The sequence below is a fragment of the Anolis sagrei genome, chromosome 1 (genome assembly GCF_037176765.1).
Source record: "Anolis sagrei isolate rAnoSag1 chromosome 1, rAnoSag1.mat, whole genome shotgun sequence".
Classification (NCBI taxonomy): domain Eukaryota; kingdom Metazoa; phylum Chordata; class Lepidosauria; order Squamata; family Dactyloidae; genus Anolis; species Anolis sagrei.
Window position 1 is genome coordinate 305,709,787 of NC_090021.1, and position 144,179 is coordinate 305,853,965.

A 144,179-nucleotide genomic window follows, 5' to 3' on the forward strand; every position below is an offset into this window, starting at 1 on the left:
CTTATAGAATAATTAGCTTTCCTTCATAAGTTTTGCCGATCCAAAATGTACTTTCCACGCCTGTTTGGGAGAAGCTCATTTGGATAATGCTAGACTTTCTCTCTATAGATCCCCTTAGGCAAAGAGATAGTGAATGATACAAATCATCCAATCAACTTTGGATAGTTGATAGTATGGTCAAAAATGCTCTAGAATTGTACTTTGACCTTTATTGTAAAGACTGACATTTTTTACTGTTAACTAGTTGTGAATATTTGTAATCACATTATTTTGGGGGTGCTTTTTAAACTGGGTTCCATGATAAGAAAGCATTCCTTCCTCACTTTCTCTTGTTTGCCATCTTCTCTCTCCCTAACCCAGCTGCCAGGGAAGACATTTGTCTTGTTTTACAATCTGGCCCTTTCACCCTCTTCCCCTACATGTCTCTCTTTCTCAATCCTGTTTGGCTTGGTTCATTTTTCACATGAGTGGCTTTCCCCTCTGTGTCCCCCCTCTGCTCTAGTCTCCTTGTGCTCAACACCAATAAAACACACACAACATAGGTAGGACAAGGTGCCAGGGCTCAGTGTGACAAACTGCTCACATACCGCTCAATAACCACAGCTGTAAATATTCCCTTGCCTACTTCCCCTTGGCTGGGAGCTGGTGATCATGGTATAAGAGTTGCTGGTTTGACCCAAAACAGCCTCACCGTTAGCACCCACTACCACAAGATGCATTTCTATAGGCTTTTGTGGCTTTGATTGTGTTGTATTTGTTTTTGCTGCATAATTTTACAAAACCAGAGTTGCAATATGAAGAAGGTAGTGAGCTTTGAAATCTATATTATATTATTAGTAAAGCACAGGAGACAAGATAGAACTGTCTTTCTCCCTCTCTCTCTTCACTCTGGCCCAGAGCAGCAGTTAGTGCTGGGAGGGGGGGGGGGGGGCTCCCAACCGATGACATAGGCAGGAGACAAGATGGAACTGTCTTCTGCCCCCCTCTTTCTTCACTCTGGACCAAAGAAGCAGTTGGTGCCGGGGGCGGGGGGGGGGGGGCATTTATTTTTTATTTATGCCTGAATTATTTATGCCTGAATAAGTCCCCAGCATGGGCACAATGTGTCATACGTTTGCATCAAACTGTGCAATCTTGAGCAAGTGAAGTTGAGTCCCTTATCTGTAAAACAAGAGGAGAGGTGACTTGCCTCAGATGTTTTTTGTGAATGCACAACTCCAAGGAGCCCCTGGTGTCGCAGCAGGTTAAACTGCTGAGCTGCTGAACTTACTGACCAAAAGGTTGGTCGTTCGAATCCAGGGAGCAGGGTGAGCTCTCGCTGTTGGCCCCAGCTTCTGCCAACCTAGCAGGTTGAAAACATGTAAATGTGAGTAGATCAATAGGTACTGCTCCAGCAGGAAGATAATGGCACTCCATGCAATCACGCTGGCCACATGACCTTAAGAGGTGTCTACAGACAACGCCGGCCCTTGGCTTAGAAATGGAGATGAGCACCAACCCCCTCAGAGTCAGACATGACTAGATTTAATGTCAAGGGAAAACCTTTACCTTTACAACCCCAATAGAACTGGACAACTGGACTACAGGCAGGGTTCAATTCCCATTCCCAAGACCCCACTCCATGGGCTTTCCATTGCAAGATTCAAATACCTGAATTTTCCTCTGTAGTTCCTCTCAAAATGGCATCTCAGTCACATCATGTCTCTTACCATCACTTTGAGAGGGTGATGATAAACAAAGGTATCAGTGATTTTAGATGCTGTTGTGTGGATGTCTGGGAGACATTCTGAACACTTCAGGAGTGCAAAAGGGGTGCTCAGAGGGTCCATTCAGATTAACAGGAGTAAAAAAACGGAGGTGACTTCAACCTTTTAAAGGCCACTACTTGCCAAAAGAGCCCCCTGGTAGTGCAGCAGGTTAAACCGCTGAGCTGCTGAACTTATTCACAGAAAAGTTGGCAGTTCGAATCCGGTGAGCAGGGATGAGCTCCCGCTGTTAGCCCCAGCTTCTGCCAACCTAGCAGTTTGAAAACATGCAAATGTAAGAATAGGTACCATCTTGGAGCGAAGGTAATGACCCTCCATGCAGTTATGCTGACCACATGATCTTGGAGGTGTCTACAGACAACGCTGGCTCTTCGGTTTAGAAATGGAGATGAGCACCACCACCCCCCGGGATGGACATGACTAGACTTAATGTCAGGGGAAAACTTTACCTTTACTACTTTCCAAAAGCAAGGCATTCTTAGCAGTGGTCTAAGGTATAAAATTCATATACTGTAGTTCTATCACCAATACTAAAATAAAGGCCTTTAAAAATTCAACAAGTTTCGTTACTTGCTTGGCTATCAGTTACTATTGTCCATTTTATACATGGTTTTGCCTAAGTTTTAAGAGGGGCAATTTTATGCTTTTGCATGTTATTGCACTGTTTGGTTCTGTTTGTTTTTTGGCTATCCATCAAAAGGCCCATAAGGCAGTTCAGGAACTTGCAAATACATTAAAATTGCATGCAGATTCATGCATTGATGCACACAAATGCACACATAAATGTAGATGTTGTGGAGGGCTGATTTTTCTACGCCACGGATGCTTGGCAAAAGGTATGTCCTAGCACTTCTCTCGTGAACAAATTCTGAGTAAAATGACTGGAGAGTGAAAAGGCCCAAGGAGTTTCTCTGACAAGAGGTAGTATAATCTATATACTCGCTCGTCCTCATGGGGAAGCAGGAGCAAGTTTGTTTTCTGCTGCCGTGGAGACTAGGATGCAAAACAATAGTTTCAAGCTACAAGAAAAGGGGATTCCACCTGAACATGAGAAAGAATTTCCTGACTGTGAGAGCTGTTCAGCAGTGGAACTCTCTGCCCCGGAATGTGTTGTGTTCTTTGGAAGCTTTTAAGCATAGGCTGGATGGCCATCTGTCAGGGGTGCTTTGAATGCGATTTTCCTGTTTCTTGGCAGGGGTTGGACTGGATGGCCCACGAAGTCTCTTCCAACTCAAGGATTCTATTATTCTACTAGCGTCCCCTGCCACGTGTTGCTGTGGCCCAGTCTGGTGATCTGGAAAATAAAGTAATAAGAAAGTGTTGGTTTCTAATATATGTAATTATTTTATGCTTGTGGGTAAACAGTTTGGTTCAATTTTATCGTTGGTAGGGTTTATTTATTTATTTACTATATTTGTATATTGCCCTTCTCAGCCTTTCAGGCAACTCAGGGTGATTGTAGGTGAACTGTAAATCCCAGCAACTACAACTCCCAAATGTCAAGGTCTATTTTCCCCAAACTCCATCTGTGTTCATATTTGGGCATATGGAGTATTTGTGCCAAGTTTGGTCCATTGCTTGAGTCCACAGTGCTCTCTGGGTGTAGGTAAACTATAACTCCAAAACTCAAGGTCAATGCCCACCATACCCTTCTACTGTTTTATGTTGGTCTTGGAAGTCCTGTGTGCCAAGTTTGGTTCAATTCCATCATTAGTGAAGTTCAAAATGCTCTTTGATTGTAGGTAAACTATAAATCCCAGCAACCTCAACTCCCAAATGACAAAATCAATTTTTTTGAGTGATGGTCACTTCTTGGGTTAGTAGGTGTCTTCTGGCCAAATTTGGCGAAAATTCATCCAGTGGTTTTTGAGTTATGTGAATTCCACAAATGAACATTACATTTTTATTTATATAGATTACTCTAAACAAGAGTCTGTGTGCAAAGAAGCAGGTACACAAACCACCAGAGTACCTCTGAAATATGCCTTTAGGAATATAATGCAGAGGATGTCATTGTGCTGGTGTGCTAAGCACCGAGGACTGCTTTCTTGTGGGAGGTGCACATCGCTAGCATGCTGCTATAGGGCACACTTCCAGTGCCTCTGCTTATGCTTTTAATCATGGCAAATGAATGTTTCCAAGCAGGCAGAAAAGATGCCCAGCTTTTTGTGTTCCTCTACTGGAGCCATCTCTGCTCTGCTATTAGTGCTGGTAATTGAGTCGCTTTTGTATGTGTGCTGTGTATGTTATTTTTTTTTAAAAAAAATGGCACATTTAATTGAAACAGAATTCAGAATCAGGACCCTGCGGGCTGCACTTGTTGAAAGAAGAAATAAAGATCGTTTGGGTCACCTCTTTTTGTAATTTGCGTTTAATAATCGTTCCAGGAGGTACATACAAAGGGAGAGGAGACATGAGAGGCAGCAACCCAGTGGGCTTCTCCCCACCTCCCCCTGCCTCACAGCCCTTTCAGTGGGAACGAGGGAGGCCTGAAAGAGAAGCTCCCTTTTCATCTGCTGGGTGGGACCACACTTGGATCTGCCAGCTCCAAAAGACAGAGGGTTAGTTCCCCTGGTGAGGGGCAAGGTAGCGCTGAGAGCTGGTAGCAGCAGTGAGGGAACAGCTCCCTGCTTTTCTGCGGTTATCTGAATCATGTTTTACATATATGGGCTCACTACAACCATAGCAGAAGCCTTGCTCTGTAGGGTCTGGCTCACACTTAGGGGCAGAGGTCATACCAGCTGATGCAGACTTTGGTTCTGATTGAAGTTTGAGTTGCAATGAATGTTTTTGTTGGCATTTATGGGCACTTCTCCTGCAGCTGTTGATGGGTGCTTTGTCCTCTTTGGATCTGGTCTGCACAGAAGACTAATACATCAGTTTGTGTCCTCAATGAGACTGAGTTTTTGTTTTCTAGATGGCCTGTATCACCCTGCCATAGCTAAGCAGAAGCTATACTGAATATTATGTTAAGAACGAAGGTGTGATGGTGGCAAGAAAGAGTTTCATTGGTCTTGCTCCGTATGAAGAAATAATTTTAATCAGCACTGATGTGGAATGAACATGTTCACCTCAAATACTAGTAAAGGTAAAGGTTTCCCCTGACTTTAAATCTAGTCGTGTCCAACTATAGGGGGTGGTGCTCATCTCCATTTCTAAGCCGAAGAGACGGTGTTGTCCGTAGACAACTCCAAGGTCACATGGCCAGCATGACTGCATGGAGCACCGCTACCTTCCCGCATAAGTGGTAACTCTTGATCTACTCATATTTGCATGTTTTTGAACTGCCAGGTTGGCAGAAGCTGGGCCTAACAGCGGGAGCTCACCCTGCTCCCTGGATTCGAAACTCCAACCTTTCAGTCACCAAGTTCAGCAGTTCAGCAGTTTAAGGCATCTAGTCCAGCATTTCTCAACCTGGGGGGTCTGGACCCCTAGAGATGTCATGAGGGGGTGTCAGAGGAGTCACCAAAGACCATCAGAAAACACTACTTCCTGTTGGTCATGGGGGTTCTGTGTGGGAAGTTTGACTCAATTCCATCATTGGTGGAGTTCAGAATGCTCTTTGATTATAGATGAACTATAAATCCCAGCAACTACAACTCCCAAATGACAAAATCAATCCCCTCAACCCCACCAGTATTCAGACCTGGGTGTATTGGGTATTTGAGCTAAATTTGGTCCAGTGAATGAAAATACATCCTGCTTATCAGATATTTACATTACGATTCATAACAGTAGCAAAATTACATTTATGAAGTAGCAATGAAAATAATTTTATGGTTGTGGGGTCACCCCAACATGAGGAACTGTATTAAGGGGTCGCGGCATTAGGAAGGTTGAGAAACACTGATCTCGTCAGTCCAGCATTCTATTCCCTCAAAGGCCAAGCAAATGCCTATCATGGGAGGCCCAAATACAAGAAACAAGCAAAATGTCATCCACTCCCTTGTGCTATTCAGCAAGGTATACTTTATCTGATACTGGAAGCAATATACACCCATCAGGAGCTATTGACACCCTTGTCCTCAATTTATTGCTCTAGTCATGACTTCTGCCACTTCATGTGACAGCAAATTCTAGTGTCATGCATTCATTTTCACATCTTGAGCTATTCAGTCCAACACAATTTGCAAAGAGAGAGATACTCATGACTAATATCATCTTGAAGTGAAGAGCATGATACTAACCCCTTACTCTATTTTAAATACTGTTTTAACCTTCCTATCTCTTCCTATCATTTCTTCCCTTATTTTTCTCTTCATCCCATTGCCTTCTTTATGTTTTAATTGTAATATAGTCATGCCCCCCCCCCCAGTTTCAACAATTTAATAAGCTACATAGCAGTGCATTCTTCTTCTGATTTCACTCATAACTAAATGAAGCCTACAGTGACAAAATCTCAGAATCCCTGAACTAAACAAGACTTCAGAGGCCATCTGTTTCCAGATGGTTTGCATCAACTCATCTCCTGGGTACATCTGTTAGCCTCCAGAGAAACAGAGTATGATAGAAGCCAATGGTATTATTGAACAGTGGTTCGGGAAGATGGAGCATGCTTTATTTATGTTAGTAAGAGGTTGTTGTTGGTTTTTTTTTTTTTTGCAACCAAGCCCTTCATTATTAACAGCGTAGCTTTAGTTGTTATCATCGGTTTTGTAATCCCCACCACTTATGTTATCATCTAATTTATCAACATGTATCAGAACAGGAAAGTTGAATCTTCCCATCTCTCTGAACACAGCTTCCAGTTTTACCTTATTTAACCTGCATCTCCCATCTCACAGAGATGGTTAGTGATTCTTGACTCATAGTTCTTGCCTATGGCCAGGAATGAGAACATCTGTTGGCTACATATGAACATAACCACCCAAGTTAACATTAAGCCCACAGCAATCTTTTGAAATGATTACACTTCTCTCGCAAGACTGGGATGGACTGACAAAGTGGATTCAACTTTTAGCATCCAGTAGCTATTACAGGGGGAAATCAGGCTAAGCCTAGAATTCCAGCATCATACTACAGAAGAGTCTCGCTTATCCAACCTTTGCTCATCCAACATTTTTTATTATCCAACGCAGTCTGCCTCCCACCTGGATCGACAGCTGTTTCAATACATTGTGATACTTAATTTAAAGTCTAGTCATGTCTGACTCTGAGGGCTGGTGCTCATCTCCATTTCTAAGCTGAAGAGTCGGCATTGTCCGTAGACACCTCCAAGGTCATGGCTGCATGGAGTGCCATTACCTTCCCACCAGAGGTGTACCTATTGATCTACTCACATTTGCATGTTTTCAAACTGCTAGGTTGACAGAAGCTAGGGCTGACAGCGGAAGCTCACGCCACTCCCGGATTCGAACCTGCGACCTTTCAGTCAACAAGTTGAGCAGCTCAGCAGTTTAACCCACTGCCCCATCAGTGGCTCCTAATACATTGCGATGTTTTGGTACTAAATTCGTAAATACAGTAATAGCTACATAACATTACTGTGTATTGAACTGCTTTTTCTGTCGATTTATTGTAAAACATGATGTTTTGGTACTTAATTTGTAAAATCATAATGTAATTTGATATTTAATAGGCTTTTCCTTAATCCCTCCTTATTGTCCAACATTTTCACTTTGCCAACATTCTGTCGACCTGTTTATGTTGGATAAGTGAGACTCTACTGTATTTAAAATATAGAGAATATAGAGGGTTTTAAACATTCACATGTGTAGCCTCAACTTTAAGTAATATTCAAGGGGTCCCCATGCTTATTCAAGGTTCATTAACTTTAGGAAGACTGGTGGCATGCCTGCGATACAAAATTAATTTATGCATATATACAGGCTGAGCAAAAGAGGAAGTCAACAATATAACACTGCTGCACTCCCACTGGATGTACAAGGAAACAAATGATGTATTTATTTATTCGCCATATTTATACACCGCCGTTCTCACTCTGAAAGGGACTCAGAGAAGCACACATAAAGGCACAACTTAATGCCATGCAACACATATTCACAAAATAAAACATATACATTAAACCAGCCGCTAAAACATTTCAACAATTAAAATCATTAAAATCACATAATCCAATGTTGTAGTCCAGTCTATTCCAGTTATCATTGCATCATTCCACATTCACATTTTGCACTGATATATTACACAAATGCTTGTTCCTACATCCATGTTTTTAGTTTTTTCCTGAAGGTTAGGAGGCAGGGGGCTGATCTGATGTCACTACGGAGAGAGTTCCACAATCGAGGGGCCACCACTGAGAAGCCCCGTCTCTCATCCTCACCAATTGCACCTGCGAGGGAGGTGGGACCAAGAGCAGGGCGTCCCCAGACCATCTTAATCTCCAAGATGGTTCATAGAGGCAGATAAGTTTGGATAGATAAACTAGGCCGGACCCATTTAGGGCCTTCTAGACTAAAGCACAGTAGCAGACTGGCAGCCAGTGGAGCTGATGTAACTGGAGTTGTATGCTCCCTGTACCCCACCGGATTAACTATAATGTCACTGGATTAACTATAAGCAGGAAAGACAGGTCTCTGGCCCCTTTTGTGTTTAGAATCTAGATGTTGGCTATGATTCTGCATCAGCAGATGTAGATGAGATGCAGCTGCTTCATGAGTTAGAAGTGATACAGCAATACAGCAATGGGCATCTACAGAGATTCCAGGAGACTTTCAGAAGTCCAGAAACATATAAACCCACGTTTATCTACTGCTTCACTACTCCCAAACCCTTTCACTCCAGAAATGGCCAGGTTTGAAAGGCTGCTCAGGGAGTCTTGATGGAAAAATTGTGATTGGTAAAGAATTCTGCTCTCTCCTATGAACAAAAAAGTGAGATGTACTATGTAGGTCCAATCTATGTCCCTGTAATTCAATAACAGATTGCCGCCCAACATGATTAAATTATTGTTACTGTTATATTTCAAAAGTCTGTGTTTTTGCAAGGGTGGCCACCTCAATTATGGCAAAGGAAGCACCAAAACTAGATATGTTTCATGTTATATTGCCTATTATGTAAAAGAAATGGTTATACAACAGGGGGAAATATGGTAATATTCCCTTTTCTGCCCTAACACAGACACATAATTTTCTATTTGCTGTATGAAATTGTGGCAATGGAAGCTTTCCTTCCATTGCAAATGTTTATCTATTTTTTAAATATGAGAATGCTTGAAATATTTTCCACAAAAAACAAAAAAACCCCACATTTTGCTCAAAAATGCTTTCATTGCATTTTTGGGTTGTATCTGCCATTCACAAATCATTGATAGATATCTGTTCCACATCACTCACACTATAATGTTGAGCAGGTATTTGCTTTCAGTTTGAAAGGACTCTGGGGGCCCGTCCAGACAGTACCTTTATCCCAGGAGCTTCCGCAGCAAAGAGGAGGGTGGCCAGATGCCATTCCCTGAAAACATGGAAGCAATCACTACAAAAGGTAAAAAATGCAAGATTTCCAGGTGTGGGAATATCACAGTTTTGAGCTAAATATCAGCATCTTCCATTGTCTGTATGTCCCTGCAATTGAAAATCCCACAATTTTTTTATCTAGATTTGTTCCCGGGTTTTAGATATTTGTTCCTGATTGGTCGTTTTCTATAAAGAAGGTGACACTTGAGTAGAAGGCAAAAACTTTGTGTGCCAGAAACTTCATGAGACGTGTGGAGGACACAGTATTTTTGGCCATGACAAAAAATGGAACTTTTGCAATGATTCTCATATCCAGACTTCCATGTACCTGCATATCCGCATATCGGGGATTAAAAAAAAACGCCGAACCAGTTTTAATATGTCTTGATGTATTGTTATTGCTGTCTCGCTAATTTTTGATTTTGATTTTGATAATCTTGATTTGCTGTTTTGATTTTTGATTTGCATTGTTATTACTTGTTATGTTTTCTATTGTATTGTGTTTTATGGCTTCGGCCTGTGTAAGCCGCATCGAGTCCTTCGGGAGATGCTCGCGGGGTACAAATAAAGTTAATAATAATAATAATAATAAGTCCTGTGGTGGCCATCTTGGGAGCCTCTAAAACTCACAGCAAAGCGTCCAGTTTGGACAACGGAGGCAGAAATCTCAGGACCAACAGGTCTGTATGTGAACCTCTTTCGAAGTCCCAGGATTTTTTTTGCTCCTGTTTAAAACCCGCTATTTAGTGCAGTCTTGAAGTTCCCTGAGAAGAAAATTAGGATGGTGTGGACTGGCTAAGCTATACTGCTATTTGTAGGCACTCAGGAATGGTTCTTCTGTGTAAAGCATAGGACAATCTATTGGCAGTCAACAAATGAGAGTGTTACAAAATATAATAGTTAACTTTTTTTAGTTACTAGAGAGGTTTTAAGAATGGCACATGCCTATGGTTACCCCTGTGGCTAACTATAGACATGTACTATTCTATGGCTATTACTTGTCCAGCTTTCATAAGTATACATAGAAAAATTATACTCTTACAGCATCCTATATCAGATGAGAAACTGCTGAAGAAATACAAAAGTGTACTTCAACATCCAGCAAGAGCTGTTTTATAGTCATTAAGTAGTTGTTCCTTTCAGGAACCACCTTTCATTTCAGAATATTGCATCCTCCTGGCTCCCAACAGTCTCAAAGAACAAGTAGTACTACCTAAGCCTCAGGGAAAGAAAGACAGAAAAGCAATGAAGTTCCAAAACGCCAACATATATCACAACACCCATTCCTGCGTTAGTGTTGTACCATTACCCTTAGACAGATCCCCCCCCCTTTCAAGATTCTTGCACTACTATAAGAAGCCTTGTTTTAAATAAGCACATGGAGATGCACACTTGCCATAGACACAGGTGGGAGAAGGCACAGCAATGGTATATATGCAGTGTGTATATACAGACACACGCAATCTGGCCCCTGCTCCCTCTGCTCTCTTCTGATGCTCCCATCTGTCTGCTGTATAATTCCTTGCTAAAGTCACTTTCCTCTCTGCAGCCCCCAGGCCTGGGTGCAAAGATCTGCCCCCTCCTTCCTTCCAGCAGTCCGGTGGGCTTGTGAACATGTGTTTCTGGGAGGCAGACACCAGCTGGCTGGGGGTATATTTGCATATTCAGCTAAAAGTGCCAGAGCTGAGCTGGGAATGCCTGGAGGAATCCGTGGCAAGATGGAGAGAAGTGGGAAGCTTTTGGTCAGCTAGAGGTCAAGTGGAACAGATTTACGAACGAGTGGCCAGATGGCAAGTGAGCATAGAGGGGGGAAGGGGCTCAAACTTTTGAACCAGATAAATAAAACTGTTAAGTCAACAGCTGATCAATGGGCTACATAGAGAGTACAAGTTTTCTCTGAAGATGTGGAAAATAGATACTATGGAGCCTTCACAGCAGGCCTATGGTTTATATGTTTTGTTCATGGACATAATTCTTGCCATTCTGGTAGAGATACCACAGGGGAGTTGTGGAATGGGTGGGCTCACGTAGTCAGATCTAGATATAAGAAAACTTAGGCTAAATCAAATGAAAGACCTTGATCACACATTCTGTTCACTCAATGGTCAGCCAATGGCCTCTGGGACGGCCACAAGCAGAGACACACACCCTGCCGCTAACACTGAAATTAAAAAGTGTTGGGCCGGGTGTCCAACATCTTTCATCTAGCTAACTGGGCACCAACCCTGCAATCCACTTGAGAGAAGAGTTGATTGCCACTGTATGGGTACCACCACTACTAGTAGAGGACATTCATAGTTGTGTTAGTAGGCGTTGGCCTCCTATAGAACCATATGATTCCATATGATTTACAATTTGCCCTTTGTAAACAGAACACAAAGAGAGAAAGTGCTGTTTGCTTTTGTTTTTCAGGTATTTTTTAGCCTATTGCTCTTTCTCTCTTCCCATGATACGCTTCCATGGCTCACAAAATGTTCATCCAACACGACCCATTTTTCTTCCCATACTATTGGCTGCTACTGCTAGATGCCTGGTTCTTATTTGTTTCCCAGCTTCCATAAGAGATTTTTCTTTTAGTCGAACTACAACGGATCTATTGTGGGATATGGACATCTATCTGGTTGCTGACAGAGACACTTGCGGTAGTTCTTCTTCCCTTCCCCCAATTACTCTTCATCTCCAGCTAGAAAATAAAACATTTGAGCAAATTATTTGAGCACAATCATGGGAGTCTAAGCAGAAAACCTCTTCCCATCCCCAACTGAAGTTCAATGAGAAACAGCTGATGAATATGTATTGTCGAAGGCTTTCATGGCTGGAATTACTGGGTTGTTGTAGATTTTTTGTGTTATATGGTCATATTCTAGAAGTATTCCCTCCTGACGTTTATAAATCCAATTTATAAACACAATTTTTCTAGTTTCCAACAGACCTCACAACCTCTGAGGATGCCTGCCACAGATGCAGGTGAAACGTTAGGAGAGAATGCTTCTAGAACATGGCCATATAGCCCAAAAAACCGACAACAACCAAGCTGATGAATATTTTCCAGTGGATTTACACACAGGCTAGGATGTAGAAAAGCAGGCTGGATGGGGCTTAATAGGATGTAAAGATGAGGAACAGAACAGGTTTGTGACAAGGGTCTCTCACAGGCAGCTACAATCCATTCGAGGCCCTGCTCTTGGTCCCACCTCCATCTCAGATGCATTTGACGGGAATGAGAGACAGGGACTTCTCAGTGGTGACCCCTTGGCTATGGAATACCCTTTCTGGGAATATTAGATCAGCCTCCTCCCTCTTAACATTTTGCAAAAAGGTTAAAACCTAGCTTTTCGAGCAAGCATTTGCAAATGCATTGTAATCAGGCAACGACAGACCATGGAACGAATGATGATGCGATGGAGTGGTGATTTCAGTAAGGAGATGCTAAGGATTTATGTTTTTATTGACTTTTTATGAATTTGTGTTTTATATGCTAACATTTTAATTGTATTTATATGTTTGGGGGGCATCGAATTGTGCCGAATGCAAACTGCTTTGAGTTGCCTTCGGGCTGAGAAAGGTATAAATATGGTAAATAAATAAATAAATATTTTGATTCTGATACTATATTTTCTGTATTTTGAAAAGTGAACTATGCCTCACCCTAGAATATCAGAGGCATGAAAAAAACACGGCAATATGCACTGTGTTCATGCTTGAATAATTGCATAGCTTAGACATTTCTTCACATATTTGGCTTTGAATATACTGTTTGTAGAACTACTAATACCTAACTTTGGCCATATTGTGATGACGACCCTTTACAATGCTGGAGGCAGTAGAAAAAGTGGAAGGTTTGGATTCCAATTAAAAGAAAAGAGGTTCTATTTAAACACCAGGAATAATTATTTGCTGTTAAGAGTTGTTTGGTGATGGAATGAACTGCTTTGGAGGGTGACAGATCCTCCATACTTGAATGTTTTTCAATAGAGCTTGGTGGATGGTCAGTATACAATAAAGTTGACTTCATGGCAAATAACAACAAATATCCTGCCAGCATTGTTGGTTCCCACTATCTTTGGGAAGTAACATGGCTATTCCTGTGAATGTTGTTACAGTGGATGGCACCAGATCAAACAAATGGAAATCCACAGAACACGTGATATATCTGCTACATGAGGACTATATGTCATGTTTCCGATGAACTAGACTATGAGGACATATATCAAAACAAATGAATTTGTCTTTGAAGTGACACAGTTTTTGCTGCTGCAACAGATTGAACATAGGTAGCATTCTGGAATTTGATAAAGAAATGAGAAACTTACACAGTGCTTAACAGACATAGTATCATAATGACTTAACACAGAGAAACACTATTCTGCATATACTTACTTGAAAGTACAGTTGGCTCTCCAAGTACATTTGATTTTTGCGGATTTGATTATTCATCAGTTTGATGAAAATTGTTCTCTATAGGAATCTCTTGGCACTTCTATGCATTCAGCATCCAATAAAAATGTTGGAGAACCTGGAAATTCCTAGATAGGTGTTTTCTTAGGTTAAAAAAAGCAATTTTTAACTTCACTGTGTTTCTCTCTCATGAGGTCCTGTGCTGCCAACTCCAGTGAGTGTGAAGAAATTAAAATTCAAGGGAGCTTAGTTAGAATCAGAGAGTTGGAAGAGACCACATGGGCCATATATTCCAACCCCCTGCCATGCAGGAAAAGCACAATCAAAATACACCCCACGGTTGGCTGTTTAAAAGCTTCCAAAGAAGGGCCTTCCACCACCCTCCAAGACAGAGTTCCACTGCTCTTACAGTCAGGAAGATCTTCCTAATGTTCAGGTGGAATCTCCTCTCCTGTAATTTGAACCCATTTCTCAGAATCCTAGTTTCCAGGGCAGCGGAAAGCAAGCCTGCTCCCTCTTCCTTATGACACCCTTTCACATATTTATACATAGCTTTCTCCTGCTTCTTGGCAGTATACATAAGAATGCAGCTTAAAGGAAATGGAAGCAATAGGACCCAGTTCATCACTATATAACAGTGGTTCTCAACCTTTTTTTGACCAGAGACCACTCTCCAACAATAGTATCAAAAGGGTTACGAATCGGTTTTTGGTCAACTTTAGATTTGGTTTGGTTATTTGGAGTGCTGATTCAGAAAATTGCACTGGATAGACCACATCAGCTCTAGTTTCTGATACAGAACATACGCCATCCAGTAGTCGCCATCTGCTTACCCACAGAAACCCGTATTTAATAAGCCTCGGCACTTTAAGAGGGTTTTGTGAGACCAGTCACTCTCGTTGCAATGGTGTAGTAATGGTGAGACCGCTGACCATATTTGAGTTCTTCTGGACCACTGGAACATGACATAAGTCAACAGGCACATTTTAATTTCACCTGATCAACAGATTCACAATAGCTAGTGTGTTTCCCAGTCACTTCCCCAGGATGTGCCAAAAAAATAAATAAATAAAAGCAGACTTTCCTCTGTTAAATGAACCTTTCTCTTTCCATTTTGCAATTTTGATAATAAAGTTTGGATGGTTTCAGACTAAATTTTCTGACATAAAAGCTCTGTTCCATTTTAGGTGAGGTGCAAGACATGGTTGTCTTTCATCTGTAACCTTCACACATTCCCCATTCGCTTATTGAATCTTTTTCTTTCCATGAAAAATCTGCAAAGAGGGAAAAGGTGAAATTGATGCCTTTGGACCATCAAGCACTCCTGGTTTCCCAAGTGTGCTGCATGCCTGGCTAAAGACAGTCACTGGAGAGAGACGCAGTAGCTTCCTTCCAGCATCACTAGAGGTCTCTCTTTACCAGTGAGTTTTTGTCTGGAGGGCAAGAGAAGAAAAATACACTTGCTCTCAATAACTTCTTCATTGGGCACTTGACAGCTCACAGCTTTCTGGAGAACACAAATCCAGCTCACCTTTCAGGGCCCTGCATTGCTGTGGTTCAGCGCTTCTCCAGATACAAACTGACAAGGGATGCCCTGGATCACAGGTTGCATTTTGCATGTAATTGCTACATAACTTCCCCAGCCCACCTCACCATCCAAGGTGAGGCCCTTTCTGCACAGTTAGTCAATAGGATAATCATAGAGGCACCTACACAGATGAGTTCACCAAGTCTGGCTCTTCACTATTTGTGTATTGGTCACAGCTGTAGTGTATAATGAATATACAAGTATATTATATTTATTCAACATTTATTTACATAACATTTGTTATCTATTCCCTATGTCCTACCTCAAGGTTATGAAAGAACTGCAATTCCTCGACTTTTAGAGCACAATATTATTTTATACTATCACTTATTCATTGTTATTATGATGTTATGTAGATTGTAGCTGTGTGAACATCAAGGAGATATTTTATATATTAATCTTAATGATAAAAATATAATTCCCCATATAAATAATCATCATCATATCCATCCCACTTTATCTGTCTAAAAATTGACCCAAAGCAGGTAACACTGAAAACAACACAATGTATAATTTCAAACCTGAAAAACATACACACATTAAAATAGGATTAAACATTGAAACTATTAAAAATAAGCCATTAAAACCATTAAAATCTTATTTACAAACCTAAAACACTTCACAGCACCCCCTAACTTGGTCTTAAAAACATTATTCTTTAAAAGCCTGTCTGAAAAGAAAGGTTAGTCTGCTGTAGATAATTCAAACTGAGGGACAGCCACTGAGAGAGAACGCTTGCTCTCTCGTTCCTACCAACCAAGCTTGCGATAGAGGTGGGACTGAGAGAAGGGAGGATCTCCGGTCCTGGCAGTTTTTACAGGGAGATACAATCTGCTAAATAGCCTGGAACCAAGTTGTTTAGGGTTTAAGGGTCATACCCAGCATTCTAAATTATGCCCGAAAACAAACTGGCAGCCAGTGGAGTTGTTGCAACAGGGGAGTTGTGTTCTCCCTGTAGCCAGCTCCAGTTAACAATGTGACCTCTGCGCTTTTGACCAGCTGAGGTTTCCAAGCACTTTTCAGAGGCAGCCCCTCATAGAGCGTGTTACACTAATCCGAACAGGATGTAGCTAAGGCATGTTGGAATCCTTCCAACCTTGAGGTCAGGACGAAAAGTGCAAACAACATCCATTATACAACAGACAATCCGTAAAATTGTGCTGCTGAGTTACCAATAATTGCATATATTGTCTCCATTACGGATTACCATCTGCTCTGCTGGGATCATCTTCACCCAAGACGGCCAAGAAGAACCGGAGACCTGACCCTGGGTGCCGGCTTGTTTGCTCCACGGGCCTAAGGACCTAGGTTCTTCGGTGCGAACTGTCTGTCTTGACTGAGTGGTTGGAAAGTGAATCCATTTATAGTAGACATTCTTTGCATTATTGAGCACTTTAGAACTATCTATCTCAGCACAAAGTCACGTTAATCTAAGCACTTTAGTTCCTGCTAAATCTCATATCATTACTCTAAGCACTTTAGATCTTGCTAGATTCCATACCTCGACTAAGTGGTCCAAAATCCTAGGTCAAGTGGTCATAGCCATTGCATTTTATGTTCTGTTCTTTGGGTTCCTGCTAACTGTTTACATCAGCATACTACCTCTAGGTCAGTGTTCACTTTACCTTTGCTGCTATTGATATCCCTCAAATTTCCAGCGCAAGTGCACTTTATAATAACTCTAGCACAAGTGCACTTTATAATATTAACACAAGTGCACTTTATAGCTTTTTCAGCGCAAGTGCACTTTATAACAACTTTAGCACAAGTGTACTTTATAGCATCAACACAAGTGCACTTTACAGCCTTTGCTACACTGGAAGGAATAAATAGCATTGAGAGGTGGGAATATTGGGACCCAGAGACAGATAATCAGTACTATGAGTATGCGCCCACAACTGAGATTACAACTGCTGGAAATGGAGGGAACGTCCCCGAGGGGGGTGGGGCTGTGGGTGGAGGGGCCGCCATAGAGGTGGTGACTGGGAGAGGGAGATACGGGAAAGGGAGTATAAAACATTCATTTTGGCCCAAAATTCTCAATAACAAATTGGCAACCTCCAAAGATCTTAGAAATCAAAGACAAAAGCAAATTCGACCCAAAATTCTAAATAGGACATTGACAACTCCAAAAATTATTGTTACTATTCGGCCCGAAATTAATAATGATAATTTGACAACCCCAAAACTCACTCCTGACAATATACAACTGAGGTGCCAGGATGGTGGCCCCTCCAAGCTAAAGGTGGTGCTGTTCAATGCCAGGTCGGTAAATGGAAAATCTTCTATCATTCAAGATCTAATCCAAGAAGAACGAGCCGACCTGTCTTGTATAACGGAGACCTGGTTGGACGAGGGGGGAGGGGTCAATCTCTCCCAACTCTGTCCACCAGGTTATTCCGTTCAGCACCAACCAAGGCTTGGAGGGCGGGGAGGCGGAGTCGCAGTGGTCTATAAGGACTTTATTCCACTGATCAGGTGTCCCATCCCACAATCATCTTCCTTTGAATGTGCCGGCTTTAGGATAGGTGACCGGGACAGGATAGGGATTCTGTTAGTGTACCGACCACCCCGCTGCACTACAGTCTCCCTACCTGAGCTAGGGGGAGTGGTCTCGGACATGGCGTTGAGCTTCCAACGGCTCTTGGTCTTGGGAGATTTCAACGTCCATGCCGAGGCCCCTCTTTCTGGTGCGGCTCAGGACTTCATGGCCGCCATGGCAACCATGGGCCTGTCCCAATTAATATCTGGTCCCACCCATAGTGCCGGGCACACTTTAGATTTGGCTTTTGCCCAGGGATGGGATGAAGGTGACGGGATGGAGGAGCTGACCATCGCCCCATTGCCATGGACCGATCACCACCTGATCAGTTTTAGACTAACTGGGCCTCCTAACCTCCGCAGGGGTGGTGGACCCATTAGAATGGTCCGCCCCAGGAGACTTATGGATCCAAATGGATTCCTGACGGCTCTTGGGGATCTTTCCACCTCCTTGGCTAGTGATACTGTCGATGCTCTGGTCTCTCGTTGGAATAATGAGTTGACCAGGGCAATTGACACTATCGCTCCGGAACGCCCCCTCTCGAGTAACCGAGCTAAACCAGCCTCTTGGTTTACCGAGGAGCTGGCAGCGATGAAGCGAAAGAAGAGGAGGTTAGAGTGCGTGTGGCGCCAGAATCCCACCAATCCAGCCCAAACACACCTGAATGCCTTTTTAAGGTCCTACGGTGTGGCAATAGCGGCAGCTCAGAAAACATTCATCACAGCCAATATTGCATCAGCGAAGAATCGTCCAGCGGAGCTTTTCCGAGTTGTCAGGGGCCTGTTAAATCCGCCAAAAAGCGAGGCCTCGGACAACTCGGTGGCTCGCTGTGAAGCATTTGCTCGATCCTTCGCGGATAAAATTGAGCGGATCCGGTCGGGTTTTGGCGTCATGTTAACGGCAGTCTCTGGGGATGTAACGAGAGCATCTGCTTGTCCAGTTTTGTTGGATTCGTTTCAATTGGTTCAGCTTGAGGATGTGGACAGGATCCTTGGAGAGGTGCGACCCACCACATGCATCCTAGACCCCTGCCCTTCCTGACTGATAAAAGAAGCCAGAGGGGGTTTGGCAGAGTGGGTGAAGGTGATGGTTAATGCCTCCTTACAGGAAGGAAAATTTCCAGCGAGCTTAAAACAAGCTATTATAAAACCGCTGTTGAAGAAACCATCACTGGATCCCACTCAATTTGACAACTATCGGCCTGTTTCCAATCTCCCCTACTTGGGCAAGGTCATGGAACGTGTGGTGGCAACACAACTCCAGGGGTTTCTGGTAGACACTGATTATCTAGACCCGGCACAGTCTGGCTTTAGGCCGGGACATGGAACTGAGACAGCCTTGGTCGCCTTGGTAGATGATCTACGCAGGGAGCTAGACAGGGGGAGTGTGTCCCTGTTAGTTCTGCTGGACCTCTCAGCGGCTTTCGATACCGTCGATCACGGTATCCTTCTGGGCCGCCTCATGGATATGGGGCTCGGAGGCACTGCTCTGCGGTGGCTTCGATCCTTCCTTGAGGGACGGTCCCAGAAGGTGTTACTGGGTGACACCTGTTCGGCCCCACAACCGTTGTTGTGTGGAGTCCCACAGGGTTCTATCTTGTCCCCGATGTTATTTAACATCTACATGAAGCCGCTGGGAGAGATCATTCGGAGTTTCAGACTAAGATGCTATCTCTATGCAGATGACGTCCAAATCTGTCACTCCTTCTCACCTGTCACCAAGGAGGCTGTCCAGACCTTGAACCGGTGTTTAGCCGCTGTATGGAACTGGATGAGAGCTAACAAATTGAAATTGAATCCAGACAAGACAGAGGTCCTACTGGTCAGTCGGAAGGCCGAACAGGGTATAGGGTTACAGCCTGTGTTAGACGGGGTTACACTCCCCCTGAAGACGCAGGTTCGCAGCTTGGGAGTGATCCTGGACTCATCGCTGAGCCTGGAGCCCCAGGTCTCAGAGGTGGCCGGGAGAGCTTTCGCACAATTAAAACTTGTGCGCCAGCTGCGCCCATACCTTGGGAAGTCGGATCTGGCCACGGTGGTCCACGCTCTTGTCACATCCCGGTTGGATTACTGCAACGCACTCTATGTGGGGTTGCCTTTGAAGACTGCTCGGAAACTTCAACTAGTCCAGCGAGAAGCAGCCAGATTGCTCACCGGAGCGGCGTACAGGGAGCACACCACCCCCCTGTTGCATCAGCTCCACTGGCTGCCGATCCAATTCCGAGCACAATTCAAAGTGCTGGTTTTGACCTACAAAACCCTATACGGTTCCGGCCCAGTGTATCTGTCCGAACGGATCTCCCTCTACATCCCACCTCGAAGTTTAAGATCTTCTGGGGAGGCCCTGCTCTCGACCCCGCCAGTGGCACAAGTGAGACTGGCGGGGACGAGGAGCAGGGCCTTCTCAGTGGTGGCCCCCCACCTGTGGAACTCACTCCCCGGGGAGATCAGATCGACGACTTCCCTTCTAGCGTTTAGGAAAAAACTAAAGACCTGGATGTGGGACCAATCTTTTGGCCATGCTGACAACTGATTAAAGGACCTATCGATAGACAAGGACAATGGAATGGATATATGGACTCTGATATATGGACTCTGACATGAGATAGTTTTTATGATTTTAATAGGTATTGATGTTTCATTTTAATTGTTGAACTGTTATCTTTTGTATTGTTTGTTGTGTGATTTGGGCATCTAATTGTGCCTCCTTTGTAAGCCGCCCTGAGTCCCCCCCGGGGTGAGAAGGGCGGGGTATAAGTAGATGAAATAAATAAATAAATAATAAAAATATGTACCATTGAGGTCAGATCCAACCTCTCCAGGAATGAGCACAATTGATGCACCAGCTTTAGCTACACAAAACACTCCTGGCCAGTGATAAAACCTAGGTTTCCAGAGTCAGAGATGAATTTTAGTAGCCCCAAATTGTGAACCTGAGTTTTCAGGGACAGTGTAACCCCATCTAACACAGATTGGATTGCAATTCTCCTATCTATTTTTCAACTGACATGGGACACTTCTGTCTTGTCTGGATTAAGCTTCTGTTTCTTTGCCCTCATCCAGTCAATTACAGCTGACAGGCACCTATTGAGCACAGGAACAGTATTCTTGGAATTAGGTGGACAGGAGTAATAGAACTATAGGAGTAATGGGGCAAATAGTACTATTTTGGTATCAAGTAAACAGTGTATGCTTTCAAAACAATCAGGAGTTCAGAGCACTTTTAATGTGGGAAAAGAGCAAATACATTAGAAACTTTTTAGTTTAGAAAAAGAAGGGGGGAACCCTAAGATGGATTTGATAGAAGTTTATGTAATGATGTATTAAGCAGACAGAGATAATTTTTTCTTTCTGTTTTGTCATTGCTGTGAAAACTCGGGTCTACCCACTTTTGTGCCAACTAGTCAGCAATTTCTTCAGTCACCATTTGAATCCTCCACAATCATCATCAATCTATCCAGCCTGCCATGAAGCTGGAGAGGATCAATCTAAGAGCAAAGAAGAGTGAGTTGTTTGCAGATCTTTGGGGGCTCTCAAGGGAACCTCGCAGCGTTTGATGACAGTGAGCCTGGCAGGAAGCTGGGGTGATAGATTGAAGAAGATGAGGCCATTGCTTGGCTGAGAAGTGATATGCAACAGCTGTGACAGGTGCCTATGTCTGTCCCTCAACCTGCAATCTCTCCTAATGGGAAAGATTGAGGAGTCTAGAATGAAATGTGTCATGTCCAAGAAAGATGGGAAGAAAGGTGGGGACTCCAGAGATGCAAACAGCAAAATGGAGATGAAAGGAAGCAAAAAAGCAGTTACAGCTACGCATTTACTCATCAATATAGTTTCTTTATGCTTTTGAAACAGGAAAACTTTTTTAGGGCTTGGTGTTGAATTTGTGTTATATTAGGCAAACATTGTAATTTTAATCAGGCAAAAAAAGTCATATGGTTATAATATTGAGAAATACTTCCTATGTAATGTTATCAGAGTTAATCTCACCATTAAACAAAATGAAGCCACTGCCTCAAAAGGCAGTGAAGAGTAGATAGAGCTGTGGACTGGCCTATAAACTGCCCTTTAGCCCTTCAATGTTATGAAGGGTGCTGTGCCATCAACACTACTGAAGACAGATTTGACTTGCCAAGTCTGGTTGGCTTTGGTATCTGTTATAGGTGCCCTATACTTTGGCTTTCATTTCAAACAGAAAAGTGCCTTTTACCAGTGAACCATGCTGAATGGGGAGGAAAGCCTACATCCAACTGCTAGTGTAGATCCAATCAATTGAGGGGAGCTTGGTCCACAGATTCCATACATTGAGAATTGAATTTAGGCTGATGATTCTAGTTGGAACAGAAGCAGATATTTGAGGTGTGTTTTGCTTACCTCCTTTTCTCTCCTGCAATCCTTCCTACAAGACAGTTGCTTGTAGATGGATATCTGTTGAGGGGTGTGAATGAGTGGGGAGGCAGTATAAAGTTCAACTGAGCAGCAAAGCCTGATGTATGAATACTCCATCACAGACATCAGAAGAGCTACAAGACCAAGAATAAGCCAGGAGAGTAAAGACAAAGATCCACCCAGAGGAAAAGTGTTCTTACCATACATCAAGGGAACCACTGACCGCATAGGAAAGCTGATGAGGAACATGGCCATACAACCCGGAAAACTCACAGCAACCCAGGGTCTGATTTCTCTCTCTCTCGGGGAGATAGGGCAGTCTATAAATAAATAAATAAATAAATAAATAAATAAATAAATAAATAAATAAATATTATTTATTATTATTAGACTTGGGATTGTGCTCAAATTTAGCTTCAAATGAGAAATCAAAGGTGTTGAACCCTATTCTTACTGAACAAAGAGTAACAGTGATCTTTTTAAACTTCACAAATAGTACATTGATAGAGCCCCGAGAACAACTTATTCCCCTGTAGTCTCTTCCTCCATATTTTTTTTTCCTTGATGGAATTCCACACAAGAAATATGCTTTGCTGAATCCTTGTTTTGGTTTTTCATTCCAGTCTTCATCAGACACCTGGGAACCAGCAAAGCATTTTCCTCTTCTGATGAAGATGGCTTTTGCATTGCCATCCCTTTCCGTATTTTAGAATGCTGCCCAAGTTAACTCTGCTGACTTACTATGGAGCTCTACTACTGCCACAACTATCACCACCAGCACCACCTCCTCCTTCTCCAGTGCTCTGCTGGCATAGTTACTTCAATTCTATTTTGGCCACCTACACATTTCTTTTGCTACTTCAACCCCCCTCACACACACCCCCAAACCTCACAGACACTTCTTTTTATGCAGTTGGAGGCTACCCTTATTTAAAGACAAACATTTGCCTCCATGACATCCAATTTTATGTGGACACAGCTGTCTGCTAGTTTATCCTGTAGTTTATCCCCTAGATGACAGTTTTCATTGGGATTATAATCCAAAAAATATAGAGGATGCCCTGATGGGAAATCTTGTCTTACTTAGTAATGACAAATTCATTCTGCAAATGTTTCCAAGATCTCAATTTAGTGCCATGTAGTATAAATAGATGCCACTAGTGTTATATTTAGCTTCCAATATAAACCTCCTGTTTTCCATTACAAACCTTATCAATATACTACTTGACTACATACAGAATACACAGTGAAATAGGACAATGAATGCAGATTGTAAGCCAATGTATCATGTATATGTGTAACTACACATATTTACACATTACACTCTCAATGTCAATGCGTAAGTGCATGTACAATTCCTCACATGGAAGTCCACATCCAACGCTGTCCACAACAAAAGCCCTACATGTGTAGCATAGATCCTATTCTCATAAAAACAAAAGCAGTATTGGGTTGTTGTAGGTTTTTCGGGCTGTTATGGTTATGTTCTAGAAGTATTCTCTCCTGACATTTCACCTGCATCTATGACAGGCATCCTAGAATACTTCTAGAACATGGCCATACAGCCCAAAAAACCTACAGCAACCTAGTGACTCTGGCCATAAAAGCCTTTGACAAAAGCAGTATTTTAAAAACAACAACAACAACTAAACAACAATGTGTGTGGAGGGAAAGATCTCAAATAGCACAGCATGGACTGGAAAATGTTCAGGTGCAGATTGATAGATGGAGCAAAGGAACTCATAGTTTTTGAGCTCACATTCATATACTTGTAACAAAATCACCATTGAGTCATCTGTATTACTTTCAAATGGAAGTAACTTTATGACACAACCAAGCTGCAGTAAGTCTCAGCCCTTATCTGATGCATGTAACAAAAGACCTGGAGAATCCTGGCATTTTATTAACGGAACCTGTCAGGGTGAGATCTATCATCAGGCAGACTGAGGCATCTTCTACGGGTCACAGCTGCTGGGGGCAAGATCAGCAACCACCTCAGGACTATCTCCATCTAATTTAGAAGAAAGCAATGTTCTTCATAACAACAACAAAAGCCCTAATCTCAATTATTCTATCTGATCCTCTTTTAAGCAATTCAAGGGCACTTCCAGACTATACTTAAATCTGCCTCAGAGTGGGTTTAAGTTCCCACCCTCACCCCCCCCCCAAAAAAACGGGCATTGCCCATTGGCTGCCCTCATGCCATTGCAAAAATGTTTGGGATGGCATTGGGCCATCCAACCACACCCCAAACCTTAAAAAAAGGAAGGCTTACCTGCTGGACTTTGGGAACATACCAAGGGTGCTCCAGGAGGTGGGGGGTGGAGTGATCCCCCCTGCTTCCTGGCACATCATTGGTACATTCCAGGAGGCTTGCAGAGAGACCTAATGGCAACCAGGTAAGTTTTCCTTTATTTTTAAAGTTGGTGTGGGGGGGGGGGGGTACCTAGGAGTGAGTCCCCACAGTGCCTCTACCCCATTAGAACCAGACCTTTCAGGAAGGCCCAGATCTAACGGGGTATCTAAATAATTTGGGTCAAAGCAGGGTTTACCTGCTTTGATTCTAATTACTTCTCTTTTACCTGAGGTGTCATTTGGACACCTTAGGTAAAAATCCTACAGGGCCTGGGATATGGGCCCTGTCTGTAAGGACCCCAATTTGGCTGCCACCATGATATCTTGTTTTTAAAAAATATATTTTATTTATTTTATCATAATTTAATACATTTGTTATACATAGTTTGTTTTACAGCAAACACAGCATATTCAACACAATCTACCATGCATTAAGTTTTGGCATCTACTGTTATTTTTACACTTCTACATATTTTCTATCTCTATCTCTCACCTGTCTGAAAGGGCCCCAAGTTGGCTGCTATCATGACATCTTGTGACAATGTATTTCACAAGGTTTATTATGCACTATGTGAAGAAGTGCTTCCTTTTATTCATTCTGAATCTCCAGAATCAAAGGATGCTCCTGGGTTCTAGAATGATGAGAAAGGGAGAAAATTCTCTAGCTATTGTACACACCATGCTTAATTTTAAAGAAAGGCTAAAGCCATTTCATTGTGTTCTGAGCATGGTGTTGACCCAAGACAGCCTTCTGCCTGCAGTGGACAAGAGGACACTTCCTGCCACATTCCAGAGAGAGAATGACTGGACTGCAATTTACTTATATTCCCGTACTGATGATGTCATCATTTGTGACATCTCAGGACAGCAGAACAGTTTAGGATGTCAAGAGAGGTTTTGTTTTATGAGTTGATTCTGTGTATCAGCAACTGAAGAATATTAGATGGATGCCTTCATGTCCTGCTGCCAAGCTTTCTACTAACTGCTGTGCAAACAGAATGTAGATGGACCTCTGGTGTGATCCAGCAAGTCTCTATTTTTATGTCATTCTAAGTTATTTTTCTAACACATACTTTTGAAACAGCTGTAAATACCAGTTGCGCTCGTATCTTGGGTAGCCAGACTTGGTCACAGTGGTCCAGGCTCTTGTGACATCTAGGATAGACTACTACAACACACTCTACATGGGGTTGCCTTTGAAGACTGTTCAGAAGCTTCAAATAATCCAGCAAGAGGCAGCCGGGTTAATAACTGGAGTGGCATACAGGAAGCATACAACTACCATGTTGCATCAGCTCGACTGGCTGCCAGGTTGCTATCGGGCACAATTCAAAATGCTGGCTTTGGCCTATAAAGCCCTAAACGGCCCCAGCCCAATTTACCGGTCTGAACGCATTTCCCCCATGAACCATTGCAGTGATTAAGATCTTCCGAGGAGGCCCTGCTCTCTGTCCCACTATTGTCACAGGAGCGATTGGCAGGAACAAAAGAGAGGGCCTTCTCGATGATTGCCCCCTGTCTATGGAACTCCCTTCCTGGTGAGATCAGATTGGCCCCCTCTCCTGTCCTTCAGAAGGATGGTAAAAATATGGCTGTGGGACCAAGCTTTCGGGACAGTGCAATAAAGCAGTATCAGGAAACCTTACCAGGTCAATTAGATTTAATGCAGATGATCGAGACGGTTTTAAACAGTGTATTTTAATGCTGAGATAAATGTTTTTAATGTTTATGTATTCATATAATGAATTCATGTCCCAGCATTGAATGTTTGCCATTTGTATGTTGTGCTCTGCCTTGAGTCCCCTTTGGGGTGAGAAGGGCGGAATATAAATGTTTTTAATTAATTAATTAAAATGGATTGTACCCAATTCCCATTCCCCTTTGTTCCTGCTCTAAGCACCAGATCGTAGTAGTTCCAGAGTGCTAGTACAAAAAGCTGGGCATCAACAGGACCTGAATTAGCAGTTTTTCAGGGTTTTCCACAAATCTCTGGTCGGTATTACTTACATAAAGCTACTCTCAATAGTGCATTTCATCAGTAATACGTGAATGACAGTCATAAGCTCACATTCATGGGTTTGACTTAGATTTATTCATTTCTGTATGACTGTTTCTACAGGTTTGTCAATACAGTACAAGGGGGCCTGTTTATTTTGTCCATGTGGTACAGAGTGCTACAGGAAAGAACACTGCAGAGGTTGAATAGTTGTGTTATGCTAGTAATTACAGCAGATAAACGAATCTGCTCACAGGCTACAGTCCCCAACAGGCCTTACAGGCGGGCGGCACAGCTCAGCCGCTGAAGTCTATTCATTTTAATAAGAGGGACACCCTGTGTTATTAAGAAGAGTGTTTATTACAGTCGCTCTGTGCTGGCAGCAACTTCCATCATCGTTAAATGGCAGATGGGGGGAGGAGGAGGGCCAAACGCTGTAGGCTTCTCTCTCTCTCTCTCTCTCTCTCTCTCTGACTAGGGTCTTGCAACTAGGCAGTGAGTGGAGGTTGCATGAAACCCTTTTTGGTTCCCACTCTTTGTTTCTATTCTGATTATAAAAGAAAACAGATGTGTTGACTGAGACTATATCATAATTTCTGAGTAGGGTAGCAATGTATCCTGCTTAACAATCCCCAGGTCAAAGAGCTATCCAGCCAAATTCCAATTTCAATATAAAAGTAAGCAAGAAGGTGGAAGGCAGAACTCAGAAGCCTTGAAGTTACCCATCAATAGTTACCTACAGAATAAAATAAGCAAGCAGAGACAATGGTCACCTGGTCATTTCTAGTCTTAGCCAGCTCTAGGAGTGAGACATGCTCTAGATCAGGACTGCACAGCCTGTGGCCCTCCAAGAGTTTTGGCCTTCAGCTCCCAGAATTCCTGACCATTGGACACGCTGAACAGGGATTCTTGGAGTTGGAGTACCAAATACCTGGAGGACCAGAAGTTGTGCAGTTCTGATCTAGCGCATGTCTCATTCAGGCTAATGCTAGGGCTGGCCATGACTAGCAATGCCAACAGGACTGCTGACTGAAAGGTCAGTGGTTCAAATCCAGGGAGCGGGGTGAGCTCCTGTCTGTCAGCTCCAGCTTCTCATGCGGGGACATGAGAGAAGCCTCCCACAGGATGGTAAAACATTTGGTTGTCTTCTGAGCAACGCCCTTGCAGATGGCCAATTCTCTCACACCAGAAGCGATTTGCAATTTCTGAAGTCACTCCTGACATAAAAAAAAACACCCTGGCCATTGTCTTCCCCAATATAGCACTTGCACTGTAAGAGAGAATACACTATGTGGACAACCCTATTTCGGTTTTAAGATGCTCTGTCATCTATCTTCATTTATCAGCCTGCTCAACATTTTAATTAGTTTCAGAACTAGCTGAGTAGCTCTCAGCTTTGTAAGAACTCTACATGTTCGCCTTTTATTGGCAATAGCAGGAATATAGTAAGAAGAAGCCCTAAGAGCTGTTTGCATTAAGGTAAAACATAATACAGTCAGCCCTCTACATTTGCTGGGTTCAAAGAAATAAGATCCCCACTAATGTGGAAAAACCACACACACACACCTTATTTTTAAAACCTTTCTAGGAATCTCTAGCTCCTCCATCATGGAAGTGACCATAGAATCACACTGGAGGGCCTAGGGATTCCTAAAGAGAACATTATAACCAAATATGTAAATACTCACATCTGCAAAGGTCAAACCCACATATAAGGAGGGCTGACTCTATTTTTAGAGATTTTATTTCACTGCATTTGGCTTGAATGTTTCTTTTTTAATTCAAGGTTACACTTAGGGAGAGACGGGTCTGCAAGCCTGCAACCAAGAGGCAGTTACACAAACAATGCAGGTTGGCTGGCATCTGAGATGTCATCACACAGTCCACTTCATTTCTTCTTAAGGGTGTACTTTTAATAAGATGGCGAAATTAGCTCAACAATTTTGATGCACTGATCTACACTTTTACAATCAAAAAGCCAGAAAAATGGAGGAAAAGCAAGACTGATAAACAAGCCAGCATTTGATTTGCTACTACAGATGCCTCTCATTTTAGTTGCAAAACTGAGAAGAAGTTTGACTTCTTGTACTATAGATGAAAAAGCTGCTTTTCATCTCAATCTGTCAATTATGGGATTTTTCACTTGATCTGGCAGTTTAATCTCTGAAGTTTGTGTGGATCTAGCTCACAGCTGCACATAACATCCAGGCATGCAAATATTTTGCTTAATTATCAATAATAATAATAATAATAAACAACTTTATTTATACCCTGCCACCATCTCTCCCAACGGGGACTCAGGGCGGCTTACATGAGGCCAAGCCCAAACAGCAAAGTACAATAAAATAAAAACTAAAACACAAACAACAACACAGTAAAGTACATAAAACATATGCATACAATAAGTAATATACAAATACAATATCCACAATCACAATGACGAGCAAGCCGCATGTACAAAATAAAATGTTAAAACTCAGGGTGAGATAAAGGAGGAGCAGATTTGCGACGAAGAGCTCATGAAGAAACGGGGTTGTAAAAACAGGCCTTCATACAAGGGGGGAGTTGTACCTTTAAGGCAGAATACACGGATCTGAAGCTGGAAGTGGTACCTTTTTGTAAAACATATACAGTTAACAATTAAAGAATTCTGAGTGTAGAATTCATTCTGAGAATCAGAACTGAAAGGGGGCTCAGAGCCAATCCAGCTTAGTTATCCCATATTTTCTTTAGCTTATCTGTATTATTTAGGATGAGTGGGGATGTTTTTGTGCCATTTTGTTACTGCTATTATCAAACAGATGGGTTAGATATCCTATCTAATCTTTTGTAAATCAACAAGAGTTGTACCTGTAGATTTAGAGTTGTCTTATACCAACAACAACTATAACAATTATGAATCCAGTGGGGCTTGATGGTTAAAAGCATTAGCTGTTTTCTAGTTAAAATCTGAGCAATGAACTCAGTGAAAGGCTTTAGGCTAGTAGTTCTTAATCTGTGGGCCGCGGACCACCAGTGGGCCATGAGGACGAAAGGTCCACAAGCCTTATTCCTCTTTATTTGTTTGTTTAATTTCCACTCCTTTTGTGCTGCCTGCCACACCTTCCCTGTCGCTGACCACAGCATATGTTCTGTATCAGAAACCAGAGCTGATGTGGTCTATCCAATGCCATTTTCTGAACCAGCACCCCAAACCGAATCTAAAGTTGACCAAAAACAGATTCGTAACCCTTTTGGTACTAATGTTGGAGAGTGGTCCCTGGACAAAGTGGTCCCTGGTCAAGGGATCCCTAGTCAAAGTGGTCCCTGGTCAAATAAAGACTGGGAACCACTGGTTTAGACAAAGCTACAGCCTCAAATTCTTCATGAATGCAATTTTCCTACTTCTTGGCAGGGGGTTGGACTGGATGGCCCAAGAGGTCTCTTCCAAATCAATGATTCTATGATTCTACATCATCTTCAATGCTACTGCTCATTTGAAGTATTACAAGTAATACATTAACATGTAATAGTATTATAAAATGTGTACATCTGTTTTCAAACAATGAGCACAGATTTCTAGCATGTTCTGAATTCGCACTGAATAATGGAAATTAATTGCCAATAATACCCTGTCTTTGAAACTGGTTTTTGTAGTTTTATGTATGCAGTAAATGTTTCTATCTTGTACATCTGCTACTTGGAAAGCAGGACACTGCAAGGCAAAAAGGAAGACAGAAAATATGCAATTTAATGGCAGAAGAGAGCCAATACAGGTATTTCACCTCTCATTTGCATTTTTAAGGCACAGCAAAATCCTCTTTCCTTGGCATGGTGGATATCTAAACGACTCTGGGTAAGGACAGTCATTTCAGGTTCGTTTAACAGTCTTTATGGGTCTTGAAAGACTTACTTACTTAGAAGGTAAAACATCTGTGCCCAGTAATAGGTGAAAAGGTAGTTATTTTCTCAGATAAAAATAATCTCTGTCTCACATGCAGAAATTAGGCTAGTTTGTACCTATTGACAGAATTTTTTCATGGCCACAGGTCCCCCCTCCTCTAGAAACTGCTTTGAGTATTGGTGCTAACCATGCTCCATGGGACTCTTGTCAGCCCCACATAACATTAAGGTACTTCTAGGTCTCTGTAGGATGTGCAAGGTTGATTGGGACCAGTTCATGTCACTTTAGGCCACTTGCTCATCACTATAACTCTAGGGTGAATAACAAGAGGCCGGGAATCTGCAAGCGCAGGCCTCTGCATAGCCTGCCCTTTCACTCTCTTTTATTTGCCCCCGAGATTTATGCTGCCTATCTCCTTTCCCTTTGTCCACTGGTCGGGCCCTATAAGTCATGTCCCCAGCCTGACAGGTCACATGGGCTGTGCTGCTGCTCTGTCAGAGTGAGTGATGCCAAGGAGTGATTAAAAGAGAGGAGGGGTGAGAGGTCAGCAGCAGACGGCATGATGGGAGTGTGGAATGTAATTATCAGCCCCGTGACATACGGCTGGGGGCTTTAATGGATCAACACACATTGGCTGGGGGCTGGGAAGGAGGTTCTAAGGAACGGGTGGACAGGGGAAAGAGCACAAGGGAAGGCCTGGGGTTTCTGCATCCCCCATCCCTTCTGATAAAAGGAAAGGTACCTGTAAATGTTCATTTATCCTCTGCTGATGGGTTTTGTGTAAACGCTATAAACTGATGTGCTGTAAATGTCATGTGGAAGCACTCCTATGGGGTTGAGGAGGAACTTTCTAAAGTGGCCTTGGAAGAAGGGTAGGGGAAAGGATAGCCTTCCAACTGCTGTTGGACTACAAAACCTATCTTCCTTGACAAGAGGCCATTCTGGCTGGAGTTGAGAAATGTAAAACATCCTCTGGGGACCATGGATTGCTTATTCCTGTTTTAGGAGGACTCCTCAAGCGAGGTGTTACACAATCCAAAAAACATTTTGTCATGCTGGGATTCCCACAGGGTCGGGCACAGTGGCTTTCCAGATGTCTGGGACCTTCTTGACTCCTTTCATCCAATGGTAAAAAATTAGGGGATGCCCAGTTTAAAATAAAAGCGGAGTTCATAATTGCTTACCTTTGAGTCAGAATCAAGGCTTATTTCTAGAATTAGTTTTGAGTAGAATCATACAATCATTGCCTTTTATTTATTTATTTACCACATTTATATACCGCCCCTCTCAACCCAGAGGTGACTCAGAGTGGTTCTCTATTGGCAACAATTTGATGCCTCAACAATGATAACAAATAAAACAATAACAAAATACTGTTAAAAAACATTAGCACACAATATAAGAATATAAAAAAACGTACAAAGCCTTAAAAACATTACCATGAGCGTCTCCATATCAAGTCATTATTCAATTGCGTTGTCAAGTGGTTCCATGACTTCATATAACTATGCCGTATTTGGGAAGGCCTGCTCAAAAGCCAGGTTTTCACTTTTCTTTGAAAAGTCAAGAGGAGAAAGTTGTATTGCAACACGTATGAAAAGTACTGGGAAAATTGCTATGGAACATAACAGCTCTAGGCTACACAATTTGTGTTACTTCAAACTAGGCATGGGGAACCTGTGGCCCTCTGGCTGCTGTTAGATTCTAACACGCACCAAGCCTATCAACATGGTTCTTGGGTCAAAGATTTCAGGAGCTGTAGTCCAATAGCATCTGGAAATCCACAGGTTTCCTATACCTTCTTTAAAACATAATGTTAAACTTTTCCAATATGAGAATATACCTAAATATTTTATTGGACCATGAAAAAAGCAGTATACCCAAAAGTTTCCCCAGGGATTTTTTTTGTTAACCCCAAGTTTCCTCATTCTTCAGGAGACAAAACCCCTTTCTTTCTTCCCCAGTATTCCTCACAGCCATGCGAAATAAACTTCTTACTTTTACTTGAACATAGGGATCTATTGTATTAAATTCCAATTTTAGACACAGAGGGCATGGATAAATTGGTGGGAGAGAACCAATGAAGATTCCAAGATCACATGTAATTCACGTCAATGTGGATATTTTACCACCAAGCTCACTTCTTTGCATGTCTACTGAGGAGAAAGCTATAGCGTAAAGCAATGGTTCCCAACCTGTGGTCCGTGGGCCACCAGTGGTCTGCAAGAACATAAATATGTTCCACGGCCTCACCATTACAACATCATTGACTTGAAACCACACAGTAATGAGAGTGATTAGTCTCATGAAACCTTCTTATAGTGATGAGGCAACGAGGATGCTGGAAGGGGAGAGACTGACTACCCACGAAAGATTACTACTACCACATCAGCTCTAGATTATTAAATATGGTTTTCTGTGGGTGAGCAGATGGAGACTACTAGATGGCATATGTTCTGTATCCGAAACTAGAGCTGATGTGGTCTATCCAATGCAATTTCTGAATCAGCACCCCTAAATAACCAAACCGAACCTAAAGTTTACCAAAAACTGATTTGCAACCCTTTTGGTACTAATGTTGAAGAGTGGTTCCTGGTCAAGTGGTCCCTGGTCAAGAAAAGATTGGGAACCACTGCTGTAAAGCTATGACTTCCAATTTTGCAAACCATATCTCTGAATAGTTGACAGAAACACAATTATTTAATGTTATCACACTGGCAGAGTAGCACAATCATGTCACTGTAGTCACATCAGTTATGAGTGGATTCTTTATACATAGCTTGCAAGTTTTACAAAACTTCTTCATAGGTCACTGGAACTAAACTATGAAAGGAATTAACTCACAAATCAGTAAAAATGCTGTGAGTGTCCACAGTAAATGCGTAAGAACCAGTCATTATTACAGGGCATCTCAAAATAGACCAGAAACAGCTATATCCATGGGACCAATATTATGTTAGCAAATATATAGGATAACATCCAAAGCAGGGATCTCTGCTTCATAATCTGAGTGTTTCCCAATAGCAGGACACAAAAGGCTTCTTTACAATTTTAAGTGTCTTTTTTGAAACTTTAATTTCGGCCAGTATCTCCCACAGCCAAAAATTGTAGATGGGCATGTTGTAGTTGACTTGTTGATTAATACAACAACTCCAAACACAACAACAGTAATTTAGTAGAGCTACATTTGATGCAGAAGGGCAAATAAGATATTAGTTTTGAGGAAGTTCATTAGTTTATTATAACCGCCATCTGGAAAATGAGAAGTTATCCGTATTTCTCCTTTTTAAATTTATTTTAATTGTTTGTGCGGGCAGTCCCCAAGTCACAAACAAGATAGGTTCTGTAGGTTTGTTCTGAAGTTGAATTTGTTTGTATGTCAGAAAAGGTATGTTTTTTTCATTGTAACTCCAGCCAAATGTGGATAGCATAAGGAAGGGTTAATTCAGGATTCCTTTATTAGATCATCATCATCATCATCACTTTATTTCTTAATTAATCGCTCTCCACCAAGGTGCTCCGAGCGACTTACAATTGAAAACAGTTTATACACAATATAAAACATTCAATATAAAAACATTCAACATAAGCATTAGATGCCTTTGCGAGTTCTAGATTTCTGATTTCTTGAACTGTAGTCGCCATTCCAATTAATGACTGAATCAAGATATGGAAAAACGTCAACTATTTCAGTGTCTTGATTGCCAAAGTTAAAGCTACCTGAACCATTTGTGGTATTTTTTTTGTTTCTTTATGTTCAGCTGTAATGTTCAGCTTTGCACTTTCTTTAATAATCATCCCAAGTCTTTGCTATTTTCTTCTAGTTGTATGGCGTCATCAGTATATCTTTAATAGCTGGTACCTTTCTCTTCAATTTTCATGCCTCTTCCCTCCAAGTTTAATCTTTCGTTATGTTAAACATACACATTAAAAAGATAGGATGATAAAATGTAATCAAGTGGAAATCATTCAATTTCTTCATATTCTATCTTGGCAGTAGTTTCTTGCACTGAATACAGATTACACATCGGGACAATCAAATGTTGTAGCACTCTATTTCTTTAAGAGTGATCAATAGTTTTCCATGAGCTACACGATCAAAGGCTCTGCTAGAATCTGTAAAGTACATGCTGATTTCCTTCTGATTTTTTGATGCCTTCCATTATCCAACATATGTTTGCAATATGATCCCTGGTGCCTCTTCCTTTCCTGAATGTAGCTTGGACATCTAGCATTTCTTATTCCATATATGGTAGAAGTCCTTATTGTAAAAATTTGAGTGGCAATTTGCTCGTATGGGAGGTTAATGTAATGGCCCTGTGTTTATTGCAATCCCTGGTGTATCTTTTTTCTGGGGACTATATTGAGCTTTTCCAATTTGTGGGCCATTGTTTTGTTTTCCATGTTGGTTGACACATTTTAGTTAGAACTAGAGTAGATTCTGTCTTTATAGCTTGAAGCAGCTCTATTGGTATGTGACCTGTTCCTAGTGATTTATTTCTCCTGAGTACCCTCGGTGCCGTTTCAACTTCACTTTCCCAAATTGGCAGTTCATTTTCAAATGGTTCTTCCTTGAATGAATTTGTCATTCTTTCATCTCTTTTATAAAGCTCTTCAGTGTATTTCTTCCATTATCTTATTATTTCAACTTGGTCACATAATGTAAAAAAAAATTAGAAGAAGGGCTCTCAAGTGTGTGGGGAAATTGTTAGCAACTGCCTAATGGAGAAAGAAAAAGGGTAGAATGGTTGAAAACAAGCCATGGAAGTGGAGTTCACATGTGCGAGGAGATCATATATGTGTACATGTGTGGTTGAGAGGTATGATGAGGCATGGCAATGAGACAAAAGGACTGGAGAAGAACAGGTAGGGAGATTAAGAGCAATTGACAGAAGTGGAAGCAACTGGGAAAGGGGGGCAGTTAGAGTGCAAAGGGGTGAGAATCTGGCTGAAGGGAAGACAGCGTGACTGTGTCTGATCTACACTGACGAGTACCAATGTTAACTGTCACCTCTCATCTCTAAACTAAATCACACCCTGAATTGGAGGCAGCGAGCAACTGATAGTCAGCCTCAGCAAGACGACAAGTCAATCAGAGCAGAGGTGCGTGGAGAGACACCAGCTTTATAGGGCTCAGTGCCTTCATTCATCCTGGGATTTACACCTGTCAGTTTTCCTGGAGCAGAGGCAGAGGCGGGAAAGAGGGGAGTGAGGGCACTCACTTCAACACTGTTTAGCATGAGAACAACAGCAACATGCTCTCCTTCCTGAGCCATGCCCATTTCTGCACTCATCCTCCTCCCTTTGCATTCTTTCTTCTCCATTGTAAAACATATGTTATCTATATCTGACAAAGCATGCCCTTCTTTTAGGAAGGCTACCTTAGGCAGCAGTTTATGGAATATATACAAGATCCCCCCTGCAATGTAAGGAAATGTAAAAGGCTTATATTGATTGTGATTATTATTTGAAGGCTAAGTAAATACATGGGGGGGGGGGGGGGCTGGTGGCGCAGCAGGTTAACCTGCTGAGCTGCTGAACTTGCTGTCCGAAAGGTCTGCGTTTCGAATCCAGGGAGCTGGTGAGCTCCCACTGTTGGCCCAGCTTCTGCCAACCTAGCAGTTTGAAAACATGTGAGTAGATCAATAGGTACTGCTTCTGCGGGAAGGTAATGGCACTCCATGCAGTCATGCTGGCCACATGACCTAGGAGGTGTCTATGGACAACGCCGGCTCTTTGGATTAGAAATGGAAATGAGCACCACCCTCCAGAGTTGGACATGATTAGACTTAATGTCAAGGGAAACCTTTACCTTAAGTAAATACATTTGTTTAATAATACATGTTACAATCATGACTTAATCAGGTACAAATTCCATCTTAAATTACAATATTATGTTCAAATTATTATTCCTGCATAGCAATGTACTGCTTGCATTATGTAAACACAGAGTTGTAAACATCATGTAATTTTGCAAGTCTGCTCTACTGTCAGACTCTTTGATCCTGATAAGATGGATAAATGCAAAAATTTACTGAATTTTAAGCTGTTAATGGTTTGTTTATTTATTTCTATCCAGTCCTCCTCCCCACAGGTATTCAAGGCAGCTAACACATTTTGTGAATGTGAGCAAATTGTAGATTATTCAGTATACAATCTGGTACCTCACCTGAAAAAAAAAGTTGAGTGTTGTTCAGTGTATGCTCCCCCCACCACACACACACACACACACAATTATCCATTCATTGTTTCTCTTCTTAAACACACAATATTCTATGTTCACTAAGTGTTGGTCTTTTACATGTGTGTACCTCTTTGGCCCTCTCATAGACATGTTTTCTATGGGCCCTTCCTCACAGCTCTATATCCCAGAATATCAAGGCAAAAAATCCCACATTATCTGAGTGTGGACTCAGATAACCCAGTTAAAAGCAAATATTGTGAGATTTTCTGCCTTGATATTCTGGGATATAGGGCTGTGTGGAAAGGTCTTAGTCTGCTAACTTCAGTTGTTAGTTATGCACCTGTTTTGTTTGTTTGTTTTTAGTGAGGAACCTATTTTGGCTAACTCAATTGCTGACCTCTCTATTAAAACATCTCTTTAACAGAATGGTATCAATGTTGGAGGCAGGGAATGAAGAGACCTCTAGATCTCCCTATCAAGCAAGATTATTTTTAGAAAGTATTTAGATGGGGTAGATGGGCCTGATTTGTTTTTGAAATCATGATCCATGCTCAGAGCCTTGACCTGAGATGGAGTGAGCAAAGGGGTCTGAAAGCATTAAAGGAAGTTTCTAGTAGGTGATTTGATGATTTCAGGTTTATCCTGGAGATGCTTCTTGGAAGACTGTGGCCCTTCCACACAGCTGAATAAAACTCCCACATTATCTGCTTTGAATATGAAGAGGCACAAATGGAGGGCGAAAGAGAGAAACATGCCAAGAGGAAGGTGCATCAAGCCAACCCTGACCGGGATTGCCTTCCACCTGGAAACTGATGCCCTCATTGCAGAACATGCAGGTCAAGAATAGGGCTATACAGTCACCAGTACACAGAACTTGGAGGACAATCTTACTCGGACAACGAGGGGTCGCCTAAGTAAGTACTGGTCAAAAAAGACTGGCAGAAATGCCCAAACCCTGTTTGGCTCCAAAACACGATGAGACCAAAACAAAAATCATGAACACGTGTACCGCAATGCAGAACTCTTGTCACACAAATTTAAATTCATTGGTAAACCTGAAGTCTTCAGATATTTTCAGCTTTTTGATAGAGTAATACAAGACTTGCAGGTCGTGCAGAATACAGAGAAGCTAGAGACTGTCCATGAAAGGCCTTTTCTAGTTCCAGTCTACCTGGACCATTCCAGCTGGTACTCAAATGGAGATAAGGCAGAAGGCTGTTGCTTCCCAGCAGATTGCACAGGATTCTTCACCACACAGCTGCCTGGGCTGTTGGCATTCAACAGAAATCAGGGCCAGGATGAAAATTTACCATTACCACCCCAAATTCCCTCAGTTACAAATCATCTCCCCTTTTTAAAAGACACCCCCAGATCAGGAGGCTCCCTGTTGGCTAAATCTTGGGTACCAAAGCTGGTGTTACAAGCTTTGAACAGCCTGATCTCTTAATCCAGCTGTGCTCATTCATTTGAAACTGAAAGCAGCTCCTTTTTATGTCCACCGCTTCTCGGCATTAAGTTCTCTTTGATGTAATTCTCGCTTCCGATGCTCTTTCCCTTCATGGAGAAGATTAGTGTGAAATTGGCCTGCTTCTCCAGAGACTGCAGTGTTAAGCCTCGAATACTTGATGCTTATTGGAAATCTTTAACCAAAGTGGACAGTTGGTGGGGGAGCTGAAAGCACTGCATCTCGTGGCTGGACTTCATGCTACCTGATGAAATGAGGCAACAGGAAACTGGGAGTCCCGATGCTGAGAAACTGGCATTTTAAATCACACTTCCAAGTAATAGATCTTGCGGAGACACACATGCTGACTAACCTATAAAACAATTAAACATGCAAGGGTTACCACAATCTGCTGCAGTCAGATTGGGAATTGATTGTGACCCATAAACTGAAAAATTCCCTTCCCTTTAAGATTCTCCCTTCTATAGAGTACCCACATGACAGTTTGCCAAATATTTGGTGCTTTTCTGTGTTCTCTTGTTGGGAATTGGGAGCAGGAAATAAAATCTCATTGTTGGGCCTGGCAAAACCTTATAAAGGATTTTCCAAGTTTCTGCACATTTAATTAAAAGCTTCCTATTAGCAACTGTTAATGTTAGAAATAATATCGTACGAAAGCTGACTGGCACAACCTGGGGATCACAACCAGACACAGTGAAGACATATGCCCTTGTGCTTTGCTAGTCTGTTGCTGAATATGCATGCCCAGTGTGGAATACATCTCACAATGCTAAAACAGTGGATGTGGCTCTTAATGATCCGCAAGATCTATTACTGATCGCACTTCCAAGTACATATCCTCTGTTCAGATATCAGCCAGCATGCCAACGCCTTAAATCGAGAAGCAGTTTCTAAGACCGACAGAGATATTCGAAGGAACACTTCAGCAAGTGAGAATCCAAAGGTGGCAGGTTAAAACCCAGCACTGCAATTAGTGACTGAGACTGGATGAGAAACTCCTTCTTGGGCACACAGAAGATTGGGCGACCTGGAAGGCGCTGAATAGGCTGCGTTCTGGCACCACAAGATGCAGAGCTAGTCTTAAGAAATGGGGCCACAAAGTGGAGTCCATGGCATGCGAGTGCGGAGACCACAGACCACATACTACAATGAACCCAGAGCCCTGCCACACGCATTATGGAGGACCTTCTTACAGTGACACCAGAGGCGCTCCAAGTGGCCAGCTTCTGGTCAAAGGACATTTAACATAATGCCAAGTTTGTTTGTGTTTTTAAATGCATTTTAACTGTACCCTCAACTTGCTTCTGACACAATAAATAAAAAATAGCAACTTATTTCATTGCTTCCTATTTCATGCAGCATGGAGATTCATGAATAACTGTTACTTAATTGCCTTGTGTTTTTTGAGTACGCAAGACTTCAATTCTTGTAATTTTTTATTTCTATTATTTTGAAGTTGCATGATACTTCAGTTTTAGTATGGAAACAACAAGAGGAAACCGGTGAAAGAAAAACAATAATCAGGACTTAATCCTACTGGTAGTCCCAATTAGGTTATGTCTATTGAGTTTCTCACTGAATGGTAAGTCAACGATATAAATACCACTGATTCTGAATCTAGTTAGAATTATCACTGTATGCAGGCTTGTAATATCTGACTATAGTAATGTGAAATGAAGACTGATTAATTAGGAGGCAATTCATCATTCTTCTAGGTACACAGAAAAGGAAACAATAAAAGGAAGTAATGTTTTGATAAAAATGCAGGTCTCCACTGTACAGAATTAAGTAGTAAACATCAATAGCAAAGTAATAGTTGACATTATAACATTAATACAGTATAAACTTGATCATGAAGAAGGCACTGTTAGATAATTCAGTATGAGATAAATTACATGTGTAATATACAATTTTTCTGACTTAATTAAAGTTGTACTTATAGACTCTAGTATAAAAGTAATTTCAGGAAGAACATTGTCATACTTCCCTCTTTTGAAGCTGGCAATTATGTATTTTTGACATGAATATTTACAACATCAAGGACTAGTTGAGTGTTTGGAAGGGATGTTGCTGGAAGTGCAATCAGCCATGCCACACACAGAAGCTGACTGGATGGTAAGGTGCCTCGTACTTCAATACTTCAAGAAAGAGAAGGACAGGCGGAGAGATCTTCAGTCTTCTCTGCCAAAGGGGTTCCTAAGAGCATCAGAAATATGTGTTTTCTGATGGTCTTTGGTGATCCCTCTGAAACCTCCTCGTGATCCCCCCAAGGGTCCCAACCCCCAGGTTGAGAAACACTGCTATAAGACAACTGGATAACTTTTGTCATCATGTTGACAAATGTCTGTGAAGCATTAAGGTATGTGAAACTGAAAAGTATGGCCCAGGCGTCCTCGATATAGCATTCTCAAGATGAGTTAGAATAGATTATAATCTTTATAACCTTCAGCCAGGAACCCCCGGTGGTGCACATGGTTTAAACTGCTGAATTGTTGAACTTGCTGACTGAAAGATTGGCAGTTCAAATCCGAAGAGTGGAGTGAGCTCCTGCTGTTAGACCCAGCTTCTGCCAATCTAGCAGTTCAAAAACATGCAAATGTGAATAGATCAATAGGTACTGTAGGAAGGTAACGATGCTCCATGCAGTCATGCCTGCCACATTACCTAGGAGGTCTCTATGGACAATGCCAGCTCTTCAGCTTAGAAATGGAGATGAGCACCACCTCCCAGTTGGACACGATTAGACTTAATGTCAAGGGGAAACCTTTATCTTAACCTTCAGCCAATACAGGCCAAATAGGTTAGTGATGATGGGAAATGTAAACCAATACATCTGGAGCTATCTTTGCTGTTATTGTTCCAACTGGTTCTTTCTTACATTATTCATATATTTTGCCAATAATACTGTTTTTGCTCAAGCATTTTTTTTTATCTAGCGATCTTGTAATCTTCTTTTCAAAAACATAAGGAAGCTTTATCTCTGAATAGGAGCTTTATCACAGAAAAATATCATTCAAAGCCTAACTTAGGGAACACCCGATGTATTTATCTAGGAAGTGATACTTTAGTCTGGAAGCATGGTGTTTGTGTGTATAATCTTTTCACTTCTTGCACTTTACGCTTCTTTATACTTTTGACTCTTACACTTCTTTACCCTGATTGCCACTCTCAACATCAAGAATATGCGACAAGTGTTTGTTTATACTAAGATTAGAAAGTGAGCTGAAAAACTGCCAGGCAGGAAGGCATAGAAAGGGTTAAGCTCTACTCTCCATCCATTTTTCCACTCAAAACTTCCATAAGGGGAGAACTAGCTCTACCATGCAACAGAGGAGATGCAAGTGACTTCAAGATTTAGAACCTAGATTGCGATGGACAGCTTGTATAGATGTTTTGGGGAAAACAATTCCCATTGGCATAGTGAATACAAACAATGCTAACGGATCTTGAGGTGTGTTCTTTACCAACATCTGCAGGGCCACAAATTTTCTTGATTTAGAAAGACGAATGAAAGCGGAAATCGTTGTCTAAATTGTGCAGTGAGGCTTTAAAATGTTTTTCTATAATGATTTGGGGGAGGGAAGGAACATAATACTCTTCTTCAGACAAGAAAAAAATCTTTGGTTATGATGGCTATTTTTTTTAATTGTAGCAAATGACAAAGAGCGCTTTCTTACAACCATTTGTATGCAATATTTAGTTAGAAAGGAAGCTTGAAGCCTGCAAGATTTGATAAGGCACATTAAATGGATAATGCTGTGATCCAGGCTAGAAAGCCATCCTTTCTGAGTGACCTCCTCCAGTATATGTTCTCATTTTTATTCTAAATTTCAGCTTTTTCATTCCAGTTTCCCATCACTCCCTTGTCAGCCTTCCTCTTTCTCAGCATTCTTCATGTTTCTGTTCTCCACTGTACCCCAGATATGTTCACATCCCCCAATATATCTTTCAGTCTGGTTTGCTATTACTTGAGCATACCCGTATACAATCTCTAACATCCCAGCTCACCCTACCTCATCACAAGTGGCCTGAGTCAGAGCTTGGAAAATTTACTTTTTAGGATACACCACACTGAATCCTCTGACCAATTGGGACATTGGTCATGCTACCTAAGTGATTCTGGGAGTTGTATGTTAAAAAAAGGATTTTTTCCAAGCTCAGCCATAGTGTTTGCTGCCCCTACTCCTCCATGCCTTGGCATTGGAATCATAGCATTGGGAAGGAATCATTCTTTGAATTGGAAATTCACTCCCTGCAGAAGGCACTGTTTGGATCTCCAACTCCCTACAGAAGTTACTATTTCGGATTACAATCTGCAGAAGTTACTATTTGGGACTCACACTCCCTGCAGAAGTTACTATTTGGGGTTGCAACTCCCTGCGGAAGTTACTATTTGGGCCTCCAAACCCTACAGAAGTTACAATTTGGGCCTCCAACTCCCTGCAGAAGTTGCTATTTGGGATTACAATGTACAGAAGTTACTATTTGGGACTCACACTCCCTCCGGGAGTAATTATTTGGGACTCCATCTTCCTACAGAAAGTACTATTTGGGAGTAAAAGTCCCTACAGAAGTTACTATTTGGAACTCCAATTCCCTATAGAAGTTCCCTACAGAAGTTACTATTTGGAACTCCATCTTTGCTGTTTGGAACTCCAGCCTCCTGCAGAAGTTACTATTTGAAACTAGCACTCCCTGTAGACCTTACTGTTTGGGATTCCAACTCCTTGCAGAAGTTACTATTTGGGTTTCCCTCTTTCTGCAGAAGTTAATCTTTGGAACTCCAACCTCCTGCAGAAGTTACTATTTGAGACTAGAGCTCCCTATAGACATTACTGTGTGGGACTCCAACTCCTTGCAGAAGTTACTATTTGGGACTCCAACTTCCTAGAAAAGTTACTATTTGGGACTCCAACTCCCTGCAGCCATCACTATTTGGGACACCAACCCCCTGCAAAATTTACTGATTGGGAGTACAAGTGCCTACAAAAGTTAGTATTTGAGCCTCCAATTCCCTGCAGAAGTTACTATTTGGGACTCCAACTCCCTGCAGAAGCTATTATTAGGGAATCCAACTCCTTGCAGAAGTTACTGTTTAGGAGTATAGGTCCCTACAGAAGTTAGTATTTGAGCTTCCAATTCCCTGCCGAAGTTACTATTTGGGACTCTGACCCCCTGCAGAACTTATTATTAGGGAATCCAACTCCCTGCAGAAGTTACTAGTAGGGAGTAGAAATCCTGACAGAAGCTAGCACTTGAGCCTCCAATTCCCTGCAGAAGGTACTATTTGGGACTCCAACTCCCTGCAGAAATTAGTATTAGGGAATCCAACTCTTTGAAGAAGTTACTGTTTGGGAGTACAGGTCCCTACAGAAGTTAGTATTTGAGCCTCCAATTCCCTGCAGAAGATACTATTTGGCACTTCAACTCCCTATTGAGGTTACTGTTTGGGAGTTTAACTACCTATTAAAGTTAGTATTTGAGCCTCCAATTCCCTGCAGAAGTTACTATTTGGGACTTTAACCCCTGCAGAAATTACTATTTGGGATTCCAACCCCTTACCGAAGTTACTATTTGGGAATCCAACTTCCTGCAGAAGATACTGTTTGGGACTCTGACCCCCTGCAAAAGTTCTTATTAGGGAATCCAACTCCCTTCAGAAGTTACTGGTTGGGAGTAGAAATTTCAAAAGATGTTAGTATTTGAGCCTCCAATTCCCTGCTAAAGTTACTATTTGGGACTCCGACTCCCTGTAGAAATTATTATTTGGGACTCCAACCCCCTGCAGAAGTTAGTATTTGAACCTCTAATTCCCTTCAGAAGTTAGTATTTGAGCCTTCAATTCCCTTTAGAAGTTACTATTTGGGATTCCAACCCCTTGCAGAAGTTACTATTAGGGAATCCAACTTCCTGCAGAAGTTACTGGTTGGGAGTAGAAATCCCTACAGAAGTTAGCATTTGAGCCTCCAATTCCCTTTAGAAGTTACTATTTGGGATTCCAACCCCTTGCAGAAGTTACTATTAGGGAATCCAACTTCCTGCAGAAGTTACTGGTTGGGAGTAGAAATCCCTACAGAAGTTAGCATTTGAGCCTCCAATTCCCTTTAGAAGTTACTATTTGGGATTCCAACCCCTTGCAGAAGTTACTATTAGGGAATCCAACTTCCTGCAGAAGTTACTGGTTGGGAGTAGAAATCCCTACAGAAGTTAGCATTTGAGCCTCCAATTCCCTTTAGAAGTTACTATTTGGGATTCCAACCCCTTGCAGAAGTTACTATTAGGGAATCCAACTTCCTGCAGAAGTTACTGGTTGGGAGTAGAAATCCCTACAGAAGTTAGCATTTGAGCCTCCAATTCCCTTTAGAAGTTACTATTTGGGATTCCAACTCCCTGCAGAAGTTACTATTTGGGATTCCAACCCCTTGCAGAAGTTACTATTAGGGAATCCAACTTCCTGCAGAAGTTACTGTTTGGGAGGACAGGCCCCTACCAAAGTTAGTATTTGAGCCTCCAATTCCCTGCAGAAGTTGCTGTTTGGGACTCGGACTCCCCGCAGAAGGCCCTGTTTGGTCCTCCATGCTCCCTCCTCCTTCTCCTCCTGCTAGGCCTGGCTTGGGCCTGGCTTGGCCTTCCCTCCGCAAATCACTCCTTTCGGTGTCAGCCGGCAAATTGGTTTATCCTCCCCCGCTTTCCCCGCGCCGGGGCTTTCATTACCTCTCCGAAATGAAGCGATATCTCCTCGGCGGAGGGCTTCCCGCCCCCGGTGCGCCCGGTGCCTGCGTGAGGAGAGAGAGCGGGCAGAATAAATGAAGACAAAGTGCCAGGGCCGCCGCCACCGCCGCTGTAGCCGTGGCCGGGCCCCCTCTCTTTCCTTCTCTCTCTCTTCCTTTCTCTCTCTCTCTCTCTCTCTCCCTTGCCGCGCCGCCAGCTTCATTATTCGCTTAAGTTGCCGGAGAAAATTACTTAACCCTGACCCGTGTCTGAGGGGCCTGTATTAATGCCGCGACAGGCGCCTCTTACGGCGGAGAACAATTTATTAGAGCCGAAACAGGCTGCTTTTCTCTGTCATTTTTCCAATCTGAGCTTTGAACACACATCATTAAACTTGTCTGACTCTCTCCCCTTCTCCATCATTCCCCCCCTTTTATTCTTTATTTAAGAAACAAGGGAAAGTGCGGCAGAGAAAAAGGAGGTTGTTCTCAGCTGGCTTCAAAACAAGGGGCCTGCTGCCTGCCTCACACGACTTGCTGGGCCTCCTTCCTCTCCATCTCTGTCTCTTTTGCACCCTTCCTTTTGTGTGTGTGTGTGTTGCTTGTTTTTGTGGTTTGTTTTTGAGGCATTTGAACACCTTTTTAACCAAAGCCCTGAATATTTTTTATTACTTTTCAGACAGCAGAATATCTCAGTCGGTAGAAATTTATTTATTTATTTGTCATGTCACGGCAACCAGTCCATTATATTACATTTCTAATAGAACAAAGCACACAAACAGAGAAATACACAACTTGTGAGTTTGGTAGCTGGTTAAATGTCCTTTGACCAGTATCTGGCCACTTGGCGTGGTTCTGGTGTTGCTGCAAGAAGGTCCTCCATGGTGCATGTAGCAGGGCTCAGGTTGCATTGCAGCAGGTGGTCAGTGGTTTGCTCTTCTCCACACTCGCATGTCGAGGATTCCACTTTGTAGCATCATTTCTGAAGGTTGGCTCTGCATCTCGTGGTGCCAGAGCGCCGTCTGTTCAGCACCTTCCAAGTCGCCCAGTCCTCTGTGTGCCCAGGGGGGAATCTCTCATTTGGTATCAGCCATTGGTTGAGGTTCTGGGTTTGAGCCTGCCACTTTTGGACTCTCACTTGCTGATGTGTTCCGGCGAGTGTCTCTGTAGATCTTAGAAAACTATTTCTAGATTTAAGTCGTTGACATGCTGGCTGATACCCAAACAGGGGATGAGCTGGAGATGTCTCTGCCTTGGTCCTTTCACTATTGGCTGCTACTTCCCAGTGGATGTCAGGTGGTGCAATACTGGCTAAGCAGTGTAATTTCTCCAGTGGTGTAGGGCGCAGGCACCCCATGATAATGCAGCATGTCTCATTAAGAACCACATCCACTGTTTTGGTGTGGTGAGATGTGTTCCACACTGGGCATGCATACTCAGCAGCAGAGTAGCACAGCACAAGGGCAGATGTCTTCACTGTATCTGGTTGTGATCCCCAGGTTGTGCCAGTCAGCTTTCGTATGATATTGTTTCTGGCACCCACTTTTTGCTTGATGTTCAGGCAGTGCTTCTTGTAGGTAAGAGCACGGTCCAGAGTGACTCCCAGGTATTTGGGTGTGCTGCAATGCTCCAGTGGGATTCCTTCCCAGGTGATCTTCAGAGCTCAGGATAGAAATGACCATTAGATATTGTGAGAGACTGCCTTCAAGTCGCCTGCTGACTTATGGAGACCAACTGTCTTTCATAGGGTTTTCTGAGGCGTTTCGCCCACATCTATGGCATGCATCCTCAGAAGGAATCCCACCGGAGCATTGCAATATCTGGGAGTCACTCTGGACCGTGCCCTGACCTACAAGAAGCACTGCCTAAATATCAAGCAAAAAGTGGGTGCTAGAAACAATATCATACGAAAGCTGACTGGCACAACCTGGGGATCACAACCAGACACAGTGAAGAGATCTGCCCTTGCACTATGCTGCTGAGTATGCATGCCCAGTGTGGAACACACCTCACCATGCTAAAACAGTAGATATGGCTCTTAATGAAACATGCCGCATCATCACAGGGTATCTGCGCCCTACACCACTGGAGAAATTACACTGCTTACTCGGTATTGCACCACCTGACATCCGCCGGGAAGTCGCAGCCAATAATGAAAGGACCAAGGCAGTGACATCTCCAGCTCATCCCCTGTTTGGATACCAGCCAGCATGTCAACGACTTAAATCAAGAAATAGTTTTCTAAGATCTACAGAGACACTCGCTGGAACATCCCAGCAAGCAAGAGTCGAAAAGTGGCAGGCTCAAACCCAGAACCTCAATCAATGGCTGATACCAAATGAGAGACTCCCTCCTGGGCACACAGAAGACTGGGCAACATGGAAAGCATTGAACAGGCAGCGCTCTGGCACCACGAGATGCAGAGCCAACCTCAAGAAATGGGGCCACAAAGTTGAATCCACGACATGCGAGTGTGGAGAAGAGCAAACCACTGACCACCTGCTGCAATGCACCCTGAGCCCTGCCACGTGCACAATGGAGGAGCTCCTTGCAGCAACACCAGAGGCACTCCAAGTGGCCAGATACTGGTCAAAGGACATTTAATCAACTACCAAGCTTGCAAAATTTGTGTTTTGTTTTGTTTGTTTGTTAAAAAAAAACAATGCAACTGTTTGGTCTACCCCTGACACGATAAATAAATCCTCAAAAGTTGCGAGGCCTGTAGGAAACTAGGCATGTGCCCAAACACAAATCAAAGAACATGAAAAGCCCAGAAGACTAACACAACCAGAGAAGTCGACCATAGCAGAGTACCTGTGCTGGACACAGCACATTATTTGAGAACACAGAAATGATGGACCACTCTAACAACTACTATGCCAGGCTACACAAAGAAGCCATTGAAACCACAAGCATGTCAACAATTTCGACAGAAAGTTAGAAACCATGAACATGAACAAAATCTGGCTACCAGTATTTTTTTAAAAAAAATACTAAAATTATAACAGTAAATAAAGAACAACATTAAACACAGGGGAACTCCAGACAAGAAACAATCAGGGACAGCTAATCACCTCCCAAGAAGGCTGCCCTTGAAGACGGCCCGGAAGCTTCAGCTGGTCCAGCGTGCGGCAGCCATGTTACTAACTGGAGCGGGTAGCAGGGAGCACACAACGCCCTTGTTGTCCCAGCTCCACTGGCTGCCGATTTGCTACCGGACCCAATTCAAGGTGCTGGTCTTGGCCTACAAAGCCCTAAACGGTTCCGGCCCAAAATACCTTTCTGACCGCATCTTGGCCTACGAGCCCACGAGGACCTTGAGATCGTCTGGGGAGGCCCTTCTCTCGATCCCGCCTGCATCACAGGCACGGCTGGCGGGGACGAGGGAGAGGGCCTTCTCGGTGGTGGCCCCCCGGCTGTGGAACACTCTCCCGGCACACATCAGACAGGCGCCCTCCCTCATGTCCTTTCGAAAAAGCCTTAAGACCTGGCTGTTCGAGAGGGCATTTAATTAAGTGCTAAGCAACAACATTACGGTAATGAGAACTGGAATGGTACAAGGAAAATGAGACTGGCTATGATTCTACTAAGAGACGAAGCGGATTTTTATGTAGTTTGTATTTGTTGTATAGTCATATGTTGTTGATACTGGCCTCTGTAACTGTCTTTTTATGTCTTTTTATGTGTACTGTACACCGCCATGAGTCGCCCGTAAGGGCTGAGAATGGCGGTCAATAAGTGCATCTAATAAATAAATAATAATTCCCCAAGGCAGTAACAAGCCACACTTAAAAACTGTCAGGCCATCAAATGCTAATCAAGGTGGCCAACATTCACACTTAGCTCCAACAGAAAAGAGTTCTTTCTCCCACCCTGGACCTTCCACAGATGTATAAACCCAATTTTCCTAGTTTCCAACAGATCCCACAACCTCTGAGGATCCCTGTCATAGATGAAGGTGAAATGTCAGGAGAGAATGCTTCTAGAACATGGCCATATAGCCCGGAAAATCTACAACAACCCAATTTTAACCAACACAAACTTCCCAGTATTTCAATGGGAGTGGTGGGCCTGCTTTTGGCTGATCAGATAGTCAAGTTAATTCAGATTGTTATTATTGTTGTTGTTGTGTTACTTGAAGTTGTTTCAGACTTAGAGTGACCCTATGTCTAAAGTTTAGACCTGGGGGCCGAGTAAATGACCTTGGAGGGCCGCATCTGGCCCACGGGCTTTAGTTTGAGAACTGCTGCACTAGAGAATGAATCCACTTTATTCCAGCTTCTGCCTCCTGCAGAATTCTGGGGTTTGTAGTTTATGGAGAAGCCTTTAACAGCCTCACTAAACTACAAACCCCAGAATTCTGCAGGAGGCAGAAGCCGGATTTAAAGTGGATTCCTTCTCTAGTGTGATGAGGTCCTAACTCAGCCAGAGAAGTCAGCCATAGCAGAGCACCTGATGAACCAACCTGGACACAGCATATTATTAGGGAAACACAGACATTCTGGACCACTGGAACAACCACCATGTCAGGCTACACAGAGAAAAGCCACTGAAATCCACAAGCATGTGGACAGTTTCAACAGAAAGGAGGAAACCATAAAAATGAAACCATGGCTATGTTCCAGAAGCATTCTCTCCTGACGTTTTACCCACATCTGTGGCATGCATCCTCAGAGGTTGTGAGGTCAGTTGGAAAATAGGTAAGTGAGGAATGTCCAGTGTGGGAGAAAGAACTCTTGTCTGTTTGAGGCAAGGGTGAATGTTGTAATTGGCCACCTTAATTAGCGTTGAATGGCCTTGCAGCTTCAAAACCTGGCTGCTTCCTGCCTGGAGGAGTCCTCTCCTGGGAGGTGTTTGTTGGCTGTGATTGTTTCACATCTGGAATTCCCCTGCTTTCTGAGTGTTGCTTTTTTACTGTCCTGATTTTAAAGCTTTTTTTTTAAACTGGTAGCCACATTTTGTTCATTTCCTGGTTTCCTTCTTTCTGTTGAAATTTTCCATTATTATTATTATTATTATTATTATTATTATTATTATTATATGCTGATATAAGATCAGGTGGGATGTTCTGCTTGTGATCCCTACAAATAGTGTGGCCAGGTATCTGTTCAAGTTTGGAACTCCACTCTATTCATAATCAGGTGGATGCCCTCCCCACCTCATGTATTTCAGGGAACAGTTACATCAGGCATTCTCAAACTTTGGCCCTCCAGCTGTTTGGGTCTCCAACACCCAGAAGTCCTAACAAGCTTGTTTAATTGTCAGGAATTCTGGGAGTTGAAGGCCCAAACAGCTGGAGGGCTGCAGTTTGAAGGTGCCTGAGTTACATACATAACAATTGTACTCAGGGAGAAGTTATAGGGAGGAGGGAGCAAGCTTGTTTTCTGCTGTCCTGGAGACTAGGAGTCAGAACAATAGCTTCAAACTCACCTGAACATTAGGAAGAACTTCCTGACTGTGAGAGCTGTTCAGCAGTGGAACTCTCTGCCCCAGAATGTGGTGGGGGCTCCTTCTTTGGAGGCTTTTAAACAGAGGCTGGATGGCTATCTGTTGGGGGTGCTTTGAATGCAATTTTCCTGCTTCTTGGCAAGGGGTTGGACTGAATGGCCCACGAGGTCTCTTCCAACTCTATGATTCTATTATTTTTATTCTACAGCTGCTAATACTGCTTTTATTGTATTTTAGAAGATGTTTTTAATGGGTGATGTTAAAGAGTTGTGGTGAGCTCTAATAAGAAAGAATGGAGTATAACTCATATTAATAGCAACCACTGGGGCCACCAAATGCAGGGTGATGTCAAAGAGAAGACTGTCCCCTGCAAAGTAGGGCAATTGGTCCCTTCAGTAAAGATACTGCTTTAGCAGTCACCGCCACTGTTTTTGCCATTATAGCTAAATGAGATTTATAGGATTGAATTGTCCAAGCTTAAAAATGATGCTTCTTTCTTTGCTTGCTTCTCTCGTGATGTTTCTTCATTCTTTTCTCCTATGAGCCACTCTCTCAATTTCCAGGCAATTTTCTTTTATGTATCTATCTGTCGGAGTCGCTTTAAGTTGAATCTGTCTTCCTCGTTTTTCCTACTTATGTCTTACCTTCTTCTTTTTATTTTTTAATTAGGGTATGATCCATCCATTCCAGCAACCCTGCCCTCAGTCAGATCCACATTGTACTGGACACAGTGTAATATTCCTAATAATTATTACAAATGAATGTTATAGCCTTCTTCACAGCATAACAGATATGCAGTTGCTTGCTTTTCTCCAGAACGCTGGCTATGTTCACTAAATTGCCCTTTTAAAGGCTCACATCTTTTTCTGCTCTTTCTAAAGCAATCCTAACTTCTTTTCAGTGACTATTAGGATTCAAGAAAAAGATGTTATGTTGGCAATTGCTGATGATGGCAGCGTCCACACTGGATGCTGGCACTCCACAGAAAACTCCAGTGCAATAGTAATTCGTAAGTCAAATTTATACTCCCTATTTTAACCAAAAAGACTCCCAGAGTGGCTTACAATGGTAAATTTATGATCTGTATTACACAGAAGACTTGCAATTTAAATTTAAGACATAACACAGAGGAATAAAGCATGATGAAGACAATATTTCACTGTAGTACAACAAATCAGTTTTACTGTAGGAAAACTTGACTATTTTGAGACACTTTTAAACTACATATATTCTCATGGAAACTAGGCAAGTGGGATTTACATATCTGTGGAATAATGTCCAGGATGGGTGAAAGAACTCTTGTCTGTTTGAGGCAGGTGTGAATGTTGCAATTGGTCACCTTGATTAGCATTAAATGGCTTTGCAGCTTCAAAGCTTGGCTGATTGCTGCCTTGGGAGATCCTTTGTTGCAAGGTGTTAGCTGGCTCTGTGTGTTTTACTAACTTTGAGTATATGTTTTTTCTTGGAAATATGGTCCATCGCTTCTCTGTTTTGTTACTTTTTTGTATTTTTCTAAACATTATTATTATGAATATAAAATGTGGGAGCATTTTATTCCATTCTGTCCTTTGTGGCAGTTACTTTTTGGCATTTTGACACTGTGGTGGGGGGAACCTGAAAAAAGCAACAACCCCTCTACTTTTCCCTTCTGGGTTGGGCAGGAAAACGGCAATGACAGCAAGCAGCTCTCTTCAATCACAAGTCCGCATCTGTATATACCAGTTCAGAAGCAACATATTGAAGCATCTATCAACCTCCCTGTCTGTCCATCTGTCCCTCCCTCTCATCTTTTCTGTTCTACTTTGTTTCTCAGCCTGGTAATCTCTTTTCTCTCTATCTCCCTGCTACAATAATCCATCCAGTTGCGTATCCAGCTATTGGTTCTGTTGTTTGTTTTTTTTTAAAACCCTGCCTTGATTGAAGGTTTTTTTTTTTGCAACTCCTAATCATATAAAAATCATGGGAGTACAAGATCTCCAAAAGACTGTATACTCAAACATGTATGGTTGCATGCATGTGCTCTGTGAGCATACCTGGTAAAATTCACTTTTAACAGATTTCTGAATTGTATATTTGGAACATAGGAAACTGCCTTATACTGATTCAGATCACTGGATGGTCTTGCCCAGTGTTGTTGAGTTTGATTGGAAAGAGTTCTCCAATATTTCCAGCAGGAAGGTATTTCACTTGGGTGTGCAAAGTATCCACTTCAGCACTGAGCTGTGGTCATCTTCATCTTTCCACTCCTTCAGTACTTAGGCCTTGGCCAGTCACTGTAAAGCAGTGGTTTCTAACCTCTGGTCCTCCAGGTGTTTTGGACTTCAGCTCCCACAATTCCTAACAGTTGGTAAGCTGGCTGAGATTTCTAGGAGTTGAAGTCCAAAACAACTAGAGAACCACTACTTTAGAGCAGTGGTTCCCAACCTTTTTTTTTGACTAGGGACCACTTTGACCAGGAACCACTCTCTAGCATTAGTAACAAAAGGGTTACGAATCAGTTTTTGGTCAACTTTAGATTTGGTTTGGTTATTTGGGGTGCTGCTTCAGAAAATTGCATTGGATAGACCACATCGGCTCTAGTTTCTGATACAGAAAATATGGCATCCAGTAGTCACCATCTGCTCTCCTACAGAAAACCATATTTAATAAGTGTCGGCACTATAAGAGGGATTCGTGAGACCAGTAGCTTTTGTTGCAGTGGTGTAATAATGATGAGGCCACCATTTTAGTTCTTGCAGACCACTGGTGGTCCATAGACCACAGGTTGGGAACCACTGCTTTAGAGGGTCAGCTAGGCTATTGACATAGTGAGAAACCATGCAGCATGCGATGAAAAGAGTGGGTCTAGAAGCCCATCCCGAATTCCTCGCCACTTTGTTGCTCAGCCTGATAGCTCCTCCAAGTTCTCTAATCACCTTCCAGCTGTAATGAGTCTCTCATCTTGCTGATGAAAATCAGGGTATTTGGTTATGAAAGGGACACTGTTAATAACACGATCTCCCTCTCTCTCTAGACCCCTCCCAGCTTTCCACACAATTCTCTCAATTAACGATAGGCAGAAATTAATTTTTCCCCGGGACTGAAACAATTGCCTAGTGGAGGATTGCCAGCTCAGATCCAGATAGGATCCTTTCCCAGCAGAGCACAGAGAAAAGAGGAGAGACCAAGGCGATAAGCCGGGCCCTATCAGCAACCACAGGACGCCGTAATACAAATGTTATCCTTAGAAATGTATTTAAAGAGGATATGTTTATAATTCGGAAGAGATTGTCAAATTGCTCTCTTTCCCTCCCATGGCAGCTCCATCCTGCTACGGCTCAGCTACTACCTCCTCTTTGCCACAAAGCTCTCTTATTGCTTGCATAGGGCTTGACAGCAATAGTGGCCAAGTGAACATGTCCCTTCCCTTTTGACTTCCCATCCACAGAATGGATTAACACCACTGGAAAGGAAGAAAGATATGTCTTAATGTCTGCTTGAAATCATAAAAGGCAAGGGAAGAAGCTTGCAGGGTTTGCTTATAAAGCAGCTAGAAGTTGGTTCCCTTTCGGTGGACACAATGGTTGTGGGTATGGTTTCAGGAATGGTGAGATTATTCTCTAATAAATGGAGTCAGGGATATACAGATACCACCTGAAGTGGGTAGTGATAAAAATCCTGGTTCTTGATAGAACCTACCGAGATTAAAACAAATAACTACAGAATTATAGTATTTCAGGAAACAACCAACCAGCCATGGAAGAAGTGGGTGGAAGTCTTGTCTATTGTAGCATGCCTGTTGTTATATTAGCAAGCTTTTTAGGCAAGGGAGGAAGGAATTGTAAAGAATGCGTGGCAACATATGACAACTTGTGCTGCAATGTTCAATATCTATGTACTCTGGGAACTACTGTGTCTGCTACTTGAACCAAAGGGTTTATATGGGCTTACTCATGGGTCCCTTCCCTCTCTCGTTTCAAGTGCCCACCTCTGGACTTAGGTTTCAACCTGAGCCATCAAATCCATGCCTTAGCTAGAAAGTTACTTTAAGTTCCAACCAGTCCCACATCCAAAGACTTTAGAAACTTCATCAGGGTGTGAGGAAGAAGCCGAGGGTGCAATTGTTGCTTTGTCCAGTGTTCCTTCCTTCCTCCTTTCTGCCTCTCATTCTCTCTTTCAGCTCTGTCCTTCTCAATACCCAGGAAAGATTAACTCCTCTCCGTGCGCCAGAGAAAGTTATTATCATTAATGAAGAATTAAAAGGGAGCGATTAATAAAAGGGCCTTATCTGGTAACGAGGAGGAGTCTGGACAAAGGGAGGAAGATGGAGAAAATGAAAAACAATAAATATGAAGTGTAAAAGGAGGCGAGTGCTGCTCCCGCTCGTTAGATCACAGCTGCATCTCCTGAGGGGGGAAGGCTCCAAATTGCTAATTACTGCCTCTGAAAAGACCTCTCTCTGATATGTTTGCCGCTGAAAGGCTCCCATTAATGAAGCAGCAATGATGCCGTTTCCCTTTGACTTGCCTTCAATTCCCTCTCTGAGCTTCCTCCCAAGCCGGGAACAATGAGGCCCTAGGAGCTGGCGGCTCCCATAGGCCTCGCAGAGACTCGGCCGGGGGCAGCCCAGTGAGGGGAGCTGAGCCGGCTGTGAAATATGGAGGGGGGAGATAAGGCAAAGACAGAGGAAAGAGGCTCACTCCCAGGAGCCCAGGGAAAATTTGCAGTTATTATGAAGAAGATGAGACAGATTAAAAGCCCTTGTGTTCCGCACTGCCCTTTTATTTAGTGGCTTCATCTCGGAGATGAAAGAAGTTGGAAATGACTTTCTCTGCATTTTGCTGCAAGAAGCTTCACGGCACATTTTTTGACTTTATTCCTCCCTTTGTCTCTTGTCCCTTCTATCTTTTGCTTTAACCCCTGAAAGGTTTAGCGGCGAAGCATCCGGCGTTCTTCTGGAGCATCCGTGGAGGGAGAGCAAAACAGCTCATTCGCCCCCACCTTTGGGCCTCATTGGGCCTTTCACAGGACAGCTTGGCTGAGCAAATGATTAGTGCTGGCCAGCAAGGCCAGTCTCAATATATCCCTCTTTTACTAGTGCATTTTGGCTCAAGAGTGTGGATGGGTAGGAAGATAGAAGCAGAGCGCCTCCTGCTCCAAACAGATCATGTGCACACAAAATGCTGCACAATTGTGGCTTCTCTGTGTAGTCTGACATGGTAGTTGTTAGAGTGGTCCAGCATTTCTGTGTTCTCAAATAAGCAAGTAGACAATTTCAACAGAAAGGAAGAAACCATGAAAATGAACACAATCTAGATACCAGTATTAAAAAACTCTAAAATCAAAACAGTAAAGAAAGAACAGCACTCAAAAACATGGGAATTCCAGACAAGAAACAATCAGGGCCAGCTAATCACCTCCTAACGAAGGATTCCCCCAGGCAGGAAGCAGCTAGACCTTGAAAACTGCTAGACCATTAAATGCTAATCAAGGTGGCCAATTGAAACATTCACACCTACCTCAAAAAGACAAGAGTTCTTTCTCTCACCCTGGACATTTCGCAGATAGATAAACCCTATTTTCCTATTTTCCAACAGACTTCACAACCTCTGAGGATGCCTGCCATAGATGCAGGAGAGAATGCTTCTGGAACATGTTGTGTGAAAAACACACAACAACCCAAAGCCAAATATATTTCCACTGAAGAAACCAAGGACAAATTATTTGCCTCTAGATTGATTTGTTTTTCTAGGGATACGGTGGCCACGTGTCCTCTTTTGTGGAGCATATCCCTCCATTTGAGCACTACCAGAGAATAAACTTCCATTTGAAGATGTCATCTACCTGAAAGATATCAGGGATCAGGAAGCTGCCCGTCCACATCTACCTGAGTGGCATATCCAACAGGGTATCAAGTCACTGTCTTTTCTACTTGCATGTAATACCCTGTACTTTTATTGAAATGACAACAATCCTTTTATTGAGTCACAAAAGATTCAGGAATCCACAGGATGAAAACTGGTGGTATCAGGTGAGACTAAGTTGAAGAATGTAAGACTCATCACCAGAATCCTCTTTAGTCCAGCAACTGGTTTTCCCACACTGGCAGACCAGATTTTTTTTTAGAAGCCCATAAGTAGGCCATTTGGGCTATAAACTTCTCCTGCTGTTTCCCCTCTAATTGTCTAATCTCCTGCCATTGCCCTGAGGAGGATCCAGAGTCAGATCAGTCACAGGTCATTCCACACAGGTCAGAGGACTTGATATTACCTCCCCCTGTCCCCATCCAGGTTAATGTGGTTCATCAACTATTCTCAAGTTCCATAGCCATGCAACACTATATAGCTATAGAATCATAGCATCCTTTAGGCACTGCAAACTTCTCTTCCAGGAAGGCAGAACTATTTGCTCTTCAAGCCTTTTTAATGGTTTCAGTTGATTCAAGTCCTTTGCTGAAACAATATACTATAGCTCAGCTTGAAAAGTGCTCTAGGAGCTATCCAGGGTTCTGACCGGAGCTCTTTGGGGTTTGTTGATTGTGCCAATGTAAAGTGATTAGTCGAGAAGGAACTTAAGTATAATTGTGTGTGTGTGCATTCAAGGTGACTGTCAGCTTATGGCAACCTCATGAATTTTCTTAGACAAGGGATACTCAGAGATGGTTTCGTCAGTTACTTCCTTTGAAACATTGTCTATTTCAGAGGTAGCACATCTGGTTAAACCGCTAGCAGCAGAAAGACTTGCTGACTGGAAGGTTGGCAGTTTGAAGCTGTGGGTCGGGATGAGCTCCTGCTGTCAGCCTTAACTTCTGCTAACCTAGCAGTTCAAAAACAGCAGGAAGGTAAAAGGCGCCCATGCAACCATGCCAGCAAAACATGACTAGGACGGTCTACAGACAACAGGCTCCTTGGCATAGAAAAATGGGACAAGAGCACATCCCCATGGCCAGCATTGAACATTGCCTCCAGACACCGGAGATGGAAAGGAAAAACTTTGTTTCTGTATTGTATGTCATTGTTCATTGTATAAAAGGCATTGAATGTTTGCCTATATATGTGTATACTGTAATTTGCTCTGAGTCCCCTCATGGAGATAGATTGAAATATAAATAAAGTGTATTACAGCACCTGGTATTCATTGGAGGTTTCCTGTCCAAGTTGTATAGGTCTGACTCTGCTTAATTTATAAGATCAGTTAGGATATCATTGCTTATAATTAATTCCCTTTGCAAATAAAGTTAAAACCAAATTACATTATTATTGCAATATAAGCTTTAATGTAACTAATATTTCTCTTTGTTTTTATAGTTATGGGAGTGTGGCCTATCTAATTTCTGGGTGACAGAAATTTCACATGATTCAACTCTTGGCTTATACTATTGTTTTATACTCTTGTAGGTATTGAAGTGACCAGAATGTGGACGGGAGGTGTGTTGTTGTTGTTGTTATTGTCATAGTCTTGCAGCTTGTAATATGCAGATTTTAAAAGTAATTAAAAGATAATCAGTTACATCCAAAAAGCAATGAAGTCAATAGTTACTTTCTATAAATTGAAATTATAATGGAAGTAGAATGTCCATGACAGTGAAAATGGAATCATTGAACTATAACTGTGTTCCAGTGAAATAACACTATCCTATGTGACTGACCTTTTTTGTCAAAAGTCCTAATTCTAAAAAAAAGCACATTATTAAATAAGTAAATAAATAGATTCAAGTGGAAAGAAGCATTCCTTGAGACAGTTGTTTACAGCTTTCTAGGGAATAAGCAGCACGTTGAACTAGCCCTAGAAATTATTGTTTGTTTATTTATTTTATTTGCTGCCTTTTTCTAGTTTTTATAGGGAAAACTGTCCTTTCAGATAGTCTGATGCTAAACCATATCGGGCTTTGTAGGCCATGCCCAATACTTTGAATTGTGCCTGGAAATAAACCTGGAGCCAATACAGCTAATTTAGTAAGAGATTTATATTTGTTGTTGTTGTTCATTCGTTCAGTCGTCTCCGACTCTTCGTGACCTCATGGACCAGCCCACGCCAGAGCTCCCTGTCGGCCGTTACCACCCTCAGCTCCCTCAAGGTCAGTCCAGTCACTTCAAGGATGCCATCGACCAAGGGCAAGAGATTTATATGGCCCCGGTTAACATTCTGACCACAGCTTTCTGCATCTGCTTTAGTTTCTAAGAGTCTCCCAAGGAAGCACCACATAGATTACTTACAGTAGTCCTAACATGAAATCAAGCCATGTGTTACTGACATCTCAAGGAAAGGTGCAGCTAGTATACTAGTTTTAATTGTGGCGCCGTGGGTTAAACCCCTGTGCCGGCAGAACTGAAAACCGACAGGTCACAGGTTCAAATCCAGGGAGAGTGCAGATGAGCTCCCTCTATCAGCTCCAGCTCCTCATGTGGGGACATGAGAGAAGCCTCCCACAAGGATGATAAAACATCAAAACATCCAGGCATCCCCTGGACAAAGTCCTTGCAGATGGCCAATTTTCTCACACCAGAAGCGACTTGCAGTTTCTCAAGTCACTCCTAACACGACATTAAAAAAAAGCTGTGCAAATGCACTTCTGGTCACTGCTGAAGGATGTGCACAGGAATAGCATTGGTGCGTATGAGCTGGAACCATTATGTACCATCTGCAGTTCTCAACCCATGGGTCCCCTGGTGTTTTGGCCTACAACTCCCAGAAATTCCAGTCAGATTACCAGCTGTTAGGATTTCTGGGAGTTGAAGGCAAAAAATCTGGCAACCCACAGGTTGTGGACCAGTGCTCTAGAAAGTCATATAGCTACGGCACCAATAGAATTTGTTCAAATGCACTCCTAGCTATAGCTGCCAATTAAATATTCAGGCGCTCTGCATTTAAGAGCTTCTGCAAGCTAAAGCATAGTCCTGCAGGGGAAATGTGCCACATTCAGAAAAGTTTATTATTCCATTCATTATCCCATACTGCAGTCTGTTCCACATCTTCATGCCTCCTTGGCACAATCTGAAAGGATGAAACAAGAACATGACAGGGAAGAAACTACAGTTGTAGCATATGTAGTTCCTAGGGACCTTGGGATGTATTGTCAAGATGTTAGTCACAAAAATGAAAACCATGGGTTTTGGTTACAAGAACCCCATGGATACTAAAAGCCATGGATGCTCAAGTTCCATTATAATATATGAGTACAATCGTGAAGTAAAATAGTGCCTTTATATAAAATGGCAAAAACAGTATTTCCATTTTGGAATTTTGAGGTGGGGTATTTTCAAGGTGTGGATGGTTGAATCCTTGGATGTGGAATTTGAAAATACAGAGGGCTGACTATCGTTCTCTCAACAAGCTGAGCTGCAAGGCAATGAGACAATGGTAAAAGAAAGGAGGAGTAAACCTTGAAAATTTTGGAGCAAACTGAACTGAAACCAAAGAGGTGGATTTCTCCTAATTTATGAGTGCAATTGTTAAAACTCAAACAAATTGTAAAACAAGTTTAAAATTGATTCCTGGTATAAAGCCAAGTGATAATGAAGTTTAGCTTCTTTAGAATAATTTATGTTGTAAGAATCAGTGCTAGATTAAAGTTGTGGTCTGTGAACCAGGGCTGATCTGTGAGGCATCACTTGCTAGGCTGCTGGATTCCTGGGAAGGAAAAAACACATTTCATAATAATAGGACAAAAACCGATTGCCAGTTCCTAGCACATTTGTGGGTTCCCACATCTGTCTGAGAATTGGTCTATGTCAGTCCGCTCCAACGTGGTGTTCATCAGAACATGTTGGATTTCAGTTCTTATCTGACCAAGCCATGTGGGCTATTGGGTAATGGAATTAATAGCCAATACATCTAGGGTAAGCTTATATGCTCAGTGTTCTTGAAATTGTATGTGAGTTACAACTTGTCAACTAATGGACTGGGGAAGAGCCATGGTGGTGCAATTGGTTAAACCCTTGCGCTGACTGAACTGCTGTTGGGGTGAGCTCCCATTTGTCAGCTCCAGCTTCCCGTGCGGGACATGAGAGAAGCCTCCCACAGGATGATAAAACATCTGGGTGTCCCTTGGGCAATGTCCCTGCAGACGGCCAATTCTCTCACACCAGAAGCGACTTACAGTTTCTCAAGTCACTTCTAACATGTTAAAAAAAACCAACAACTGAAAACCTAATGAACCAATTCAAAACACAGATTTAGCAATAGATAGCAAGATAGATGGATAGTTTGTAAATTAAAATTGATAAGATATGGATATATAAAAATGAGAAAGTGGCCACATAGTCAAAAAGACATAGTCTTCATTAAATTAGAAATTAAAAGGAAACATATTCTCATACTATTTTATTGGTAGCATAAGACAATACTGGTCTCCTGTTCCAAATTCTTTCGATGGAAAGGAACCAGGGCTTCAGTGGAATTTTAAATGTAAAAACAATGGGTGACACTTTCAGAGTTTTTGGGTAAATGAAAAGTGGATATGAGATGCAGAAAATCTGATAGAGATTAAAACCACTAGGTGACTAAAGGTATTACAGTGAATACAGAAAAACCAGAGAGAGGCTTGTGTACTTCAGGAGAGACTACAGCAGAGGTTCTCAACCTGTGGGTCCCCAGGCGTTTTGGCCTTCAACTCCCAGAAATCCTAATAGTTGGTAAACTGGTTGGAATTTTTGGGAGTTGTAGGGCAAAACCCCTGGGGACCCACAAATTGAGAACCACTGGACTACAGCAATGCACACATATAAATACTACTTTTGTTTTGGTTGTACGTTTGAATAACTGTGTAGAGTTGACAAAACATGATATTCTAGACTTGTAAAATAACAGATCAGGTGTTTAGAAGTGTTAAGTGACATTCCTGTTCCATGAGGAGAGAACTTCTTACCCAGAAAATGAACAATGACCCACTACAATGGATTGAAACAGCTGGCTGCTATGCACTTATTTGCTCTTAGGTTTTCTGTACCAAATAAGCATGTAAACTCTTTGAAAGTGCCATGTCCTGTAGAGTGCTAATGTTGCTTTTGTACATCACACTTCACTTGGTTATTTACAGGCATGACAAGTATTACATTTAGGGGATAAATAACTAAAATATTACACGTTTCCTATTTTATGTATGTTTGTTTGTACCTTCAGGATCAGAACAATACTGATATTGTACTGTGCTAATAATATAATGTATTGTATGTATATATGTCTTGTAAGTCGCTTTGAGTCCCCTTCGGGGTGAGAAGGGAGGCATATAAATGTTGCAAATAAATAAATAAATAAATAACAGGACAATACTAATGAATGAATGAATGAATGGATAAATAAATAACATTGCTATATGCAATATTAATGATAATTTTCACAGTCACTTATTAATAATATAATAGTGTCACTGCAATCCTGACATCCATATTTTCTAAATGCAGTTTTGGAACTGAAACTATCTGAATTTATGAAATGTCTTGAATCCAAATTTCATTTTCAATCTTCATTTTGTCCTCATGAGAATATTGCCTAACACATCTCCTTTCATTATGTCTGAAGCATTACCTAAATCTTAGGAAGGCTGGGGCAGGAAATGACTGAAGAATGTCATGCCATTTCTTCCCAATTTGTAATTCTTCTTTAGTCATTGCAAACCTGTGTTATGATAGTATTTATTCCTATGCAATGCTAGTTTAACACTCACTGTTCCATATACTTATTCAACATTGTCAAACTAATGCATGCATTCTAACATTTTAGGACAGATAGTAGTAAACAGATGGAACATATATTAAGAGCGTAAGAGATTAGCAGAAGTTTAACCAATAACTACTGGTATGGATTTATACACAATAGATCATGTTAGGCTGCCTGATTACTTTCTCTAATTGAACCCACAGAATTAGTGGCTGAAGAGAATGCTAGGTATATAATTTATCCAGAGCCTACCAAAGCATTTGAAACACGGCCTCATAAAATGTTACTCGGAAAAATGAATTGATATTGGCTTGTCACTGTCACCTGGATCAAAAGCTAACAGAAGGAGCATAAACAAAAGAGAATGGCAAACAGCAAAGGATTGAATTGTAGGCAACAGAGCAGAGGTGGGCACAAGCCTCAGCTGCATTCAGAGTCTTTGCTGATGATCTGGAGGGAACAGATCAAAGGCGTTTACAAATGAGAAACTAGGGAAGAAGTGAGGGAGGGCGCTGCAATTATCAGTGAATACAGAGGGGAAAATGTGGCTACTAATATGATCAGGAAATGAAAAATGTGTAATAAATGCTTCTGTTGCTCTGTGAGGACAGAGCATTGTGAATGGGAAGAACAGCATAATGTTTTTAGAACAGCAGAACCAACCTGCACACTATTTTTTTTAGTATATTTATAATATCGCCTTTCTCACCCCTGGGGAGACTCAAGGCGGTTTACAACATATTAATGCTAAGAGTTGGTAAGAATTAATGGCCACTCACAATAAAATAGTGAAGAATAGAGACCTCCTACTGGCAATGAAGATCCGCATAGTTAAATCAATGGTATTCCCCATAGCAACCTATGGATGGGAGAGCTGGACCATAAGGAAGGCTGAGCGAAGGAAGATAGATGCTTTTGAACTGTGGTGTTAGAGGAAATTTTTTAGAGTGCCTTGGACCCCACGAAGATCTAACCAGTCCATACTCCAGGAAATAAAGCCCAACTGCTCACTGGAGGGAAGAATATTAGAGGCAAAGATAAAGTACTTTGGCCACATAATGAGAAGACAGGACAGCTTGGAGAAGATAATGATGCTGGGGAAAAAGGAAGGCAAAAGGAAGAGAGGCTGACCAAGGGCAAGATGGATGGATGTTATCCTTGAAGTGACTGACTAGACCTTGAAGGAGCTGGGGGTTGCCACAGCAAACAGGGAGCTCTAACATGGGCTGGCCCATGACGTCGCGAAGAGTAGGAAGCAACTGAACGAATAAACAACAATAATAAAAATTCAATGCCAACATACATATAATAAAATAAAATCACAATAACTAAACACTGGCATATTTACTATAAATTAAAATAATTAAAACCATTAAACATAGGCATATACAACATGTAAACACTAAGGTAAAGGCTTCCCCTGACATTAAGTCTAGTTGTGTCCAACTTTGGGGGGTGGTGCTCATCTCCATTTCTGAACCAAAGAGCCGGCATTGTCCATAGACACCTCCAAGGTCATGTGGCCAGCATGACTGAATGGAGCGCTGTTACCTTCCCGCAGAAGCAGTACCTATTGATATACTCACATTTGCATGTTCTCAAACTGCTAAGTTGGCAGAAGTTGGGTCTAAGAGTGGGAGTCACCCTGCTCCCCGGATTCGAACTACCAACCTTTCAATCAGGAAGTTCAGCAGTTCAGTGGTTTAACCCGTTGCACCACTAAGACAAAGCATTAAAAACATCCTAATATAAATATTTAAATCACATGATCCGCTACAATACCTTTATTAGTTCAACCATTCAGAAATTCACTGCACTAGCTTTAGAAACACATTCCCTCCTTCATCAGGCAAAGATGTTTAGTAGAGGGGTTCTGAAAGCACTTTGTACTCCATCAAAATACTTGTTCCACCCCAAATCTGAAATCAGGAATTAGTAAATAGTACATTTAAGGTTTTAAACCGCCACTGGCTATTCACTGCATTCTGTGTCTTCTCTAATACGGGAAATACCAAAAATGTTATACAAACCCCATTCCACCGATTTCCAGAGAATACTGGCATTTTAAAAAACGTCTCTATGTTTTAATTAAAGGGATTAATTAACATTAAACACATTAAGATTCATATTGCCCTTTTAGAAAGGTAAAAGCACCCTGGAACATGTTAGGAGAGCAAGATTGATGGATGAGTGAACATTTGTCTTGCTGAAATTTGTGATGTGCCTAAAATTTGTTAAATTGATGCACATTGAAATATGCAGTGCAGGCCCGTAGCCAGGATTTCATTTCGGGGGGGGGGGGGGGCTGAATTTTTTTTCAGGGGGGGTTTCGGGGGGGGCTGAGTTTCGGGAGGGGCTGAGTCTGAGTGAAAGAGGGTCTAGCCTAGCAAACCTTTTGTATCATTACCCCAATACCCCCATTCATATGGGATATATTGAGTATGGTGATCAGATCATGATATGAATAAACATAACAGTTTAAATAATGCACCATTAAGGCCTTTTCGCGAACCACCATGAAAATTTCGGGGGGGGGGGGGGGGCTGAAGCCCCCCGAGGGCCCCCCCCCCCCGGCTACATGCCTGATGCAGTGTAAACAAAATCAGTGGACTGGTTTTAGTAGTTGTAGCATAAGCATTGGGTTGGACCTCTGCAGTTTCACCCTATATACTGGGACAGAACAAGTTGCCATCTAAGGCTTTTGTAATATAAAAAGGGCATGACAGGGCATTGCATACTGAAACATCATGAGTGTGCTCATGTAAATAAATGCAGATGATTAGTTTAATTCTATTAGTTACTATGTGCCAGTGATAAGGTTTGGTCATGTTTTAGCTCTGACTTTTATATTAGTTGGTGAGCGTGTGAATGGGCTGCAGTGGCACAATGATCTGTTGAATCTGCTGGCCTAAAGACTGGCAGTTTGAAGCTGCGGGTCAGAATGAGCTCTCGCTGTTAGCCCTAGCTCTTGCCAACCTAGCAGTTCGAAAACATGCAAATGTGAGTACATAATAGGTATCATTTCGGTGGGAAGATAATAAAGGCAACATGACCAGGAGGTGTCTACAGGCAATAGGCTCCTCAGCTTGGAAATGGACAGAGTTGAGCATGGCCCCATGGTCAGAGTTGAGCACCGCCTCCAGAAAGCCGGAGATGAAAGGGGAAGCCTTTACCTTTGCTCTGTGTATTTGTATGTCATAGTTATTCCACTGTATTAAAGGCATTTAATGTTTGCCTATCTGTGTATGTTGTAATCCGCTCTGAGTCCCCTTGGGGAGATAGAGCAGAATATGAATAAAGTATTATTATTATTATTATTATTATTATTATTATTATTATTATTGCCCAGGATTGCTCAAGGTTAGGCCACCAAGTAAGCAAATTGACCCATAAGCATCTCCTGGATCTAGCTGTCTGGGAAGCACGTTGTATCCATTCAGCTGTCAGGCAGGAGATGACTTATGAGCTCTCGTGACATGTTTGAACATGTACCTGATCAGAAGAATCTGACATCAGATTAATCACTAACATGGAAAATAGGCTATTATGAATCGACTACTCTGAGCTGTGCCCATGTGTCAAACACATGTACAGCATTATTGTACATGGGACACAGGTAGCCATATGCACTAATAGTGTGGAGATAATCTGTTTCTAGATACACTTTCCATAGAAATGTCTGTGCATATAAACAAATGTGCAACAGGAAACTTGTAATCAGTGGTTGTTGTAGCCAGTAGGTACATCAATCAGCACAGCATTGTTACTGAGCATAGTTCCTTTTCTTAACACCCCCCCCCCCCCCCCGCCGCCGCCTCATGTATATATACAAACAGAAAAGTCTGGAGCCTGTTGCTTGAACAACTTAAGCCAGGTATGGGCAAACTTCCGGCCTCCAGGTGTTGTGCAGGGCAGGCTTGGGTAAACTGCAGCCCTCCAGGTGTTTTGGACTACAATTCCCACAATTCCTAACAAGCTACCGGCTGTTAGGAATTGTGGGAGTTGAAGTCCAAAACACCTGGAGGCCCAAAGTTTGCCCATGCCTGCCTTAAGGTGTTCAGATATTTCTGCTTGTATATATACTATAGAACGGGAGTCCTCAACCTACAGCACTCCAACTGTTTAGGCACCCAACTCTCAGAATTCCCAACATGGAACAAGCTGGCTAGGGCTTCTGGGAGTTGGAGATCCAAACAGCTGAAGGGCCGTAGGTTGAGGATGCCTGTTCTACAATATAGACACACCGTTGTAATGGCAGCTTTACACACAGTTACTGCACTGATGTAAAAAATCCCAGCTGTATTTGTGTGGCAGTCTTCAACCCTTTGGCTGGATTTTCTGTTAATCCTAGCTGAATCTTGGCAAATTCAATAGTGTGCCTTTTCAAACACATAATCCCCCAATAGGCACATGATCAGAAAAATCTCCAAATGGCTTTTTCTGATGTATTTCTTTCTTCATTCTGTTCATAAATTGTATCTGCAAGGGAGCTAGAATAGGATCAGTTGGGAGCCTGGATGTTCCTCCAAAAACCTCTGTTACCTTGGGCGTATGCATTAAAAAGCAGACTGAGTGAATTCTCTTCTTTCCCAGCAAGAGGCAGACACAGACACATATACAGAGAGAGAGAGAGAGAGAGAGAGAGAGAGAGAGAGAGAGAGAGAGAGACTGTGCTGTAGTTTGACATGACTTTAACTGCCATGGCTCAATGCTATGGAATCATGTGGTTTTCAAGGTCTTTAGACTTCTCTGCCAAATAGGGGTTGTGCCTCACCAAACCACAACTCCATTAGAACTCAGATGGGAGTCAGCCAATGAATATCAGGTGCTGTAGGCTATATTTCAGAGGGTATATTTCAAATCCATGGCTATTGAATACTTTAACTGCCGTGGCTCAAAGTTATGCAACCCTGGGCTATGTAGTTCGGAGAGGCACCAATACTGGGTTGCTGGGGACATGGAAAGAGCCTCCTCGATGACTGAGTAAACATAGTCGGTGTCCCTTGGGCAATATATCTTGTAAACGGCTAATCTTTCCAACCAAATAGCACTGCTTGACAAATTATGCAATGCTTTTGACATGAAATAAATAAACTGGGTTGCTGTGAATTTTCCAGGCTGTATGGCCATATTCCAGAAGGATTCTCTTCTGACATTTTGCCCACATCTATGACAGGCACCCTCAGAGGTTGTGAGGTCAGTTGGAAACTAGGACAAGTGAGGTTCATATACAGCAGTGGTTCTCAACCTGGGGTCCCCAGATGTTTTTGGCCTTCAACTCCCAGAAATCCTAACAGCTGGTAAACTGGCTGGGATTTCTGGGAGTTGTAGGCCAAAACACCTGGGGACCCACAGGTTGAGAACCACTGATATACAGTGAGGGGAAAAGTATTTAGTCAGATACCAATTGTACAAGTTCTCCCACTTAAAAAGATGAGACATGCCTGTAATTGACATCATAGGTAGACCTCAACTAAGAGAGGCGATAGGAGAAAACATCCAGAAAATCACATTGTCTGATTTTTAACTAATTTATTTGCAAATTATGTTGGAAAATAAAGTATTTGGTCCATAGCAAAATATTTAGTCCATAGCAAAAGTTCATCTCAATACTTTGTTATATATCCTTTATTGGCAATGACAGAGGTCAAACTTTTCTGTAAGTCCTCACAAGATTGGCACACACTGTTGCTGGTATGTTGGCCCATTCCTCCATACAGATCTCCTCAAAAGCAGTGATGATCTGGGGCTGTCGCTGTTTCTGGTGTCCTTTGACAGCTCTTTGGCCTTCACCATACAGGAATTTGGCTGCTTGACTGCTTGAGGTTGTGGACAGGTGTCTTTTATACTGATAACAAGTTCAAATAGGTGCCATTACTACAGATAATGAGTGGAGGACAGAGGAGCCTCTTCAAGAAGAAGTTACAGGTCTGTGAGACCCAGAAATCTTGCTTGTTTGTAGGTGACCAAATACTTATTTTCCACCATAATTTGCAAATAAATTAGTTAAAAATCAGATGTGATTTTCTGGATGTGTTTTCTCATGTTGTCTCTCATAGTTGAGGTCTACCTATGGTGTCAATTACAGGTCTCTCTCATCTTTTTAAGTAGGAGAACTTGTACAATTGGCATCTGACTAAATACTTTCCCCCCACGCTGGAATGTGTAGGGTGCGAGAAAGGACTCTTGTCTGCTTGAAGGAAGTGTGAATGTTGCAACTGACCACCTTGATTAGCACTGAATAGCCCTGCAGCTTCAAAGCCTGGCTGCTTCCTGCCTGGAGGAAACCTTTATTGGGAAGTGTTAGCTGGCCCTGATTGCTTCTTGTCTGTAATTCCCATTTTCTGATTATTGAAAGAACAACACCCAAATTGAACAAAACCTGGCTAACAGTATTAAAAAAAACACCCTAAAATCATGACAATAAATAAAGACAAACACTAAAAAAACAGAATTCCAGACAATAATCAATCAGGGCCAGAAAACACCTCCCAAAAAAGGATCCTCCCAGGCAACAACCAGCAAAGCTTTGAAGCTAGAAGGCTATTCAGTGTTAATCAAGGTGGCCAATTGCAACATTCACATTTGCCTCAAACAGAATTTTTGTCTCCTTGAGACAAGTGGCCAAACTTATCTGGCCCAGCTTACCTGTCCGAATGTATCTCCCCTTATGAACCACCTAGGACCTTGAGACCGTCCAGAGAGGCTCTGCTCTCAACCCTGCCTTCGTCACAGGTATGTTTGGTGGGGAGAGACAGTGCCTTTTCAGTGGTGGCTCCCCGGCTATGGAACGCCCTCCCCAGAGAGATTAGATCTGCTCCCTCCCTTTTAACGTTTCGGAAGCAACTCAAAACGTGGCTGTTTGAGCAAGCGTTCACAAACACAGAGTAATGGATACAAACAACTGACAAAGGAACGGATAACTGACGATGGAACTGGACAATGCTTGACAATAAGGAGACGCCAATGATGTTGTTTTTATTGCTGTTGTGATGTATGTAATTTTAATAGTTTTTAAATTGTATTATGATCAGGCCCGTAGCCTGGATTTCGATTCGGGGGGGGGGGGGGGGAGGCTGAGTTTTTTTCAGAGAGGGTTTCGGGGGTGGGGGCTGAGTCTGAGTGAAAGAGGGTCTACCCTAGCAAACCTTTTGTATCATTACCCCAATATCCCCATGCATATGGGATATATTGAGTATGGTGATCAGATCATGATATGAATAAACAACAGTTTAAATAATGTACCAGTAGGGCCTTTTTGCGAACCACCATGAGAATTTTGGGGAGGGGGGGGCTGAAGCCCCTCAAGCCCCCCCCCCCCCCCCCGCTACATGCCTGATTATGATACTATGTATACTGTTTTGATGGAAACTGCCTTGAGTCGCCGATAGGCTGAGAAAGGCGGTATACAAATACAGTAAATTGGCCACCTTGATTAGCACTGAATAGCCTTGCAGCTTCAAAGCCTGGCTGCTTCCTGGCTGGGACTTTCTTTTGTTGGGAAGTGTTATCTGGCCCCTGACGTTTTCATGTAAGAAAAAAATCAGGCTGTTAGTCTTTATTTACTGACCCAAGTCAACAAAGAGTGTTGCTCTTTATTTACTGTCTTGATTTTAGAGTTTTTTAAAATACTGGCAGCCAGATTTTGTTCATTTTCATGGTCTTCTCCTTTCTGTTGAAATTGTCCACAGGCTTGTGTATTTCAATGGCTTCTCTGTGTAGTCTGACATGGTGGTGGTTAGAGTGGTCCAGCATTTCTGTGTTCTCACCGACACTTTCCAGCAGAGAAAGCTGATCTTTCCAAACTGCACTTCCCTCCGCCTTCACTCCTTGCATGGCAAGCCCCGCCCCCTCGCCTAGCTGTGACGTCACGCACCCGGAAGGGGAGGGCGTGTTCTCCCGCCCCCTCCCGCGAGGACCGGAAGTGCCATTTGGAACCGACTGCCCGAGCGGAAGGCAAGAGAGAGAGAGAGGCCTAAGTGGCTGTTGAGCGTCGTGTGGAAGGCGGATGAGGCCTGAGAGGCCGCAGCGGGACCCGGGTGAGGCACCAAGCCGGAAGAGGGGGTCCCCGGTGGGGCGGAGTGGTTACTCTTTGAGCCGCGGATCAGGGAAGGGAGGGATTTGGACGGACTGCTGCTGAGGTCGAAAGGCCTGGGGTGGAAGGTGGGGAGGGTGGAACCAACGGCCAAAAGGGGGAGGGTTTAGTCCAGCCACATTGGCCTGGACTAAACCAAACACCCAAGGGGCGGGCCTACTGAGGACATCCTATTCTCCATTGTTATTGTTGTTATTATTATTATTTAATTATATTCCACATTCTAAGAATCATAGAGTTGGAAGAGATCACAAGGACCTCCCAGTCTCAACCCCTTGCCCTGCAGGGACATACAATCAAAGTGCTCCCGACAGATGGTCAGTCAACTTTTATTAAAAACATCCCGAGGCCAAAGAAGGGGGAGGGAATCAAGAGCCACGTTGGCCTCGACTAAACCAAACATCCAAGGGGTGGGCCTACTGAGGACATCCTATTCCCCTCCGTTGTTATTTTTGTTATTATTTATTAATTAAATAAATAAATAAATAAATAATAAATATTTTTGTTATTGTAGGGTTTTTCGGGCAATATGGCCATGTTCTAGAGGCATTCTCTCCTGACGTTTCGCCTGCATCTGTGGCAAGCATCCTCAGAGGACGTGAGGTCTGTTGGAACTAGGAAAAAGGGTTTATATATCTGTGGAATGAGCAGGGTGGGACACAGGACTCCGAGGATGCTTGCCACAGATGCAGGCGAAACGTCAGGAGAGAATGTCTCTAGACCAGTGGTTCTCAACCTTCCTAATGTACAGGTCCTCATGTTGTGGTGACCCCCAACCATAACGTTATTTTCGTTGCTATTTCATAACTGTAATTTTGCTACTGTTATGAATTGTAATGTAAATATTTGATATGCAGGATGTATTTTCAGTCACTGGACCAAATTTGGCACAAATACTCGATACACCCAAAATTTGAATACTGGTGGGGTTGGGGGTGATTGATTTTGTCATTTGGTAATGCTAGAGTTGCTGGGATTTATAGTTCACCTAAAATCAAAGAGCCTTCTGAACTCCATCAATGATGGAATTGAATCAAACATGGCACACAGAATTCCCATGACCAAGAGAAAATACTGGGAAAGTCTGGTGGACATTGACCTTGAATTTTTGGAGTTGTAGTTCACCTACATCCAGAGAACACTGTAGACTCAAGCAATGATGGATCTGGATCAAACTTGGCACAAATACTCAATATACCCAAATGTGAACACTGGTAGAGTTTGGAGAAAATAGACCTTGCCATTTGGGAGTTGTAGTTGTTGGGATTTATAGTTCACCCACAATGAAATAGCATTCTGAACCCCACCAACGATAGAATTGGACCAAACTTTCCACACAAAACCCCCATGACCAACAGAAAATACTATGTTTTCTGATGGTCTTTGGCGACCCCTGTGACACCCCCTCACGACCCCCATAGGGGTCCCGACCCCCAGGTTGAGAAAGACTGCTCTAGACCATGGCCATATAGTCTGAAAATCCCTACAACAACCCAGTGATTCCGGCTATGAAAGCCTTCGACAATACATCAATTATATCTCGCTTTCATAGAATCATAGCGTTGGAAGAGATCACAAGGACCACCCAGTCTCAATCCCCTGCCCTGCAGGAATACACAATCAAAGCACTCCCAACAGATGGCCAGCCAACCTCTGTATAAAAACCTCCCAAAGAGGAAATCACCTCTGGAGGCAGCATATTACAGTATTGAACAGCTCTCACCGTAGGGAAGTTCATCCGAATGTTTACATGGGATCTTATTTTCTTGTAATTTGAATCCATTGCTCCAGTATGTCTTGGGGCCCTTATATCCCAGCATATAGTGGAGCAGTATGTTTTGGGACCCTTTCACAGAGTCATATAACCCAGAATATAGTGGAGCAGTATGTTTTGGGACCCTTTCACAGAGCCATATAACCCAGAATATAATGGAGCAGTATGTCTTGGGGCCCTTCTACACAGCCATATAACCCATCGGAGCCCCTGGTGACGCAATGGATTAAACCCTTATGCCAGCTGAACTGCTGACCAATAGATCAGAAGTTTGAATCTGAGGCAAGTGGGCTGAGCTCCCTCTGTCCGCTCCAGCTCCCCATGTGTGGAAATGAGAGAAGCCTCCCACAAGGATGGTAAAACATCAAATATCTGGGTGTCCCCTGCACAACGTGCTTGCAAACAGCCAGTTCTCTCACACCAGAAGTGGCTTGCAGTTTCTCAAGTCACTCCTGACACCCCTCCCCCAAAAATATCAAGTCAGATAATGTGGGATTTTATACAGCTGTGTATGTGGAAGGGGGCTGGGTCTCCAGAGCAGCAGAAAAGAAGTCTGCCCCCTTCTAGGTGGGACAACCATTCAAATATTTTAAAATGGCTCTCATGCCCCCTTCTCTCAGCCTTCCTTTCTGCAGGCTAAATACACCCTCAAGTGTTTCTCCTAGACCTTTCCAAACCTTTGATCATGTTGGTCACCCTTCTCAGGACACTTTCCAGTTTGTGAATATTCTTCATTTATGGTGCCCAGAGTATGACTTACGGTCCCTTTCACACAGCCATATAACCCAGAATATCAAGGCAGATAATCTACAATAGCTGCTTTGAACTGGATTATCTGAGTCCATACTACCATGTAATCCAGTTTAATGTGGATTTTATACTGCTATGTGGAAGGGGCCCTCAGTATTCCAGGTGACTAAAGCAGAATACAGGAGTACTGTTATTGTGCAATTGGGGAAGAGCAGAGAGATAAATCTGTTGGAAGTTACTCTGTGGAGAGTCACACTGTCAATGTGTCCAGTTGACGATGCATATACATGAGTGTTTCCCAAACTCTTAATTTCCAGCATTTTAAAGTTCAGGTCCCAGAATCCCTGATATTTGACCAAGGCCACTGAGGCTTCTGGGAGTTGGTTCAAAACACCTGGAGAACCAGAGTTTGGGAATCAGTAATCTACACTGTAGAATGAATGCAGTTTGACAGCATTTTAACTTCCATGGTTCAGTGCTATGGAATCCTGGGAGGCATGAGAATTCTTCTGGTGAGGCATGAGAATTCTTTGGCAGAGAAGAATAACAACCTTTTATGTCAGTTAAAGGGGTGTTAAACTGCATTAATTCTACAGTGTGGATAAGGCCTACACAACCCAGCCGGTGGCCCTCCAGGTGTTTGGGACTCCCAGCTCTCAGAAGCCCTAGTCAGCTTTTCCAATGATCAGGAATTCTGGGAGCCGAAGTCCAAAACATCTGGGAGGCCACAGGTTGTGCAGGCCTGGTATGGATCTACATTTAGTGCTTGTCTTTCTTAGTGTCACTCAACATAGTGATCCTTGGACCACTACCAACCCCATAGACTTTGGCTTACCTGTCCCTGGTGAATTTGCAGGGGAAAAAAAACCTCCATAGAAATTGGACACAAATATGATGGCTGGATGGCCATCTGTCAGGGCTGCTTTGAATGCAATATTCCTGCTTCTTGGCAGGGGGTTGGACTGGGTGGCCTATGAGGTCTCTTCCAACTCTATGATTCTATGATGCCGGTTCCTACACAAATTGGAGGGAACAATAACAATAATTGCCCATCTCCAATCTGATAGGCAGAAAGTGCTGGTTTTGCTGATAGGAATCAGTGCTATAGAGTTTTAGGCTGGGGTCCTTTTTCAGTACAGGATGTAGATTCCTGGGGTTGAACTTCAAGCATGTACTCTTCAAGCTAAATTACATCCTTTCTTAAAATAAATGGTCCAGATCGCAGTTAAGGTAAGACCTGTGTCAATGTTTACAAAGGGAGATTCCTGCCCACAGGTCTTCACATCTCTACTTTATCCAAAAGACTTCATGAGAAAATGAAGCATAGTGATTGAATAGTAAGCTGTGGTGGATTTTAGGAATCCTCTTACCATTATTATGGAAACCCTAGGTTTCCTGATGGGATCTTGTGCAGTAAAAACCATTTGTTAAACCCAGCAGCTCCACGATACTGTCCATATATATTCTAAAAAGACGGAACAGAATTTCTTTGTCTAATACAATATCTTTAGGTATAGTCTTTTTCAATTCCTTGTAAGCAAGAAAGTGGTCTTGGAAATATGAGAAAGAAAGAACACAGGTGTAAAGGTAAAGCGTATCTTGTAAAAAAAAAATGGAAATCATAATTTATTATTCCCCCACCATGAAATAGTTCAGTAGATAGAGTGGATAGTTTGGATGTATGTGATAGAGATTTGATTTATTCACATCATAACTGCATGTTATTTTTTTTATATATGTATATATTTTGTTGACAGATTTTGCTCATGGATGAGTTGGTGCATGATTTGGCCTCAGCCCTTGAGCAGACATCTGAACAGAACAAGCTGGATGAGTTGTGGGAAGAAATGACTCTCAGCCCAAGGCAGCAGCGTCGACAGCTTCGCAAGAGGCGAGGACGCAAGCGACGCTCAGATCTTACACACCAAGCAGAGCATGCTTGTTGTTACAGTGGTGCCTCAGAATCTAGTCTGGATGAAGTTGTGGAGGACTGTCGGGAGGTGCTGACTGCCAACTTCAGTGACTCAGATGACATGGCAGGATCCAAACGTCATCCGGCTCTCAGTGCGACTCTCAGGAGTAAGCCACACTCATGGCATGAGTCAGACTCATTCACCGAGAACGCACCTTGCCGACCATTGAGGCGCCGTCGAAAAGTTAAGCGTGTGACATCAGAAGTGGCTGCTAGCCTTCAGCAAAAACTCAGAGTGTCAGAATGGAGTTATGAAAAGGGCTGCAGGTTCAAGTCTGCTAAGAAGCAGCGACTGTCCCGTTGGAAGGAAAATGCTCCCTGGACTTCATCTAGTCGAGGACTATGTGAATCGGCAGACAGCAGGGCCTTCCTCAACAAAGGGGTTAGGAATGAGAGAATGGAGTGTGAAGCAGATGAACAGAAGCAAGGCTCTGATGAAAACATGTCTGAATGGTAAGATGTCCACACCTTTTCTTTTCACTTGTTTAGAAGAAATTAGTTTTGGGGTTGTTGTTGGGGGTTTTTTTGGACGGAGTTCACTTTTACTTGGTATGACATTGTTTTTGGAAGATAACTCTGTATTCACTGTCAGTGATCTTTTGTGGAAAACTTGTTCTGCAAGATAAGTATAGCAAGAAACAACTAAAACAAGCACGATCAGTCAGGCTTGCTTGCTGTGCATCCTCTTCATCACAGTCTTGTGTGTAATTTAAGAATGATTTTCCCCCCTGAAAGAGGCTGAGAGAGAGTGAGGGAAGAAAGTGGCCCTGTTGACTTTTATCTCTAAATCTGCCAGTTGCCAGCACTTATCCATGGACAGATAACTTCTAAAGAAATATAATCCAGGGAAAGACAGTCAGAATGAATCCTACAATAGGAGAACTTTTGATGGAACTAAATAGAAAGATTGCCATGTGGTTTCCACTCTGTTAAATCTCATATTTGAGATGAATTTTTAAAACAGATAGTCTTGGTTCCTAGTGTTGGAATTTGGGCCTAGGATACATAGAGCTAATTTAACCAGACTCTCAATTAAGTGAAATGCTTTTACCTCTATTTAATTACAATGAGAAAGGAATTAGTTATTTTTAAAATGTTTACACATGCACATTCTATGTCAACATGTATATATGTTTCTTTTTCCATATTATCCAATTTATATCAAATAAATTACATTCTTCCCTCAGAAAACATAATAGAAAGCAGAGACTTTTACTATTTTGTTGATAGCAAGGGGTCAGAGAGAGGGGCACTTAGCAATCCTATCATGAACTTCACTTTACTAGGTTTTACACTAAGGATGGGACTGAGATCAGGATGTCTAATTAGAAACATTTTAGCCTGCCTCCAGAAGATCATCAGGGAGGGGTCCGTTCTTGTCTCCCTAGGCAGAGAGTTCCAGAGATGAGGGGCAGCCACGGAAAAGGCACTCTCTAATGTTTTCCCTAACTGTGTTTTGCGATGGTGATGGGACTGAGAGAAAGGCCTCTCCTGAGGATCTCAGGGCCTGGATAGATTTGTACTGGGAGATACGGCCTGCCAAATAGCCTGGACCTGAGCCATATAGGGCTTAACAGGTCATGACTAGCACTTCGAATTATGTCTGGAAACAAACTTGAAGTTAGTGGAGCTGTAGCAAAGAGGGTTCTAGGCCATAAAGTAATTTGTTGTTGTTGTTGTTGCTCATTCGTTCAGTCGTTTCCAACTCTTCATGACCTCATGGACCAGCCCATGCCAGAGCTGTCTGTCGGCCGTCACCTCCCCCAGCTCCTTCAGAGTCAAGCCAGTCACTTCAAGGATGCCATCTATCCATCTTGCCCTTGGTTGGCCCCTCTTCCTTTTTCCTTCCATTTTCCCCAGCATCATTGTCTTCTCTAAGCTTTCCTGTCTCCTCATGATGTGGCCAAAGTACTTCAACTTTGTCTCTAATATCCTTCCCTCCAATGAGCAGTCGGGCTTTATTTCCTGAAGTATGGACTGGTTGGATCTTTTTGCAGTCCAAGGCACTCTCAGAACTTTCCTCCAGCACCACAGTTCAAAAGCATCTATCTTCCTTTGCTCAGCCTTCCCTATGATCCAGCTCTCACATCCGTTGGTGACTATGGGGAATACCATTGCTTTAACTATGCGGATCTTCCTTGCCAGTGTGATGTCTTTACTCTTCACTATTATCACATGTTAAATGGTAATTTAGATTTACTGATTTTAAATGGCTATCACTGATTATTTTGCCCTTTTAGTGAAATACCAATATTAACAATACAGTGAAATGACAGGAAAGTAGTAGAGATTTCTCATTTGGTCTATTACATAGAAAAATACATCAAGTTTAAATGGTACAGATTAGGGGAGAAATATTTCCTACTTTAAAAAAACATATTTAGGGTTGGATCTGCATTTTTCCTTCAGAAGTTGAAGAGCTCCTTCTGTTCTTCTGCTAGAAGAAGAGACAATTTTCAACAGTGGCCTCATGTTGTCCTCTATATTATTCATACCCTCTCTGTGAGCTTTTTGGGATACACAAAGTATAGAAGGGCAAAAATTACCCCCCTTCCTTCAAGCAAACATTACTGTGAAATGGGTTCCATTCACAGGGATCTTGGACCAAGCCTTTGGCAGCAAAGTGTTCTTATTTGTGGCTTGTTCTCACCCTCTAATATGTAGAATGAAGAGTGGGCATTATAATAAAAATGAATGTTTAGTTAAAACTGTTGAAATAAAAACGCAGCATTATTTATCTCAAGGATGAATGTGAATAAGGCCTTGCATTAATATGCTTTTCACGTTTTCTTCGAAGTCAGTCCTATTGAATCTATTATAGCTTATTTCATAGGAAGGGCGTGATCATGGCAGCCCCAAACGTTGTGCTATATAAAACCGTTATCTAATCCTATGTATTTGATAAAGCTCTCATATTTTAGAATGGACGTTTGTAGATTTATGGTCAACTTAATGTTAATAGAAAAAAGTAAAATCATATCTGTATGACTAGAGCCAAACAAATTAATCCCGTTTCTTTGGGTTTGATTTGGTTGCTAGCGATATAACCACCTCTTGATACAGCTAATTAACTTTCTCTTATTCTGCTTGATTCTAACTGAAATACCATGCTGAATTTCCCTGTTATCTGATATGTTCTATAGCTTGTTGAATTCTAGGTTGCCAGACCACCCACTTGTTTCCCTCTTTGTAGCTCACTTCCTTTCCGTTTTGATGGGAATGTATTTGGTGATAGCCTGAAGTGGCATTTGAGAGCCTGGCTGATCTGATGTATTAGAGGTTGCCGCCCAGGAAAGAAAAAAATATCTATTCCTAGAAGGCAAGTGACAGAGACAGAGTGTGCTGGTTCCCCCTCCTTCTTCAGCCCAGGCTGACCTTCTGCAGCCCCTTGGTGCCTCTTGTTTTCTTATTTTTATAGAAAATCGATACCCTTCCTGACACAAACAATAGCTCAAGAGCAGAACTAAATGGGGGAGAGCTAGGATCTGTCCATCACCTCTCACTTTAACTCTTCCAAACTATTTAATTATAGGCATGCTTTGCTCCAGGTGTTTGCAACACTGCAGCTGCTAAATGAAGGCCATTTTAGCCAAAGATTGGGTGATCAATAACACTCTATAGCAGTAGCTTGTCGGATCAATAGCATTCATTATTTTGTGGTTAAGGTAAGTAGCCTCCATTGTAACTGGAGGTCATTAATCAGTGCTTACTGGACTGTATGGTCTATACTAAATGCTGGTGTATTTTCCCATGTATATAGGCAGTGCAAGAACTGTGGTTCTTTGGCATGAATCTTTGGGTGGAATTGTGATTATAAGAGATATAGAATTTGTTTAACTTTATTCTACTTCCTTATCTTGGGAAATTGAAGGGTTGATGGTATTTCAAAAGCAAAACATTCTAAAAATCTATAGATATCCTAACAGGTTCTCATGAGAGCTAGCTCAAACAAGAAGGCCTTGCCTAGAAGATTTCTAGAGGGTATCAGTGTCCATGTCATTATGTGTTGTTTTCTGTGACTGCGATAGAAGCTGCTTTGAACAGCAGATTGCATGGCACATGAGGCATTCAGTCTTCCATTTCTGTGCAAGTTTGCATTCCTTGAAGATATTAAAGCAGAGTGATCCCTTTTATGTTGAAACATGACAATTTAAAATTGAGATAGTAATAGCTGCAAGAGTTGGTTTTGTACTGGGACTTGTAGCACCTTCTTATGAAAACAGTGGAAGACAGCCTAGAGGAATGAATTCAAATTGTGAAGCCCACTGTAGAGTTTGGGACATGTTTCGCTTGTGCTTTTTCAAACCCAGATGTAATAAGCATTTACACTCTCAATATTACAGATTGCAATAAATAATACAGTATCCATATAGGTCCGTGATATTAGGTAACTGGATAGTTTCATGTTGTGATAGGCAAAAATGTCAAGTAGTATGGTATCTTGATAAAATAGTTAAGAGTGGAGACATCACACTGGCAGCGAAGATCCGCATAGTTAAAGCAGTGGTATTCTCTGTAGTAACCTATGAATGTGAGAGTCGGACCATAAGGAAGGCTGAGCGAAGGAAGATAAATGCTTTTGAGCAGTGGTTTTAGAGGAAAATTCTGAGAGTGCCTTGGACCGCAAGGATACGCCATACTCCAGGAAATAAAGCCCGGCTGCTCACTGGAGGGAAGGATATTAGAGGAAAAGATTATGTACTTGGAAAATATAATGATGCTTGGGGAAATTGAAGGGAAAAGGAAGAGGGGCCGACCAAGGGCAAGATGGATGGATGTTATCCTTGAAGTGACTGGCTTGACTTTGAAGGAACTTGGGGTGGCCATGCACGAAGAGTCGGAAGTGACTGAATGAATAAACAACAACAAAGTCTGGTATTGGCTAAGTAACTAAAATACTTTTAGGTTTTCCAAAATAACTTTCAGTGATAAGTAAGTCCCTTGGTTAATATCCTTCTTGTCCCAAGATGCAGTTTGGAGGTCCAACACCACATCTTTGTATACACCTCTGCCTTGGCAAACTTTGATATGTTGAGCACAGATTCGTTGTTTTCTCTTGGACAGTCAGACCAAAAAGAGAATGTCATATACAGGGCTCTGCCTTGGTTTTCGATGCAGCAACAGATTGATTGTGGAATCTATTTTTCTGCAGTTACAGTACAAAAAAGAAAGTTGATATTACAAAGTTAAATTGTTATAGTCTGTGGTCCAAATTAAAGTATTAACTGCCTTGTACAGGATTTTTACCCCCTAGAGATTTTCTTATAAACAAAGAGGAATATATGAATCAATCACTCTTACTAACTTTGCAGAGCACAGGGGCAGTCTAAATCTCAAAGAAATCAGCTCTTCTGTTGCTAATAGAATTGAAATTGTGTTCGTTGCTGTTGTTTCCCTTCAATTTTTTTCTGACTTAAGGCAGCCCTAAAGCAAATCTATAACAGGACTTTCTAGCAAGACGTTTCTTCTATACTACTCTATAGCCTAGGATCTAATCCCAGATTATCTGCTTATCCCAGATTATATGGCAGTGGGGACTAATATAATCTAGTTTAAACCAGCTAACCTGGGATCACATCCAGAGATATAAGGACAGTGTAGAAGGGGCCTGAGGCTGAGAGAATGGAGCTTGCCCAAGGACAGCCAAGAGGCATCAATGGCAAGTGGGTATTTGAACTGTGATCTCCAGAGCCATAATTCAGTGATTATACTACTACAGCATATTGGCTCAATTTTATTACCTTTTATTGCCCTTTGTTTCTGGTCCTCACATGGCCAAAAAGGGGGTTGACTTCTGTCCGCATTGATATCTAGACCAACTTAACTGACAACAGAAATAACATCTGAAACAAATGTAGGCCTTTGACAGTAATATTGGGTACATAGAATTAATAAAGTTTGACTACACTTTAATTGCCATGACTTAATGCTGTGGAATCCTGGAAGTTGTAGTTTTATAAGATCTTTAGCCTTTTCCAGGAGTGCTGGTGCCCCACCAAACGACAGCTCTCAGGATTCCATATCATTGAGCCATGGCAGTTAAAGCGCTGCCAATGTGAATTTATTCTACAGTGTGATACACTCATTGTAACTTTTTTTCTCCTGTATGATTTTTGACATCTTTGCCTGATGAAGAAGCTGTCAAAGGACTGAGAGAATGGGATTTGTTTCACATTCAGAAATATTTTTCCAAGTGTGAAACAAAGTAAACTATTCAGCTGGGAATTGATTCTGGACAGTATGTGTCATGCTGTCAATTGTCTACTTGGTATCTTGGAAATAATTATAGAGTATCCAGAAAAATGCTGTGTGGAGACCAAAATTAGCTTGCATTCCAGTAAAAATTAATAGGCAGGGAAATCAATTGAAAGGTATTTATATTAATTGATATGAATTTCTTATCATCCTACATAAAGTTTAATCCCCCCCAAAGTATATATTTCAAAAGAGAATCAGATTATGTCAGTAGTATCTCTTTATTCTAGTTAAATGACCTAATACTTGGCTGTTGGTTTCATCAGTAAAAGGAACAGAATTACTGCAAGGTTGAGAAATCCTGTAATGTTGCCTTTGCTCAGGAAATTTGTCTCATGTCATCACTCACTTCTTGCAAACACCCAGTCAGTTGTGCTCATTTTCTTCATACTCTAATTATCTCCTAACAGATTGCTAGAGCTACTCCAGGAAAATATACTAGCATTCACAGTAATTATTTTCTGTGAGCACATCCCGTTTGCTCATTCTTTCATGGTTGTACAGGGCCAAAGAACACAAAGATGCTGTCTTCTCACCATGTCTCTTGTCACATGTTATATTGAAAACTACCCTGATATACTGCATGGAAACTATAGTTGGTGACTGAGAATGGCTTACTTAAGGGCAGCCAATCTGCCCACACCAATCTGAACACAATTCAAGGTGCTGGTGATCACCTTTTAATACTTCAGTGGCTTGGACTATAGGGGGCCATCTCATCTTGTATGAAACTAAATCCTATCATAGTCAACAAGTTTCAAGCCACAGTTTTTTGAGTTTTTAAACTGAAGAGTAGCAGGTAACTGTATTAAATGAAATATCACATAAATTAAATGGCCTTCTGAAAATGGTTGTGCTTCCTGTGTGCGCATGCCTTGTGTGCAATTTTGAGTTTTTGTCTCTTCAATAAAAGTGTTTCTTCCTTACCGTTCTTCTAATTTCACCACTAAACTTCAGATTTAGCTTTGGTATTCAATAACTGAATCCTTCATTTATGTTCATTGCATATTTTTATTACTGATTTTCTTTCAATCTGTGCATCAGGGTAGACTTTAGGGTTGCAGGATCTTTGTAATTTTAATAGAACTCCAGGATTTACTAGTTGGAGTCTGTTGCGAAAGCATTTTTATCTAGGAATTTGTTTTTGATTTCTATAGACATCACTCATAGACCTTGCATGTAAAAACCATTTAAGCAAAATAATCATTTTGTTGCTGTCACTGTTAATTAGTTGAGCATTAAAAATCATTGGTAATTTACCACAGACAGTTTAGAGATAGACTGTATTGGAACAGTCCTTGTTGTGTTGGATGTTTTTGGACAATTCAAAAGGTATGTTTACTTAATTTACTGTATTCTCTTTCTAGTGAAACCAGCAGTGTATGTAGCAGCAGCGACACTGGTCTTTTTACCAATGATGAGGGCCGCCAAGGTATGTATGTCCTTTATGCCCCACCTTTATTTCTATGTGGCACCCAAAGAAACTCACATTATGAGTTAAAACAAAATACAGATACAATTTGGGTAAGGCAGAATCGCATTCTGCTCCACTTTTGATAGAAGAAGAAGGAGGAGGAGGATGGGGGGGGGGATTGGAAGTTCCATGCATTTTTTAAAACTCCAAATTGTTGTTTTTGCAGTGGCTTGTATGCCTTTATCAGGGACCAAAGAATCAGTTTTACTAATTCAGATATTTTTGAACTCTCAGATTCTTTCCATTCCAGTTTCAAAGATATTTGTAAATATTGATAAAGTTTTATAAAGAAGGATTGAATTTTCATCCATATGCAATATGTAAATTCAATAGTTACAGCTATTCCCAGATCTAGATAACTGTATTGTAACTTCCTACAATGTAGCTGTTAAAATGAGGAGCCAGTAAGAGAACAAAAAGATGTAGCACTGTAAGCTCTCTCCCTAAACTGGAAAATCATATCAGCAGCATTTTCTTTCCTGTTTGAATATTAAAAACAGCAAATTAGTTCTTGGAATGGAATTTTTTGAATTTCTAAAAAAAAAAAAAAGATCAAAAATGAATTGAACAAAATTCTCATCTGGCTTGACTTTTGCAACGAGAGTTTTCTTCTGCTGTAGATTCTTATGTTTCCTGCAATTAGAAGGCTTTCACAATGTTAAAAAACTGCAATTTTTCTCAGAGTTACAGAAGCGAGGGTACTATATCTCCTGATATTGTATTTTACAATTTCATAAATACCTACTTTTAAAATTCTTATTCTTTTGGAATGTGCATATTGTCATCTATCTTTTTTTTTAAAAAAAACAAGCCTACAATTATTATTTGCCAAAAAGTCTGCCCCAATTCATGTCATACCATGAGAAGGGGGGGGGGGGGAGATATTTAAAATTGTCTCAAAAGACTTTTAATAATTTATTAGGTATGATTTGATGTAACTATAGCACGTAGTGGCAGTTGGTTGTTAAGAACATTTTAAGGTTACTTTTTTGGTATGCTTGTTGCAATTACTTTGATATACTGGGCAGTTTCTAAAAAAATAATACAACAGACAGTAACTTCACAGTTTGATGGTGCCTTATGCTGCCAAACTTAAATTACAATTTTAGTAGATCAATAATGTTCAAGCATGCCGTAATACATATAATAGAAAGTTATTGGACTGGATGAGGACCAACAGAGACTTAATCCAGACAAGACAGAGGTCCTCCTGGTCAGTCACAAGGCCATCCGGGGTATAGGATAGAAAGCTGTGCTTGACGAGTTTACATTTTCCCTGAGGACACAGGTCTGCAGTCTGGGTGTCCTCATCGTTGACGCTTGAAGGTCAGGTGTTGGTGGTGGACCGAAGGACCTCCGCATAGTTAAAACTTGTGCACCAGCTGTGCCCCTTCCTCAAAAAGCCTGATTTGGCCACAGTGGTCCAGGCTTTAGTTACATCCAGAATGGACTACTGTAATGCACTCTATGTGGGACTGCCTTTATTACTAACTGGTGCTAGCTTTAGGGAACATATTTATTTATCGAATCAGGAGCGAATCAAGGGTACAGTTGTAATGTATTTAAGAAAACACAAACTTTAAAACTTGGCATTATATTAAATGTCCTTTGACCAGTAGCTGGCCACTTGGAGTGCCTCTGGTGTTGCTATAAGAAGGGAACGTACAATGCCCCTACTAAAGCAGCTCCACTGGCTTCCAACAAGCTCAGTTCAAGGTGCAGGTTATTGTCTATAAAGCCCTATACACTTCGGGGGCAACCTGTCTTCGAGAGGGCACCTTTTTCCATGAACCAGCATGGGCTTTGAGATTAACTGGAGAGGCCTTTCTCTCAGTTCCACCACTGTCTCAAGCGTGGTTGATGAGGATGAGAGAGAGGGCTTTCTCTGTGATGGCTCCCCCGGCTCTGGAATATCCTCCTAAGAGACATTAGGTTAGCCCATTACCCTTGAATCCTTCCAATGTGGCCTAAAAACATGGATTTTTGAACAGGCTTTTGACCTCAAGTAGGCTGAAAAGGGCCCATATGAGGTTGACACTCTGGCACTTCAGTTGTGAATTTATGGCAGCTAGTTTTATCTACAGATGTTCTGTGTTTTTAAAGTTGTGCTATTCTATTTTATATCATATGTGTTGATAGTGGTTGTTTTTATAATTTCTATGTAGTATTGTTTTATACTCATGTACCGTTTATGCTATATGCTGCATCTTGGAGTGCCTTTGTAAGCCACCCTGAGTCCCTTCGGGGAGATGGTGGTGGGATATAAATAAAGTTGATTATTATTCTTATTATATTTTCATTTTAACTACATAACTAAATATGGTGCATCCAATTAAAACATTCACATGGGCATTTGATTTTATAGAGGAACTAGCTGTGCCCTGCCACGCGTTGCTGTGGCCTATAGTAAAACTTATCAAAGTTGAGGTAGATATCTGGACTATTATGAAAGAGAGGTACCTACCTATTCCTTCCCCCTTTCTCTCCTTTCTTCCTTCTCTACCTCTTTCTTTCTTTCCTTCTTTCACTACTTGGTTTCATCCTTCTCTCTTTCCTTCATTCCCTCCCCCTTTCTTCCTTTGCCTTTCTTCCCTCCCTGTTTGCTTCCTTCTTTCGCTTTTTATTTCCTTGTATTTCACCACCATCATAACAATAACAATAATGCAATGCATTGCCTCCGGGACCTGACACCTCTCCCATTCCCATAGGAATAATAGCATCATAATAATCATAGAAATAACAACCTTTACCCGCCACGCATTGCTGTGACCAACCTTCCCTCTTTCTCTCCTTCTTTCCCTCCTTCCTTCCTTCCCTCCCATCTTTCCTTCTCCTCTTCCTTCTCTATCTCCTTCCTTCCCCCTTTTTCTTTCTCTTCTGGCCTCTTTCCTTCCTTCTCTCTTTCCTTCTTTCCTTCCCTCCCTCTTTCTCTACATCTTCCCCCTTCCTTCACTCCCTCTTTCCTTCCTTCATTCCCTTTTTTCTTTCCTTCTCTCCTTCCTTCCTTCCCCCTTTTTCTTTCTCTTCTGGTCTCTTTTCTTCCTTCTGTCTTTCCTTCTTTCCTTCCCTCCCTCTTTCTCTACATCTTCCCCCTTCCTTCACTCCCTCTTTCCTTCTTTCATTCCCTTTTTTCTTTCCTTCTCTCCTTCCTTCCTTCCCCCTTTTTCTTTCCCTCCCTCTGTCTCTCATTTCTTCCTTCTCTACCTCTTTCCTTCCTTCCCCCTTTTTCTTTCTCTTCTGCTGTCTCTTTTCTTTCCTTCCATCTTTCCTTTTCTTTCCTTTTCTTCTTCCTTCTTTCTCTAACTTTCCTTCCTTCCCCCTTTTCTTTATCTCCCTTTCTCTTTCTTCCTTCTTTCCTTTCTTCCTGTCTTTCCTGGATTTTGACAGGGCGGGAAGGGGTGCGGTGGGGTTTGGAGGTGGCGTGAAGTAAAAGGAGGTAAGATTGGGGCAGGCGAGTGATGGAGCGTGAGGTTGTGTGTGTGTGTGCGGCAGCGGGGGGAGTGATGGAGCGTGGGGTTGCGCGTGTGTGTGCGGCAGCGGGGGGAGTGGGGTTGCGCGTGTGTGTGTGGCGGTGGGGGGAGTGATGGAGCGTGGGGTTGCGTGTGTGCGTGCGGCGGGGGGAGTGATGGAGCGTGGGGTTGTGTGTGTGCGTGCGGCGGGGGTGTGTGTGTGCGGGAAGCGGCGCGGCGGGGCTTGGAGTGGGCATGGCTTCCGCGGAGGGAACTGTGTGCGCACGCCAGGGAACTTGCGGCTGGGCAGCAATGCGCATGCTCAGTTGTTTTGCCGTTTTGTGAGTGTGTTGTTGTGTTGTTTTTCATTTTGAGTAGATATGTTTGTACCTTATGGGTTGTGTTATGGGCATGGGAATTTTGGTTAAGTTTCGTTGGGGGGTTTGTGAGTTTTGTTGATTTGCCGTTTTGTGAGTGTGTTGTTGTGTTGTTTTTCATTTTGAGTAGATATGTTTGTACCTTGTGGGTTGTGTTATGGGCATGGCAATTTTGGTTAAGTTTCGTTGGTTTTTTTGAGTTTTGTTGTTTTGCTGTTTTGTGAGTGTGTTGTTGTGTTGTTTTTCATTTTGAGTAGATATGTTTGTACCTTGTGGGTTGTGTTATGGGCATGGCAATTTTGGTTAAGTTTCGTTGGGGTTTTTTGAGTTTTGTTGTTTTGCCGTTTTGTGAGTGTGTTGTTGTGTTGTTTTTCATTTTGAGTAGATATGTTTGTACCTTGTGGGTTGTGTTATGGGCATGGCAATTTTGGTACAGTTTCGTTGGGGGTTTTTTGAGTTTTGTTTCCTCGTTGGATGCCCCTAACAAATTTATATATATAGATAGTAGTATAAGATATCAGGATATTTGATTTTTTGTTTGTTTGTTCTTAGGTGATGATGAGCAGAGTGATTGGTTCTATGAGGGAGAGTGTGTCTCAGGATTCACAGTCCCTAATCTTTTGCCCAAATGGGGAACTGACCGCCAGTCTGATATGGAACACATGGACTCCAACCTAGATAAAATCTCAGATTCAACATTCCTTCTGCCCTCCCGACCTGCTACGAGAGGTAAGGGTGCTTATGGGTATTTTAGGGATTGTTGACCTAGTTCCAGATGTTTGTAGATGTGTGAGTTTTGATTAATCTATACGAGTGAATTTGTTACAGTGAGTTGTATATAACTTTTCTGGGTGTAAGGCTGCCCCTCACCTAACATATGTAAATATGTTAAACCAGTTTTGCTGCTATTGGTTCTTTTCTGGGCACAATTCAAAATGCTGGTCATGATCTGTACAACACTATATGATATATACAACCCTGGCTTAGGACCATCCTATCTGAAAGATATTTAAACCTACATATAAACCTGACAGAGTTCTAAGATCTACAGGGGAAGACTATCTCTTGGCTCCACCACCATGATGTGGACACAAGGGAGGGCCTTTTCTGTAAGTTGCTCCCACTCTCTGGAACTTCCTCTTGTGAGATGCTAGGCTGATCCCACTCCCCCTTTCCTGCTTTCCTTTTGCCAGGAGGCAAAGTCCTTCTTGTTTAAAAAGGCTTTTAATGTGTAAGTAGGGGAGCTTCTTGTTAGGATATTTTGTTTATTTTTAAAAACTTTTGCAGTGTTTTAAAATGATTTTATATTGTTTTATGTGGTAATTTTAATATTGTTTTAATTTTACTGTGAAGGGTTTTTTTTTAATTTACTGTCTCTAGGAGCTGCCTTGGGTCCCACTCTGGGAGAAAAGCGGCATGCAAATGAAATAAAAAAACAAATCATGTAGCACCCTATTGTCAGGAGAGGATGCTGTTTCCCATATGGTTACCTTGTCTTGTGGAATCTTTGGTCATTTTTGTATAGGCAAAGCTTACTGGAAGATTTGACAAACTGCCTGATCTCTACAAAATATCAAAATTAACATTGGTAATTACAGTACAGCCTAGTTTATTGTACTGCCTTCTATCTAACTGAGTCATGGTTTCTGCTGTGGTTTGGGGATTTCACTATTGTGTTCTATTCCTTTTCAGGATTTCATGCCCGCTTGAACCGCCTGCCCAGTGTTGCGACTCGTTGCCTTAGGAAGGGACGTAGGAGGCTGGTTAGCAAGGTATTTGCTTTTCAGAAGTTGGGAATTAGTTATTTGGTGATTAGTCTCATAGCTGAAAGAAACCCCTGCTGCTGACTGAGGACCGCTTCATCTTGTTTTCTAACTGAAAAACTCTATTTGTAAGTAGATATGGTATTTATTTATCGTGTCAGGAGCAGACCAAACAGTTGTATTGCATTTTTTAAACAAACAAACATACAAAACACAAAGTGTGAAAGCTTGGTAGTTGATTAAATGTCCTTTGACCAGTAGCTGGCCACTTGGAGTGCCTCTGGTGTTGCTGCAAGAAGGTCCTCCATTGTGCATGTGGCAGGGCTCAGGTTGCATTGCAGAAGGTGGTCAGTGGTTTGCTCTTCTCCACACTCGCATGTCATGGATTCCACTTTGTAGCCCCATTTCATAAGGTTTGCTCTGCATCTCGTGGTGCCAGAGCTCAGTCTGTTCAATGCCTTCCATGTCGCCCAGTTTTCTGTGTGCCCAGTGGGGAGTCTCTCATTTGGTATCAGCCATTGATTGAGGTTCTGGGTTTGAGCCTGCCACTTTTGGACTCTCGCTTGCTGAGGTGTTCCAGCAAGTGTCTCTGTAGATCTTAGAAAACTATCAAAAAATAGTAGATATGGTAAAACTAATGCAATGTTTCATTTGAAAAGGCAGTTAAAAATGCTAAGTAGGAAAGGATGACTGAATGCCAAGATGTGGTATGGAAAAAGGAACAAAGCTAAAATGCTTTTAGAGCAGTGAAGGAAATAAGGACATCCAAAAATGAGCAAAGGGTGCAGGAAACATGTTTTTGTAAAACCCAGCAAATCTTTAATGTAGTAGTGCATTTGTTGTTATGTTCTATGGATATTAGCTTCAGGGCTTTTGATTTTTGAGTTTTGAATTGCAAGTGTTTCTTGCCATTCTTTCTGGCACTCTCTCTGATAAATCTTGGTCTCCCAAGTCTTAGTAACGAAAGGGATGGAAATAGGCAGATGTATTTGGTGGGAATCCAGACCTTCTATTCCTTTTGCTCACAGGTCCTGTAGAAATTGATAACTCTTTATTTTGAGCCATTGGGCACCCAAGGTACCCCATCGTGTTTTCAGTGTTACTGAAAGTATTGGAAAGCTTTGCAGTAGGACAACTTCCATCTATTAAAAAGACTACTGTTAGTTCCAAGTGTTATAGATAGTATTTACCCCAGCAGATCAGTAGCTAGGTGTGGGGAAAGTGGTTTATTTATTTCTTTCCCCCCTTCTTGGCTTTTGTGTTCAACAGCTTCTGTGCGCCTTTTCTCTCTCTTAACTGCTAAGTTAAAGAGCTCTGAAATACAGCTCCTGTTATGGTGAATGCAGTGTCTTGTGCGCAGAGTGTCAAGCCACTGGTAAGAGCCTAGAGCTGTTAGCTTTTTTGGAGGCACCTCTAATGATCCAAATTGAGAAGAATAATATTTACTTGTTTAATTCATCTTCATCACCTTAAAGGGATCTATGTCATTTGCAATGGAGGTCACTGCTCCCCCCACCTCCATCCTCTTCTAAATTGTAATAATAAATAATGAGTTTCATTCAAAGCTCCCCGCCAGCGAGCTGCTAATTACCCAAAGTACGGCTTGTAATTTACACAGTAATAAACCGTAAATTTAAACATTACGGCGCTTTAAGTTAATAATTTCTCTTCTGTAACAAATAGCCCATCTCTCATCCATCCTACTGCTGTCTTGCAGATCTTGCATGTGATGTTTTTCAGGGTTCTTGGGCACAGGCCTACTACTGTTGTTGATCAGATTCCAGTCCTGGCTTTGGAGGAATTTGTTCTCTGTATTGAATGACCTCAAGCATAGAGCTCAGTACGTTAACCTGTGCAACTGTATACACTACAATGCAATGCACTGAATCGATAGAAGCTGCTTTACCTTTAAGCATATGTCATAAACTCTTTTAGATATCTTATTCTTTTTTTGCTTTTGCTTATTTATATGAGAAACCTAACTTCTAGGAAGATGCTAGATTATTGGAAACTATTATTATTCGAAGGAATTGAGGAATTCTGCCATATTTTGTAGCCTTCCTTTAGTGCTGTTTCTAGGTTACCTCTGAGTGGAGAAAGTAACCAAGTTACTTGTTTTAAGCAAGTGCGTTTAAAGAAATAGAGCAAAATGGGGTCTAAAATGTTCAGATCTTTCTGTAATGAATTAAACAGAAAAATTCCAATAAATAAACATGAAATGTGTTCCTGCTAATATATGGTCCTGTCTTAGATTATGCAGACTAAACAAAAATACCAAAATTCTTAATTATGAATCTAAAGAAATCACAAATACATTTCTAATTAGGCATTTTTGGTCAGAGATGCAAGGGTAGTAAGAGGTATGTCTATTTATAGAATAAATTTAGGATGGAACATAATAAACCGTATGATTTATTACTATCAAAAGCAATTTAGCTGTATTTCACTGTAACAGGAGTTAATAACTACATTAAATGTGAACGGAACAAAAGGAGAGCAGTTGGATCCATTTTTTTTAATCCTGAAGATCTTCCTGAGCAGTAGTATTGAATTTGGTATAATTTGGATTAGTTTAGTTCAGAATCCTCCCCCATCCCCAGTAGTGAACTATGATTGACTTTTCTCTGCTGGCATATGGCTAAAAAGGGTATGAACATCGATAGAAGTAGTGAGTTAGGCATACCTGCAGGTATAATACTCTGCTTTCTAGCAAATTCTCCATGAAGCAGGAAGAAATAACAGTCTGCTTCTTGGATAATATTAACATTGCAACCCTATTTATGTTAACTAGATGTAAGTTCTGTTGAATGGTATAATTTACTCCCAGGTGTGAGGATGTAGTATTTCAACCTAAGTCTTTAGATGTTCATGTAAGAGTTTTTGTCAAGGACTAAGATTGCCTACTATTTCATAACTCAAATGTGTAATATTAAGTTTATATTGAGTTTCCAGGCCTTGTTGATCATACTGGGACTGATTAGCAGAATGCCATCATAAGAATAAAAAAAGGAGTAAAAGTTCTTTATGGAGATCATGAAAGCCTGGTTGACTATTTTCTTAGGGCCCTTCCAGACAAGTCCAAAATGCAGGACTTGTCTTGGTTTTACTTGTGTCCAAATGACACCTCAGGAAAAACCAAATTAATCCAGAGAAAACTGGGATATCTCAGTTTGCTGTGGCTTAATTTGTCACCAGGAAAGATCCAGACCTTAAGCAAAGATTCAGATCTTTGCAGGTAAGAGCCCTGTGAAGATTACCTCTTGGGACTACTTCTGCAGTCCCAGGGTTCAATCCCCACAGCAATCCTGGTTCTGGAGCCCAAAGGGTGGTGCCCCCACTCTCCTCTTCCAACCCAGCTCCCCATTTCCCCCCAAAAAATCTTACATGTGGGGCCTGCATTACCGGCAGGCCCCTCCAATATGTTTGTTGGGGGACATGGGGGGGGGGGGGTTGTAAGGTGGCTGGATGTCTTTCTGTGGTAGCTATCACCCAAGGGAAATCCTGTGGTTGTGGGAGGATGTAGGGCCTTAATGCCAGGAGAAACTGGGTTTAAATAACCCATTTCCTCCCTGGATTAATGCCTTTCTGGAAGGGCCCTCATGATGGTTAACTTCTTACAGAACTGCTGGAATCACATTCTGTTACTAATTGGCCAGAAGTTAATGATGATCTTTTGACAGTATATGAACATAATGAGTGTAGCATGTGTCTGTGATGATTGGTTCTGATTGAATACAAAAGGAGTTCAGGCAACAGGCTGTATGTAGGTTTTAGGTGTGTCTTCTCCCCTTGTTCATGAACCCCTTTTCTCTTTAAGCTAACTTTCCACTCTCTCCTCCATTTATTTTCATTTGGGACTTACCCAGATATTAAACAAATAGGTGTGGTTCCAGACTCAGTGTTCCCCCTGTTGTCACTTTATGTTTCAGGAGACCATCATGAGTGCTATGGGCACTGAGAGAATTAGCCACATCATTGGTGATTCCTGCCAAAAAGAGTAAGCATATGTGTCCTGCTGACAAAACTCTTAGAAGCTGGAGTCTCATAGTACAGAATGAAACTAGTCCTTGCTTGCCTTATATGACTGATGGTTGTGGATCCTTGCAGTTAAGAAGGGATAAGGAGTTTATCTTGCCCACTTCCCATGACCCTAACAATGGCTATTGCACTGGTCCCTACTAGTTGAATCGGTTCTCCTCATTTTTTTCATAATATGCATTTACTAAATGCACAAATGCCCCCATTGATTAATAAAAGGTCAGATCTAGGGGGCTGCCAACATTATGGCATCATACCAATGACATGATCAAAAGTAGTAGCCAGTCTTTTTTTAAAGGGAGGAGTTAACAAAGTTCTGTTCTTCAAGGGGCAGCTCGGATTGGATAGAACACTTTCACCATAAATGTTGAGGGTGGACCAAAAGGTTTTCTTCTTGATATGGTGGCACTATCTGCTACACCCTATTAATTTGAGATAGTGTGGGTTCCCTTGATTGTACTTTATTTAATTAAGTTTTCTTTAGTTGTTGATAGTTAGATTTATTCCTGTTGTCTTGAACCTGTCTTTAGCACGCTTATGTTTCGCAAAAATCTAATCTGTTTTTCTTCCTTTTGCATCTGCTTTTCCTTGTTTTTGTTTTTTCCCCTGTTCTTTTCTCACGCTTCCTCCGATTTCATGTCCTCTGCCAACTCTAGTTTCTGGTTGCCATCAATGGGAATGAGAGATCGCAACCAGGTAAGCGGGATCTACTTTACTTTCTTTGTAAATTTTCACTGGACTTCTGTTTCTCAAGAAAGAATCAAAGCTTGGCTTTCAGTTTCTTCTTCCACATTACTGTCTGTCTGAAAGAGGTAAGGTCTCCTCATCCTTTGGTCTTGCATCATGCCTGGCAGGCCACAGTAATTCCTTCTGTAAAAGTGTACCTCGGGATTTCAATCTTCTTTTGCGATTAAGTTATTGAGCTACCTTGTCATCTTGCTTTTTGAGTATTTTGAAAGCATGCAAGCAAGTGTTTAACTAAATAAACTTTCTTCTTGAACAGTGTTGGGAAGTTTTGACATTTTTCCTAGCTCCTGTGACTGGTATTCAGCCATGCACTGTGTGTGTGTGTTTCTGAATGCCTGATTGTCTGTGTAAAGAGAGAGAGACAGCCATGAGGATTTACACTTGAGTTCTTCAGCTACACCCTCTCCTAGGTTGCACCAATGAAAGAGATTAATGAACCAACTCTTGGGCATGTAAAGTGGTTTAATTAATAAACACTGATGCTGCCAGATAATGGAGCTTCTGTTTCTTTTTCAGTGGGAAACACTGATCCTTTTAAACTCAGAAGCATTTGGGCATTTTTCCTCCCCATTCAGTGTCACTATCTTGTTTCATTGGCAATGATGGCACCTGAAAATGCCACTCTGTTTCTCAAATTGAGAATTAGCCATGCGAATTCTGAAGCTTGGTTGATGCTATTATGTCTTCCTTCCTTTCTTTGACAGAATATTCATATGTTTATTCTTATAAGTGATAGGCGTGAATATCTGGCAAAAAAAAAAATCTTCCGTGAGTCCAAGGAAATCCTCTCCCTGCTTGAAGGCCTATAATCTTGTAGTTTGAAACACAATATATTAATCCAGTTGAAAGAGAATTCTAATTTTGACTCCTTTACATTCAGAATGTTTCAGGCCTAATTCTTCCTATTGTATTCTTACTTCTTTGGGTTTTATGGAAATGAAGTGTTAGTAATTGCAGAAGTACCTTTCCAAATGTAAGCAGGAAAAGGTAACCTTTTAAAAGAAAATCTATATAATGCATGTTATTGTACAGAGTTATTTCATCAGTTTACATTATAGTAAATTTCTGTTGAAAATAAACAATAAAATGCACCACAGCAATTGATGAGGTTAGCATTTGCAAGTGTTCGTGAAGATAGGTGACAAGGTGAAATGTGCCAACATTGCTATAAATGCTGCTTTTTGTCAGCATCCTTTGCTCAGAAGAGTGAACTCCGAAGATTAAACTGTTCTAAATATTCAGCAGGGCACACATGGTACAATTTTCCTGTGACTGAACTAGTATATATATATCCTCCTGCTCCCAGTAAAAACTTTTGTCTCCATGTACAAAGTTCCACATTCCAGAAAAGCCTTGGAGTCTAATTGCCTCAATGACATGTTAGATTTGCTCATGCATGAAGATTTTAATGTGTCGAGAGCTTACAAGCATTTAATCAGTGTGGTTCAGTACCAAACGGATTCTGTCATATACCCTGCTCAGTGTTTTAATAGCTCTTAGTTTTTCTCGAACTTAAAAGTGATGCTGTACTGTGTTTGACTATAAAATCTATATTGTTGTGATAAAGTAGTTTACATTTTAATGTAATAAACATAAAGATGTCATATTATGGTAACATGATATGGGAAAACATTTGATCTATTGATAAAGCTGATGGCTTACCTCTTGTCTCTGTTCAGACCAGTTTATGTCATTTGGTTTGCAAATGCAATTTTCTGTGATACTAAAGTTGCATTCTGTGATACAAGTTCTCAAATGGATTACAGTTGGCCCTTCATACTGACAGATTCTGTATCCACAGATTCAACCGCCCACGATTTAAAACTTTGCACCCCATTAAAAAAATTCCAAAAGTAAACCTTGATACAAGGGGAATGATTTTACTACAGCATTTTATATAATGGGACTTGAGCATCCATTGATTTTAGTATCCATGGGTAGTGGGGAGGGGCTATAATTAAACTCTAGTGGATACCAGATACTGTATGTTGATGGCAAATATTTCATGGCAGAGGTTGGCTGTGGTCATGACATATAGGTAACGATGCACAACTGAGAACAAACTAGAGCAGGCATGGGCACACTTTGACCCTATAACTCCCACAATTCCAAACAGCTGGTAAGGTGGCTAGGATTTCAGGGAGTTGACGTCCAAAACACTCAGAGGGGAGAAGTTTGTCCATACCTACTCGAAAGGTAGTTTTACTCACTTGGAAAATAGGAAACAGTGTTTCCTCAAAAGGTTAATGGAGTTAGGTATGTTTATGTATGATCGCTGTTGTAAATTTATGTTGCCATTGTTTATATGCCTATATATGGTTTATTTTATGTTCGGCACTTGGAGTGCTTTTCTGAGCCACCCGAGTCTCTTCGAGGAGATGGTGGTGGAGTATAAATAAAGTTTATTATTAGGTTTGTTGCTAACAGATCTTAGAAAAGTTAGTTTTTGGATTATAAGTTTGCCCGTGCCTGCTCTGAGTGACTGGATGAGGAGAATTTAGCAATCTTTATTCAAATAGTGGCACATAATACGCTGATAATACGCTGTTAACCACACTTCTTTTGCCTTTCTAGTTCAATCCACTATCTCCCTTGTATTCTTTGGATGTTCTTGCTGATGCGTCCCACCGAAGGTGCTCTCCAGCACACTGCATAGCCAGGTAACTATTACGCTCCACTTTTGTTGTGGTGAATAATAATATCTGACAGCTTACGTGATATATCTGTCAGAAAATAGGCTACTCAGATAGTTTTATTTAAAACATTTCTACATGTCTTTCCCCTAGGCAGTTAATAACCGTAACGTTAAAGAAATTAAATGACCTTAAGGTAAACAACTCCAAAACAAAAAGCAGCAGAACAAAACAGTGCCTTAACAGCACTATTTAAAATAAGGACATGGTTTAAAAAAAAACCCAGGCTTTGTAAAAAAGAGGGTATTTGTTGTGCAGCAGAAGCCATTAATTAAGAAGAATGCAATGTGTTTACTATTTAGCATCTGTTCAGTGTCAAAGTTTTTACTAGGTAAATACAGTTCTTTAGTTCCAAGTACACTACAGAAATTATGGAAACTGAATTGCTAAATTCAGCAAGCCTACTTGAGTTGGAACCTGTATTTGTAGCAGGATACATATGAAGTTCTCCAAATGTTGTTGCACAACTCTCAGGATGACTTATCACTGAATAGGCTTGCATGGACTGTTAGAAGTTTCAGTCCAACAGTATCTGGCAGGCTGCATAATTCTGCAGTACTTGGAGAATGCCATGACTGTAGGTGAAATATTGTGAGAATGGATCTATGCTTGAAAGATAAAGATCCTTTTAAATTACATTAAATTGTGACTTTGATTACGTGTGCAGAATATAACTGCCATATCTGTGGTTTAGAGGGCAGTTTTTTTTTTGCGCGTTTGGAGAGTAGCCTCACAACCTTATGCTATTGCTCCTCTCAATGCTTTTGTCCTTGGAATACATCTCCCCCTTGTATGAAGGCCTGTTTACTACCCAGTTTCCCTATGAGATCGCCCCTTCAACTAACCTCCTTTCATCTCACCCTGAGTTTTTAATCATTTTATCGTACATGTGGCCCACTCACTGTTATTGTGATTGCTCATTGCACTCTTATGTTTTGTGTCTATTGCTTATTGTATTCATTATGTTTCTGTATTTTACTGCATTGTTGCTTGTGCTTCGGTTTTATTTTATTGTATTTTACTGTATTGTAATTTTCTGTCTGGGTTTGACCTCATGTAAGCTGCCTCGAGTCCCCATTAGGGGAGATGGTGGCAGGGTATAAATAAAGTTTAATATTATTATTATTTTCCCCAAGGGAGTTATCTTCCAATCCTATTTGTGGCATGACTCATGTTTACTGAATTATTCCTTGAATGTTTATATATGTTCTTGTTTTCTGGCATGTAGTGTATAGTCAATATGAATTATAAATGAAGAAACTTACTTTATGACAGGGGCTTAGTTTGTGACAGATTCTTAGGTTAAGACTAGGATGGCAGCCAGTAGTGGTTGCGGGGGGGGGGGGGGGGGGTAGCTAGGCCTTGTACTAGACTTGTAACCGTTTGCTGGCAGTGTCTTTAGCATCTTGACGATTTGAAAACATGAGATAGAAATATACAGTATATATTTCCAAGTCCCATATGAGCGTGATTCTATTTAATTGCAAGATGATTTTAAAGGAAAATTTTTCCACAAAATCCACCTCTGCCCAATAAATAGAGCTTATGAACTTATAAATAGTCCAATGGGTGGCAGCCAGGTTGCTCACCGGAATGATGTACAGGGACCATACCCCCCCCCCCCCCCCGGTAACATCAGCTCCACTGGCTGCCAATTTGCTACCGAGCACAATTCAAAGTGCTGGATTTAGTCCATAAAGCCCTAAACGGTTCTGGCCCAGCTTCCGTGTCCAAACGTATCTCCCTCTATAAACCACCACAGAATTTAAGATTTTCTGGGGAGGCCCTGCTCTCGGTCCCGGCTCTCTCACAGGCACAATTGGAGGAGACGAGAGACAGGGCCTTCTCAGTGGTGGTCCCTTGGCTGTGGAACTCCCTCCCCAGCAATGTTAGATCAGCCCCTTCCTTTCTGACCTTCTGCAAGAGAGTGAAAATGTGGCTTTGTGACCAAGCCTTTAGAGAACTTCAGATAGACTTGGGACAATGTGCAACGACCATTGGAATGGCTCGGATTATGCTTGTGGATTACATGTTTAACATATTTAAAAGTTTAAATTGTTTTAATGTACATTTTAATTCTATTTTAATATTTATTTAAGTGTATATTGTGTTTTAGGGCATCCAATTGTTTGCCTGTATGTAAAGCCACCTTTAATCCTCTCCAGAGTGAGAAAGGTGGGATAGAAATGGCCTAAATAAATAAATAAATAAATAAATAAATAATGGAATATTTTAATAAGATCAATCTTCTTGAATGTGGGATTGTCAGGTGTCCTACTTTAGGTGCACTAGGAAGAAAAATACAACAACCTTCAAAAGTTGTTGTGGCTTAGGCTGTAGTTAGGCTGACTGGCATTTCAGTGTGAATTTTATTTTTTTCGTCCCTTCATAAACTGCCAGTTCCTGCAAGACTTGTCTGTCTTTGGAAAGCCATTTGTGGATGCATTACCCAATGGAAAAGCCTGTTAACAGGCGAATACTGTTTTTGTTTTTATTTTAACTGCCTTCCTTAGTCCATATTTTCTTTGCCTCCCTAGTGGTTCCTGGTACAATTCATTTAAGTGGCATTGCAGTTGTCATGTAACTCATTGCTTCATTTAAACAGAGCCGCCAGCCAGATTGCTGAATATGAAGCCATGGGTGTGCAAGGAGGGGTTCTTCAGTGTCAAGGAGAAGGCCCTGTGCGAAGGCTTCCTTGGAAGATGCAGTTAAAAGACTGTATAAATTGCAATATACCAAGATTCCCTTTCTTGCTTCCTGTCTCTGATGTGTTGAGAGTTCTCTCAAAGTGACAGAAACAGCACTGGGAATTCCACACCCATCATTAGACAGGGTGTGCACGCATGCACTCATGTGTGCCTGGTGACTGTTATCATTAGTAGTATAATTTTATTTTGCAAAGCGAAGAGTGTTTTCTGCTTTTTTTCACCTTCCTCCCTGGAGATGGTTGGTGTATTAATTTGCTGGATTGCCTCCTGGCTGTTCCCAGGCTGTTTTTGATTCTTCATCATGGAATTTTAATGGCCTGCTGCCTCTCGGGAGGCATGTGAGGAAGAGCATCTTGGGGACTGCTTCCTTTCTTTTCACATGCCTGTAATTGCTGCTCTTTAAGAGCACAAAGCATTTACTAATCATGCCATGTCTGTCATGGCTTCTGTTTTGACAAGGCTTTCTCTTTAGAGGAAAGCATGAAGAAGTTGGCATTGAGAATTCGTTTCAGTACCATTTTTGTGTCTCCAACTTGTGAATGGCATCATACTTCCTTTTCATGATCTTGTATAGTGACTGCTTTCCTTGCTGGCTTGGAGCATTGTTGACTAGTTGGCCATTTGGGTTGTCAGTATTCTGTTTCTCCAAAATAGGCCAAGGTTTCCCAAGCAGAGCCATGCCCCGGTCAGGGTCTTGCTTTGTCTTGGTCGTTCTGTTGTGGTAAGAGTTTGAGTTTAGCATAAAATCTCTCAGATCCAAGGCAGATGAAGACAAACATGAGTATTTGATCTCCTCAATGGAAACAGTACAGATGGGGGCAAAGCATGACGTAGTATCAGTCAATGAAACAATACCCATAGGTCTTAAGCAAAACAAAAAGTCTTAAGGGTGCTATTACCAGCCTCTGGGAAACTTCTTTCCAACATCTATTGGTAAGTGAAGCCTAAAGGAGAACACTAGCTGGAGTTCATCCCACATTTATTTATTTATTCATTTACTATAGTTATATCCCATCCTTCTCACCCCAAAAGGGGGATTCAGAGCAGCCTTACAAAAGGCAGCAATTTGATGCCATACAGAGACATCAGTAAAAATAAACATATACATTAAAAGCAAAAATCAACAGCAATATTAAAACAATTATTAAAATCACGCCATTCAGAGTCAAATCCAAGGCCATTCTATTAGTCATGTCACAATTCCATATACTCACATTGCACTAATTTGTACTGGTTATGGGACCAAAGACTTGGTCCCATAACCAGATTAATAATAATATATCTCTGTCTGCACATCACCACCCCACCCCCATCTTTGATATGGTTATACCACAGAGTGAGTGGTTCTGATAGGGTAGATGGAGTTAATAACAAGGATGGCTTTTGGTTGTGATGTAGTAGTATAATGTACAGAGAAAACAACATCATAGAAAACAAAGGCAGTGATAGAATAATAGTGAACAAAATCTTCTGGTGAAAGTAGTGGATATGAATTATTGTGACACTAGTTCTATTGCATATTCTATTAAGAAATATGAGTGACCGTCACTTCAGATAAAAAGGCATTTTAAATAGATTACATCCAAATGGGGCTACATTCCAAATAGGCAACTCTGGTTGCTAGTCTCTTCAGTTGAGATGTACACAAGGGTTTGAAATTGTTATTTTTTTATTACATAGACACTTTTCTGTGTGTAGTAATGAGTTAATCCTTCCATACCAAGATGTCATGTTTGATGGGACAGATTGGAACTACTAGTAGTTACTTCCACCTGTGATGTGCAGATCAGACTTAGGTGCTCAGCTGGCTGGTGTCTTTTCAAAGAGAAGGAGGATGTCTGTTCTTACTAATAATTTTGACCTTTGAAGGCATCAGAAATAGCCCCAGGTGGTACCTCAAGCCACCTTTAATGCAACCCATATTTGCAGAGGATGCTGTAAGCACAATGGAAACAGCTGGACTGAGTTCAGCCTTGTTATCCATACCACAAATAGTAAGTGTGTTATACTAAACATTTCTTTCTACATGAATATAGCTGAACAGTTTGTTTGGAAGAGAACATATTAGCACTCCTTGCTGTATGGTTTTAATTAGCATAATCCATGTACTTTATTTCAGAATTTGGGATAAAGGAAGAACCTTCAATTGTATCAGTAGTGTGTGGGTTTGCAGCGAGCAACTGATATCTCAGGTTCTTTGAAAGCTCTCAGTTGCTTATGAAATTCCTGAGTTTGATATTACAATAACAAAGGACCGGTTTTCAATTGAGGCCCCTCTCTGTTGTGAAGCGAGTTCTTTGTATGGCTGTCACTCTGAAGGTCAATTGCAATTAAACACGAATTCTTAGAAGTGTGTCTTTAGTGTGGAGAGTTTCTTGAAATCTTTCATTCCATCTTGTTTGCATCACATACATTTGAAGAAAAGAAGACTAGATTTCCTCCCCAACACTCTGTTCTGTAATTGACCCAAATACATTGATTCTGGTGTTCCAGCCTAGCCAAGCAAGTGCATTCCTCTTGCATTTATTCCTTTTATTTATCTATTTTAACCCCAAGACACAATAGTTGTGCTTTATTATAGGGATGGTAATTGATTAAAGAATTAGATATGGGGTGCATGCATTAGATTCTTGGCAGGAGGTTAGACAGGATGATGATGATAATGATGATGATGATAACAACAACAACAACTTTATTTTTGTACCCCGCCTCCATCTCCCCGAAAGGACTTGGGGCGGCTTACATGGGGACAAGCCCGAGTAAACATAGTTAAAATATATCACATCAAAATTCATTAAACGGCAACAAAAACAAAATAAAACAAACAACAGCATAACACAGTATAAAAACAACCATCAAATAGACATTCAGTACCTGAAATAGCCAAACAGGGCAGGGCCGATAGGTAAAGTGCAAGCGCCAGATGACAAAATTGGGGATAAGGACAATATGAGGTGCCAGCCTAATCTCTCTGGGGAGAGAAATCCAGATCTGAAGGGCCACCACCGAGAAGTCCCTCTCCTTCGTCCCCACCAGTCACACTTGTGATGGAGGTGGGAGTGAGAGGGGAGTCTCCTCAGAGATCACATGGGTTTATAGAGGAAGATGCGATCACGAAAACAGGCAGATCCTGAACCATTTAGGGCTTTATAGATGATAACCTCTGACTCTTCGTGACCTCGGAGGTTATCATCTATAAAGGTCACGAAGAGTCGGAGACGACTGAATGAATGAACAACAACAAGATAATAACCTGCTCCTTGAATTGAGGCCGGAAAGTTGTTGGTAGCCAGTGAAGCTGTTTGAACAGGGGAGTTGACTGCTCCCTCTAATTTGCTCCAGTTAACAACCTTGCCGTCGACCTTGGAACTACAGTTTCCAGGCCGTCTTCAAAGGCAGGCCCACATAGAGTTCATTATAGTGGTTGGCCTACGAGGTCTTTTCCAGCTCTATGATTCTATGATTTCTGGTTGATTCACCATGAGATGGGATGGACTGAGCACATGCTTAGGGAAATTGGTTGCTGCTGCTACCCTTAGGCGTGTTTCTGCTGTTTTGGCTAGAGCATTGCTGCAGAACACTTAACATGGGATACATGGTTCAGGTCCAACCTATCTTTGTGACCGCATCTCCCCCTATGAATCAGTGTGGGCTCTTAAGATCTGCTGGAGAGGCCCTCTTCTTGTTCCTGCCTCTGTCTATAGTACGGTTGGTGGGGATGAGGGAGAGGGCCTTACCGGTAGTGGCTCTCCAACTCTGGAATGCCCTCCCCAGGGAACATAGAGAAATCCCTACACTATTTTATTTATTTATTTCGAGCATTTCTACCCCGCCCTACTCAACCCCCGAAGGGGGACACAACACTACAACACTTTAAGAAAAAGTTAAAAACTTGGTTTTGTCAGCAGGCATTTGATAACCAGAACTGATCGCCAACTACTTATCACTTTATATGAACATTTTATGTGCATTCAGCTGGGCTGCTATATTGATTGCATGGATCTTTTAACTGATTCTATTTTAATAGAGGTTGTTTTACCCAATTTATATACCTTGTTTATGTAATGTTATTGTTTTCATGTCGTTGTATTTTATTTTATGTATTAAGTATTTTATGTATGGCCTATCTGTGTGCTATATTGTGAGCCACCCTGAGTCCCTATGGGAGATGGTGGCGGGGTATAAACAGACTTTCAGAGTTGAATTACAATAAAGCTCAATCTGGGAAAGAATGATATTATACTCTTGGTGATTGTTCTGTAGTTGTGTGTGCTTACATACAACAGGCAAGGGAACAGCTGCCTCCAGAATCACTTCCTGAGCATCTGTGAAGAGCAATACAGAAAGGGGGGGGGGGAGAAATCAGGCTAGCCTGCCATACTAGATACAGTGATATGTTAGGAAAAAAAAACATATAAATTTAGCCAAAAGGAAGTCAGAAGAAAAATAGAGGCTAAAGAAAGTTAAAGAAAAATATCATCCCAAGTAGTCTCTAGAACAGTGGTTCTCAACCTGTGGGTCGCCAGGTGTTTTGGCCTACAACTCCCAGGAATCCCAGGCAGTTTACCAGATGTTAGGATTTCTGGGAGTTGAAGTCCAAAAACATCTGGGGACCCCAGGTTGAGAACCACTGCTCTAGAAGATTTATTTATTTATTTATTTGATGCACTTATTAACCGCCATTCTCAGCCCATACGGGCGACTCATGGCGGTGTACAGTACACATAAAAGACAATTACAGAAGGCCAGTTACAACAACATATAACTATACAACAATTACAGACTACACAAAAATCCGCTTCGTCTCTTAATGGAATCATAGGCAGTCTCATATTCCTTGTACCATTCCAGTTCTCATTACCGTAATTGTATGTTGCTTAGCACTTAATTAAATGCCCTCTCGAACAGCCATGTCTTAAGGCTTTTTCGAAAGGACATGAGGGAGGGCGCCTGTCTAATGTGTGCAGGGAGAGTGTTCCACAGATGGGGGGCCACCACCGAGAAGGCCCTCTCCCTCGTCCCCGCCAGCCGTGCCTGTGATGCAGGCGGGATCGAGAGAAGGGCCTCCCCAGACGATCTCAAGGTCCTCGTGGGCTCGTAGGCCAAGATGCGGTCGGAAAGGTATTTTGGGCCGGAACCGTTTAGGGCTTTGTAGGCCAAAACCAGCACCTTGAATTGGGTCCGGTAGCAAATCGGCAGCCAGTGGAGCTGGGACAACAAGGGCGTTGTGTGCTCCCTGCCACCCGCTCCAGTTAGTAACATGGCTGCCGCGCGCTGAACCAGCTGAAGCTTCCGGGCCGTCTTCAAGGGCAGCCCCACGTAGAGAGCGTTGCAGTAATCCAGGCGGGATGTGACAAGAGCGTGTACCACCGTGGCCAAGTCAGACTTCCCGAGATACGGGCGCAGCTGGCGCACGAGCCTAAGCTGTGCAAATGCTCCCCTGGTCACCGCTGAAACCTGGGGGTCCAGGCTCAACGATGAGTCCAGGGTCACACCCAAGCTGCGAACCTGCGCCTTCAAGGGGAGTGCGACCCCGTCCAGCACAGACTGTAACCCTATATCCCGTTCGGCCTTGCGACTGACCAGGAGTACCTCTGTCTTGTCTGGATTTAGTTTCAGTTTGTTCAAAATGTTTTGTCTATTCATGATGAAAGGTTTACCTGACCTGTTTCATATCACTGATTCATAGTATTTTTGATTGATTTTGAATTAAAAGTTTGTTGAAATGTGAATTGCTCTGTTTTTTTGTGTTGTAGAATCATATCTCTTTCCTTTCTGTGCTATTGCTACATCTGGTATGAAATTCTCTGTTAAAGAAGTAAAGCCCAAGAATGCATCTACTTTGTTCACTGATATGTACCTGTACTTTTATAAAATGAAGACATTTATACAACAATTGAGAATCTGAAATGTTAGAGCATAGTGAAAAAAGAACCGTGGACATGATTGCAAGTTTCACTCATTCTAGACTAGAGGGTCCACTCCAGTGATAACCCTGGATCTGGATCTGAAATACACTGTTTTACCCTAATCCTGTGACACAAAATGATAACAGTTTTAAAAACTCTGAAAGAATTGCCCTGTGGTTATTCAGTCATCACCCCAAAAAATCAAAGAGCTGTGACAAAAAAAACCCCTGTGTACTGAACCATTTCTCAGGATTCAGTGTTGTGCACTGAAGTAGCAGTGTCCAGCATCCAACAAATCGCCAACATAATACATGATGGCCATTTTTGGGATATTTTATATTCTCCTCCTTATGAAAAAAACAGCATGAGGATATATAATAAAGAAAAAAGAAATTAGTACAGTACTTCTAACCAAATAGGTGTTTGTCTTCCCATGTAATAAGAGCATATTCACAATCTCAATAGATTAGTCGTCATCATCATCATAAAACTTCATTTCTCCAGCCCTTCTTTAGCATTTTTTCTAATCAATACAATTGATTCCTTTTTTAGGCAGACTAATATACATCTGGGACCTCCATGCTCAAGGGACATAAAGAGGAAACGAAAACCAGTAATGGCAACAGCCTCTCTTTCCAGTCCAACCTCAGGTAATTTGATTTAATCACCGTATAATGAGTTTATGTGTTACAACTTTTTGTTTGAGAAGATCGAAAATACCCTGAAGGTAGGTATCTGATGGCAGAACTTGCAAAGCTAAAATACCAGTCAGTATTGGAAGCAGAAATTCAAGTTATTTCTGCTTTTGGTGGAGAGAAGATAATAAATTGAAAGCCAGCAAGGCCCCTGATAGTGTGGTGTCTGTTTTTTGGTTCCCATCATAACCCTTCTCCTTGACTTCAGTGGCTGGCAGGTGTAGAATCGTTTTGCAAAATGCTGCCTTCCTTGACATAGAATTTGGTTTGCCTTAGTAATGTGTTTGTGTAAATATGTTTGAATACAGAATTTTGCCCAGACCAGCCACCAGACATGGGCCTCTTTAGAACGTATTTTTCAAGGAAATATGAGCTGGGTTTTGGCTTTCTTTTTGTGTCAGTCTTAGGTACTTTAGGGAATAAAAACTCCTTTAGGCAAAGAGCATCTTGCTCGTTCAGGGGAATTATATTGTGCCTTGAGGGCAAAGAGGACTTGCTTGTTCTCTGGGTGCATTTTCTTCTATAGCGGCAAAGTGTGACTTTCCTGGTTATAAAAGGAACAATTCACGACAATTTAAATTGTACCAGTATAGAAGAAAAGCATTCCTTTTAACACAGATATCTATGTCGATCTTTCCAAATGTTTGGAAGAGAGGGAGATAGCATTTGGTTCACTAATAAGGAAGATATGAGTAGCATGAAGACAAAAAGGTTCCAAAGAACCAGATTCTGGGAGGCATGGCAGCATCAGTGCTACATTGCCAATCTTAACATTTCTCACCTGAAGGTTCCTGGCACAATCTCACATGCCTATCTGTCCTCAGTAACCACATTTTTAGGGGATCTTCAACATTGCTGCCACCTAATAAATCACAATAAAACTATTTTATTTATTTATTTACCACATTTGGACATTCTCCACATTCTCAAGCCCAAAGGGGACTCAGAGTGGCATTACAAAGGCAACAATTCAATGCCACATATACATATTAATAAATAAAAAGTTGCATTAAAATTAGAATAATTAAAACATCAAACAGTAAAACATCAATTCAAATCACAAAATCCAAATGATACTCCAGGACTCGTCCAAGTTGTAATTTTGCCATTTTATAGTCTCTTATTGCACTACTCCAATTTACTGACAAAAGCTTGCTCCCAAGGCCATGTTTTTAGTTTTTCCTGAAGGTCAGTAGGGAGGGGACCCATCTAATGTCACTGGGGCAGGAGTTTCATAGACGAGGGGAACCAGTTAGAAGGCCCTCTCTCTCGTCCCCACCAGTTGCGCTTGCGAGGGGAGTGGGACCGAGAGCACAGCCTCCCCTGACAATCTTGGCCTCCGAGGTGGATCATAGAGGGAGATACGTTTGGATAGGTAAGCAGGGCTGGAACCGTTTAGGACTTTATAGGCTAAAGCCAGTGCTTTGAATTGTGCTCAGTAGCAGACTGGCAGACAGTGGAGCTGACGCAATAGGAGGGTTGTATGCTCCCTGTACACTCCTTGTAAAACTATAACTGTTCCTTGCATTTCCATTCCTTTGTATGGAATCCAATGAACTGCTTGTATTGCTATGGGCTTTGAAACCAGCCAAAGCATTTTGCCCCACTTCAGTGTAGTGAGACCATATTTTCCCTTACCGGTGTCTGGGGATGTGATAGTTTTCACGTCATGCTGACCCGAACCCAAATAAAAAGCCAAAGACATTTCCCCAAGCAAGCAGTCAAACAGAGGTCTCCTTTGGGCCTTATGTTCCTCTCCAGCCTTCCAGAGTTGCCCACATGTTCTATATGCATGGGGCACACACGAACAGTAAAAATTATAGCATTTTGTATATCTAATTCAGTCTCTGAAAACTCCCCCCCCCATTAAACACAATGTATAGGATGCCTCACTGACCTGAACACTACAACCAAGTGTCAATGAGTGTTACCAGATCAGAAGCAGGTAGTACAAAAATGTACCTGAAAACTTAAAGATGAAGCTGCTTTGGATTCCGAACCTGTACATTTTTCAAAGCTAGAAACCTGCTTTCTGTTCTTTCAAAAAAAACGAGTGAGAGAGACAGAGGGATACAGAAAAAGTAGAAGGAAGAAAGCATTTACATTTGCTATTTTCTTAGAGCAAAATAGTTTTTATTTAAATTTTGTGTGGTGCATGGTACATGTACATCACTGGTCACTGAACTTTCTTTCATCCTCCCATCAGCATGTTTTTGGTCATCAGTGACTTGGGTATTTCCTAACTGACTACTTTATGAACTTCAATTTGCTTTCATGGTAGATTTAACTCCATTTGACAGATTTTTGTGTCTTCAGTGAAAGATTGGAGTGAATCAGAATTCAGGCCAGGCCTTGCGATTAGAGAGTTTATATAAGCGAGGATGTCTCTAGCGGACGATACTAGATCTCTGGTTGAGCCCTGTTGTTCTCATTGCACTTGTTGACCAGGTCCTGCTTCAGTGAGCACCTTCTATGCAACCTGAGTGCCCCACAGAGGTGAAGGACACAGCCTGAGCTGGCTCCATCAGTCAGCAGAACAAATGGGCTTGCTCTGCCTAACATCGGGCCATCTTGGATTCCACCTCTTTTATAGAGATGAGTGATGAAGAGAGGCTCGTTCCGCTTTGCCGCTGTATTAATACACATCAGGGGCCAGCTCCCGGCACTAAATCACACTCCTGCATACATCTGTTATCGGACTCCTCACCAACGTGATGAACAAGACTGCAGATAGAGGCTTCCTCATGTCATTCTTTATAGGATTTTCCTAAAAGAATAAATAGCTCAAATCTCTGCCAACACTCTCCCCTGTCATTGTGATGAATTTAGCTTCTTTCTTAAACATGCAGCAACAAATCTTCTTCTGTCGTGAACCCCTCCCCTCCCCACCTACAGAAAGTTTTGTGGAATTTGACTGAATTTTAGATGATAACTGGTATGCATTCTTGCATTCTGTGGTTGAAACTGAAGCAGCCATCCAGAGTTCTTATTTAAGAAGCCCAATGAGATGTTTAAAAGTACATGTGCAAGATGATGACCCCGTGCTATGGAAAACTCTGAACTGCCACTCTTTGGCTCTTTACTAGCAGTTCACACACGAGCCATTTGACCACTTACGGCAAATGTGCTTGGACTCATGCAGAGGTCTTGTCTTTGTGAACTATTATCTCTACAATAGCTGGAGACATTGGGATGACTCCATATACATTATTGCCATGGAGACATTGCCTCACATTTTAATCAATTAACATCATGTACAGGATTCAAAGCACTACAAGAATCAAGGCAACATAGGTGAATGTTTCCAGTTGAGTCTTCTTGCATTCCTATATGTTTCTGAAACACATGACTGAGAGAGCTATGTGAATGGGTAGAATCTCCATCTGTAAGCTTGAGTAGGAAGAATTGGAAAAAAAGTAGTCAAGGCCCAAAATCACAGTACACAGAAGAATCCCCCGCCTTGTGTGACTGTGAAGCAGAACAAACAACTCAGCACATGTATGCTTGCCTACAATGCCCTGCCTCATTCGCAGAGGAAGAATTGTTTAAAGCCATCGCTGTTGCCTGTTTTTGGTCTAAAACTATCTAGCAGCTTGTGGTCCCTTTATTTTATCAGTTTTAGATAAACTATTTTATCAGTTTTAGATAGCTATTTTATGCAATGCTTTTGACATTAAATAAATAAATTTAGAACTGATTGATTAGCACACAGTATCCTACAATGAAATTGATGTGGTCAGACGACTTCTACAATTTACACAGTTAGGAAAAGTAACCATTGCTGGTAGGGCTTTCTAGTATTGAGATTTTCAAATGTTCTAGAGTTTGATAGACAGTGATTTCAACTAGTATTGGCTTTTCCCTTCTTTGAACTCTGCAGTCAGGGTAAAAAGGAGATGTTGTTAATGATGTCCATGTGCTTGTGCTGTGGTTGACTGAACAGAGCTGTCCCAGCAACATACTGGATAAGAAGAAAGGCATCTGTCAGCAGAAAGGGTAATTTCCTGGATATCATTTCAAAATGAAGGAGATGAAAGAAGCAGTGCTTTGGAGTCATCTTGCTATCCCTGTTTTTTAGGAGATCCATAAACTGGGAGGAAAGTACGTGACTGAAACCTGGAATAACACTGGGGAGGATTAGTAGTATGTCCATTTTGATATGCAAAATCATAACTATGTACCCTCTTTTGACATGGCTTTGTTGTCTTTCTCTTTTCCTGCCGGGGTGTTCCAGCTGCTTTATCCATCCACAGAGATGCATCAGAAACTGGCCCGCCAGCATCACACACTCAGAGGCACCAGAACTGACCGGATGTGCAGAATCCATTCACCAGGGAGAAGCCCCATCGGCTCCTACCTGAGGCAGCTGTTTTTTAAAAAAATGCCCCAGATATGATCCTTGACTGCATCAGAGGGAGGCAGCTCTTTCTCTTAACAGCTTGTGGGCCTTTTGATATGTTGGACTGCAGACTGTCAGAATGTTCATCAAACATCTTGGCTGGAAATAACTATCTCTCTCGTAGTAGCATGTGATCCATTTTATTCCACACTTCCCACGATTTGTGTCTATAACTCCATGTAAAATTGTATAATTGTTGCTGGGGTTTCCATACTTACTAATGTTTCTGCTGTTGCTGTACAAGTAAGTATCTGTTATGCACTCTCATTTTCAGACCCAGCAGCTGCTGCCTGTGCGTGTGCAAATGTTATTGGCTATTGCAAATGCCCGTCTTTGTTGTAAACCTCTTTATTCCTCAGACATATCAGATGTTGTAGAGTCATGTGTTTAACAGGAGGAGTTCTAATTGCAGTATATATTGAGAGGCAGAACTGCTGTCTGTGGTAAGAGTAACTGCTGAAAACAGTCTAGTAGGTATCCCTCATTACAGGGGAGAATAGCAAAGGGTACGCTTTATATGAACTAGGTACCTTGACTATTATATTAGGAATACTCCCAGAGGCTACTTGTTTGTCAGCTTTTTGAGCAGATATATTCCCTTCCAGGCTGTTCTTTATGTAGTATTATCCTTTCACATTTTTCCTCTTGTACTACTGCTGTAACCTGATAGTGGTCCTAAATTAAGGCTTCTTTTCTATCTGCCTATCTTTTCCTGTGTCTGTTGCTGCTCCACAAGCCAGTAGAACCATACATTAGCAGAGTAAATATGTCTTTTCAGGAGGCTTTGCAGTATATAATCCTGAATGCAAATAACAATGAAATGGGCTACTAGCTAAAAGCGATTTTGTTTTGAAAGCTGCTGTAAAAATCCAGCCAAGACATTTACCTAGGTCCTATGTTGCCATTCTCACAGTTTGTGTTTATATATATATATATATAATATGTCATTTCAGGGTGGACTTTATGCAGGTGGCATCCACTTATTCTAGGACCCATAGACCTTCTTGGGTCTGTGGGCACATCTGGATTTTTACGTGTTTTAGGGCCATGTTCTATAAGCCAGAGAAAGTGACAGTTTTGATCAAGAGCAAAAACTCAAAGGATCCATTCCAATTCTATTCTCTTTTCCACATCTGGCCAGCTTTGTCCATTGGCGTCAAAATGCCTGTGATTGCCCAAACTTACTGTTGCATGCAAACAATGTAAAAATCTCCTTTCTTAGTAAATAGTAATAACTTTATATCCCTCCCCCATCTCCCTAAAGCAGTGGTTCTCATCCTGTGGGTCCCCAGATGTTTTGGCCTTCAGTTCCCAGAAATCCTAACAGCTGGTAAGCTAGCTGGAATATCTGGGAGTTGTAGGCCAAAACACCTGGGGACCCACTGGTTGAGAACCACTGCCATAAAGGGACTCGGGTCAGCTTACAAGGCAACAATAGTGCAACACAGAGCATATAAAATACAACAAAAAGTAAATACTTTCTGTGTATTTTTCAAATTTCATTATTAATGTCAAAATATGTAGGATTTGTGCTACTGTAGAACAGAATAAAAAAAACCCAATATAACAGAAAATAACAGCATATAATGATTGACATAAAATACATCAATCAAAATGAAATAACCCATAAAAGCACAACAATGAATTATAAGAAAAAGCGAGCTGTACAAACCAAGGTTAGCATCTCAGGCCCAAAACAGATTAAAAATATCAGCATTAAAAGGTCAGGGTAAAACTTCATTCTATTTAGATGATGCATTAGCCATTATCAAAGGCAACTATTATCAATAGCCATGTCTTCAGCTGCCTCCAAAAGGGTTGAATTGTGGGGGCTTGCCTGATCTCCCTGGGGAGGGTGTTCCAAAGCCAGGGGGCCACAACTGAGGAGGCCCTCTCTCTCCCCACCAACCATGCAGATCTTGGAGCAGGGTTCAGAGGTGGGTGGGGGTGGGGAAATGCAATCACATAGATAGGCTGGACCCAAACCATGTAGGACTTTGTTGGTAATAACCTGCACTTTGAATTGGGACCTTATCAATGTGTATAGAGAAGGATATACATTCTGTTCAGTGTTCTCCCCTTCTCTGTGTGGAATGGTGCGTTTTCCCTACAACTTTTTCCTTCTCATTCTTCAATATATGTGAGCAGGTTTGCAAAATACCAAGTTCCTAGGTATCAGCATCATATTTTGGAAGCCTGGACAACTGTTCACTCATTTTATATTTCTAATGCAACTAGTAATGCTTTTAAAAACAAATTACTTCATTTGAAGCTTCCCTTGACATTTCATTTTCACAATATGTACCTGGACGTCTGTTCAGAATTACATCTTCAATTGGATCCAATTCTCCGAGGGGCACTTGACAGTACAAGGCCAGAGTGCATGGAATCACAACCTGCTTTTGTGCATCTGGAATCTAGTCATTGGAAGCAAATAGGTGCTGCTTAGATATAGACAAGTGGTTTGTATGTTTCATCTGCTTGTATAATGCTTTGATCTCTTTGCCTTAACTCATGACAATTATATGTGTATGTGATGGGCATAAGAAACTGTATTAACCGTATACAATAATGTTTAAATGGTAACCTTGGACAGCATTACCCATGCAGTGATATGGGTCTATTAGAGCAACTCATACATGCCTTACTGCTACAGTATTGTTGGTGATCCTATTCCTGTTTCAGAATGCCAATTATGTATTCCAAGCACAGCTCAGATCTTTGTATGTTGACTTCTCCTGTGCTCTTAGCACTTCTTAAAATTGCCTGGGTAAGAAAAATTGTTTTTAATCCGCAATAAAGTATATAAAAGCCAAGGGTTTGATTGAATGATTGGTGAAGATTTTAAGGACCCTGAAAAGAGCCACCATCACAACTCTGTTGCTTTCAGTGAGTGTGCACCACTGATTTTACCACCCCAGTCGGCTTATATTGCATTTTGGGCAATGGCCTGTGTCCTGAAGATTTTATTAAGCTTTTCCTTTACAAAAAGAAAAGAAAAAGTATTTCCAGAATACAGAGCAGATAAATGTCGAAAGAACTATTGCAATGAGTTTTATATCAAATACTCTAATAACCGAGCTTGGTAAAGTGGTAGTGGATTTAGTTTCACTTGTTGCGTATTTTGTTTGCAGTTTTCTCAGATCGTTGAATCAGGTTGTGTATCCCTTATCTGGAATTCCAAAATCTTGTGAACAACATATATGTATCTGTATTGTACTTGTGTGGCTAAAGGAAGATGTGACAGGAAAGAATCATAAGGATCTGTGAAATGATGGGAATCCATACCTCCATACCATAGCCTTGTCTTTCTTTCGAGCTGAACTAGTGAGCAGAAGTGTTGCAGCCACTGCCTCAGTTGCTTGATGGTATTCATAAAGAGGCTCAAACTTGCTAAATGTATAACATCAGTGTAATGTAAAATACTTTTTGATATGCACAACCATTACTGTACCTAAAAAATCAGAGGTGTTGTTTAGCATGACACTTGTGTAACTTGGACTTTGTGAATCTTGCAAAGAGTAAATTTCACACTCTAAAGCAGTGGTTCTCAACTAGTGGGTCCCCAGATGTTTTGGCCTACAACTCCCAGAAATCCCAGCCAGTTTACCAACTGTTATGATTTCTGGGAGTTTCAGGCCAAAACATCTGGGGACCCACAGGTTAAGAACCACTGCTCTAAAGGAATATACATTCTTTTAGTAGAATAGCCACAATTCTGTGCCTGGAATACATGAAGTCAGTAGTGAAAACTCCAGATTTGTTAAATTCTGACTCGGGATAAAAGGCACTGGGGATGGTAGGCAACATAGAAAGACCTAAAGTAGTAGAGGTGCAACCATTGTTTGAATAGCACTTGCAACAATTGCCAAATTATTCAAAAATACTTGTGATCTCACAGTTGTGGAACCCACAGGACCATGTATATAAATGGAAATGTGATAAACTTGTGTGGACTTCAGTTTTTTTTAAAAAAATCCTGCACACTGTCTCTGTTCATACATTATGCTCTTCAGTTCTCCAAACCATGATTTGGAAAATTCATCTATATGTAGTTAAGTGTTCCTTTTTCTTTTCTTTTAACCAAGTGTTTTGATGCACACACAAAATCCCTCTGAACTCTGCCAAGTCTGCTTGCTTATATTTGTGTCAAAAAGTAAATCTATTTTATGTGATACTTCATTAGCCTAGTTCATTGGCCTACCACAGTCCAATTCTAACGGTAAACAATTAAGTGAGCAGCCCCCATCTCATCAACACAGGAATCTAGCTGTCTCACTGAGGCGGTACCAATTGATCTCAAATTTTCATTTTTCAAACTGCTAGGTTGGCAGAAGCTGGGGCTAACAGCTGGAGCTCATCCCGCTCCCCAGATTCAAACAGCCAACCTTTGGTCAGCAAGTTCAGCAGCTCAGTGGTTTAACCTGCTACGCCACAAGGGGGCCCACTTCTTGCTAGATTAGAACTTTTGCCATATTTCCATATTTGTGGTTCACTTTTAGCAGACTCGCTGTTTTGCAGGCTTTTTGAAAATATTAACAAAAATATAAAATATTTATGCCCAGCAGAGGCCAGGGACACCGGAAGTGCGGTGGCCTGAGGCGCAGTGGGGAAGGCCTGCCTGCTGCTGCCTGCATGGCTCCAGAGGCTCTGCCAGGGTCTGCGGAAGCCAGGGAGGCAGGCAGGTGCCTTTGGGATGGGCCGGGAGGCGGGTAAGGATGCACAGGTAATAATATATAAAGTGTATAAATATTAAAATTATATATGGCATCCCTACTTCATGGATTTTCACTTATTGTGGGTGGTCCTGGAACGGAACAGCCACAATAAGTGAGGAAACACTGTAAATAAAACAATCATATACATTAAAAACCAAAAAGTTAAAAAACATCTAGAAGTAAAACCAATTGTTAAAAATATCACACAATCCAAAATCATAGTTCAGGAGCCATTCCAGTTGTAATTGCACTTATTCTGTATCCACTTATTGCACTGAATTTATTGTCCGAAGGCTTGGTCCCACAGCCATGTTTTTAATTTCTTTCTAAAGGTTAGGAGGGAGGGAGCTGATCTGATTTCGCTGGGGAGGGAGTTCCATAGCTGAAGGGTCACCACTGAGAAGGCCCTGTCTCTCACCCCCACAAATTGCGCCTGCAAAGGAGGTGGAACCAAGAGCAGGGCTTCCCCAGAAGATCTTTAAAATGCTTTTAAAGATGGGAAGCAGAGTGAGTCTCTACAATGAAAACAACAGCTATTTCCGACCTCTAGGTTTATGGACAACATTAAATGAATCCCAGTTGCTGCGAGAGAGCTATTGGCTTCATGCCCTATTTACAGATTCCCCAATTTGATCTTGCAAGGCTCTATCTAGATTTTTGTTTCTTGCTTTTTCTTTTTGTTTGCATTTTGTCACTTCATCTCTTGATTTGGCTAGTTTCCTCTAAAGTGGGTGACCAGTGGATCTACTTTATAAGATTTCAATATAATTTTGAGCATCAGACTGACTCTTGAAGTGGCTTTTTACAACTGACATGGATAGCCTGTTCAAAACCGCGTGTTGAGCAACTTGTCCTCACATCTTGTCCTTCATCTTTTTTCATATAAATTGAACTATAGTGCCAAAAAGCCTCATGATTTGCCTGCAGCACGGCCAAGCTTTGTGGTTCTGATCTGTTTTGTTCACCAATGTCTATATGTAGTTTTTCCACAGGCACATTACAGTTGGGAGATCCCCACAGCTGTAGGAGCATTTCAATTTCATAGGCAATGAGGTTAATGTAAGTGCTTGCACCAGTAGGATTCCCACAACACTGGTAAAATATGTGGCTGTCCTGACTTCACATTACACATTGGGAACTTAAATTATGGAATGCTCATTCATCTCCCCCCCCCCCCAAAAAAAACCCTCCTTCCATGTGGAAAGGTAGTAGTAAGTGTTGGAGAGTATAGACTGAGATCCTTAGACTCTCACATACAGTGTGGTCTGTGAACCATAGCTAGAAACTAGGGGTCTGTGTTAAAGATTACACTTCTTCACTTTGAAATTCTTAGACTAACCAGGTCAACTCATGGCCAAAATTGCGTGGTAGCTTTGTAACTGGCAACCATTCTCACCTGGGACATTTCCTATGTTTGAACATTGAGAAATCCCTCGGCCAGTGCTATAATATAGCAGGCACTTCTGCTGAAGTTTTACTCATGGGAAACAGTGCTAGGCTTCCTGTTTCTTCACTGAAGTCATTTCTAGGTAAATCTGATGCCTGGCTAGTCTTTGATTCTCATGGCCTTTGCAAGTTCCCTTTGGGGCAAGTTATTGTGATTCTGGAATATACCAGAATCACAATACATTTTAGAATATACCTTTTCGATAGCAACTTGCTGAGCATGTTAAGTAAAGATTTTCTGCTAACCATGGCACGGATTTATTTTATTTGATGGTGACCTCTTGTTTTGGTAATCGTAAACATGGGCATGGTGACATATCTTGGAATCACAGAGTTCGAGGAGATCTCGTGGGCCATCCAGTCTAACTCCCTGCTAAGAAGGACGGAAATCGCATTCAGAGCACCCTTGATGGCCCTCTAGCCTCTGCTTAAAAGCCTCCAGAAAAGGAGCCTCCACCACACTCCAGGGCAGAGAGTTCCACTGCTGAACAGCTCTCACAGTCAGAAAGTTCTTCCTAGTGTTCAGGTGGACTTTTCTTTCCTGTAGTTTGAAGCCATTGTTCCATGTCCTAGTCATAATGTTTCCTCTCAGCCTCCTCTTCTGCAAGCTAAACATGCCCAGCTCTTCAAGCCACTCGTCATAGGCTTGTTTTCTAGACTCTTGATCATTTTAGTCACACTCCTCTGGACAAATTCCAGCTTGTCAACATCTCCCTTCAATTGTGGTGTCCAGAATTGGACACAGTATTCCAGGTGTGGTATGACCAAGATAGAAGAGGGGTAGCATGACTTCCCTGGATCTAGACACAGTACTCCTATTTCTGCAGGCCAAAATCCCCCCCTTTTTAGCTGCCGCATGACATAGTTCGCTCATGTTTTATTTGTTATCCACAAGGACTCCAAGATCTTTTTCACATGTACTGCAATTGAGCCATTATGTATATGCATTTCATTTTTTCTGCCTAAGTGGAGTATCTTGCATTAGTCCTTGTTGAACTTCATTTTGTTAGTTTTGACCCATCTCTCTAATCTGTCAAGATCATTTTGAATTCTGCTCCTGTCTTCTTGGAGAATTGGCTATCCCTCCCAATTTGATGTCATCTGCAAACTTGATGATCATGCCTTCTAACCCTTCATCTAAGTCAGGGGTCCTCAAACTTTTTAAGCAGAGGGCCAGGTCACAGTCCCTCAAACTGTTGGAGGGCCGGATTATAATTTGAAAAAAACATGAATGAATTCCTATGCACACTGCACATATCTTATTTGAGTGCAAAGAACACTTAAAAACAATACAATATTTAAAATGAAGATCAATTTTAAGAAATATAATCTTATTAGTATTTCAATGGGAAGTGTGGGCCTGCTTTTGGCTGATGAGATAGGATGGTTGTTGTTGTTGGATGCTTTCAAGTCATTTCAGACTTGACCCTGAGCGAGGGCCGGGTAATTTGAAGGCCCCTGATCTAAGTAATTAATAAAGATGTTGAACAGGACCGGGCCCAGGACGGTACCCTGCTGTACTCTGCTCGTCACTTCTTTCCAGGATGAAGAGGAAGAGCCTCTAATGCAGCTGTTTGGCACTACATTATCTGATATGGACAAACAAGTCATGATAGAAACTTTCATAGTCTGTGCATAGCATTTGTCCACATACCTGATCCAATAGAAAATTCTGAATTTGAAGCACTTCCATGGTTTGGTTGTTGCTAAAAGAATGCTTGCTCCTGTTTTTTATTCTAGCCTTCAGTATTCAGATATTCTAGTTTCCCCAGAATTTTATCAGTTTCTTATGAGACTGGAGAGCTGTTTTGAGAGTGTTTTCTAGAAACATATGTCAAACCAGTTCAAGACACAGTTTGCCACTTCTGACGTCATGGGGAGCTAGTCTGATAAAGCACATTGTTTTTGGATTAAGATGTAAGGAAGAAAGGAGTGTGGTGGCACATGGCTCATTACGTCTGAATTGGAAATTCATGTGATTGAAGATTTCTTTGCATCATGCATTCTAAAAATGAAGAACACTGGCATTTTTCCCAGAATGGTATCTATTAAGCAGCGGAGTGCTTGATGTTATCTGGCCTAGACATTATAAAAGACAAGGGGGTTTATTTAGGTCCTGCCTCTTGGCACTAATCTAGCATAGGTAATTGAAGATTGGCTCACGGTATCCTTCTTAAGATTAAATTTCTCTTATCTTGGAGCTTGAAAGGTTAAGCCTTTGCCAACCTGATGCCCTCCAGATGTGTTGGAGTACCACTGCCATCACCCTTTCTGCATCCTACTCTACACTTCTGCAACTTTCAACTGAAAGTGAATATTCTGCATCAGACATAGATCTAACCAATAAGACACCAATACGATTCCAGCCTTGATATTTGGTCAATCCAGGAGATATGAAATATTACAAATAAGCTGCTTAGAGCTGGAGATTTTAAGCAGTGTTCAGTGATTTTATTTAAAAGTACAGTAACCACAAAATGCAATATTTACTCTGAAATGCATCCTAAATTGTTGAACTACATAAGGGAGGCTTGCAAAAGAAGAGATGCTTTCACCATATGTCCAAAACTATAGGTTGTTACAGTAAGTTGGATTCTTAGAAAAGGATATTCCACATAACTGGTGCTACCACACTACCACCCTGTTCTGAGAAATAGCTGATGCTACTAGAAGGTCCTCTCCAGGTGCTTTGAGGATCACAGAGCATGGACCACTTTAGGCAAGGTATTTCCACCCAAGGAATACCAGGAGTTGTAGGCTATATTTCAAAGGAAGGAACTGGCAAAACCACCTCTTGAGTATTTCTTGCCTATGAAAACCCTATGAAATTATGGCATTACCATGTCAATAGGTGACTTGAAGGCAAACATATGCACAGCACTTCAAATTATCAAAAGACATTGCCCCTGAAATCATAAGTATATTTAATTACAAAGATAAAGCTAAGAGAATTTCTAAGATGTTAACTGCCATATATACTCGAGTATAATCCAACCCAAATATAAGCTGAGGCACCTAATTTTACATTAAAAACTGGGAAAACTTATTGACTTGTGCATAAGCTGAGAGTGAGAAATACAGCGGCTACTGGTAAATTTCAAAATAAAGATAGAAATCAATAAAATAAATGTTTTTGAATACTTGTTTATTTACATAAAACTGTAATTAAACATAAGACTGCCCTGCTCTGATTAAACCATTATTCTAACCTCCTTCAATGTAAATGTGCTTACGTATCCATCCAATAATAATAGAGTAAATTAATCAGTGTAATAATAATAATAATAGAGTAAAATAATGGAAATGTAATAATAACAGTAATAATAGAGTAAAATAATAAAAATAATGCAAGAGTAAAATAATCAATGTAATAATAATAAATAGAGTAAAATAATAAATGTGATAATGGAATAAAATACTAAATGTAATAAAAATAATAGTAGAGTAAAATAATGTTAATGTAATAATAATAATATATAGAATAAAATAATATATGTAATAAAAGTAATACTAATAACAGAGTAAAATAATAATAATAATAATAATAATAATAATAATAATTTTTATTTGTACCCCGCTACCATCGGTGCGGCTTACATGAGGCCAAGCCCAAAGTATATAAAACAAAACATCAATAAACACAACATCAATAAACAATCAATAAAATACAAATCATATAAATCACATAAACAAAAAAAATCAGTAGTGACATAAACAATTTTAAAAATGGCCGGGCCAAATGTAATAGATTAAAATTGAAAATAATAAATAACATTGACTCATGTATAAGCCGAGGGGAGCTTTTTCAGCCTAAAAAAGGGGCTGAAAAGCTAGGCTTATACTTGAGTATATACAGCAGTTTCTTGGAAGGGAGTGCAGTCCCATTCAATAGAACTAATCTACCCATTTGGCAAACACAAATGATAAGGCTTCTATATCAGGATTCACTGTTCATTAGCCCTTATTCATTTCTCCATTGCATCCAGGCACAGGTCCAGATTGTGCTGAAGCAAAGCTGATGATAGAGAAATAAAGCTGGATGTCATCTGCAAATTGATTAAATACTTTGCTTCAAATCACCTGATGGATATTCCCTATGGCTTCATAGAGATATTAAAGACCACTGGAATTAAGAAGTGCTTGCTGAATTATGCACAAGATAAACTTCCAGGGCTATTTTATCTGCATATCCATCTCACATTTTTCCATTCTGAAAATGGATTATATTAGCCATGCTTTATCTCTTTCTCCCTGAATCACTTAACATTGGCCATTTGTTGATGGTTGGATGAGAGACCAACGAGGAATACAAGGTACCGTAGGCTATATTTCAGAGGAAGGAACTGGTAAAACTGCCTGAGTACTCCAGGGCAAAGAAAATCCTAGGAAACCTTTGGGGTCATAAACTGAGAGATGACGCACATGTATTTTGGACACTGTATAGAAAAAGTACAAGTAAGAACATGAATTTGGAAGTTTTGATGACACATCCTGAATAAATAAATAGACATTAAATTGCTGCATTGGGTGGATGCAACTTGACTTTGGTGTCAATGCAAGTGAAGGGATGTATTTGAATCAGAGCGGTAGAATTTTTTTTCAACCAATCTCTGTTATTAGGGCTCACATCAACATTCAAAACTTCCAAAACTTTTAAAACTCCAAAATGTATCCTATTTCCCTAAGAACAATGCCAAGGATCAGATCACTGGGTTGTTTCCCTTCTACTGCAGAAACTGACTCCTTGCAAAATGACTACAAAATTACACTCCTTTCTCTTCCCTTGAAAAAAGGAGCCCAAATATCCAGAATCCTGCTTTCCATTGCAGATGTGACACTCTCCATACATCATGCCTCCAAAGAACATACAGCATCTCTCCATAGAGCATAGCGGGTGAACAGCATCGCTGTCTGTCACAATTTTTGGATTGTTAGACGGTCTCTTATATAGCAATATCTCTGCTGATGTCGTTCCAAAGTTGTAAGTAAATTATATATATTTTTCCAGTCTGAAACATCCTGACTCCATCTCAGTTCCTGGACAGATGTTGACTCTTCATAATTGGTGTTAGTAATAAACCATTGTGTTCTGGGCTTGACTTGACTAATGTAAACAGAGATAATTTCGTTTAGAGTTAATCTGGTTTCTGATCAGTAAATGTTGACAGATGTAAACATTTCTCTTATCACTGCCACAGTTTTTATCACTAGGCAGGTCAACAATTTCAGTTCTCATAAGCAGTTTTTAATTACAATTCCTCAAAAGGTAGTAATGATTGAGCCATTGCATGCCTTGGCTTCAGATTGGTGTCTCCAAATTATTAGCTCTCATTCATTCATCTTTCATACAATTCCATTCAAACCATACATCATATTTCATCTTGACATATACACAATTGTACCCTTAGTTCACTCCTGATATGATAAATAAATATACATATACATGTATGTATGCCCACCTTCTAATCAAAGTGAAAGAAGAAAGCGCAAGGTTGCAGCTAAACATAAAAAAACCAAGATTATGGCAACAAGAATGATTGACAACTGGGAAATAGAGAGAGAAAACATGGAGGCCATGACAGACTTTGTATTTCTAGGTGCAAAGATTACTGCAGATGCAGACTGCAACCAGGAAATCAGGAGACGCTTACTTCTTGGGAGGAGAGCAATGACCAATCTCGATAAAATAGTGAAGAGTAGAGACATCACACTTGCAATGAAGATCTGCATAGTTAAAGAAATGGTATTCCCCACAGTCACCTATGGACGTGAGAGCTGGACCATAGAGAAGGCTGAGCGAAGGAAGATAGATGCTTTTGAACTGTGGTGTTGGAGAAAAGTTCTGAGAGTGCCTTGGACTGCCAGGAGATCCAAACAGTCCATACATCAGGAAATAAAGCCTGACTGCTCACTGGAGGGAAAGATAGTAGAGGCAAAGATGAAGTACTTTGGCCACATCATGAGAAGAAAGGAAAGCTTAGAGAAGACAATGATGCTGGGGAAAATGGAAGGAAAAAGGAAGAGGGGCTGACCAAGGGCAACATGGATGGATGGCATCCTTGAAGTGACTGGATTGACCTTGAAGGAGCTGGGGGTGGTGATGGCCAACAGGGAGCTCTGGCATGGGCTGGTCCATAAGTCCATGAAGAGTCAGAAATGACTGAACGAATGAACAACAACAACAAATGCCCACCTTTCTCCCGGTGTATCAGAGTACCATTGAAAGGCATTCTGAGATTAAATTAGAAAGGAATAAATAGATAGATATCAGCATAAACAAACAGGCCTATAGTTGAGGACTAACACAAATTGATTGATTGCAATTTTGCATGAACTTATGCAGAGGGCTATTCCTGTCTGAAGAAATAAGCACATGGATTTTCTCCTTTGCTGCCAGATACTGTCTATTCTCCCTACTTGCTATTCCCTTTTCCTGTTACAAATGGGGGAAGCATTAACTTGGAATAATCAATGTAACTTCCTGGAGAGCCTTTGAGTAAAAAGCTTGTCATGTTTCTCCATTTAGTGGAACAGATGGGGGCTTGGTGTCAGGGGGATGGGGCTGTTCCCCTGCAGATGGATGCGCCAACTTACAAAACATGTTCCACTGACTGATTGGTCAAAAGCTATCTTGAAACAAAATTTTATTTTTCATTGAAAGTTCTGGGACTCAGGGATCAAGCCACCAAGAGCAATTAGCACTGCTGAGAATGCAGGGATCCTGAGACAGCATTTCTGGAACATTTGTCCTCGTACCCATTCCCCTGTCAAGAGAGATTGGATGAGGCTTACTGGTATTGAACTCCGCAAAAGCCTTGTACACTCTTTTCATATAGAGCCACATCACTGTTTGCTTTCCTTGAACAATATTTTGGAGTTCTCATTTGTCAGTTGGAGACAACTACCTCCGCAAACTAGTATCCGAGAAGATGTAACAACAAATCTGAGCTGAAGATCTGCAAATAACAACAACAACTGTATTTTTATATTCCAGCTTTCATGGGGACCAGGCCCAGTCAAACAGAGATTAAAATATAACACAGTAAAAATACAAATACAAAGCATCATAAAAACATAAACCATCAACAACAAAACTTAACAACCACCATGTCAGACTACACAGAGAAGCCATTGAAATCCTCAAGCATATGGATAATTTCAACAGAAAGGATGAAACCATGAAAATGAACAAAATCTGGCTACCAGTATTAAAAAACTCTAAAATTACAACAGCAAAACAGCAGAGAGGACACAATCTGGGACATCTAATCACCTCTCAACAAAAGATTGCCCCAGGCACTGCCAGGCCATCAAATGCTAATAAAGGTGGTCAGTTGAAACATTCATACCTAGCTCCAGCAGACAGGAGTCCTTTGTCCCACCCTGATCATTCCACAGATATATAAATACTTTTTTCTAGTTCCAACAGACCTCACTACCTCTGAGGATGCTTGCCATAGATGCAGGCGAAACGTCAGGAGAGAATGCCTCTAGAACATGGCCGTATAGCCCGAAAAAACCTACAACAACCCAGTGATTCCGGCCATGAAAGCCTTCGACAATACAACAAAACTTAAACTTATTACTATGGTCTTAACAGAACTGAAAGAATCTACACTCCTAAAAGACACAAGCTTGTTAAAGCTTAACAACATTTGTATCTGTTTGGGGCGGGAAGGGCGGGGGGAGAGCACATAATCTGAGGAAAGGGGAAATGGACAAGACATTAATGGAGGTATTATAGAGCACTAGTCGGTCTGAATCAAAAAAACATTGGTCAACTGAGAATAAAGTGAATGTTGCTTAAGTCATACTGCATGGAATGCTCTGTACGCCTATATCTGCACTGGAGGAACATTTGGCCCTCCAGATGTACTGCAAATGTGACCAATTTTCTCATTTCACATTAAAATTCTCCTTTGAAATTTGTGCTTCCTTGAATTTTAATGGAGTTTTTTTCGTTCTGCAATAAAGTACATAACAATATTCACATATTGAGTGTAGTAAAATGTATTCGCTAAGGAAAATTGCTTGTGAAACTGTTTATTAATCAAAATAGCATATAAAAATCCTGTATTGGTTGAACATCCTGTATCTGAAATGCTTGGAAGCAGAAGGGTTCTATATTTCAGATTTTTTTTTCAGATTTTGGAATATTTGCATATTCATAATGAAATATTTTGGAGATGAGACCTAGGTATATACATGGAATTTATTTCTGTTCCATACATGCCTTACACACATATTTTAATAATTGTGTGTGTGAAACAAAGTTTATGAACAGTTAACCATCAGAAATCAAAGGTATCACTATCTCAGCTACCTATTGGATTTTAGAGTATTGTTAGTTTGGATTTGAGAATTCCAGATAAGGGATGCTCAATGTATATTAATAGAAATGTCCCTGAAAATATGGAAATTGGAATTCAAAAAGTTAACATTCGGGGCAAGCAGACACGAAATACGAGAAACTAAACTTCAACCTAGTTAAAAGATTCATTCACCTCAAGCTGGGGATAGAGAGTGAAATTTGGACAATTGATCTTGGGAACAACATTGGAAATAAATCAAACCCATGCCATGATAGCACTAGCTAAGCATGGAAGATTGCAACTGTTTTCCATTCTATAGTATTATTGTTTTGCCATATGCCTCACATATGCTCATTGATCCTCATAATCTGAGCTAATCCTCATCCTTGGAGAGGTGTTTGTGGCGTAATGAAAATTGCGCATAGTTCACGTTTTATCAGTCCACATCCTGTCTTGCCAGAGAAAGAAAATATGCCACGCAGATGATCAGTAAAGAACAGGTTTACTCTTTGTAATGCAGAGCAACATATATACAATCATATGAACAGTTGCATTGACTAACACAATGTCCTTTTAAAGATATTCAAAATGGTCTTTCAGTGTCCATGTGGAAAATATTCTTCCAGCAGCTCATGAAGCAAGAACTGTTTCTCTCTCTTAGTTCCTGCACAGTTCAAGCTTAAAAATGTAACTGTTGCCAAAACTCCCTGGTTCGGCAAGCTCCCCAGGCATGGCCCAACCAATCAACTTTGAGCTTTGCATTTTCAGTTCACACCCACTAACTGATTTCTTATATGCTCCAACAGTGTTGCTTCTACTAGTGGTGTGGCTAGATCACTCCCCCATTCTATTTCAGCACCAGGATGGAGAAGGCAGGCTTCTTTAAACTTTAAAAACAAATCTGCCACTGATTGGTGGACAAAGTCTTGCTTCCACACAAAAAAATGTCCTATTCTTTTCTCCTTTCTGATACGGATCTGGCCTTGCATTTCAGCCACTTGGCTTTCCTTTTCCTTATTTTCCCTGTCCATGTTTCCACCCCCTTCTAGGATCTCTCTTATTCCTACATTCTGGTCGGGTCCTTTAAAGGCAATCATTGTCAGCATTTGTCATTAACCTTTTTTCATTTTTATTTATATATATAGAAAAGAGAGAATGGCAGAGAAAGCAGGAAGCAATGGGAACAGCGGGGCAATTGCAGATGAATAATGAAAGGATTCATCACAACCGTTCCAGAATATATATATTTTTTGCAGCCAAGCGAGACGGATTCCCATCACAGCTCAGAGACTCGTTCCACGCAGCCACTCATCTTTCATACTGAAGGGGAAGGGAAAGGTGGAGACAGTATCATTATGGATATAACTGGGCTCTGAAGTGACTGGTCAAGGTTGCCGCTTCACTCACGGCAAAGCTGCATATGGGAGTGGAATTCTTTATGCAACTCTCATTGTAAAATGGCAAAAGGGCTGTCTTTCATCATGGGATTTTGTACAGTTTAGGGACGAGAGTCATTACACATGGAAGTCTCTTCTCTGGAGTTTGATAGGGGATCAAGATTTTGAGTGCTAACTAAAAAGCTCTGAAAGCAAACTGTGTTAGAATTTGGAGACTTTAGCCCAGGAATAGGCAAACTTCAGCCCTCCAGGTGTTTTGGACTTCAACTCCCACCATTCCTAACAGCCTCAGGCCCCTTTCTTAAGCCGCTGAGGGGGGAAAGGAAAGGGCCTGAGGCTGTTAGGAATGGTGGGAGTTGGAGTTCAAAACACCCGGAGGACTGAAGTTTGCCCATGCTTGCTTTACTCAGTCCAGGACACTGTGACCAGACTACTGCCCTGGGCCAGTCATTGTGAAAATAGCATTCCTTTGTTGCACCAGCTTCTACCAACCTAGCACTTCAAAATCATGCAAATGTGAGTAGATCAATAGGTACCACTTCTGCGGAAAAACAACGGCACTCCATGCAGTCGTGCTGGCCACATGACCTTGCAGGTGTCTATGGACAATGCCAGCTTTTCGGCTTAGAAATGGAGATGATCACTACCCCCAAAGTCATACACCTTTACCATGTTAGTATTAACCACATTGAATCCCTATGGGGAGAAAGGCAGTTTAGAAATAAAGTTAATAAATAATAGAACTTTTATGCTTTATAAAATATATTAAATTTAGACAGCCTATTTAGCTGCCAAATCTCTTTAGACAATTCATTTAATAGTCAAGGGGTGGCTGACAAAAAAGTCTACAATATTTTAAAATGTGTAATCTTTCATATAAACCAGCACAGAATTTAAAGTCCTTGGGACAGGTCCTATTCTTTGTCCCATTATAATTGCTGTTTTTAAATTGTTTTAAATTGTTTTTAAATTGTGTTCGATATTAGCCTGTTCTTGTAAGCTGCTCCGAGCCCCAGGGGAATGGCGACATATAAGTTCGAATAATAAATAAATAAATAAAATAACAAATAAACAAATTCTGCAAGGACTTAGAATCATAGAACAATAGAGTTGGAAGAGATGACATGGGCTATCTAAAGCACAATCAATGAGGGAAGGATTTCTTGGTGATCGCTCCTCATTTTTGAAATTCTCTACCAAGAGAAGTCAGGCATAGTTAATAATTTTTTTTCGTGTCAGGAATGACTTGAGAAACTGCAAGTTGTTTCTGGCGTGAGAGATTTGGCCGTCTGCAAGGACGTTTTACCATCCTTGTGGGAGGCTTCTCTCATGTTCCCACATGGGGAGCTGGAGCTAACAGAGGGAGCTAATCCGCGCTCTCCTCAGGTTCGAAACTCTGACCTGCCAGTCTTCAGTCCTGCCAGCACAAGGTTTTAACTCATTGCGCCACTGGGGGTCCATAATAATAACAATAAAACTATTTCTAGACCGCCCTCTCTCCCCAAGGGGACTCAGGGTGAACATTCAATGCCCAAACAAGTTCCACTTTTAGTGACTTCTATTCAAACAGGCTTTTGACATTTAGACTAATACAGTGCTAAAATAGTTTTACTTTGGTGGATGCTTTCATTTTAATCTGTATTGTTAGCTTCCCCATCCTTTGAGTAAAACGGTGGGATGTAAATCTGAATTAATCATTGATTGATTGATGGAATAACATGCAGTTGTTCTTGTCTTGTGCTCCACTGATCCAATTTTCCAGCTAAACCATCCTCTAGTGTTTTTCTATCACGTATGCAGATATATCTCTGGCAGTCACGGCCTGAACAATGCCTTTGCCCGCATGTTGCATCATTGCTTTCCACCATGTGCTCAGAGTTCTTTTCTTTTTCCAGTTGTCCTTGAGACTGAAAATCTTGTTACAATGTGTTTATCCATTTCAATCCCTTCTTCTGTTGCAGAATCAAAATAGTTTTGACTTAGTAACAGTACAGTTTTGTGCATGTTTACTCAGATGTAAACTGTACTGTAGTTATGGAACTTACATCACTATGCCTAAGTTAAAACATATGCAGAGCCATGCTGGATTAGACCAAGAGTCTGTTGAGCCCAACACACTGTTCATACAGCAATCTTCCTATTGCCAATGGATAGCATGCCAATATGTACTGAATCCAACCTCCCCAGCAAATGATGGTTAGCAGTGTTTCTCAACCTTCCTAATGCTGCGACCCCTTAATACATTTCCTTATGTTGTGATGACCCCAACCATAAAATTATTTTCGTTCCAACTCATGACTGTAATTTTGCTGCTGTAATGAATCATAATGTAAACATCTGTTATGCAGAATGTATTTTAGGTTCTTGTGGGTTTTTTTGGGCTATAGGGCCATGTTCTAGAGGCATTTCTCCTGACGTTTCGCCTGCCTCTATGGCAAGCATCCTCAGAGGTAGCTCTACCTCTGAGGATGCTTGCCATAGATGCAGGCAAAACGTCAGGAGAAATGCCTCTAGAACATGGCCCTATAGCCCGAAAAAACCCACAAGAACCTAGTGATTCCAGCCATGAAAGCCTTCGACAATACATAGAATGTATTTTCATTCACGGGACTAAATTTGACAAAAATATCCAATTTGAATACTGGTGGGGTTGGGGAGTGGTAGTGATGGGATTGATTTTGTCATTTGGAAGATGTAGTTGATGGGATTTATAGTTAACCCGCTATCAAAGAGCATTATGAACCCCGCCAATGATGGAATTGAACCAAACTTGGCACACAGAACTCCCATGACCAACAGAAAATACTGGAAGGGTTTGTTGGGCATCGACCATGAGTTTTGTAGTTGTAGTTCACCCACATCCAGAGAGCACTGTGGACTCAAACAATGATGGATCTGGACCAAACTTGGCATGAATCCTCAATATGCCCAAATGTGAACACTGGTGGTGTTTGCGGAAAATAGACATTGATATTTGGGAGTTGTAGCTGCTGGGATTTATAGTTCACCTACAATAAAAGAGCATTCTGAACCGAACCAATGATAGAATTGGGCCAAACTTCCCACACAGAACCCCATAACCAACAGAAAATACTGTGTTTTCTGATGGTCTTCAGTGGCCCCTCTGACACCCCCTCACAACCCCCCAGGGGTGCCGACCCCTAGATTGAGGAATGCTGATGTATAGAAAGAAACAGCCTCTGATAGTTGTTATTAAATGCTGTTGATTTTGACTTATGGTGATCTTATTAATGTGGTACTACCCAAGTCACCTTATTCAACAGTGACCTCAGGTCTTGCCAACTCAGGGCTGTGACTTTGAGTTGTAATGGAGTCCTTCCCTTTTCCTACTACCTTCTACCAAACTAAACATAATTGTCCTTTCTACTGAGTCATGCCTTCTCACGGTATGTCCAAAGTATAATAGTTGAGTCATTTTGGCTTCGAGGGAGAATCTGCACTCGATTTACTCTAGGACCAATGTGTTGTCAATGGCTTTCATGACCAGAACCACTGGGTTGCAGTGAGTTTTCCGGGCTGTATGGTAATGTTCCAGAAGCATTCTCTACTGACATTTTACCCACATCTGTGGCAGGCATCCTCAGAGGGTGTGTGGTCTGTTGGAAACTGGGCAAGTGAGGTTTATATGGCCATACAGCCTGAAAAACTTACAACAACCCAGTGATTCCAGCCATGAAAGCCTTTGACAATATATTGAGGTTATATATCTGTGGAATGTCCAAAGTGGGAGAAAAAAATTAATTTCTGTTTGAGGCAACTGTGAATGTTGCAATTGGCCATCTTGATTAGCATGGAATGGCTTTGCAACTGCAAAGCCTAGCTGGTTGCTGCCTGGGGAATCCTCTAGGACCCTTGTCTGGTCTTTTTAGCAATCTAGAGTATTGACAGAACTCTTCTCCTGCACCACATTTCAATCTAATTGATTCTCTTGCTATTGTCACTCTCCAGCTTTCACAAACAGACAGTACATAGATATTGGCAATACAATGACATCTACAATCTTGACTTTCTATTCAAGATATAAATATATAACATTACACGAGAATCTTGTGTAATTCTCTCAAAGCTGTCCTTCCTGCCTAGGTTTTTTTTTTTTTCTGATTTCTCATCTGCAGTCTTCATTTTGATTAATGAGTGAGCCAAGATATAGGAAATCTATAACTATCTCACCATTTTCAACATCTATTTTAAAGTTATGTAAATTATCTGTAGTGATTTTTGTTTTGTTAATGTTCAACTGCAAGGCTGCCTGTGCACTTTCTTCCTTGACTTTGTTCGGAAGTCATTCCCAGTCTTTTCTATTTTATAGGTGTCATCTGCATATCTTAAAATGTTGGTATTTCTTCCTCCAATTTTCTCATTTCCTTCCTAAGAGAGTCATCCATCTCTGTGTATGATGCATTCAGCATATAAGTTAAACAGAGGGCGATAAAATGCAGCCTTGTCTGATCCCCTTGCTAATTCGTTGCTGATGTATCCTAACAGTGTTCTCATGTCTTCAGTACATGTTATGATACACTCATTTCTTTAAGAGTGATTCATAATTTTTCAGATGTACATAATCAAAGGTTTTGCTATTATCTATAAAGCACAAGCTGCTTTTCTTCTGAACATCCTTGGTGCACTCCATTATCAAATGTAGGTTTGCAATATGAACCTTCATGGCTCTTACTTTTCTGAACCCAGCTTGGACACCTGGCATTTCTCACTCTATATGGCAAAAGTCTTTGTTGCAGAATTTTGAGCTTCACTTTTCTTTTATGGGAGCTTAATGCAATGATCTCATGATTACTGCGATACTTTATGCCCTCATTGTTGGAACTGGAATGTGTATTGACAATTTATTTTTGTTTCTCATGTTTGTTGACATATTTTAGTTAGAATTTGAGTGGATTATATCTGTGTTGTTTGATGCAGCTCTAGTGGCATCCTATCTGTTCCAGGTGATTTAATTATTTATTTGACATATTCGGGTCAGCTTATACTTGAGTATATACGGTACTTGCTTAAATTAATTAAATTAAATTAAATTAACCACATTCATGCCAGATTGGCTCTAACAAAACAGAAAGCACTGTAGAATGTTTTCAAAATAGTGAAATTCAGCTTGCATGAGTCACTTTTTTGAATGACAGCTCTCAGAATCTGTCAGCCAAACTTGCTTATTTCAGGAGACATTTTCAAACATTGACTAAAATAATAAAGCTAAATTCCCATTCTTAAAATATTGCAAATGGGAAAATCATTATTTTTTTTTAACTGAAGTCTAATATGCAATCATACCATCTTCTCTCGGCCATGTAGGTTCTTTTCAATTGAAAACACTTAACACTCTATTAGTTTCTGATTTCTTCTTGAATATATTTGTGATCATAATGTTCCTGGGGGGGACCTCAAAAGATGAGAACTTCACTGGTGCAAGTTTCAATAATCTTCTCTGAATTACACCCGTTCTTGTGATGCATATGCAAACTGAAAAGTGCCAAAATGTGAATATGCCTGAACAATTCTGGTGCTATTCTTGAGGAACCTCATGTATAATGTGTACATCATTGCATTGTAGGAGCCCCCGTTGGCACAGTGGGTTAAAGCCCTGTGCCGGCAGGGCTGAAGTCCGATAGGTCGCAGGTTTGAATGTGGGGAGAGGCGGATGAGCTCCCTCTATCAGCTTCAGCTCCTCATGCAGAGATATGAGAGAAGCCTCCCACAAGGATGATAAAACATCAAATCATCCGGGCGTCCCCTGGGCAACGTCCTTGCAGACGGCCAATTCTCTCACAACAGGAGCGACTTACAGTTTCTCAGGTCGCTCCTGAGACGACAAAAATGCATTGTAGAGTACTAATACAATGTATATTGGCATGAATGTATATACAGACAAAAGTACAAACCAAAAAATAGTTTGGTTTGCATTTAAACCTCATTTATTCCATCAGATCTAGAGGAATATGTGTAAGGAGGATTTAGTGGAGTGGGGAGACTCAAGTTTGAAAGTTGGTTTGCTCAGGAAACCTTGGCCCAGTCATGAGCTTTCAGGACCAAACTGACATGATTGCGGTTGTATGTGTTTTGTGGTTCTCATAAATGTCATGTCTACATCTTATGGCTTTTAAACAGTTTTAATCTTTTGTCGCAAAACATCTAGAGAACTTTAGCTACTTAATATTACAAACAAGGAAAGCAGTTAACTTCAAAGCTTCCCTTTTTCAATAAGAGGTGAATAACTCCTCCATGAAACTGGAGAAATGTGGGTTCAGGAGAGGATTGAGGCAGGAGAGAAATAAGGCACCCTGAAGGAGCCTCAGTAATGGATCAGACATCAGAGAAAGAGCTCTCTCCCTAAATATCCTCAGTCATTTATTTCCTGCAGTTATTAAACATAAGTGGGAAAAATGGCATCCTGTAAACTGTGTTGGAGCATACAAGGAATCAGTTAATGTGTGTGTCAACTGTAAAATAAGATGCATGAAGCTGATTGGTCAGGCAATGCCTGGGGAGATGGCTGAGCCTGGGACTTTTGGTTATTGTTACATGTTTGTTCAGGCTTGAGTTATGCAGCTGCAGAGAGAAGAAGAAGGGAGAAGCAGAGAGAGACAGAGTTTGGAGTGTACTCTTGCTTCATGAGCTGCTGAAGGAGTTTATCCACATGGACAAAGAAAGACCATTTAAAATCTCTCATAAAGGGACATTATGTGAGTTGATGCAACTGATCACATTGTACATATGTTATTCCGAACTATGAAGAGTAAATTACTTGTTCTTTACCATTCATCTGCATGGCATATTTTATTTCTCTGGCAAGGCAGTGTGTGGGCTGAACAAACGTGAACTACACGTGGTTTATTTTACGTTATGCCACAAACTGTATATATATCTGCATTCATTTTGGAGGCCCCTGGATCATTCCTGCTGCTGCTGAATTTTTTTTTCTCTCACAACTCTAGTGAAGATTCCAAGAGCCATGACTTTCTCTTAGAACAAAGCACAACTTCCCTTTCATTGCTTATTTTCAGTTAAAATTTCCTCTTCTCCTTCCTTTTCCTTGCCCTCTTTCTTTTCAGAAACCAAAAGGAGACATTGAGGTTTCCCTAGTTTCGGCACAGAGGAGTAATGCAGCCAGCAGTGTGCTCAAGGTAGCAGTAATGGAAAAAGTCACCTAGATCTGTTGAAATTGCGAACTTTGTTTTGATTTGCCTGCTTATTTGGCTGATATACATAAGAGAACATGGGCAAATAATAATATAGAACACGCCTTTGATAGTACAAGTGGCAAAATGTAACCGGTCAAGCGCTTTGGTGTAAGGATTCTGAAATACCTTTGTTTGAATGATTTGTGGACATATCGAACAGGAAGCCTGCCATAGATGCAGGCAAAATTTCAGGAGAGAATGCTTCTAGAACATGGCCATACTTACTTACTTTACTTTACTTACTTACTTAGGCGATCCCTCATTGGCCGAGTAGGATAGTCTTCCAGGGGCAGTATTCTTGTGGGTCCGTAGGTGGCTGTGGAGCCCTATTCTTGATCTGCATCTTCTTCCGCAGTGAGGGCATTGGTTTCCAGGTGGAAGGCGGTCTTGGTCGGGGTTGGCTTGACGTGCCTTCCTCTTGGCACATTTCTCTCTTTCACCCTCCATTCATGCCTCTTCAAATTCTGCAGCACTGCTGGTCACAGCTGACCTCCAGCTGGAGCGCTCAAGGATCAGGGCTTCCCAGTTCTCAGTGTATATGCTTTTGTATTTTCCATATTGAGATAATATGTATTGTATATCTTATTTTTGTCATTGCAACATACTGGTTTTTGTATTTGGTTTTTGGATAGTTTGTTATTGTAATTGTTTTGTATTCACTTTTATAATTTTGTTAGTCCTTTATTATCCTTTTATGTCATTAAATTCTAGGCTTTTGGCAAAGTGGGTTATCTGTTTTACTGTTTTATTTTGCACACAATGCTTTTATATAAATAATAATAGTTGTAAAATAAAGTAAAGGTTTAGTCTAGTCATGTCCGACTCTGGGGGGTTGGTGCCCATCTCCATTTCTAAACCGAAGAGTGGGTGTTGTCCATAGACATCTCCAAGATCATGTGGCCAGCATGACTGCATGGAGTGCTGTTACCTTCCCGCTGAATCAGTACTTATTGATCTGCTCACATTTACATGTTTTCGAACTGCTAGGTTGGCAGAAGCTGGGCCTAACAGTGGGAGCTCACCCTGCTCCTCTGATTCAAATCACCAATCTTTGGATCAGCAAGTTCAGCAGCTCAGCGGTTTAACACATTGCGCCACCAGGAAGCCTAATTTAATGGTCTCATACAATAATAGTTGTATGAGACTATTAACGTTTACATACAATTAAAATTCTATCATTGTGGTATGGGCAAGGTAATAATAATACTTCAAGGATGAGACAAAACCCCACTCAGCACTTCCTTTGACCCGACAGCAGCATGGGTTCTCATCCAGTTTTTTTCTTCTTCTTGGCAGGATCACTCTTTGCTGTTTTGTGGCTGTATTTCTATTCCCAGCATTTGTACTTAAGGTGTCCTTGGTGCCTCGGTGCTGCTGTGCCTGACTTCCACGTTGCCCCTCTGAGGTGTGCATCCTTGCAGGAGGAGAGAGCAAGAGAGAGAGAAAGCATCTTTGCAGTTGATGTGACCTTGTGCTTTGTTTTTGTTTGATTCTCTTTGCACATGTCTCTAATTGATCTTGAAAAGAAGGGACAGTTAAAGAAGACGTTAAGGTGAAATGAAGCCATAACTGTGACTGGAGACTTTTATTAAGTGTGGCAAAGTTCCCTGGGCTGCGTTGAAATTGTTTATTGATTTTGGTACGGCTGGGTGCTTCGGAGTAATCGCCCGCAGAACCACTGGAGGGGAGTGGGGAGGGGACAGAGGAACAGAGGGAGAGAGAGAGAGATTGGGGAAGCACACAACCCCAGCTGTGATTGGTCTTGGATGCCTTCCTCCTTCATATTTTTGGAGGCTTTCTCACAGCTATAAATCCAAGCCTCTTGCTAGATATCTCTAGTGGTGCCTGACTTCCAGAGACTCTGTTCCTTAGCCACTTAAAACTTTTTGATGGCAGGAACGTCAGGGTTTGCATAGTGTGAAGGTACTCTTAAAATATCTCTGAATATTTAGACTGGTAGCGATCCCATTCACATAACAGTATTATATCACTATATTCTACTTTAACTACTTTTGCTTCCATCCTATGGTATCCTGGGGTTTGTAATTTGGTGAGACCTCTGCCTATTCATTTTAAATGCCTATCTCTAAACTGCCAATCTCAGGATTTCCATGGATGTTGCCATGACAGTTGAAATGGAGTATAGCATTATAGGTTGCTGTGAGTTTTCTGGACTGTATGGCCATGTTCCAGAAGCATTCTCTCCTGATGTTTTGCCCACATCTATGGCAGGCATCCTCAGAGGTTGTGAGGTCTGTTGGAAACTAGGCAAGTAGAATGTCCAGGGTGGGAGAAATAACTCTTGTCTGCTTGAGGTAAGTGGTCACCTTAATTAGCACTGAATGGCCTTGCAGCTTCAAAGCCTGGCTGGTTGCTGCCTAGGGAGCCTTTGTTGGGAGGTGTTAGCTGGCCCTGACTGATTCATGTCTGGGATTCCCGTTTTTTTTAGTGTTGCTCTGTGTTTACTGTCCTGATTTTAGAGTTTTTAAAAAACTGCTTTCAGTTCACCTTGCTAGCAGCACTTGTCAGGATAGCTAGAATTTATTTCAAAGCATCAGTATTTTATAGAACTTCAGAGCTACAAAGAGAAAGACAAACTGCATGAACAATATCTAATGCATATGTGATAATTCTTATCTAAGGTCCATGTAATCCACACAGAATGTAGACACATATTGTTTGTTGTTTATTAGAGTGTTCTCAGGGTCTGGTACTGTAGCCATTAGATGGGAAGACCCTGGGAACATAATATTGCATTTACAGCATTTCTGTGTTGTTTATTCGTTCAGTTGCTTCTGACTCTTCGTGACTTCATAGACCAGTCAACACAAGAGCTCCCTGTCGGCCGTGGCCACCCCCAGTTCCTTCAAAGTCAGGCCAGTCACTTCAAGGATACCATCCATCCATCTTGCCCTAGGTCGGCCCCTCTTCCTTTTCCCTTCCATTTTTTCCAGCATCATTGTATTTTCTAAGCTTTCCTTTCTTCTCATGATGTGGCCAAAGTACTTCATCTTTGCCTCTAATATCCTTCCCTCCAGTGAGCAGTCAGACTTTATTTCCTGAAGTATGAACTGGTTGGATCTTCTCGCGGTCTAAGGCACTCTCAGAATTTTCCTCCAGCACCACAGTTCAAAAGCGTCTATCTTCCTTCGCTCAGCCTTCCCTATGGTCCAGCTCTCACATCCATAGGTTACTACAGGGAATACAATTGCTTTAACTAGCTTAGCATTTCTAGCTTAGCACAAATGATAGGGTTCAGCAAAACATATAGGGCCTTGGTGAGATGTTAGCTATTGTCAACATCTAGTTAATCAGGCTAATCACAACAAACCAGCTGTATTTGTAATTCTTATTTTATGCCAACACAACCCTCTGCCATGCAGGAAGATACAATCAAAGTACTCTTCAGATATGGTCATTCAGCCTCTGTGTAACAACCTCCAGAGAAGGCGACTCCACCACTGTATGAGGCAGCATATTACACTATTGTACAGCTCTTACCATCAGGAAATTTTTCCTAATTTATTTGTATACCACCCTTCTCAGCCCTTAGGCAACTAATGTTCATGTGGAATCTCTTTTGCTCTGATTTGATTCCATTGCTCCATGTTCTAGTTTCTAGAGCAGCAGAAAACAATCTTGCTCCCTCCTCAATATGATCTCCTTCCAAATATTTTAATAACTATTTTAATATTGAATTTGCAACCTCATAACCATACCCACAAGTTTTTCATTTCTATGGTTATTCACACATAGTCTGCTTATAAAGATCTGTTCCTAGGCACTTCACTCTATGTAGCTGAGGGAATAGACTTAGGCCCCACTGATCACTCTGGTTGGTGGATTTGACCGGCGGTGGACAAATGCTTCCCAGGCCTGATCTGGGTTAATGTGGGGCAAGGCCTCTTAAGACCCGCCCCTCCCTTCCCCACACACCCTGTCACTCCAGTCAACATCAAAGCACAAACCACTTTGAGTCCCCCTAGGGGTGAGAAAATCGGTATATAAATGCTATAATTAAATAAATAAATAACAACATATAGATGGAATCCATGTCATAGCCAGAAACTGCCATGGCATAGAGGGCACGTGGCAGTTAAAGTGGCTGTCCAGCAGCATGGACCATGCTCAGGGCTGTTGAGTGGTGGGGACTCCCCCTGGCCTTTGAAGCATCTGGGAGAGTACCTGTCTTGACCATATTCAAGGCTGATCCAGTGTTCGGCACACCAGATTGGTCCAGGATTATGAGTCAGAGTAGATCTAACTTTAGTCTACAAAAGTTTATATTACCTATTTTTTCTCTTAGGACCTCATCCCATGCAGTGTGGGCTCTGTTTCCATGCGCTTCAAAAACAGAGTCCAACAGAGGTCCAACAGAGGACTCAGTGGGACTCGCTTTTGGCAGCACGTGGAAACAGAGCCCAGAGTGCATTTTCAGGGGCCACCCGACTCCAAATGGCAAAAGGTGCAGAAAGGACATGCGATGGCTAGCCATCCCAGAAGATGGACCTCGACAATAGGGAACAAAGTAGGGTGGTTCCCCCTGCTCATGGGATGAGGTCCTTACTCCCTAAGGTGCTACAAGATCATTTTGCATATCAATATTCTAAATCAGTGGTTCTCAACCCGTGCGTCCCCAGATGTTTTGGCCTACAAGTCCCAGAAATCCCAGCCAGTTTACCAGCTGTTGGGATTTCTGGGAGTTGAAGGCCAAAACATCTGGGGACCCACATATTTGAGAACCACTGTTCTAAATTAACATGGCTATGTCTTTGATTTCTTTACCAAGTTATGTAGCTGAGACCATGATGGCATATACGCAAGAGTTCATATGAACTGGCCCATAATTCTTTTATGGAAATTGCCTTGGGGGTATTTCTGGACTGAATGATGGAATAGAAATAAATTTAATTAAATAAACAGTGTTTCTTTGTTTATGTTTATCTGATGGGCTAACATTAACATAGACATTTCAGAAAAGATGTAATGTGTTTCTTCTCCATCCACACCTATTAATAGCAGTAATTTCTGGACAGTTTTCAAGGGCAGCCCCTTGTTTTACAAAAGGCCAAAAGGAAGTGGGATTCCACCAATAAAAATGCGGCAGGCTATTTTAAATAAGTTGACATGGGAAAAGTTCAAGAAGGAAGTCATACAGTGAATTCTGGGTTGTTACAAACTGCCATATGCACACATAACCTTCTGGTAAAACATCCCTTTCTGTAGATTATGAAACATTACAAAAGATTACTGCCCAAATTTATGAAAGGCCTATACACACATGATCCTGGTTTGCAATACTTCCCAACAGGTGGTTTGTGCTAATTTATACAAGCCACCAACTTGGCACTATTCGCAGCTTCCATCAGGGGGAAGACTAGTCTGACTTTAAAATTCCTCCATCACAACACTTCAGATGGAGGGAGTTATTTTTAACCCATCTTGACCCCTGCTTGAACAAGAATAAAATAGGGATTGGTTGGAATATGACACAAATCAATAGGTTATCCCAACAGACGTGATCTTTGGGGCCTGTTTTCCCTTGGACACTTGCTGTAGTAACAAAGATAAATGGTGATTTGTTAACATTGCGATCCAGCAACTGGGTGGCTCAGTGGATCAGACGGTGACCTTTGATCTCTGGGTCTTGGAAAATGTGTGTGTGAGAGAGAGAGAAAGAGAGAGAAAAGCATGAAATTGTAACCATATAGTTTGCTTATCAAGTGTGTTGTGTAAAGTAGGCTACCACTTGTAAACTTACATGAAAGATTTGGTTCCAAACAATTTCTGAAATAAGGAAACCAAGCAAATGCATTGCTTTCATTTGTCACTCTTCCCTAAAGGAGGTAGCACAGGCAAAGAAACAGGGATAACTATTAAATCAAGGAATTTACTCAGCCGCCGCCTAATATTTATTACTAGAGCCACTAAATGTGTTGTGTAATAATCTAATTTCTGAATTTATGAGCTTGATTTAAAAAATCTATAATTTTCACAAAACAGACATATATTCTTACAAATGCTTCCTCCTCAGAGCTTTGTATATGCTGTGACAAATTCTGCACTGAGCAAGCTAACTTGTGCAGTTTGCATAACTCATACCAATGAAGGAAGTTGATATGCTCTGTTGACCTCTCTGTTTCTCTCTGTTTCTCTCTCTTTATCTCTCACATGGCCCTTTCTCATGCCCATTGGTGTCGTTTTATTTATTTATTTATGTCATTCAGACAGTTTGCCCCAAACAATCGTTAAAATATGTTGGGTTGGACAGATGAAGCTCTAGCAGGCGAGGCAGTGCTCCCAGTAGTATAGGAAGCAGCCACAGATGAAGGTGCAGATCCCACTGAGTGTCAATCTCTTTTATGGGCTAACCATGGTGGTCAGCATGACGTAGGAATAGAGAGGCTTCAACAATCCTTCCATCATCAACTGTGAGAAGTGGTAAAAAATGCTGAGAAAACAATAGAAATTAAATGAAAATAAAGTTGAAATTGAAGTAATAGTGCACATCAGCAGCATAGAACTTCTGTGCTGTATAAATGAGCATTCAGCTGAAAATGAAAGGCTATGGAATGAGGAAACAGGGTGCAGTGGTCTTCTGCTATCAGATTGTCTCGTGCCCTCACATTTTCTCAAATGTATGGGGAGGGGCTTACTGTGTATCATACAGTCTCTACTATTACCCATCTTTAAAGCCTCTAGTTCTAATCTGTATGGTTCTCTAAAGTTCTTGTGGCTTCACTGTACAGGAAACATGACTTGTTTCATTTATCCAATATTCAAAGAAGCAAGGTCTAATTTGACATTTATCATGCACATTTATTGGCTGTGATAATATATTGTAGCTGATATGACATAATTGCTGAAAAACATAATTTTCAGAAATGCTGCATTTCAGGATGATATGACATCCTGAAATGCAGCATTTCTGAAAATTATGTTTCACCAGAAAATGATATTGCCAATTGTTTTCATTCTGACCTTCTGCATGTATTTGTGACCACATGCTGTTATTAATTTTGATGGTGTTATCAGTTCTATACTGGTTTTGAGAAACAAATAAAGCCTAAAAAGTCACCAAATAAATGTTCTAGCAGCTTCCTTTACTTAATTTTTAAAGGTTCTGTCACATTTTAGAACTCTTTTGAAAGCTACCCCTTCCTCTTCAAACATCTGTTGCTTATCCCAATCAATAAACAGGACTATTTGTTGTTAACCGCAGTTTCACTTAGGACCTCATCATATTGAGCTCCTTAAGCCAGGGGACAGTGGAGGCATCGGTGGGGCAGTGGGGCAAATCTGGTGGGCAGCGAGGTAAACTGTCACCCTGCACCCACATGGTCCGCATTGCTCCCTTCCCCATCAGTGTAGCTTCCTGGCTCCCCCTTATGCCTTCCCTGTCTTACCTAATGAGAACACGGATAGCCCATGTCCCAGGGCTCCATCCTAGGACACTTCCAGGATGGAGACAGGTTGGAGCCCCACCGGAAGTAGCCCCAAATCATGTGAAGGACTCTGGTAGGCTCTGTCCTGGAAGCATCCTAGGATGGAGCCCAAGCTTCATGTGATGAGATCCATTGTTACAGTAAACCCAGGAACATATTGTCCATGAATATGGGGAGCTTACTATATGTTTACTGTGGTTTTAAAAAATCTGGACATTTTATTATATTCAGATATATGTTCCTTTTCTATTCAGCTCAAATTCTGCATTGTTCTACCATGCCAAACAATTTCTTAACATGCACAAAGCATTTTTCAGAACAATAGACCTGTCCATAATCTCCTATCAAAATTTTATAAATTATACGATTTACTATTTTTTAAACCCAGTGTCCTCCCATTTGTTAATTTGTCACTTTCTTTCTTCATTTACAGTTTGATTTCAGTTTGATTTGCAAAGGTCTGTTGGCTTAAACAACAAACATTGGGTTGCTGTATTCCACTTTGTGCCTTTATAGTCACCAATTCACGGATTTAACTCCTGGTTGTAGTCTTCTATCTTGTAGAATTTTATGGCTGTCAAATGGCTCCATTTATCCCTCTTAGAAACCAAGATAAACCTGGCCCGAGACAACAGGATTTCTCACTCATTCTCCATGGCCCGAGTGCCCAGAGATCCTCCATGATTCTGGAGATGTATCTTTCAGCGATGTGATTAATGACCAACAGAATGCTTAAGCGGAACAATTGTAACCAAAGCTGCAGAGTTCCTCTGGATGCTGAGAGCTCTTCCTCCTTGTAAGAAGTCTAGAGAGATAATTCTATCGTCGGCCTGATAAGGGTGAGATGGAGAAAAAGACGGCGGAAGGAGCTGGCCAACTTTTTTGCTCTGAGGCTGGCCTGAGGGCAAGGCAGGCAGGTTTCATGTGGGTGTCAGATGTGGCTTTGTTTTGTCAGTTCAGTTGTCAACACTCAAGCTCTGTGGCCTCAAGCAAGCCTTGCTGCCCTGAGTAACATTCTTGTGTGTTCTCTGTTTTCATCTACAGATGGGGAATTCTGCATTGTTTGCACCCCTGACTCATGGTAGAAGGTTTCTCAGAACTGAAAATTTCAAGGAAAAATGTTGTGCATGCAAGGGGTATTTAGGAGTGTGCTAAACTCTGTGTATTTTGTACCTGTTTGTCAACAAGAAAGCTATTTCTTGTACTACTACTACTACTACTACTACTACTACAAGCAAACAGAGAGGGTCTGCTTCCTTGTAAGGGCATAGTAATTGCAAATAGATATTTTATTAATATAAAGAACTAGTTCTAAAAGTGGGGAACAGTTGCAAATAGAAATATATTATTTACAAATATTAAAGTTGAGCAAAAAGGAAGTAATAGGACCACTGTAACGCCATGACATGTTGGAGCAAAGGTCAGAATCCATGGCTTAAATGACAATTATAGGGGCCCATAAATATCTGAACCCCATTCTGGACCTCTAACTAACTTATTCCAGCTACTCTCTTTATTTTCATGAAATATGTTAGAAGTTCTATTTCTGGTCTGTTCCAAGACAGACAACAAAAAACAAAATGTATTAGCTACCAACTTGCAAATGCAAACTTGATGGCTATGTTTTTTTTTAATCCAGTGTACTGAAATAAAACATTCTGATAGTTTCTACTTTAGGAAAAATAAGATGGAAGTTTCATGGGTTGATATAGGAGATGACTGAAGGTAATACTCTGCCAAAGGACTCCACTAATCTTGAAGATTGAAGCTGTTCCTGAGAAGCAACATTACCTACAAGTATTACAAGATTTTAGTGGTTGGATTTAGAAACAACAGAAGACCATTGTTTTAATATGTGAACTCATGTTTGCCAGTAAACCAGGGTTTGAAAACATTGTACGAAGCTCCATTGAAAACCACAGTTTGGACTAACTAGGCTTGCACATCTGAGGTCGCAAACTGTAAACCTCTACCTCAATAAGCTGCTGCTCCATTGAGGACATGAGATGGAATATATCAAAGGATGAGGATTTTTTTATCATGTCAGATGGGAATTGAGGGTACAGCTATAATGTATTTAAAAACACGAAGTTACAAACTTGGCATTGCACTAAATGTTCTTTGACAGAAGCTGGCCACTTGGAGTACCTCTGGTGTCGCTGTAAAAATGTCCTCCTTTGTGCATGTGACAGGGCTCAGGCTGCATTACAGTAGGTGGTCTGCAGTTTGCTCTTCTCCACACTTGCATGTCGTGGGCTCCACTTTGTAGTCCCATTTCTTAAAATTGGCTCTGCATCTTGTGGTGACAGAGTGCAGTCTGTTCAGCTGAAGTGCTGGTTGTTACCTATAAAGCCCTAAATTGTTTGGGTCCAGGCTATTTGTCCAATCACATCTCCCTATATAGACCATCCTGTGCACTGCGGTCAGCAGAGGAGGTCCTACTCTTGGTCCCACCCCTGTTATAAGCTCAGTTGGTGGCGATGAGAGAGGGGGCCTTTTTCTGTGATTGTTCCGCATCTCTGGAACTCCCTCCCAAAGAAATAAAAATGCCCCCACGCTCCTCTTCTTTAAAAAAAACTTTTGAAGCCACATCTTTGCACTTTGGCATATGGAAAGGATGAGAACTAGGACCCTCTAGATCAGTGGTCCTAGTTCTCATCCTTTCCATATGCCAAAGTGCAAAGATGTGGCTTCAAAAGTTTTTTTTAAAGAAGAGGAGCGTGGGGGCATTTTTATTTCTTTGGGAGGGAGTTCCAGAGATGCGGAACAATCACAGAAAAAGGCCCCCTCTCTCATCGCCACCAACTGAGCTTATAACAGGGGTGGGACCAAGAGTAGGACCTCCTCTGCTGACCGCAGTGCACAGGATGGTCTATATAGGGAGATGTGATTAGACAAATAGTGGCTCTCAACCTGTGGGTCCCCAGATGTTTTGGCCTTCAACTCCAGAAATCCTAACAGGTGGTAAACTGGCTGGGATTACTGGGACTTGTAGGCCCAAACACTTAGGGCCCCACAGGTTGAGAACCACTGCTATTATTTATTTATTTTATTTACAGTATTTATATCACGGCAAACATTCAATACCGTTTTTTATACTTACAGACAGGCAGATAGAGGTATTTTGGCATTTCCACTTTGGTGCCCGGTGCCTGGAGGTTATATAATTGGAATGTTGGCTGACCTACTTGTACCTCATGTCCACTTGGGTACACATCAAGAACAACTTTAATCAGCCAATGTCCACTTATTTTAATGGTTTTTATCATTTGAGATGTTTTAATGATGAGTATGTGATTAGTGTAACCTGTTTCTATGTGAGTAATTGTATCTTGCTTTTCATTTTGGGCTCTGAATGTTTGTCTTTTTGTGTTGTAAACTGACTTGAGTGCCCTTGAGAGAGAGGGCAGACTATAAATAAAGTTTTATTATTTATTATTATTCCAAGTCGCCCAGTCTTCTGTGTGCCCAGGGGGAAGTCTCTCATCCAGTATCAGCCACTGTTCCGGGTTTTAGCCTGCCACTTTTGGACTCTCATTTGCTGAGATGTTGCTGTGAGTATCTCTGTAGATCTTAGTATGAGGATGAATGCTGAACAAGTGGAAGATGAAAACAGATAAGGATAGCTCTACACTGCAATTTGCCTGTTGTACATCAGGACAGTTTTTTTGTGTGTGTTCGTGTGCGATGTGGGTTTTTAAATTATGATCAGTATATTGTTACAAACCACAATTTTGTTCCTCCAAATGGAGGCACTTGTGGATATTGGATCAGGAAAAAGGTTGGTTTAAACAGAATTCTTCATTTAAAAGAGTCAGTAGAATATACCAGTTATGTAGACAGAGAACATGATCCTGGTAACGTCAGCCTTAAAAGAATGATATGCATGGGAAATACAAGGGGTTCTTTTGAGCATCATTCCTATCTCCTCTGTGGGAGATGGCGACAAGAATTTTCTGAGACACTGGAAGAGTGATCCAGTGCAGTTGGGAAGGCATCCATGTTAGGTCTGGTGTGATAGATTTTCTTCATTAGCGTTCTGGGAGAGGAGGTAAACAGTCCATTAATTAAATTCACAGATGATACTTAATTGGGAGTGTTCCAAGCACAAGTGAGCGAGGCAACAGTAATAATGCAGATGGCCTTGAGCAGATTAAAAAAAGAGAGAAATAAATAAAATAGCATTTAGTTTGTGCAAAACTGCAAAAACCCATGTTAAGGAGGAGGGAAAAATCATTGTGAAAACCACATAGTTTAATGATCAAAAGATGTAGTGAAAATAACACAACTTAAAAGGACACAGGGGTGAAAACAAATAGCAAAAAATGGACAAGATTAGGAAGAAAGGATATTAGGAATAGATCATTTGGGGAGAAAATAACCTCAAAGCTCACAAGTCCCTATATGCTGGGCGCAAGCACTCAAAATAACATTCTTCGAATATGTTGTATAAATAAAGGCATGTAAATTGGCTAAATTTATTCTAACCATAATCCCGCTGATGAGTTATTTTAGTGGTTCTACTTCTTCCAGGGCCACCAGTGGTTTGGAAGGGTTTTTTTTGGTGTGTATATGTGTTTAAACTATTCCAAGGTATTACCTAAATGCTACATTATTATCCTAAAAGCAAGGCTATAGGAACACAGGCTGTTTGGAATCTCTAACAGTTCAGGATGCAAGAGCATTTGAGCCTGCATTTTGTTTCTATTCTGTCCTTTACACATTATTATAATCTGGATGTTGGGAAATATCTTGATTTAGGACAGGGGTTGGACTC

General features: G+C 41.4%; 1 protein-coding gene and 1 long non-coding RNA gene across 4 annotated transcripts; one reads left to right on the top strand and one right to left on the bottom strand.

Moving 5' to 3' along the window:
- Positions 1-1,502: 1,502 nt before the first annotated feature.
- On the bottom strand, positions 1,503-44,828 carry LOC132761818 (uncharacterized). 2 transcript variants are annotated; one of them, XR_010908992.1, is made up of 3 exons: positions 44,695-44,828; positions 22,298-22,417; positions 1,503-3,060 (listed from the first exon to the last, which is right to left on the bottom strand). It is a non-coding gene; the product is annotated as an uncharacterized lncRNA (long non-coding RNA). The 2 variants fall into 2 exon arrangements; XR_009629987.2 differs by lacking the exon at positions 22,298-22,417.
- Positions 44,829-69,674: 24,846 nt separating this feature from the next.
- Positions 69,675-112,819, top strand: GPATCH2L (G-patch domain containing 2 like). Of its 2 annotated transcripts, XM_060758261.2 has the most exons (10): positions 69,675-69,814; positions 74,152-74,819; positions 81,989-82,053; positions 86,474-86,650; positions 87,614-87,693; positions 91,614-91,681; positions 92,379-92,418; positions 95,044-95,129; positions 104,332-104,429; positions 108,709-112,819. In XM_060758261.2, the coding sequence occupies exons 2-10, from the start codon at positions 74,161-74,163 to the stop codon at positions 108,780-108,782; spliced, it is 1,347 nt and encodes a 448-aa protein (XP_060614244.2). In that variant the 5' UTR covers positions 69,675-69,814; positions 74,152-74,160; the 3' UTR covers positions 108,783-112,819. The 2 variants fall into 2 exon arrangements, with proteins under 2 accessions (XP_060614244.2, XP_060614253.2); XM_060758270.2 differs by lacking the exons at positions 91,614-91,681; positions 92,379-92,418 and having other exon boundaries at positions 69,676-69,814.
- Positions 112,820-144,179: the final 31,360 nt, after the last annotated feature.

What these genes read in the sequence shown, in the direction of transcription:
- GPATCH2L (XM_060758261.2), top strand. Translation starts at nt 74,161, where the DNA reads ATGGATGAGTTGGTGCATGATTTGGCCTCAGCCCTTGAGCAGACATCT. An exon ending in CTCCCGACCTGCTACGAGAG is followed by an intron (nt 86,651 to 87,613) that starts GTAAGGGTGCTT and finishes ATTCCTTTTCAG; the next exon opens with GATTTCATGCCCGCTTGAAC. An exon ending in TCTTTCCAGTCCAACCTCAG is followed by an intron (nt 104,430 to 108,708) that starts GTAATTTGATTT and finishes GGGGTGTTCCAG; the next exon opens with CTGCTTTATCCATCCACAGA.